This window comes from Neolamprologus brichardi, chromosome 22, assembly GCF_056152115.1.
Source record: "Neolamprologus brichardi isolate AB-2024 chromosome 22, ASM5615211v1, whole genome shotgun sequence".
Lineage (NCBI taxonomy): Eukaryota > Metazoa > Chordata > Actinopteri > Cichliformes > Cichlidae > Neolamprologus > Neolamprologus brichardi.
In genome coordinates, this window is record NC_142124.1 from 17,188,140 (window position 1) to 17,304,018 (window position 115,879).

The 115,879-nt window shown below is 42.2% G+C and overlaps 8 protein-coding genes across 19 annotated transcripts; 6 read left to right on the plus strand and 2 right to left on the minus strand.

Annotated features, from left to right (window-relative positions):
- Nucleotides 1-4,437: 4,437 nt before the first annotated feature.
- ripor2 (RHO family interacting cell polarization regulator 2) lies at nucleotides 4,438-72,003 on the plus strand. 6 transcript variants are annotated; one of them, XM_087835063.1, is made up of 23 exons: nucleotides 11,423-11,833; nucleotides 48,719-48,839; nucleotides 53,000-53,155; nucleotides 53,962-54,040; nucleotides 54,359-54,382; nucleotides 54,592-54,645; nucleotides 61,659-61,808; nucleotides 62,249-62,312; nucleotides 62,624-62,667; nucleotides 62,963-63,088; nucleotides 63,175-63,323; nucleotides 63,916-64,045; nucleotides 64,324-64,470; nucleotides 64,882-65,640; nucleotides 65,791-65,975; nucleotides 66,223-66,385; nucleotides 66,508-66,640; nucleotides 66,849-67,010; nucleotides 67,355-67,528; nucleotides 68,205-68,407; nucleotides 68,492-68,575; nucleotides 68,676-68,766; nucleotides 69,641-72,003. In XM_087835063.1, the coding sequence occupies exons 1-23, from the start codon at nucleotides 11,755-11,757 to the stop codon at nucleotides 69,739-69,741; spliced, it is 3,378 nt and encodes a 1,125-aa protein (XP_087691189.1). In that variant the 5' UTR covers nucleotides 11,423-11,754; the 3' UTR covers nucleotides 69,742-72,003. The 6 variants fall into 6 exon arrangements, with proteins under 6 accessions (XP_006787918.2, XP_087691189.1, XP_006787917.2 ...); XM_087835062.1 differs by lacking the exon at nucleotides 11,423-11,833 and adding an exon at nucleotides 21,344-21,528; XM_006787855.3 differs by lacking the exons at nucleotides 11,423-11,833; nucleotides 64,324-64,470 and adding an exon at nucleotides 4,438-4,531.
- A 900-nt stretch (nucleotides 72,004-72,903) lies between these two features.
- gmnn (geminin DNA replication inhibitor) lies at nucleotides 72,904-76,452 on the minus strand. Its single transcript, XM_006787853.3, has 7 exons — nucleotides 76,391-76,452; nucleotides 75,958-76,029; nucleotides 74,905-74,997; nucleotides 74,629-74,782; nucleotides 74,460-74,542; nucleotides 74,033-74,143; nucleotides 72,904-73,629 (listed from the first exon to the last, which is right to left on the minus strand). The coding sequence occupies exons 2-7, from the start codon at nucleotides 76,012-76,014 to the stop codon at nucleotides 73,456-73,458; spliced, it is 672 nt and encodes a 223-aa protein (XP_006787916.2). The 5' UTR covers nucleotides 76,015-76,029; nucleotides 76,391-76,452; the 3' UTR covers nucleotides 72,904-73,455.
- Nucleotides 76,453-76,558: 106 nt separating this feature from the next.
- c22h6orf62 (chromosome 22 C6orf62 homolog) lies at nucleotides 76,559-80,578 on the plus strand. The gene is made up of 5 exons (XM_006787852.3): nucleotides 76,559-78,214; nucleotides 78,309-78,485; nucleotides 78,568-78,693; nucleotides 78,998-79,132; nucleotides 79,244-80,578. Exons 1-5 carry the CDS (start codon nucleotides 78,086-78,088, stop codon nucleotides 79,367-79,369), a joined length of 693 nt encoding a protein of 230 aa, XP_006787915.1. The 5' UTR covers nucleotides 76,559-78,085; the 3' UTR covers nucleotides 79,370-80,578.
- A 4-nt stretch (nucleotides 80,579-80,582) lies between these two features.
- On the minus strand, nucleotides 80,583-84,478 carry acot13 (acyl-CoA thioesterase 13). Its single transcript, XM_006787851.2, has 3 exons — nucleotides 84,310-84,478; nucleotides 84,016-84,200; nucleotides 80,583-81,001 (listed from the first exon to the last, which is right to left on the minus strand). The coding sequence occupies exons 1-3, from the start codon at nucleotides 84,391-84,393 to the stop codon at nucleotides 80,842-80,844; spliced, it is 429 nt and encodes a 142-aa protein (XP_006787914.1). The 5' UTR covers nucleotides 84,394-84,478; the 3' UTR covers nucleotides 80,583-80,841.
- Nucleotides 84,479-84,520: 42 nt separating this feature from the next.
- LOC102777635 (tyrosyl-DNA phosphodiesterase 2-like) lies at nucleotides 84,521-87,578 on the plus strand. Of its 2 annotated transcripts, none has more exons than XM_006787849.3 (8): nucleotides 84,521-84,533; nucleotides 84,810-84,988; nucleotides 85,222-85,346; nucleotides 85,433-85,582; nucleotides 85,729-85,820; nucleotides 86,628-86,746; nucleotides 86,837-87,007; nucleotides 87,094-87,578. In XM_006787849.3, the coding sequence occupies exons 2-8, from the start codon at nucleotides 84,842-84,844 to the stop codon at nucleotides 87,373-87,375; spliced, it is 1,086 nt and encodes a 361-aa protein (XP_006787912.2). In that variant the 5' UTR covers nucleotides 84,521-84,533; nucleotides 84,810-84,841; the 3' UTR covers nucleotides 87,376-87,578. The 2 variants fall into 2 exon arrangements, with proteins under 2 accessions (XP_006787912.2, XP_035762472.2); XM_035906579.2 differs by having other exon boundaries at nucleotides 84,523-84,548.
- Nucleotides 87,579-93,299: 5,721 nt separating this feature from the next.
- Nucleotides 93,300-95,524, plus strand: LOC102788141 (tyrosyl-DNA phosphodiesterase 2-like). Its single transcript, XM_006788070.3, has 6 exons — nucleotides 93,300-93,365; nucleotides 93,455-93,616; nucleotides 93,748-93,839; nucleotides 94,585-94,703; nucleotides 94,781-94,951; nucleotides 95,032-95,524. Exons 1-6 carry the CDS (start codon nucleotides 93,313-93,315, stop codon nucleotides 95,311-95,313), a joined length of 879 nt encoding a protein of 292 aa, XP_006788133.2. The 5' UTR covers nucleotides 93,300-93,312; the 3' UTR covers nucleotides 95,314-95,524.
- Nucleotides 95,525-95,757: 233 nt separating this feature from the next.
- On the plus strand, nucleotides 95,758-107,098 carry LOC148096739 (tyrosyl-DNA phosphodiesterase 2-like). 6 transcript variants are annotated; one of them, XM_087834954.1, is made up of 8 exons: nucleotides 95,758-95,797; nucleotides 97,209-97,304; nucleotides 97,753-97,835; nucleotides 97,924-98,181; nucleotides 98,313-98,404; nucleotides 105,578-105,696; nucleotides 105,780-105,950; nucleotides 106,037-107,098. In XM_087834954.1, exons 3-8 carry the CDS (start codon nucleotides 97,783-97,785, stop codon nucleotides 106,316-106,318), a joined length of 975 nt encoding a protein of 324 aa, XP_087691080.1. In that variant the 5' UTR covers nucleotides 95,758-95,797; nucleotides 97,209-97,304; nucleotides 97,753-97,782; the 3' UTR covers nucleotides 106,319-107,098. The 6 variants fall into 6 exon arrangements, with proteins under 6 accessions (XP_087691080.1, XP_087691081.1, XP_087691077.1 ...); XM_087834951.1 differs by having other exon boundaries at nucleotides 95,783-95,906; XM_087834952.1 differs by lacking the exon at nucleotides 95,758-95,797 and adding an exon at nucleotides 95,803-95,906 and having other exon boundaries at nucleotides 97,130-97,304.
- A 193-nt stretch (nucleotides 107,099-107,291) lies between these two features.
- LOC148096740 (tyrosyl-DNA phosphodiesterase 2-like) lies at nucleotides 107,292-112,794 on the plus strand. Its single transcript, XM_087834958.1, has 7 exons — nucleotides 107,292-107,405; nucleotides 110,551-110,633; nucleotides 110,723-110,932; nucleotides 111,045-111,136; nucleotides 111,844-111,962; nucleotides 112,053-112,223; nucleotides 112,310-112,794. The coding sequence occupies exons 2-7, from the start codon at nucleotides 110,581-110,583 to the stop codon at nucleotides 112,589-112,591; spliced, it is 927 nt and encodes a 308-aa protein (XP_087691084.1). The 5' UTR covers nucleotides 107,292-107,405; nucleotides 110,551-110,580; the 3' UTR covers nucleotides 112,592-112,794.
- Nucleotides 112,795-115,879: the final 3,085 nt, after the last annotated feature.

A 115,879-nucleotide genomic window follows, 5' to 3' on the forward strand; every position in this document is an offset into this window, starting at 1 on the left:
TAATATCATGAATGTTCCGTTACAATAAAGAGATGTAGTCGTATCTTTCCACGCATGCTTCGATTTTGATATTCGGGTGCGGCAAATAACCTCGTAGAAGTCACTTGCTGCATTAAAGAACTTCTTCTTTTCAGAGTTGATCAATGAGTAAACACACCGCACACAGCAAACCGCCTCCTACCATCTTATTATTTCTGCCTTTTCACTGAGACATGAATGAGAGGTTCTCACAGAAAAGCATCGGTCTGAGTAGTCAAACTTTGAGCCAGCTGAAGCATCTCAAGGCCAAAAACAGGAAGAGCTGGCATCCTCGTGAGCTCACGGTTCCCACGTCACCGGGCTTGGACGGCGCTGACAGTTTCTTCTTTGTGCTTCTCGGTGGAACTGCCGGGTTTCATGGTGGTCAGGATGTGTTGCTATTGAGTGTCCATTCCCCTCAGAAGGATGCCAGACTAACATCATTGTGTGTGTGTTCTTGCTTGCAAGAGACCGAGATGCCAATGTTACTTAAACACATGCTGGCTTCAATAATGAGAAGCAACATTCAAATGCTGATGAACCGGAAAGAAGGCATCGGTGTGACTCTGTATTGCTGTGGGAGAGTCTCCTTCTTTCTTTTCCTTAAAAAAAAAAACAAATACAAAAAATGTGAAAAACCTAAAGTTATTGCAAATTAAAACTCATATGTGCAAACTGATATTTAATTTCCTTTTCTTTTCTTTTTTTAATATGTCAGAAGGTCAAACAACCAGTTTGAAATAGTTCAGGCTTTGCAGGGTTAAATGTACTTACTGTGAATAACAAGGCTTGGTTATACTTTTGGAGTCCCATCCTAGCTGTGATCTCAGTGCTTCAGTGCCAAGAACACAGTTTGTTCAGATTAGTTTTGTTTACTTATATTTTGATCAAGCTGTGCTCAGATTAGCTTTGGGAGTGTTGTTGCCGCATTCAGCGTTTTTTGTAGCCAGTGTGTGAAGAATTGTGTATTAATAATGATACCATATCAATTTACAACCCTAACCTACGGACAAGCCCATGTGTGATGACTTTAGATCAATGTTCTGCTGGAATCTGAATAATGTGACTTTACAGCTAACTCCTAAATTCAAGCGCCTCTCTTCCGCTCCTTTACAGTGCCCACAGTGAACACCTGAAGATTACAATCACATGATACCATTGTATATCTACTATATATAGAGCTTTGATCAGAGTACATCAGTCATAACATTACAACCACCCTCATAATCCTGTGTAAGTCTCATTTACTTCTAAGGCTGCTCTCATGTACTGATGCATCAGCGTCACAAGACCTTTGAAGCTGATCCATGGCATCAGACAACGAGATGTTAACATGAGATCCTGAGCTTTCTTGGGTGATGTCATATGCACATTATATCACATCCAATATTGCAGAATGGCGGGCAATCATTTGTCTCAGGGGATAAATGTGTATTTGGTGGACATGTTAGCGTGATGGCAATACCTCAATAAGGGTGCTTTTAGTTTAGAAATGGAGTCCACTAAACACTAATGTCAACAAACACACAGATTCCAACACTTAAAATAGAAGCTGATCTGGATGCACAAGGTATTAATACATGTGTATTCTTACTGCACTTCCAGCTCCTATCTCCAGGAGCTAGCCACTCATCAGCTTTATTAGATAAGCTAATCTTACCCAGTAAAAAGTCAGGTTTATCCACTGAAGTCCATCTGGCCTAACTGCAGTCAGACTGGTAGGGTGCGGCATCCCCGAGTGCTTGCTCATAGGGGGTCATATGATTGCTGGGTTTTTCTCTGTACGTATTATTGTAGGGTCTAACTTACAATGTAAAGCACCTTGACTGCTGTTGTGATTTGGCGCTGTATAAATAAAGTTGGTATACTGGGGCTGATGTGTTTGAAAATGGCTTTCCAGTGCAGTGCAGGCAAGTTATAGCTTCCTCGTTCTGTGACTGCAGTACTATTTTCCAAATATTATGGGGAAAAAATTGGTTTTGTAGAATTTTTTCTTAAAAGTGTTCAGTGGTAGGTATCATTCTGGTGTCTGCATCAATGTCAAATGACAACCAGCATTATTAACAAATCATTCTACCTTCACTGTGTAATTCGTTTCCTTGGCTAAGTTTGATCCATTAATAACATGAGAAGAATTGCAGGAAATATGTGAAATGTCTTTATATTTAACAGGTAAAAAACAGTGCCAGGATCATATTGTTTTGTAAGTAGGTCATGCGTGGTTGCCGTTATTAGGCCACGATCATACTTCAGGGAGAAGGACAGATGTGAAGTCAAGGCAGATGTCATCACTCTGGAGTGACCTGATGCAAAGCTAGACTCTGGGAAAGCACGCTTTCATACACACATGCTCACACACACATGCAGAGATTTTTAGTCTGTTTTTAAAAGGCTTTCACGCGTGATGATGTGCTGTCATCACAGTTTCCAGCTCTGCCCCTGTTCCTCTGACCATCAGGGCAGAAAGGCTACAAGTGTAAAACTGTGACCGCTTCTGTCATCCTCTGATTTGGTATACACCCTGAGCCCACTTCCTAATTGTGACACTTTTTATTAGTGCTGTGGTTTGTGTTCATTCTGTACTCTGAGAAATGCAGCTGCAACAGGGAGCTAATGTTATTTTACACACTATTGCCCAACCTTCCTTCCACGTCCCCACCCTAGTTCTCAGAAATTGTGTTACCATATTTTCAACTTGTTTAATCTATAAATCTGTTTGGGGGGTTTTCACCACTGACTTTTAAAATATTTTATATTTACTGCATTTGTACCTTTTAACCCCAGGACTAACACAACCAAAGGCCTCAAAAAGTGGATCTTATTACCGTGGGTAGCACGACCCATTTCGTTTGTCAGTGTCTTCTGTTTTCTCCACTTTTTGATTTTGAAAGTTGACTTCTCCTTTTTGTAGTCAGCAGGTGATGGCTGAAATGTAAACTAGAGGACACAGTGATGTACTGGGAGGCGTGGGAGAGGAAATTGTGGTTTTCAGAACTGTTGCCACCCTGTTACCCCACCCTGTGGTAACTTTTTTCATTTAGCTTCTGAATCTCCCCAACAGGAAAATGTTTAATGATCTGTTTGAAGCTTGGGCATATCGAGTGTCAGAAATGTGCTAACACACTGAGTGGACTGATGACTGTAACACGTAAAATAAAAAGGCGGGGCTATGTATACATGTGCTGGCTACATGATATCATGCTGCACTTTTTCACTGATCACTTTAAAAGGGATTGGGTGTGTCACAGAGGTGTGCCCTGACGGTCTGTTAGCCAATCCCAGAAGATTTGTGACATACTGGCAGGCTACACCAAATGGTCACTTTATTAGGTACACTTTGCTAGTAGTATGTTGGCCACTTTTTTCCCTCCAGAATTACCTTAATTCTTCATGGCACAGATTCAACATGAGGTTGGAAACATTCCTCAGAGATTTTGGTCCTTGTTGACATGATGACATCACGCAGTTGCTGCAGATTTCTTGGCTGCACATCCATGATGCGAATCTCCTGTTCCACCTCATCCCAATTGTGCTGTGTTGGATTGAGATCTGGAGACTGAACTCATTGTGATGTTCAGGAAACCAGTTTGAGATGATCTGAGCTTGTGACAGGCCACATTGTCCAGCTAGAAGATGGGAACATTGTGGTAATAAAGGGATGGACCTGGTCAGCAACAATACTAGGATACACTATGGTGTTTAAGCAGTGGTCAGTTGGTGCTGAGGGGCCCAAAATGTGCCAAGAAAATATCCCCCACTCCATTACACCACCAGCAGCCTGAGCTGTTGAAGCAAGGCTGGATGGATCCGTGCTTTCATGTTGTTTACACCCAAATTTTGACCCTATGTCACAGGAAAAACTGAGACTCATCAGACAAGGTCTTCTGTTATCCAATTTTGGTGAGTCTGTGTGAGCATTTGCACCTAGAGAACTGCTGCTTCCTGAATATTTTCTCTTTTTCAGACCACTCTCTGTACATCCTAGAAAACCCCACATAGATCAGCAGCATGAACGTGCACCGAGGACATCCGCGTAAATTAAGCACTCAGGGTCACAGAGACCAAATGAACAGACAGGGTCGAGGTCTGCTGATTCTTTTGACTGAGCGCTTCAGCCGCCTGTTATCTCTTCCCTCCAGGTGTACCCGGGAGCAGCAGGCCACAGCATGAGTACCGCCATCTCTGCGGTGCCAGCCGGCACAGCCGGCGTGCAGCGGCTGTATTGCGGCCATTGTCTGATGCCCTCTTTGCACTCTGACAGGCACAGAAAGGCAAAGAGTGAATGAGCAAGAGAAGAGGATCCAATTGTGAAGCGGAAAGAATGACAAAATACAATAGCGGCAGGGAGAGACAGGGAGAGAGAGCACAAAAATAGAAAGTGGTGACAGCACAAAAGGAGTAGCAGGCTTCACACTGTTAAGAAGGCATCGCTTTGGATTATCCTCTGGCACAATGCATCGCAGAGTCAAGACATACAACCACATTAAGATGAAAAGATATCGATATGCTTACAGTAGGTATCTACTAGTTGTTCTCTTGCAAAGTTACTTCTGTGTGTTTTCATTACCAGCCTTGGATGTTTTCTGCCATCTCACCGAGCTTTCCTGCACACTAAACCACGCAGCGCACTAACGCAATCACAGGCTGCAGGTTTGTCCCAGTGGAAGTCGGTTTATGTGGTTTCTCTTGAATAATGTGAGAGCGGATGATACTTGCAGGATTTCAAAACTCATTTGTTGTTTTAGAAGTTCATTCACTCACATGTTCTCCTGTTTGCAGGCTGATTCATGAAGGATGCAACTCAGCAGTCTGCACTGTTTACATTGTGTTTTATGCACGAGTCATTATATCCACTCTTAGATCCAAAATACGAGTTCTTCTTCTTGGATCTCTCAGGTGATTACAACACTATGCCACTACTTTATGCTATAACATATAGATTTTCTCTATAGTTTGCATCCTTGTGGGTTTTAAAGATGTTTCAGGAAGCTGGAGCAGATGTTTTGGCCCGTGCACGTCTGCATGCATGAATATGTGCAGGCTTGGCGGCGGTTTGGTACATCATGGCCATCTTCCCTTAGCCACATGAAGCCATAATGTGCAGGACACACACTAACTCACACACGTGCACCTCCAATGAGTCAGAAAGTGCCATGGCAAATTGGATTTGCCACGCAGTGCCCTTGTTATTGTTACCCGGGTAACCAGCCACCCATTCACAGTCATCCCATTTTTTCATCTTTCTTATAGAGAGAGAGAAAAGGCCGAGGTCTGGCTAAAGAGAAAAGGAGAAGGAATGAGAGAGGTCTCCTTTCCCCCCCCTTGTGTCTTCTTTTTCTCCTCCGCTCCTCATCCTGTCTGGCTCATGCTCACATTAGTCTGTGGGAATGATCAAACGTGAGTTGGCCTGAGGACACTTTTCCACCGTCCTCCAAAAATGATGTGATATTTTTTGCCTTCACCTCATTCCCACCACCTCAGATGAATACCCATCTGTCAGGGTGCAGCAGAGGAAGTCAGGCTGACATCAAGAACTTTTTGGAGGAAAGTTTTCCCATAAGTCTCCTTGTTAAACTGATCAGTCCTGGAGCAGCACAAACTTTACTGCAAAATGCACTTTGTGTATGGCAGTTTGTGTGGTGTCAGCTTACTGTGGGTTGGGCGTATCTTCCTCTTTATTCACGTTCTTAGTATTATTGCTTGTTTGTTTATTGCTTTCAGTCGTTATTGCATTATTGAAGAGCTTCTCAGTTAGTGTTATATCAGCAGTTGTTATGCACTGACACCAGATCACAGTTTGGAAATCTTTCACGAGAAAAGCCTGCAAGATGTTTTATCAGCAGCATGTTTGTTCCCTATTAAAATATAATCTAAAACAAGAGCTTTCTATAATTTATTTACCCCAATTAGAGCTGGTTAACATTTCTTTTAGAAAGTAATTTTTACACTAATAATAGCAATAATTTGCTAAATTACAGCAATTACAGCACAACTCACAGCCACATCAAGTGTGTTGTGAAAAAATCGTCAGAAGGGAACTTGTTGTGTAACAAGCATTGCTATTTTGCAAAATATTTGTCCTCAAAAAATGCCCGACGGAATAGATGGAGTCGACATCAAGCAACGATGAGCTGGTCCTGATGTCCCTGAAACAGGAAAAAGAAGAAACTGAGATTCTGGGTTCATCTAATTCTCACTAGCAGACAGCAGCAGGGAGAATTTCATGGTTTGATCCAGGAGTTGAAGCTGGATCACGACTGCTATCGTACATATTTCAGGACGTCAGTGAGGCAGTTTGAGCTCTCGTTGGCAGAGTTGGGACCACATCTGAGGAGGAAGAGAAATCATTTCAGGGAGGCGATTGACCTGAGTCAGCATCTAACTGTGTGTCTGAGGTAAAATAGTATCATTTTACTATTTGTATGTCACTGTATATTCAATACCTGTGCACGTTTTGAGCAACAAGCTGTCACATTGCCAAATATAGTGATCTGATTGGTCAGATCTGTTTATGGTCATACGTGAGAGTGAAAAATATTTTTGACTCATTAAATTTTCACTCAGATTTAACACATCTGGTGTGCAAAGGCCTTTTCTCTAGTGAGAAAAGTAACTCACAGAAGTAACTTTTTATTTAGCTGGCATGTTGATTACATGTCCAGGCTTTAACTCATTGCATTTCCTTCATTACATAACCAGCAACAGGCTCGTCAGCTTCCCTCAGAGCAACAGCTAGAAGCTAGCCAAAACTGCTTCAGAGACACAGTCATTCTTGTATTTAACTATTACTGGATTCATTCGACTTGTATGCAGCCGTGTGGAATGTGAGTAACAGTAACAGACCAGTAACAGCTTTCTTGAACAGCAAAACAAACACGTTAAGCTTCTCGCTACAGAAAAAGTTGTTTGCGTATGTGGTGTATGCATCAATGGTCCTAACCAGGCTGAACAAAATACCAGAATCTCCAGAAGGAAAGTAAAACTGACCTAAATGCTAACTAAAGGTCTGCAATATAAAGGAATTTATAACATTAATGTTATCATCTTTGCCAGAGAAGCATTTAAATGACTGAAACTGGTATAAAAAGACAAAAAAAAATGGCGTGCATCCATTAAATCTGTCAGTGCAAGCGTCTCAGTGGCCTTTTAAACTTGTGGCCACAGAGACCAGTCACAGCTTTTAATGCTAGCTCAGGGACGATAACAATATAGAAACACATACTTGGTGATGCACTCTGTTGGAGTCTCCCCATCAGTCCATAAACGTTATTGGTGCAGTTTGTCTTTAATGCAAGAGCTCAGTTGTCAAGCGCCACAGAATTAGCATGGATGCTAAAGAGCTGCTGCTTTCATGCTAATAACTGATATTTTAAGCCGTGGTAACAGGCAACATACTGATGCATATTTTCAGGGCCAGCAGAGCGGCTGTGTAGGAGGCTGAAACCGCCTATTCAGCCTTCTGGGATACTCATCATCTGGCTCGATTCAGATGCCAAAGAGCTCCATTGTTTGACCCCATTCAAACGGCACCATTGTACAGAGCCGGTCTGATTGTGCGACAGTTACAACTGTGTATGTGTGTTTTTGTGTTCACTTGTCTGTTTGTGTTTTGTTTTGGTGGTATTGTGTGTGTGTGTGTGTTCAGTTGTATCATATGTGTGTAAGAGTCATTTGTGCGTATGCGTGGTGTTGTGTATTTGCATTTCCCGAAGCAGGGGCTTTTTCTCTGGTGGTCAGAACAAATAGCCGGCCATTGAAATGCAGCAGGGCAAACGCTGACCCCATTTTCCGGCGCTGCAGGCCGGCAACAGTTCACGGTCGCAGAAAGAGAGAGAAGAGAAGCTCCTATATTTTCTGACATCTGCATGTACCATTTTTGCATTGAATAAAGTGAGCCTCGATTTAAGGGAAAAACAACAACAACAATGTTTTGCACATAATGATGACACAGTCAACAGCAGAACCAGCTCGTTATAGGAGTGCACAGATGGGAGTGGGATGAGTCTGCATAAGACAGTGGGCTTTGCTTTGCATGTGTCACTGTGTTTTCTGTTTACTTGCCTGCCTGACCAGTGACTCTAGCTCCCTGCGACACAGAGCAGCGAGTCAAAATGTCACTGCTGTTAGCTGTGAAGCAGCAGCCTGGTTGGCGAGCATTAATTATGATCCGTCACTTAGCCCGACACTCAAGTTTAACTTGCAAGGAGACAGTGTGGTTCTTGTCGCGTTAATCAAAGAGAAAGATCTTTGCAGTGATTCAGAAGAAGCCTTTCAGATTGCTCTCATGCACAGTTTTCATCAACATACAGTTACTTAAAATTCTTACTCTTCATTTTATTTGTTTGCCGTTTCTCTGAGCATTGCACACTCTGACCTTGGGTGAATTTGCAGGGAAGACTGTGGCACCTGAATGTTGCAGACCTACAAACTATGAAAACATCTGCTTTAAAGAGGTGCTGATATTTACTGGTGCTCAACCTGGATGCTTCCTTACCTCTTAATTCCTATGGAAGCAGCTGACTGCTCTGCATGGAAATGTGGACCCTCAATAAATATAAAGCAATAATTCTGAGTAAAATACAACTAAAATATATCAAATCAAAGGCTTATTTATTCAAATAATTAATTGTAAAGGAAAACATGCTTGGTATGAACTGAATGTATATTTAGTAAAATTCATTTGAAATGTAATTTACATTGTATTTACTTAATACAATTACATAGAAAATTTAATGTAATTGAATTGGTTAAAATCAGATTTTGGGGAAATTGAAGGACTTCATCTTTGGGTTTTGAGTTGGCCAGTTTTAGCCATCTTCACAGATTCTGTGTTGCTTCAGATTGGCAGATAAGATTTGAACACATCTCTAACAAACAAACCGAAGACACAATCTGTTCCTCTTATCGACCTCATACAAACAGGAAATACTCTCATAAAGCGAGCCTTTCTCTCAACCCAAAGACGTGCTTAAAAATACTCTTTGGTCTCACATTCTTTGCGCGTCCTTTTGCGATGTGTCCGGATTGTCTGGACTAGCCCCAGTGAAAATGAGTTTATTCCCTCAAGCTTTGGCCTTGAAGGGAGCCAGCGGCTGGGGAGAGGAAGTCTGAAGGAAAAGTGATAATGAACTGACTTGAGGCCTACTTTCTATTTTGGTTTGAAATTGGTTTGTCTAAATGGGGTGAGTCAGAGAAACTGCTTTCTGGCTGATGTAGGCACAGAGTGAGAAAGAGGAAGAAAGTTCTGTGTCTGCCTGCTTTTAAAAAAACAAACCGTTTTCATCTAAGAATAAATTAAAGGTCAAAAAGACACAAAGCGCTGCATGTTAGCAGTAATTTAGGAGTGGACATGAAATGCTTGGAAGAGGCTGGTAAAGGGCCTCCTGGGGATGGACCAAAGCTTTTTTAAAAGCTGGAAGAAAACTACTTCAGACTTATAAAGTGCACTAGAGAGTTTGTCATTATGCAACACAACATGACAGGACTCCAAAAATATATCCAAGCCGTTCTACATGCTTTTGTTTTTCTCTAAAACAGCACAACACATGAGTTCAGTGCCAGCCTGTGCTGTTTAACCCCCTTTATTTCTATTTAGGTCAAGCAGCTAAACATTAGACTACCTGACAAGATTTCCTACAGTTGTAAAGACTTATTTACCTTAATTCCTCCAGGAGCATGGCATAAAAACTATTCAGTAACAAGGACTCAAACGCCAAATCCAGGTGGCAAACATTTAGTGAGAGTAAAGCACCAATTTGGTTTGGAGAAAGCCTCACTGAGGATCCACAGCAGCTCCTGAGCTTGATACCTTTGAGAGAAGGTGACAGCTGCAGCTAAAGGAGGGAATAAGAATAAACGGGTGCGTGGGGCGAGTGATTATATATGTATGACCAGTAGGGTAGTGGGGTCTGGTCCAGCTCCTGAAATTCTGATAAATTCAAAATAAATACACTTGTGAGTAATTTATATCTATTTAAAAACCTGTCCATGAAGCATTGGGCTTTACTTTGTTAATCTCTTTAAATGATTTGTTTCTTGCTGATACCTGCAGACTGAGGATGTCCAGTTGAGGTCAGATGCTCATTTTGGGGTTTTGGGCTTTTAGTGATTTCTTCTGCTTATGCCAGAAATTTGTTGATGGTCACCATAAGTATTTATCTTATATTTCTACTGTATTTCTCATCTGCTGTTTTTGCTATTTGTTTTTAATTGTTTTTTGTATTATAATGTTTCTAACCAATTAAACTTTGAAACTTGAAAATTTTCCACCCGATTCTTTTTTTTAAGTCAATTAAAGACGTATGCTGTTTATTCATCTTATCCTGGAAAAACAACAGCTCAAGGAAAACATTAAAAACCCAAAATTACCACTACATTCATACCTGTGATGAGTGGAGGTGAACGCACAGCTGTATGGTCAATAAGTACCACAGTATCAATGCACAGACTTGGACAGGTGCTAGTATCACAGTAGACTCTAATTCTTGTTCCACCTGAGACATTTACAATGAGCATTACATTTGTTTCTGTTTTCTTATAGAAAGACATTAAAACCTTGGCGACACCCTGTCTATAAATGCATGATTATATGGAACAGATGACAGAGACCAGGATTAATATCCAGTCCAAAGATAAATTACTCACTTTTTAGATGCATCACTCAAGTCAAGCATTGCTTCTAAAGAGAAATCTTGTACTAAACAATTGTGTACTGTACTAAAAGTTGACTGAATACTTTAACGCTGAGATTGAAAGAATCCAGAGGCTTTTACGCTGTTTTAAAGCATATTTGTAAAGGCCAGAAATCTCTGTTTGCGCTTCCTAAACACAGATTTCAAGTGTGTGACTCAGTGTAGTCTTGAGCAAAAGACTGAAATATAAAAACTACTATTATGCGAGAGGTTCTCCCACTCTGTCTGAATCTAAATCTGTCTCTTTCAGAGCAGGTGAGCGTGCTTATTTGCTGCATGAGCAGCTCGGTGGAGGCTTTCAGCAACAGCAGATGACAACAGACTTTACCGGCTCTGCCAAGGCCTCCTCACAGCGGGCCACAAAAAAGGAAAAAAAAAAATAGAGGGAGCGATCAGTGTGGTCCCACGAGTGAGCTGTGAAGGAATGACAAGCAGAGCCAGCTTCATGTCTCACACACCATGTCAAACACAAACACACACACACACACACAGGGTGTGTTTTCACACCCTCTTTGCATGTCCTTGCTGGCTTAAAATAAAGAATCTAATTATTCTGGTTAAATCACCAGGCGCTTGAGCTGACTCATTGTGGAGAGCCATAATGTGCATATGGACACACACACACATGAAGAAACACATGTACACACTACTGATCCTCCCCATGCTGTACGCTCGCACACATGCGCACAGTTACTCATACAAGTGCTCTCCAACCGGCGCGCTCTCACTTCAGCCTTGCACAGGATGTTATGAAATCAGCACTGTTGCTGAAACTTGGTGAAGGTCGCTGGGAGTCCTCTCTCTCACCCACACACACACACTTCACCTGGCACTTACGCACTCGTTCTCGTGCGGAGAGCTGAAGCTCAGCTCAGTCCCTGTCCCCTCCTGCTTGCGCGAGGAGCCTGCCGGCGATCGGACTGTCGCCTGTAGCGAAGAGGCCGGGCCGGCGTCTATTCAATTTTTGCAGCCTTCTTGCTCTCTCTCTCTGAGGCTGAAGGAAGACAAGAGGGAGAGAAGAAGAGAAAGAAGAGGAGGAATAGTGATGGCCGTGACCGACATTGCAGAGGACGACCTGGATGAGATGATGCGCGAAGAAGCGGAGGACGTCTTCTACGAGGATGGTAGGATTGCCAAGAGTCAAATGTGAAGTGTTTGAAAGCGGGCGTGGGTTTACAGGTGGGCTGCAGGGCCGAGACAGCTGCACCAGCGCTGCGGCGCGGTCAGACTGGTTGATTTGTGAGTTGTGGTTACGATCAGGGTTAAAGAAAGGGTAAAAATGATGGTTGAAGGGCGCCCCAGAGGGCTCTCCCCAGCTGTGTAGGTGGCGTTGTCAACGGCACGGTTGAGTAGCCTCTCCTAAACACAGAGATGGAAAATGAGTAACCTCGAGATAAATAGATTTGTCTCAGTGAAATAAAAAATCACGGTCAGTGTAATGAATGCTTCAGCTGTGTCTCGAGTTTCCCTTCATCACAGGCGCTCTGTGCAGTTGTTTTTTTAATCGATTTCAAACTTTTACCCTTTTTAGAAAGCCGAGAGGAGCAGTGCCCTCTGCAGCGTGTGGGGGCGTTCTTGTATAACAAGCAGATGTTTTTAACAAGCATTATTCTCCACAAGAAAATCTCTTGTTTGTTTTTGGGTGGGGTGGGGATGTTTGCTATTTTAAAACAAAGTGTAATCATAACCTGAGGTGAGCTGGATGCTGGAAGAGTGATGAGCAACAAAGTGCAGCAGAACTTTACTGATGATTATTCATGAGAAGGTGAGAAACGTGTCAGCTCGGGTAGTAACTGTTGGAAAAGTAATCTCCAGTATCAGCACTGAGACGACACAATACCAGATATCGATGCTTTATAGTTTCATGTGCATCTCATGACACTTTTTGTCTTTAATGTGCCCGCGTCTATTTAAAGGAACAGCTCGGTATTTTGCAAAAAGCTATTCTTCTGTTTCTTGCATGAAAAAAAAATGTTACTTTTTTAAAAACATATGCTTCATTCCCACAAATGCTGTGATGGTTCTGGTGCAGAATCCTGAACTAGTTTTCAGGCCCTGTAGCTCAGGAGATGGAGTGGGTGGTCCACTAAATGGGAGGAAACACCGACCTTCCCATCCTGTAGTCTGAACACAGACGTAACCATGGGCAAGATTCTACACTCTGCTCCGATTCATCCATCAAAGCTTGACTGTGTGAGTTTTAGGTTGAAAGCACTTAGGCAGGGAAAAAATGGCTTGTGTGAATGTGACGGATTGAGGCGTGCAGGAAGAAAGTGTTTGGAGTGCTCAAATAGAGTATGAAAAGCACTATAAGAACAAGTCCATTTATCATTTCCATCACAAAAAGGCTGGGTCCAGAGCAGGAACCAGTGATATCATAAAGCGGCTACTGCAAAAATGTAAATGATGCAGAACCTGCAGATTTTGTTGGCCATGAATGCAACTTCTGCTACGTAACACCAGGTTCTCAAACCTGTTGCAATGTAGGCTGGCCAAGGCAGAAGTGGCTCTGCAACATTATTTGCACCGACAGCGGGAAAAAAGTGTACTTTTGACAGTCTTTACGCTAAGATAAGCTCATCAGACGATGGTGTTTCTTAAAATCTAGATCCTGGCAAGAAAACAAAACACATACTTCCCAAAAACTGTCCCTTTAATTCCAATGAAACTGTTTCCCTTCCTCGTTTTGATAAGCACATCCCTGCATCAGTGGCAAAATGGTCGATTACTCTCGTTCACAGAGGCAAACGCCTCACATCAGAGCTTTACAAGTGCTCTCCCATGTTTTGTGTTTACACTGGCTTTTCTTAGCAGTTAAATTACACACTAACTGATTGGATTACACACACTAACACCAGGCCTTTGATACATTAATACATTTATCTTTAGGGTCCGCGCAGGCTTAAAAAGGCTCTGCTGCAGCTTGTCAGATGGCGAGTGGACGGGGCGGAGGAGGATATTCCGAGTTATTTCGTCATTTGGTGTGCGACGTATGTAAATGCCTCCACTGACCCACTTCTGACTGATACTCACCGATGGTAATGTGACGTTCCCTTTGAACAGCGCTGCCAGGAGGTACACATGACTCTGTGCAACAAAGCAGCCAATCACAGCACACGGATTCATGTGCCGCTTGGCCAGCAGGCATGAGTGTGTTTATTCATAGACTCAGAGGAAGGTTGCACAATACGGATCACTAATATTTTCTGTTCTAATTAACTCTTTGGATTAGCGATGGGCTTATTCTGTTGTTTTGTGTGTGTGTGTGTGTGTGTGTGTGTGTTTCATTTTTATTGGTGCCAAATGCAAATTTATTACAATTGTCCTATTTTCCTTCTCAGTCAAATCACAGTTAGTGAACCATTTGCATATCTTTCACATCTTTCCTATGCACACATCAGCGTTGTGTTGAATGTGCTCAGCGTAAAGTGCGTGACATGGTTTTGCAGGCTTGTAACGGCGCTCGACACCACAAGGGGTCAAACGGCGAATTCAGGGGGAAAGTAGGAGTTACATTTCTCAAAGCATGAGAAAGACCTTTTTCCTCCTGTAACGTTAAACCTTAATCCTAACCACAATGCAGGAAATAAGATTCGAAGAAGAAATCTGACAAAACACTGGCAAAATTCTTCTTTCTTGGCTCCAGATATGAAGCCTGCTTTCATTCTGTTTCAGTCTAAAAATAAGTGTCCATTCATTTAGAAATAGCTGAGAATTACAAGCATGAAACTCATCACTGTCATCGCTTTGTGGAGTCTAATGAAAAGCATGGTGTGGTGTCTTAAACGCACAGATAAAAGCCAGATGAAGGAAGTAACAGACATCACAGCCCTCGCTACAACAGCTATAACAATGCCCCAATGTGGCACTGAACTCAGAATTGCCTTATAAAAAAGGGAGTGTATGTGAAGTTTTGTTAGCTCTGCGCTTCACAGACGTTTCTGCCTCTGTGCTGAGCTGAATTATGACTAAAGGAGTGCTACTTTTAGCCTGGCAGCAGAAATGTCAGAGTGCCTGAACATAGCAGATACATAGCGACACACACGCACACACTCTCTCTCCTCCTTTTCCTGCCTCTCCTCCCCACTCACACACACTCTGTGACTCCAGTTCAGGTCGCATGAATTAACAAAAAGCCTCGGTTAGCTTTGCTCACAGGAACAATGTGTTTCAAAGTACTCTGCCAAAAAGCAGCTGCTTTGTAGGGACGTGATAAGTGTGCTCACAGTGTGCAGATCGGCACATGTTGACCAGATTATACCCACTGTATTCATGAATGTTAAGCTTAGTCCTTACTTACGTGGCTAGTTTGTCTTCTGTAAATCACTTTGTGATAGCTGTCTGTGAAAGATGCTACATAAAGTATGCAAAACTAAATTCTGCGTTTCTGAGTCGGAACACGTGAGAAAGTGTCATGTGCAGGTCTCTTCGCAGATGTTTACAGTGAGATTAAACCTTTGGACTAACTTCACAGATATTATCGTTGCCACTTATTTTATTTGTTACCCCCCCCGTGTTTATTTGTGATACAGAAGTGGCTGAAATGTGCAATCACAAAAATCAACATTAGGAGTTTTAGAGGCGTTTTTTCACTTCTGTTTAATGTGTCGCAGTATTAGTAGAGAGAAATTTCTCAATCGCCCATTTAAAGAAAGCAGCTACTGCATGAACAGCTATCGCACGTGCGTATTTATGTATAATGATTCAAACAGAGTCACGCTCATGAGTCCATGCATAATCACCTCTGCATGAACTCCCACCGGACCTGAACGTTTCTGCTTAAAGCTCAAAGAAACTACAGTGAAACATCTTAAGTGGTTTTACACAGAGGCTAAGAAACAGTGGGTCCACTTTATACCCTTATCACCTTTTTCTATACCCCACCACACACACACCCACATTCACACACACATGCGCAATCTCCCTTTTTGAAGCCTCTCTGAAAAACAGAAAATTAGATTGCATCAGTAAAAGTGAACAGTAGCTTCTTTGAGACCAGAATAAACTCTTTAACTCCTTCTTTTCCTGTCATGTGAAGTCCAGAGAGTGATTATTGGTCTACTTCTGTGGCTGTGTGCAAAAGCAAAGTAGAACAGAGCGGCACGTCTCAAACGGGAGCATAGCAGGACAGTAAAAATACAGTTGAGCGCTGGATCGATGGCGCCATGGATGGAGTAATGTGTTGGTGTTTGGTATTTAAATAAACCAGTGTTTGACTAACTGGGTCAGCACAGAAAGCATGAAGAGAGGCTTTCAGTCACAAGTGAGGAGGGTTGTCGGTATCAGGGAGGCCTCAGAGCACCTTGAGTTTAAGTTTGGAGAACCACAAAGGAAGTAACTCCTTCAAAATATCTAAATCTGTGAAAAAGTTCTTGCTCTCGTGCAGGAATGTTTTTGCATTGTTCCTGCTTCTTGCACAACAGGATTCATCCCTACCCTGACTGCAGACTGCTAATTACATGACAAAACCACTAATTGCTGACCTCACCAGCTATTGTTTGTTTGTTTGTTTTAAGGCAGTGCAGTTTTTGAAAGCTGCCCGAAGCACAGTGGATTCTGCAGAATTTCACCGAGGTGAGGCTGAGATGTGCGATTAAAGGCAGGTGGAGCTTTGAGCGATAGCGTGAAGTGGCACCACCTCTGAAAGCGTTTACACCTTTGATGTAGTGTTTAAGCCTCCACTCTTTTAAGCCTTTGCCAGGGGGGCTTTTCTTTAAGGTTTGCAGCTAATCAACACCTGAGATTTTAAGGATGAACAAATAAATAGGAGCATGACTCGACACGTAGGCTTCTCTTAAAGGAACAATGTCTCAAGCCCCAGAATTGGGGACTCATTTCCATTGTACAGGAATTTCTCCTGCAACAGGAGGCAGCAGTGGAAGAGCTGCATTCCTTTGGTAATAAGGACACCGTGAAAAGACAGCTGGACACAGGTGAAAACACTTTTATCCACTGTAAAAGTTGAGGGTTGTGTGTTTTATGCAGCATTAGCTGAATGCACCTCATTGTAATGCGGATAAGCAACAATATGAGAGTCAGAGGTTTATTACCACACAGCCACATGCTTAATTTCATTTCACAAAGTCATAATCAAATCACAGCTTCACATATGAGTACTGATGAGCTCTTATTATGTTATCATTCTGATGACATGAAATCTATCTCGCTTCCACGGTACAAGCTTTTATCTCTTTGCCCTGAGGGTGAGATGAGTGATGCACCCCCACAACACGAGCGCGCACACTTAACACGAGCCATTAGCATAACATACAGAGCTCCAGGAGAAGGCTGTAAGACTAGAAGCCTGGTCGGATTTCATAAATCCATTTTTCCCCTCTTAGCCTCTTGTCTGTACTTGCCTTGTGCAGCAGAGGAAACCAAATCCTTCCCCGCTGACATTGTGCCCGATGACAGTGGATCACGACCAATGAGTGGGGAGCAAAGAGGATATTGAGCCATGATAGCGCAGTGACTAAAGCTGACTTCAGTTTTAGATAGTTAGCAAATTTTACGTCATTTAAATCAGCACTACACTAGTGCATCAAGTGTTTTTATGATCTACCCCACTTTGTAGAAAGAATAAGATGCCGATAAAATACTGAGTGGTTCCAAGTGCTTGTGCGATGAGAGAAAACGAGACTGCAGAGAACAAGACCGAAAACTTCTGCAACATATAATGCGCTGCACTTAGAGTCTGAACTCTTTGTTGCATTGGAAATCCTTTAAGCCCATTTTAGATGTGAAAAACAGCTGTGCAGTCAAACCTGACTCAGTTAATGACTAGCTTTGTTTGTCAGAACTTGCTCAACTATTTGTTAATGCAAATGTCTAATCAGCCAATCACATGGTGGCAGCTGAGTGCATTTAGGCATATAGGCATGTTCAAGAGGAGCTGCTGAAATTCAAACTGAGTATCAGACTGGGGCAGAAATTTAAATGCAAAACAGATGGCTGCATCTCCCTGAGCATCCTTTTCAAAGGGAGTTTTTCCTTCCCACTGTCACCAAGTGCGTGCTCCTATGAGACTCATCTCATTCCTGGAGTTTTACCAATCATTTTTCTAGCGATTAGCATCAACCCTTAGCAACCACAAACCAACTGGTCGGGAAAGGTGGTTTTGGAGCTAACATTAGCTGCTCTCTTTAAATGCCCTCCTTTGCCCTGCTTGTGGCAGGTCTGAGTGAATCACTGCAGCTTAGTGCTCTGGTTTAGCTGTACAAACTGAACACTTGATATGTAAGTAACATTTGTTCAGGCCTGTTTAGATAGATTTTTATTATTTGGCTCATGTAAGACAATAATACATATTTTTTAGGTCAAGTCTTTTCGGATGTTCTGATTTCCTCTATGGTTGTTGTTGGTGCTCTTACGTTATGGCTTTGGCATTTACTATTTTGTTATGCTAGTTAAAGTCACCACTACCGTGGAAGTTGAGAATGTTTTTGACTTAAAGCACTTTTTTCAAAATGTTTACACACAATATTATCATTTTATCATGGCACCATAATTGTGTAGTGCAAAATCTGATATCTGGGCTAAAGCTTGTCTTGCCAGAGCTTGTTTAAGGCAGTATTTCTGGAGAAATTACACAAGGAATCTCAGTATTTGGTATGATTGTTGCTTATATCGTCTGGCACTAAAATTATATTTGTTTTTGCTTCCCTTTTACTCTTCTTTATAGCATCAGAATCTGTGGCACTGGGGTTTAGCAGACAATACTGTCTTAATAATGGAAACCCTCATACCTGTGACTCACTTCACTGTTAAAGTGTGTAAGCTGCAATTGAAAATCACACCATGATTATATCAGACTTAGATGAAGAGCTTTCCCCGCAGCGAAAACAGAGAGTTCAGTCGGACAGCACGGTGGTCAGACCAGGCAGTAATTTGGCCGATGTTTGTTGCTGTCTGTCAGCTTGAGCTGAACTTTTATGGGACATAAAGAGACACTCACCCCTCCCATGACTGCCAATCACAAACTGGTTTGTCAGGGATGCTATCAATGGAAATGCATATCTGTTATCAGAGCGAGTACGACAGGGGGAGCGGGCTGAGCTCGAGAATGTTGTGAACTAAGTCGCCCCGCCGTCAGACACACACATGCACTGAGCCATTCCTGTTTGAAAACTGCCTTGAAAATTCACACACTGGCAGTCCACCCACACACAAAACCTCCAGTGTGTGGCCACAGATGTCGTCTCTGTCCACAGGGATGCAACACGCTAACAGACTAACGTGACAGCCCTGCAGTTCATGCGTCAGCGGCCACTCTGTGTTGGGGAAAGCTCTGACCTGAGGGGACCTAGTGTAGCTGGCATATTACTGCTCTGCTCTACATCTCCCCTCTTCCTGCTTCTGACAGTTGGCTTCACTGACCTACTTTAGCCAGAAGCCTACAACTATTATTACTATTATTATTTTCTGCAGCTCTCACTGAACGAGAGGCGAGAGAAAAATTAAAAGAGCAACAAAAACAAAGGGGACGTTTAATGGTGCAACATTCAGTAAGCCAGATGATGCAAGAGCAGAAATCTTTCTCTCTCTGCAGACATATCTCAGCCTTTTTTTTGCTCACTGATATTTGCACGTGGTTTATATGAAAGGCGGCAGTTTCACCTTTCGGTTTACAGTTCTCATGCGGTTACCATGGCAGTGTGTGCTGTGGTCAGCACTGGGCGTGCGAGGTTTACACTTAGTGGTTTGGAACTACTCTCACAGTGAGGTAACCCTGTTTAGAGCATGGAGCGTAGCAGGCCACCCATGGCTCTTCACAGAACAGATTAGCGCCTCTTATTTGGCACTGGGTCAGAGTGCATGTAATTTAAATGGACAAGCCACCAGTGAGGGTTAAGCACAAGCATAAATCCTGAGAAAGTTACCTGGATCTTGCAGAGTTCTCTTTGCAGGTATGCCACCCATCAGGAAGAAGAAGTACAAGCTCACATCCACACCTAAGGCCCATTTAGACTCACCAGCTGACCTAACATGAACATCGGCTGGACTGTGGAGGTGGGGGGGATCAGGAGCACCTGCAGAAAACCCATGCAGCTGCAGGAAGCACCTGCAATCATCCAAAAAGGCTCCAGAGGACAAGGAGGTTTGAAACTAGAAACTTCTTGCTGTTAGGCGACAATGTTAACCGAAGTGGCATCATTCCACAGCAACATTTCACTATAAATAACAAATTCCAAACTAAAACAGTTCAAAATGTATTTTAATAAAACGAATTCACCACTTACAGACGTGTTTTAAAGCCAGTCAGTCACATTTCTTAACCATTTCTAAAGATGGTTATGTGGTAGTGTCTGCTAAAACCAGTAAGGAGCCTCGCTGCTGAATTCTTTTTCATTTGTGGAGCTTTTTAAATCTATACAGAGTCAGAAACATGCTCTATAACACACATCCACGCCTTGTCAGGTTACTCTGACTGTGAGTTGGATGATATTGTTGACACACACATGCATGGGATGCCTCCAAGCCCCAGAGGGGCCAGGAGTCTACCTGCAACAGCCAAGCTGTCATTACAGACCAAAGCAGACAGGAGCCATGGAGCCATGCAGTACACGGCCTGTAATTGATTCACCTCTGTACAGTACGTCTGACTCAGAGAGACGTACTGAATAATAGGCAGCTTTGTACAAACTTATAGCAGCTTTAAATAAACTTTATTCACAGTAGTGATGATACTTGTCAAAAATAAAGAACAAGATTGTGTTTTAAATAGATTTTATCATATATTTATGTGTGTGTAGAAGACATTGAAAATGAGGTATGGGTCCCTCTGATGGGATGCAACCAGTCGCCAAGCCACCCTTGGCCGAGCATATCCCCAGCATGTCGTACAGTAGAACAGATCCAGAAAGACGTGCACTACTCTGGCAGTGCAGAGCTGTGCATAGTCCTGCTGGAACAGCCACAAGAACTGCACAGGAACAGGTTGGAGCACCTCGTTTTGGTGCCTTTGTCCACTTGGATTTCCACCGAGATTCAGACCAGAGATGATTCTCTTATTCACATGAATGCCAGCATCCAGTGTGTCAATACCCTAATGATAGTCTATACACAGAGGGGTTTTTTTTGTGCAGTAAACTGAACCAGTTCTGAGGTTTATGAGTGTTGCTGATTGTTCCAATCAACCGGAATTGAAAACTAGCCACAGAACATGTTTGATGTACTGAGAAATGGATTTGAAACAAAGACTGAAACAGATTTCACAACACAAAGCTTGAGTTTCCCTTTTATATAACTTGCAAAGAGCAGAAGCTTCATTAATGTTGTGAGTTACACTCGTGGTTACCTATTAAACCTGTGCATTGTTTGGGCAGCAGTAAAAGCAGCTGCATATTTAGAGCACATAAATAAATAGCAAATAATAAAGCGTGGTTTTAATGAAAGTAGAGCTGCTGATGTCGTAATGTGTGTTGGATTCAGAGGAGAAAAATTCAACAATGATTCGACCTAAACGAGGCAAGTAATCTGAGCATAGGCAGCACTCAGCCTTTCAGTCACACACACATCATCATCAGCTGTGCCTGTACATCCTTTAGCCTTGACCTCCTGGCCCTCCAGTCATGTGGTCTTTTGAAATCATCGTGGCTTTAGCAGTCAGACGCCGTTAAGCAGAGATGAGGGAATATGGAAAAAGGATCAAGAAAAGAGTAAAATGTAAAATAAAAAAGTTTGAATGAAGTAGAGTCTGAGCTACAGAGAGAGACAGGAGTTTCAATGCTGCACTACAGGCCGAGCAGGAGACTGAAGGTGGTGAACAGCAGCAGTGGTGGAGGTTGGTATGGAAGGAAAGGAGCTGTGCTGCTGGGAGGTCAGTGGACGTTCTTCCATTCATAGTTTGTGTATATGAAAGGGTGTGTAGGTTTATGTGAACAGGGTATGCACCCACGTACGCTTGGCAGCTAGACCCACACAGAAACAAGGTTTTAAAGTCAAAGAAGTCAGGAGACGCTGGCAGCCACCATAAAAGTGTGGAACAAGTATGTTTTAAGTGCAGTTTAAATCGGGGAGGGACTGACAGAGCTGGAGCACACCAGAGAAGGAAGGAGAAAGGAAAAAGCACTTCTTTTTTTAAACCTTGATTGAGGGCGTTATGTAACTGTTCCAGCTCATTTGTTTGCTTGTCTGCCTGTTTGTTAGCAAGATGACTCATTAAGTTCTGGACAGGTGCGCACGAGCATTTTACCTGAGGTGTTTTGCTTGGCAGAACTTAGAAGGGACAAACTTTTTAGAGCAAGTTGATTCATTAGCAATATAGGATAATATATTGGACAAAAATTGATTCACATCCAGATTTTCCTTGGTTGTGTAACTTAATTCGTGCATGTGGAGGAAATCTTTAGCCTTAGTTTAGGTATGCAGGCTTTTTTTAAAAATATATTGCTAGATGTGTGGTTTTGTTTGTATGTAACTGGTCTGCCTGGTCTATATGTTGTTCTCTTTGTGGTGTGCATGTACATGGAGGTAAATATAGCCGCCGGTCCGGGGCTGTTGATGACAGCCATAATTACAGGCTGGGCTGTCCAACAGCTGAGAGGAAGAGAGAGAGAGAGTGTGTGTGTTAGTGCTAATCGAGGAGCTCATGGAAACCAACTCTCTGGCTCTACTGGACCTGAGATTTAACAGCAAAATGCACAACACAAAGTGAGAGCAAATAAAAATGTACTTGCTGAAAAGATGATTAAAAAAAATAGGGATGAACCGCTCGGCCACAGCTAGTGTGAAAGACGAAGGCTGAGTAATGATCGTGTTTGAGGTGAGTGGCTGCATTTATCTGGCAGGCTCAGGTGGGGAAAGTTCGCTGACAGCAGAACATATGGAGCTGCTAATGAGGAAGAGACGCCTTAGGGTGATCAAAACAATTCAGAAAGTTAGCATTATGTCGTTAAGCCAAATGGTGGCTTTATGGCTTCCCTTCAGACATAAACACTTTAAATCATCATCTGATTTTTCGCAAGAAATACAATAAGGACATTTCCTCCAAGTCGTTCCTCTAAACCTTTATCTGTCTTTCATTCATCCCTCCTCTCTGTCTGTATCTGTCATCATCGTTATGCAGCCTAATGGCCGGCGTATGCATTTCCCATCAAGTAGAAATTAAATCAAGAATGACTTTGACGATTTGAGTCACTTTGTCAGCTCACTTTACAGATTCACAGTCATCTCATTTCTTCTGTGTTTCCCTAAAGCTAAGTTACATTCGTGTCATGTCGAAATCACGCTCCACGAAAGCTGTCCGTAAAGTCGATCGCTCAACAGGCTTTGATTTATGACTAAGCTAGCCTACTTCTATCAGATTATGAGTTCCGTGGATTTCTCTGCCTTTTTATCGATGTTTTAACAAGGAACTAATACACTCGGTGAATCACAGCTGAGCAGTCTGTGGTCACAAGTGAAAGGGTTCCCCTTCCTGCTGTAGCTACTGCAGGACGCTGGTGAAATCAGCGATCCTTTCAGTTTAAAATTCTGCTCATAAAGATTGATTTGGGCATGTGTTACACTTTAGTGCACACTTATCCAGGAAAGGATTAAAGGACAGCAAACCCAGCTTTCCCTCCAATGCACTGTACAGCTGGCCGATCAGCAGTCCTGAAGACGGAAAGATGTGTTTTAAAGGTGTTTGTAACAATGTTTAACCACCTTATGCATCTCTGTAGCCTCTTCTTGATTCTTTTGGACCTTGTGCCACTTATATCTGATCACAGCTTCTCACCCTAAAGAGCACCTTTGGCCTTTTTTTTAAGAAAAGACAATAATTTAACACAAAATTAAAGAAACTGACCAATTTCCAACCTGCGTGAAAACCTCATGAACCCACCCTCTAAGATTAATCATATCGGTGAGTCGTTTTAAAAGTCCCTCTCTCTACTAAAAACCAAGCTGATGGATTAAAAGGGACAAGCCATTTTCTGCTCCCTTTGCTTCTTGGAAGGGTGAGCTGAATTGGATTTGTATGGACTCAGCGGAACAATGTATCCACTTATGGAGGGCAATTATGTTGGCAGGAGCACTTCACGACGAGTCGCTCTTTATAAGTCGTGCCACAGAAATGTATTTTCCCTCAGCCTCAAATAGCAGCACCTGTGCTTCATGCTGTTTGTAGCTTCTAAAGATGGAGGCGTTTGTCTTCTTCATGATTCCCTCGCATGTAATTCGGTTAGTTTGCAGCTTGCTTTCCAAGGAAAAGACCTCCCAGCAAACCCCTATTGAGGCAAACAGGCTGACGAGGTAATTTGGAATAATCTGTTGGTGCTAAGATGTACATTCACGGGTAATTATATAATCAGTCGTACAACCTGACAATAAGAGAAATGAAACAGCGAGGCACTGGTGAAATGTTGCAGAATGAGGCATGAAATTATTTTAATTCCTTAAAGCTATGAAAGCTTCCTAAACATGATCCCACTGCTGTCCAGAGCGCACGCACATGGAGATAATTCATAATCTAACTCAGGGGTAGGCAACTCCAGGCCTCGAGTGCCGGTGTCCTGGAGGTTTTCGATGTGTCCATGATCCATCACAGCTGATTTATAGGGCTAAATGACTCCTCAGCATTTCTTGAAGTTCTCCAGAGGCCTGGTAATGAACTAATCATTTGATTCAAGTGTGTTAACCCAGGGTGGGATCTAGAACCTGCAGGACACCGGCACTCGAGGCCTGGAGTTGCCTACCCCTGATCCTACTCAATACATTGTTCTATATTTTCTCTAATGTGAGTGTGCATGAACGCATCCCTAATGGTGAATGGTTTATGAAGTGCAGATCATAGCTGATAAACCTTTACAAACAGCATGTTTATGAAAGTCTTTCCTTTTAATTGCACATCATTAGCTTGGCACATATTTATAACACATTTATATATAGAAATAACAAATTGTCATTTGGACTATTTATAGATCAAAATAAAAGAGAGACACTCCAAATACTCCAAATAAATGTTTCCTATTGGCTCTCAGTCTCCGCTTATTATCTGTGCCAAGTTTTTATTATCTACACTGTACACAGCAGATAAAACAGGGCAGCTTCACAGCATGCTGAGACGTCAACCAATGCGCGTACAGTGCAGTAACCCTGTTTGATGTCTGTATGAGTGTTAGCTTGTAGATTATAGCCAATAAAAAGCACCAAAAGAGGTCTGCAAAATTATGCAATAATATGATCTCAGCTGATATTGGCCACCCTTTGCAGGGTTATCAAGGTGAGATATTAAATAACAGAAGTATTCAGTCTTTGAAACTATCGATAATACAGCTCGTTCATTTTCGGAGATGGAGACAAAGGGAGAGACGCGTAAATGAATGCACGTACGGGCACCCCCACCGCCACACGATGGAGTTGGGGGTCATTCTTCAGCCGTGGTTGGGGTACAGAAAAGATCGACCCCGCCCTCCCCATGACATCCTCCGCCTCTGATTGGCCGCCGCTGTTCAGGAGGAGCGCTGCAAACACAAACTGGAATGTGTGAGTGGGCTCAGTGTTTGCTCTGGACGGAGCCGCGACGACTGTTCGTTGAGGTGGGGGGGTGAAAAATAAAGCGACGATCATCCATCACTCATCCCGGCAGCTGGTCCGTCTCTCTGGGAATGAGATTTTCTGAGCTGTCACTGAATCGGTGCTAAAATCCTCCGCGCAGAAAGCGAAAAATCACTTTTGTGTTTTTTTTTATATATATTTTTCTTACGCATGGATGGAGAGGCGCAGGTAGACGGTCGGAGACGCCGCTGAGGAGCCGCTGTCGTGAAGTTTTTCCAGAGGTGGGTTGAAGCATTGTTCGGTGCTACTTGACAAAGGGTTAAACCGGGAACAAAATAGGCTCGTGGTTTGGTGCGCTCATTCAGGGGAACTCCTCTTTCCCCACTGTGGAGGAAGGCTGATTCCCCGGGGCACTGGGTTAGTGGATCAAGGCGACGCGTGAATTGATTTCACCGAGGATGGAGCTTAGTGGAGGATAAACGTACGGACGCCTATAATAATTTCATTTTCAACCCCTTACATAAATCTCTTAGATCACATGATTAAACTTATAGAATAATAATTTGTTTTGGGGGCTTCACGCTTTTCTGAAAATAAACAACTTCAGAAAATTGAACTCCGACACTGTACAACGGAGAGTATTTTAGCCTCGAACATGTGCGTGTGCGGCTCTTTGTGTCATGTGTCACTCTGTTCTTCTGACAGATGATCCGCTGTGATCAGTGTTGACTGGAAGCATGCAAACTAGGTTTAAAATTGTATTATCGCAGCATCCACACGTGTTGGGACTCAGTGCAAGTGAAAGGCGAGAATCGGGCCAGTGATTTTTACAAATGCATCTCCGGGTTTGTTGGGGATGAGGCAGGGTCAAAGGGCATCCATTGTCCACTGAAACCACCCACGGTGGATCTTCCAGCTGAACCAGAGCAGATAAACAGAGCAGCAGCAGTGCTGAGGAGGAACTGTCTGTGAAGTGAGCCCTGACTGTTCTGTCAGAAGACATTGCCAGTAGTTAGCAGGTTTCTACCTGCCAGATTGCTGCTTCCTGGGCCCTCTAACCCAGAGGGATGCATGAATTTCCTCGAATTTTAAAAATCTAGCCCTGTTTAAAGGCTTTCCAACTGAGCTGACCTTATCTCTTCAGCTGCGTGTCCTCCAAGTTGATCAAAAGGTTCTTCAGGCAATCAGAAGTCTTCAGTTCAAAGCCATCTCCAGCACACATATAAATAACAACAAAACAACATGAAAATCGTCTGCCTATAAAACCACGCAGACGTCCATCCTGGCTGCTCATGCCGTTTCTGAGGAATAGGGCTTTCTGTTTTTTTCAGGGCTAAATGCTCTTTCAGTGCAGCGCCAGGCTGACTTTGATATGGTTAAGTGGAAGTGCTTTGCTTCGCTGCCAGGCTGTTTGGGCCGTGGTTAAGCTGTTTGAAGGGGGCTGGAGACGAGGGGTAGGGTGTTTGTGCCAAGCTGAGATGGGCTGCGGGGATGCAGGACCAGCGTCTGTTCCCAGACTCTCACACATGCTCCCCCCCTCACCTTCTCTCCACTTTACCACAACCAGCTTTTCATTCCCCGCATCTGCTGCCTCAACCGTCCCTCCTTTTTCTCCCCCTCTCTCTCTCCAGCTTTCACTTTCTGAGTCTCACACATGCAGGGGCAAGCACACCCACATGCACTCATTTCCTTCTCTTTCTCTCCAAATGCCTCATTAAAGGAATTATGACTGTGTGGTTTGGAGGAAATTCAGAGGCTCTGTCATTTTGTTGGGTTTTCCCCTCAACTACCAAAACACAACACTGCAGCGTTGGTGTCAACTAAGTGGGACAGCTGCCAGTTTCACAAAGCCCAGAGATTTGTTAGATGTCACTCTTCTTTAAATCTGACCAGAAGTTCAAAACCCAAAGATATTCAGTTCACTATCAGATAAAACAAGGAAGTATGTTTATGGTTTTGAAGCCGTTTCCAAAGAAAGTTTGGCATTGTTGCATGGAAAAAAATCTAACCATTTCAAGTTAGTGTCGATCATCAACATTATTTTTTATTGAGCAGCAGCCCTCTAACACCATTTCAAAAATCGAAACCAAGCCCAAACTCTTGGCAAAGTTTTTAATTTAATTGCTGTTAATTTTAGTAAACTATAATTATCTTGTCAACTTATCAAACCATTCAAATAAGGTGTTGAAGTTTTGTTTGTAGTGCTACAGAGAATATTTCTTTGTGATGGTTTTTTTGTATCGTTATGAAGATATTAAAGAAATATTAGTCATAAAAACCAGTAAATCTGATAATAGGTTGTATTTCAAAACCAAAAGAGAGCTAGTTTACTACATAGACTGTATATAGATGATGTAACTAACATGACATCACCCATTTGTTTGGAAATACTGTTTTGAAGCTTCAATTTTGAAAATTTGGACAACTCAAACTTGTATGTGTTTGTTTGTTTGTTTGTTTGTTTGTTTGTTTCTTTTTATGAGTGTCTGTAAGTGAATGAGAGGCTAAACCTGGCAAGTTATCAGCAACCACTAGCTAGCTGGGCTAACAAAGTCTGCATGTTACTTACTGTGATCTAAAATAAGAAGTTAGTTTTCACTCAGACAACAGCAAACACAGGCTACCCTAAGCATCCACGTTCTGGATAATGCCAAACTTTAACCTTTATGCAGTAAAAAATAGTCACCCCTGTACAGTTATTAACAAAAGTGATCATTCAAGTGGTCATTTAAGGAACTACACGTTTCGGCACTTGTTCATTGGCTTCTTTTTCAGCTCTGGGATCACTTTCATACTTCAGGGCTAAAAGCAAATCTTCTTTAAGTGTGTGAATGTGTGTGTGAATGGGTGGATGACTGGTTGTGTAAAGCGCTTTGGGGTCCTTAGGTACTAGTAAAAAAGCGCTATACAAATACAGGCCATTTACCATTTAAATCAACGTATTGGTCACTACGCTGATTTTTCTACCATGGTGTGACCTCACTGACCGCCTCATGTAGATACTTCAACAGAAGCGCATTATGAAGGTTATGCAAATGCCAAAACAAGAGAAGCATGACCTGGTAGTCCATTGTGAACACAGTAAGTATTTTAGTGCTTTTAAGTCTATCAGCGTCTCACACATGGCGCACTTGACCTTTTTCTTCCTAAGTACACCCACTTGTACTTCTCAGGAATATTGCTTGCTACTGTGCGTGTGTGTGTGTGTGTGTGTGTGTGGGTGCTTGTATTCACTGCATGCACCTACATATGTTTTTCCATCTGTGCGCATATATGTGGTTTTTTGGGGAAAACGAAGGCCTTGCATTCTTACAGGAGGAGTGCCTCCTTGAAGTTTTCACAGCTGATAGTTATTTTTTAAGGACCGTAGGCTGCAGAAAGTTAAAGCTCTCCACATCCCAGTGGAATGAAATGAATCCAATTGGAGTCTTTTGACACTCCGAACGCTCTGAAGAAGTTTGATATTTAGGACGACTTGAAGAATAAAGTCTCAAAACTCCTGCTGAGTTCATCCTGACTTCCATTTTTAACCTGCGTCTGGGAAGCTGCTGTGATACAAACCGTGACTTGCAAGAGGCAGATTTTTTTTTTTGGTCCTTTGATGAAACTTGAATGCTCCCTGTGGAGAAAATGGGTCATTCTGATCACTGGTATACTGTAGATGACAGTTGTTTTCAGAACACATCCAGTCTAATGTTATTTTAGTAACAGAGTCTCATTGTAACTTTCCAAAGTTTAGCAGAAATGTCTGTTTGTGTAAAGAGCTTCATCACATGCTGAGCTAACTGAGATAAACCTCCATTTAGGATGTGGAGTGAGATAAAGCTGCCAGCTGTAAGTCAGAGGTTATCTCAGGATGATAGTCTTATTAGGCTGTTGCAACATGCCTGGCTTTACAATCACTGCCCCCTCAGGGGGGGTGTGTGGGAGGTTTTTCATGTTAGCTGGGAACTCTGGTGTCAAGAAGGTGGGTCATAAGCTGTTACACTGGGGTTAAGTGGTATGTGGAGGGAGTGGAGGGTTGACTGAGGCAGAGGGAAGGGATCAGCTGGAAGGAATGAGGAGTGGTGGAGGGTGATGGTATCTTCAGGGAAGGTGGGGTGGGGGGGGGGGGTCAGATGAGATAAGAGAGGAACTTTAAGTTGGAGAGGAAGAGTCACTACTGGAGGTCACTTTGATGGTGGTTACACCACGATTAGCAGATACTTTTTTTTTGAAAAGTCGCGAGAAAGTCGCTCGGTTATTGATGTCGTATAGCTTTATGTTTATATTTACAATTTCATTTTTGACTAATTATTTATTTTGCAGAACTTAAATTCTCACCAGCCTCAGCTGTACGTCCTGCCAGATCAAACATCGTGAGGTAATGATGCCTCAAATGCCACTGACGTCTGGGTCACTCCTTGACAGCTTTGATGGGTGTCCATCTAGGAAGGCAGAGCTTGTTTAGAAGAATTTCATGTACCACAAGGTGGAATTGTACTTTCACTTTAAAATGGACCTGCTATACTTTTTCTTTCTTCTGTCATATAAAAGGATGGGTGTCCTTAAGGTTTTGATGGTACTAGTGCTCGGTAGTGTTGGGCGGATTGATCCAAATATTGATTGTATTGATACCAAGTTGGTATCGGTATCAGATTGATACTAGCCTGGTGAGATCGATTTTTTACTTTAGGTTCCGCTCTTGTTTGCAGTGCTGTGGTTTCGGCAAAGACTAAACAGCCAGGTCACCGGAATCGCCGCTCCTGTGTCAGCGCAGAGCAGGCACACACCCCCCTCTTGTGTTTAGATGTTGCCGTCACGTGACGTGACTTAGACGCACAAAGCATACAAACAAGCAAGTTGCTCGCTCAGGTTCATCAGCACAGAGAAAATGCAACAGAAGAATGGCAAAGAGAAAGAGTAGCGCCCTGTGAATGTGGGATTTGTAGAAAGCTTGTCAGGTATAGTGGAAACACTACCAATTTATATAAACATTAAAATAAAACATATAAAATTATTTATGGAAAAGTATTGGTATCAGCGATACTGGCCCATATTTACTTGGTATCGTATCGATACCAAAATATGCAGTATTGCACACCACTACTTATCAGTAGTAAGAAATTAAGAAATTCTTAATTCCTCCAATACCAAACACCATAAATGGGGGTTAATACTTCTACCCCGGGGTCCATTTAATTCCGCTTTTCACAACCATAGATGACTTTAAGAAAATCTGACCACAGAGCCGCATTAGTTTGATTTAAAGCACAAGAGGATGATTGTTGGGCACCGTGACGGTCTGGAAGCTCATACAAATATGGAATATAACATCAATATAGTAAAACCTTAATCTTGTGTAGCTTTTAGTCAACTGTATTAAAAGCAGACATGCTGCATTAACTTTTTTATATAAATAATACGATCAGCGTTCATCGGTTTGTGTCTGATGGGAGTTTGAGGTGGACACCACGGCCCCTCTGACAGTCTGCTTCATTACAGCGACTCAGTTTTTGCTTCCTGTGACCATTTTCAGTCACAGTGTCACAGCAGCGTTTGTCTTTTCTTTCACTCTGCTTCACTCGTCCCTCTAAGAGAGACACTGAAACCAGTGCTGGCTTATTAATGAGCGGAGCTACAATAAGATTAGCCTATAGAATCGCTACAGAGGACTGAGCTGCCTAAAGACACATCAGAGCTTTTTAGGCCAGTGTTGGGAACAGTGCGGCTTAAACACAATGACTGTGGATAATAGTGCCGAAGCGCCAACGTGTTATATCCCATTAAAGTCACAACACACACAAACACACAGGCTTGTGTGTACTTTTCTTTGTATGTTTTTGTTTTTGTTTTTCTTCTGACTGCACAAGTAAGAAGTGGTGATGTATGAAAGATGGAAAACCGGAACAATTATGTGCCGCTAATGGACCTAATAAGTGTCCAGCTCTGTGTGTGTGCGTGTGTGTGTGTGGGGCGGGGGGCATCAATCACGCTGAGTGCTTGCTCGGCATCCCTTTGGGTTTTCCATCTATATTATTGTGTTTTTCTATCAGTTTCCCTCCATCCCTCCTTTCTCTGGCACTTTCTCCACCCTCCTTCTCCACATCTATTTACCCCCCCTGTCCTTTCTGTGCCCTCCTGCATAGATGCAGATGAGGAATTTATGGTAGGTTGTTTGAACCCATCCTCATCCCCTCCTCCTGTTGTTTCTGAGCAGATCAGCTTGGCATGTGTGTGTCTGTCTGAGGTGTTCCCCATTAATCATCCCCCACATCTGCGTTACTGTTCTGTGAGGTGTGCACCACATGCTGCATGCTCTGCACGAGACGTCATGGGAGATCCATGATATCAGACACACTGGCACACACACACACACACCTCTGGCCGCAGCAGTTGGTAGTAGCAGCGTTATGATTGTCATAAGCGTTTTAGCGTCCTAAGCTGATAATCTGTCTGTTTTGGTGTTTGATGTGCTTCCTCTGCAGCAGTCCAGCAGCTGGATGACACTCTGTTGGTTCACGTCTGTGTGTGTGTCGTGATCTTTTCATGTCTGGGTCTTTATTTTGACAGCATGACAACATGAGGCTAACAGATTGGTGGCACATCCGGTGCCAGCAGTCCTGACAGTTTTCTTCATAGTTACTGGTAGAAAGTCGTGCACGAGCTGTCAGCGTTTCTGGGCTACCAGGGTGATGAATCTCTCAGCTGCACTTGTCTTCTCTGCCTCCTGCCTCCAGTCTTTGCTCATTGGTGTGCTATCTCGCACTCTTTTTTTTTCCCCACATGCGTGTGATTACATCTCGTCACAGACATCTTTGCAACTTAAGGCATCCTGAAGTGGGCGTTCCCATTACTCAGCTGCTTGAGAGCATCTGTGACACACAGCTGTGCGGTGACAGATGACTTAAGAAGGTGGAGAAGGGGTTGGAGTGTGTAACTCCTTCGTCCTGAGGGGAATCGTTGTAGGGTTGACTGAAACCTGCTACTCAAAATACGTTCAGTGTGGTAATGATGTTTTTTGACATTACAACAGCTGAGAATGCAGTTATCTTTGAACTGATAGCTAAAAATCTATTCAGCATTTTAGGAGAACTGAACTCCACACATGGGGAGGATAGCTATGGTTTTAGGAAGAAAACCAGGCTGGAAGCTGAGGGAAATCAAGTTGGATTATGGGAATTGTGGGATCTGATAATCCTGTGGATGTAAGAAAATATTGGTATTACATACAATATCTTTGTTTTCTCTGCAATATATATTAGGAGATTTTTTAACTCTTTCTGCAATAGGACAGGAAAACGTGCTGCAAATGGCCTCTGGGTGCATTCAAGCATAGGCTCTGCATTAGCTTTATCCATGTGGCTCACCTGCTCTACCCAGTGAGCTAAAGCAGCGCTCCTGCTTTTAGTTTACTTAAAATCATGACTTGATTTATTGATTTAAAAAATCAATCAGCCTTCAGAGTGTTTCATCTATGCTCATGATTCAGTCTTTCAGACTGCGATTGTTGCAACTCTTGCTCAGGAGGTTCAGCAGGTTGTCCTCCAGTCTGGCGACTGATCCTCGGCTCCTCCGCTCTGCATGTCTAAGTAGTGTAAAAGTTCTTTAAGTGGTCAGTGGCACCATTTACCATCAATAAATAATCAGCAGCTGAGAAAGTTCAGAGAGTTTTTCCTTCCCTTGTAAATGTTTTGCCTTCTAACTGCGTTGGCTAAAGTGCTAACGTATCAAAGACATAGAATTCGGCGTATTCAGGTGCAGCATCTTTTAGCTGTTGACCTTTAGCGCACGCGCTCACCTCTCTCCTGCTCATCCTCTGCTTCAGGCTGCAGATAAAAGCTGCCGCACTATAATAAAAAGAAATCATAAAATAAATGTCAGTAATCCGTACAGGAGATCAAGGCTGGACCAGATGTGGGCTTTGTGAAACATCTGTGCGTGGAGAGGCTTGGGTGTGAGCAGGTGAGCGAGTTCATGCGATGCCTGGTGCGATGGATGGTGATGCAGCGTCTCTGCTGCCTGTCTGTAGCATCTGCAGCACCATCCACGCGCTTCTCTGTGAGCGTCTGAGTCATCTTTTCGCTTTTGTTGTCATACAGCGACTCTCTGAGCTACACCCAGTACCAAAACTTTAACACGTCACACATCAGCACATAAACGGACCCATGTATTATAGTGTTCACTGGTTGTAAAAGCTGCCCTGCTCCTTACTGAATCTTATTTATAAGCAGTGCAGAAATCTCCACGTTAACTTGAAGTATCCAACTGTGAAATAACACTTTAGAGGGAAAGGAAAGTTCTCCTCTTCAGTGTGTTTCTCCACCAGAGAAAGTTGCTTTCAGGGACATGATGTTCTTTTTCTGTCATTTTCCATTAGCCTTTTTTTAAAAAAAAAAAATCCCGCACAGTGTGTTTTTTCTCTTTCATTCAGCCGCTGGGTAAATTTTTGTGTCGTTAACATTATAGTAATGGCTAACTCAAGGCAACAGGAGGAATGAATGGAACAGAAATCCACCATGACTTCTGTTTGTGAAATACACCCACAGATTTGAATGCATTGCTGGTAAGAGAGAGAGAGGGAGAGTATGGGCATATGGTTGTATTATGAAACAAATATAGCCAGAAAGCATGTGCTTTATGGATGTAGGTCATGTTTTGCTTGTTTTCTTAGAGAAAATGTGGTCAGATGTTGCATAAATTGCTTTTTTCTCCTAAGCAATATATACCCTATTAAACATTAAGCAGTGATAACTCGGGTCAGCAGGCCTGATCTCGGCCCGTTGTTAGTAATAAGTCCAGAGAAATGTTTCACCTCACAGCTGACACAGTGGCAAACCCTGTCGCTGATTGGCTGATTCACACATGGCTGTGCGATACTCTGAGATCGTGTTACCACAGCAGCTGCCAGCGGTGAAAACATTGTTGTCTTTTCCCACTGAAAATAACAAATGGAGCTGAAATAAGCTGAATAATCCTGTTTTGCATGGTAACTGCATTCCAGCGCTGCGGCATAGGTGGCCACTTTCAGTCGGAGCCAGCGCATGACGGACAAATCAAAGGACGAGAGGAAGCAGGGAACGGGTTCTCATGCTGACCCGCATTCAGAGCGCACTGATATGTTAATCAAGCGTACCTTTTTATTTACATGTAGAAGAAGAAAACTTGGGGCTTAATCTTCTGCGCTGCTCCCCTCTTTTGATTTCGAGGAAAATCTTTTCGCTCTCTTGCTGTGCCGATAGATCAGTCGGCGTCATGAAGAACAAACACCTGGTTAAAACATATGTAGCCTTTTTTTTCTTTGTCAGAGCGTAGGGTGTTGTTGTTAAGACGCAGCGTTTCCTGTCCGTGCCATCTGTGTCATTTCTGACTAAGCATCACAGATGGGTGGGTTTATTAATACTCTGCAATCAAGTTAGGTGAGCTTGTATGAGCTCAGCAGCAAACGCACTGTGGATGTGCTGTTGAGGTACTTCATTTTGTTGCAGCATTCAGTGATTTTTGACTATGTGTGCAAACTAAAGGCAGAAAAACACGCATCATATGTTTGTGGTTAGGCCGCGATCTCTCAGCTGCTGCTATTTCTTTCTACTGTGCTCTTTTATGTGCGAATTATTTAAAAAAATCATCTTCTAGATCATTAATCTGGATGCATTCACTGTTAAGGCTTACAGTGATTGCACACGACCCTCCTGCTGAAATGCCTGAATGTAACCTTAGGCCCGACACGCCTCAGTTAATCTGGTCAAATTCCACTTCATATCCTGCTCTTAATTTTTCCCGTGCGCCGTGAGGACCCTGATGGTTTATAATTGGAGTGGAGTGGCCAAATTCGCATCTTACTGATTTTTTTGGGCAGACTTTGACGCGCATACTGGTGTCTGAAGCGGCGCAGGTGTCTTTAAATGTTGTGAAAAGGTGGAGAGAAATGATCTTTGACTTTTCTGACAGATATAAATAAATCTATTAATAACTGATTAGTTCACACGTCGATAAATCGGGAATAGATCGGGTCGATACTGACTTAAAATACCTGCCAGTGCTGTGTTTCCGTGGTGAGTTTATCTGCTGCATCATTTCTGACCTATCTGGACTTTCATGTGATAGAGCTGACATTGGCCTCCCCCCTCGCTCTAAAACTCTCTCTCTCTCTCTCTCTCTCACACACACACACACACACACACACACACACACACACACACACACACACACACACACACACACACACACACAGAGGCCACCACAGTACCGTCACGTCCTGTCTGCACTGCATCCAGTTCCCAGTCTTTCCCACAATAAAGCATTTGACTGCATCAGATGACTGAGTCGACTCTCAGCTGATTCTTTTTTATTATTTATAAGGTCTAGATCTGTTCAGTGATGACCTGGTAAAGCTTTTTTCTTCCCCCCCCCCCCCCCCCCCCCCCCTTTTTTTTTAAGTAAATCCATCACCATGGGAGGATGACTAAGATCAGTCTGACTAATTAGGTCAGGATTTCAGGCAGAGAGACTATTTTTGGTCAGAAGAAGTGATACGAGTAAAGAGAAGTCAGTCTTTCTTATTGAGAAGGGAAGCATCGGTTTATACGTTAGCACTGGCTGAAATTCACTCTCAGTGTGTGTGTGTGTTTTATAACGTCAGGTTTATGTCGGCTAAATCTTTAAAAATAGTTTGATGAAGAATCGCTGCACTTTAACATTTTCCTTTAACAAAATAAGGAATAAACAGCAAGAAAAACATGTTGTTATTGTTCCAGCATCTGTAAAAACGACTTATTTGTTGTTGTCCTGGTATAAATTTGATTTAAAAAGAATCAGTGCGAGCTATCTCCCTAATCGGAGCTCTTGTGGAAGCTTCCTGTTCAGGGCTCGCAAAATTTCAAAATCCCTGGTAGCCCTTCGGGCAGGGACTCTTCAGTCTTTGGTAGCCCAAAATAAATTTAAGTAGCCCGAATAAAAAAGAGAACAATTTTTTTGATTGATGTCAATCAAAAAATTGTTGAAACACAAATTACAACATTGTATAAAAATTACAATCATCAACTCAAATACTTGGTTCTAATTAAACAGAAATTTCTATGAACTTGTAAGAACTGTAGAACATGAATCAGTCTGTGTCAGATCCTGAATTTGAATTTTCCACTGAAGTCACGGGTTTTTGAAGTTTGCAAAGACTGCTAAATTGTGCCAGTGGTAGTTCACTCTTTGCAACATAGTACGCTGTTCTAAGCAGATTTTTCAGGTTTATTTTTAGTATGTTATTTGCAATTGGTGTTTGTTCTGGGAAAGATATTGCAGACTGAGCAATAATGCATTTCTTGCATTTCTCATGGGTTCTAACGGGGGCCTTTCTTAAAATTACTGGTCCCAGTAACAAAGGCGCTTGTCGACTCAGAAATCGTGGAAAAACCAACAACACACCCGGCAGAACATTATGTTATTTACACGGGTGCACATAAGTGGTCCGCATGTGCGCATTCGCTGTCAAAATAAAAGACGCGCACCAGATAAGAAGTTGCAACGCGCGTTTGCGTCCATATAAAAGGCACTGTTTTTGTCCGCTAGAGTGGGATTTTCACGGCACATTCCGCACCACATCTGTGTGTTCATCATTTGTTTGTAGCCAGCTCACCTCCTGCAACCACTTTTCCAAGAATACGCGCTTCTTTTGTGGTTCGGACTCCTTCTGACATTTCTTTGGAGGTGGAGGAAAACCAAAGTAATTGTTTAAAGGAGTTTGCTTCTTCAACATCTTTAAGAGTTCTAAACAAATGTCTGTCCTCCTCCAGAAAATCTTATGTACACAAACACGCGTTGCAACTTCTTATCTTGTGTGCGTTTTGTATTTTGACAGCGAATGCGCACCTGCGGACCACTTATGTGCACCCCTGGTTATTTAGCTCGTCATATTGCAGCCACAGAAATTCTTTTGTCCATGAAACCATAAAGCTGCACTTTCTTTTTGCCTTATAGTCTGATTTGTCATAACTTTTCCGTTTTGTGGTAAGCTTTTCTTTGGCTGTCCCTTCTTCACCCTGACCTGTCTTATTTGGCTCAGCAGAACTAAAATATATATCCTGCTGCTTTTACACACGCACTCACATAACGCTCAGCGATTCTCTGCGCAATCAACCTCTCACATGTTTAAGCTTGCTACGGGAGATTTCACTTGTCATGTTTGCATAGTAAGCTAACGATTGATAAGACGATGTCAGTGGAATTGGTGCGCAAATTATCGTCACTCACCAATCAGTGCTGTCGTCGCTCTCTATACACAGTTCAGCGATTGCAAAGTGAAAGCAAAAAACAAGCGCAAATTCAAACGCGATTTCAATATGTCACATACTGACAGTGGCTCACCGATGCCAATGACATAATTACCCAGCTACATTTCCGAAAGAATGCAAAAGCATTGACATACATTTTTCCTTCCTATGATAGCCCGACGGGCAGGGCAGAGATAGATTTTGGTAGCCCGACTGGAAAAATCGCTAGCCCCGGGACGTCGGGCTAGCGATTTTGCGAGCCCTGCTGTTGAATAGTCTCACTGCTCGCTCCAAACAGAAATCGATTCCCTGAACAAACTGAGTTAGTCTGTGTTTTTTTTACATGTGTGTTTGGGTGTCATGTTGAACATTTATGTTCTTTCTGGAATTTCCACCATTGCTGCCGTTCAAAGAGATAGCTGAGGGGCACATGTGAAGAGGACTCACCAGGTACCAGCATCACACACGAAGTTTTTGTTTCTTTTCTTTTCTCTGTGTGACGGATTCCTGGAATCACAGGCTGGTGACTCTGAAATGGTGTTTATGATCCTGCACATGATGGTCAGTCATAACAGCGTCGATCTCTCGTTTCAATTTCAAAGCTTTTTACAAATTCCCATTTGTCCCACAGTCGTGTTATTTACTACACCTTCCTCCTTCTTTCTGGATGTGAGGGTTTGTTTAACATGCTGGTAAGATTGGATTACACAAACTAGAGATTTATACCTGTCGTCTACAAGTTTAAATTTCTCTTATTAAAATATTTATCATCAGAAAATAAAATAATTGAATATATAAATATTCGTCTTAAGTAAACATTAACATAAAACTTTATAGGGGACCTAATATGTTAATTTCTAGGTAGCAGAATGAGTTCAGATGACTGAATCTGAAAACCATATTTAATCCATATTTATTTTGCTGGCCTCTATTTGACTGACATCTTGCAGGGCCAAGACAAGAAAATAAGACTGTCTGAATCAGTGTGAATCCTGCGCTGTGGCTCACACTGATTGCGTGCACAAACACTCATGGTCTTGACAGAATATATATGGCAGAAACTAAAGAAAAGCATAAAATATCCTTCTTTTTAAATCTGTAATAACTGTTTTTAGCCACTTAAGGGCACTTGACTGAATGCATTTGCAGTACTTTCCCTTTAACATCACTTTTCCCACTTCTATGGGAAATTTCTGGCTTTTATGTTGCTGAGTGCTCAACTGTGTTCACCAGTGAGTCTGTATGGAACTCGTTCTCCTGTTTCAGAGCAGACAGCTGTTTTGTGAGATCTTGATTGGCTAAAACATGAGACTGAGAGACTGAGCCAAAACTAAAACTTTAGATTTTGGAATCTAAACAGTGAGCTGGAGGATGTTGAAGTTCAGTGGAGGGGATTCTTACAACCAGACAGTAGTTGAACCCATTGTTAGCATAGTACGTATTGCTGTTATGCATCTCACACAGTATATAGACACAATCATTGGCATTTAAAGCAAAAATGAACATAAAACTCTTCAAACTTTCCTGTTTGAGCCCTTTTCATTTCTTGCTGGCGGGGAAAACTGAACTGAGAGTCATGCTTATTAAAAGTGTTTCATCGCCACCTCAAAAGATGACATTTTTCTACTCCACAATGTCATCTTAAAGCACTTTCCTCCCAGCTTTATAGTGAGCTTTGAGAAGCCTTTTCAGTAAAGATGAATAAAACCTTCCTCCTCGGGAGCAACGCACACTCTTTTGCAGCACTGTGGATAATGAGGCTCCCTGTTCCTGAAGTCATTTTTCCTTGTAAAAGTAGCTGTAAATGTGTAAATCCTGAATCGGGTTAAGAAGCAATATCATGAGATTTGTGCTGTGTAGTAATGTGGATTCACATCTGCATGTGCACCTCGCTCAGGTTCGTAAACATGGCTGTTCTTGTGATTATGCATCGGTGTGTTCTGCACATTTGTCAGTGTCACATATTTTACCTGCAGGGAGTTTTGGATTTAAAACCTGTTCTTTCCGAGACATTCAGTGATAAATGTTCCCTTTCATCATGAAATTAATCTTAACTAACGAATACATGCATGGAATGTACCATATTACTTATAAAGACGTGTCCACGTAGGAAGCGAGCGGCAGCAACGCCGCTGAGATTCAGCGACTGTGAATTTGAATTGACTGCCATTGATATGTGGCCTGATTGTAACCGATTGGTCCCTGGCAGATATTCCATGCTCCGGTTGCCTAGGTAACCCTTGAGCGTAGTTACAAAGTTATTTATTAGATGCAGAAAAGTTTTAGTTTTGTGATAAAGGCTCGATTTAAAAAGATGTAGAGCACTCTTTTTAATCTGCAATGTGTAGCATTTTGGGAACTTATTGGCTCATGGTAGAAACATGTTAGCTAGCAAGCACAGGTAGCAAGGTCAATTCAAAATCTGTTGTTTTTCATGTCTCATTTAATATAACAGTGATTTACAAATGACCACTGACAGATGAAGAACTTGGACATCTTGGATCAAATCCTTAATAACTCCACCATTTGCTCAAAGAGTCTTTAAGGTGTAACATCAAGGGAAGGCGAAGCAAAACTTAAATGTGGTAAACTGTTTATTTGTTCCAGGCTGTAAACACCTCTGCACCTCTGAGATGGCTAAATGTTTCAGCAGCAAAGGTTACTGCTTCATGGATGATTCAGCTGGGCTGAAGGCACACACGTGTACAATTTTGTCACATTTTACTTCCATTTCAGTGATACAGAGACACAGAGAGTCCCAAATTATACAAGGAAAGATGCTGCAACAGCTTGAAATATGGATGAAATATGAACATTTCTTTGTTAAATCATCTCTAAAGTTCAAGTTTTTTCTCAGAAGTTTGAGTCATTAAGTTGAAATTTTGAGATTCCTGAGAGTTTTACTCATTGATGGCAAAAAATGTTGGTGGAATTGATCTTCCGTATTGAAAAAGCTCATTCTTTCTGGAGAAAAATCTGATTGCTCTACTTCCCGTTTTGACTTCTTTCACTCACTGCAATGGAGAACATTGCAGTTTGTCTGGTGCACCCTCAGTACTGGAACAAGCACTCAAAATTAGGCAAAACACAGCTAACCCTGAACCTTTTTGCCTGTTCTCGATGGGCTGACATGCTCTCGCATATGTGACACAGCTGGTTTTTCATTGTGAGCAGGAAAAGAAAATCATAGATGGAAACAACATGTTTATTTTTTGGCTCTGGGTTTGCAGCCTGCAGCAAGTTTAGCCCGGCTTGGAGCTAGACCAGCAGTTACCCTCCTCACTGAACCAGTTTATACAAACCTGGACTCATGGATAACTGCACAGCTTTCAGGCACACGCTTGCAGCCTGCAGGCTGTGTTGGAACATGTTACTTCACTTCCAGTCATCGCCGATCGCTTCAGTTGGTTTTGTTTTATTTCAGCCGGACTGCTGCATCATCTTACATATTTCTGCCTTTCTGCATTGTTATCAGCACCTGCCTTTCTTGTTTTTCTAATATCTTTCTGTTTTTGTACGCACAATGAGATAAAAATAGAAGGAAATAATGACAAGCAGCACAGTCACTTTTAATGATGTATTTATGTGTTGAATGACATTGAAAGCAGCATCTTTAAAAGCTCAGGATATATCAAGAAAAACAACAACTTTTTTTCTCCAAATGCAGGTTTGGTGCTTTAAAAGCTTTGGCCCTGTAACACAAGGGTGTGTATGTGTGTGTGTCCTACTTCTTGGCAGTTGGCTCATAACTGTTGTTTTACGTAACACACTTCATCCCATTTTGTCTGCTGTTGCCATGGTGAGGCTAATTTATACAGGCATTAAGAATTAGCCCTCTCTCATTAACATGCACTGTGGTTCTGATACTGGTTTTTGCACGTAAATACACACTCGTACGCGCTCTCACACTCTGAGGGTTATTCAGAAGTTAAATGTTGATGTTTGTGAGTTTGGGTGAGACTGTTGTATAAGAGAGGACGGGGAACGGAGAACAGCGAGCACAGTGAGGGCGGGTTTTGTGCAGTTTACAACAAATGAGCACAGCGCGAGCAAGTGCTGTGATTATTATTCAGGAACGTTTTAGATGCACGGCAGAGTTTGTTTACATGTACGACTACACCAAATATTAGATGTTTTTTACTTGATGAATCGCTGCTTATTTTTGCAGTGCCATACTTTAACACCTTGTCTCCCTTTATTTATGGTTTTACCTCATTCGTGCTCTTCATGGGGAGAGAAAAGTGCTCATGCTTCACCATTGACAGATTTGGCTGCACAGACTGAGGATGAGGGAGTCAGAGCAGAGTGAGATGAATATAAAGGGAGCAAAATAAGAGAAAGAAGAATAAGAAAGTGAGTCACACTGTCAGTGAAGAAAAGACCATTCTGGGTGAAATCACTTCAGATATCTGAGTCACTCGAGTGAAACCTCACAAACATGAATGAAGGGTGGGGGGGTTAAATGATTAAGAGGAACAGCTGCCTCACATGTTCCTGTGGAGGATGTTAGAAAACTGCTGATGCTGAAATGCAAAGGAAGGAAAGGATGAAATTGTGAAATGGTTGTGTTAAGTGTTCTTTTGTCGACTCTCGGTGGAAGACTACTACATGAAAGGCGAGGATGGATTTAAAGCTGAGTGTTTCGAAGCTAGCGCTCATTTTATTGAAAATTGATAGACTGTATATAAAAGAAGGCCTTAACCATTAGTTTCCAAAGTTCAGTTTTGAAGCTTCATTGTTGCTTCCTTTCAGTGCTTTCTAATGAAATTACGAATTCATTTTTTAAGTTAATATGTATTAATAACATGCAAAGCACAACATGAACAGGCTAAAGTTTATACAGCAGAGCTGCTGAGACCTTATATCTTCAGCTGGCCTGTCCAATCATCTGATCAGGTGTTCCACGCTCTTATTTTGAAAGCAGAGGTGATCATGCTTATGAGTTTGTATCATATGTATATATGAATCTTTTTAACTTTCATGGCATGCATTTTTAATTTCTCTTTGCTATTTGGGCTGATTGGGACCTGATGAACGTAAAAACAAAGAATCACCTGATTTTTATTTTTTTCCTAATTTTTGTTTTTGACAAAAATAAGATCCACATATGAGGACATTTGTTTTAAATTTCGATAGAACAGTGGCAGTATAATGTCCTCGTAAGTGGATATCAGGCCCTTGTAGAGCAAAATGCAGTATTTTGGTCTAGACAACTGTGGACGCCAGGTCCTAGGAGGTTAATGTGTTTTTATCCAAACTGTGAAGCACTTTATAACTTTAAAAAGTGCTTGTGGTGGAATGAAGGCACGACGGGACCACAGATCCGTGTTATGAGCCATCTTTATTTAACATTTGCATCACACCACCACAACAAACCCCTGAGTCCCCGTGTTTATAACTCGGCGGGCGTGATTAAGGATGCCGTGCAGATGCGTCCGCCCTCCCTGCATGGGACCGCAGACCACGCCCCACCACAGTGCTAAACAAAGTTTTGAAAGTAGATAAGCGACATGGAGATCTGACTGAGAAACCAAGAACTCTGAGTGCTAATGGTGGCATTTCCTCCTAATCATATCCTGCTTGAGCATCTATTTTGTTCTATTAGTGACCATAAGTCATAAAATTAACATCATGCTGTGTTAAATAAGACTTTAAACGAGCTGTTAAGATCAGAAATTTGTCAGAAAAGTGTTTACTGAGGTTAAAGATGAAGCAAGCAGTAGGTTTGGTGCTAATACGCTAATGTACGTGAACATTGCAGAGCTAACAGCAACTGCTCTCTCCAGCCACCTCTCCTTTGCTAATTGCATATTTGTAATTTGTCCAGTCTTGCCAAGGCGCAGCTAAGAGTACTGATTAATGTGATGCTTACAAGACCCTCCAAAAAAAAACCACAGTCACACAAACACACTCATGAGTGTGTTTAAGGCTGAGATGAAAGACCATTGAATGGCCTGACTGGCAGCTGTATTCAGCGTGGGTAACGCCTGGCACCAAACCAGGACGCACTGCAAGTGGGTATTGTTGTTCTCGCTCTGAAAGGCTCTTTAGACGAGATGAGCGGTGACACTAAGAGGTGCGGAGGAAAGGTTTTCATGATTCAGTGGTTGAACTCAGCCCTTTGTGTGTGTGTGTGTGTGTGTGTGAGAGAGAGAGAGAGAAACATCTATTTAAATGTTGAGGTTTTTTAAGGGGCTTGCTAATACTTTAGAAAAGTTTAGAAAATCCCAAAGCTTGGACTAGAGTGTGAACATTTATCACACTACTCACACCAGCTGTCCCCTACAAGAGAGTAAAAGCTTGATAGATTTCCTATTGCTTTGACTAATTAGCCTGTAAACCATTATTAGAGAGGAATTCAAACTGGAATATATTTAATTTGCTTAAGCTTTAACTAAAGAGTTGGACCGCTTTTGTCTTCAGAGGTGCTTTTTTCTTAATGTCATCGATCCAATAACATTCTGGAGACATTCCTCAGAGATTTCCATATTGACATGAGAGCATCACACAGCTGCTGCACATTTATCAGCTGCACATCCATGATGTGAATCTCCCGTTCCAGCACATCTCAAAGATCTCTGGAGCCCATTTCAATAGAAACCAGTGTGAATGATCTGAGCTTTGACTACACTCTGGTCATAAAGGGATGGACAAGGTCATCAAGAGTTCTCAGGTAGGCTGTGGTATTTAAATGATGCTCAGTTGGTACTAATGTGCCAAAAATGTGCCAAGAAAATATCCACACACATAAACCACCAGCAGCAGCCTGAACTTGTCGATACAAGGCTGGGTAGAGCCACGTTCTCAAGTTGTTTACTCCAAATTTTGACCCTATCCTCCTAATGTTGCCGTAGAAATCAAGACAAATCAGACCAGGGAACGTTTTTCAAATCTTCTATTCTCCAGTTCTGGTGAGTTGTAGCCTTGGTTTCGTGTTCATAGCTGACATGGGTGGCATCAAGTGTGGCCTTCTGCTGCTGTAGCCCATGTGCTTTGAGGTTCAACACACTGTACATTCAGAGATGCTCTTCTGGATACCTTGGTTGCAACAATTGTTATTTGAGTTATTGTTTCCTTCTTGTCAGCTCAAACCTGTCTGGATATTCTCCTCTGAACTCTGACATCACGAAGGTATTTTCAACCAAAGAACTGCTGCTCAATCTTCCCTTTAGATAATTCTCTATAAACCCCAGAGATGGTTTTGTGGGACAATCACAGCATATCAGGAGTTTGTGAAGTATTCAGACCAACCATGCAACGTTCCACGTCACTTAAATCACCTTTTTCCCCCATTCTGATGCTCAGTTTGAACTCCAGCGGGTGATTTTGACCGTGTCTCCATGACTGGACTGAATTGATGCCAATTAGATACTTGTATTAATGAGCAATTGAACCACTGTACTTAATGATGTGGCCAATGAGTGTATATACAGTTTCCAATCATAACATATTAAAAAGAGTCAGTTTCTCAAATTCAAGAAACTGTAAATGGCTGATCAAATAATAGTGTTGATCAGCAAATCAACTATTTGGCTCATCATCTCATCATGTAACAAACCGCTGATCTTCATTCAGCCTGTTTGTAGCAGCTGGAAAAACTCACAGTCTAGATATAGGTGTTGCAGATAATTTGCTTGATAATTAAAAGTGAGGTATTTACTTTGTTTCTGAGTTCTGAGAGCACGCAGAGACAAGGTGATTACCTTTTATAAAGCACCACATTTATCCAGCAATGTGTGGGCGAGTCCCTGAAAATGAATGTAGGACAAACACTCTTTGAGTTTCATACAGCCTCTGCCTGACAGGCAGTGTCAGAGTTTTAGCGTGCACGCCGTTGTGAAGCTGTTCTGTGTTTGAATCGTGTGAGTACTCTTATTTTACAGCAGTTTTCTCTGATGGCAGGGAGAAGTACTCCGTGTTATTCCCTTGCGTCCTCACCGTAGGCTGTGTGTACATCAGGATACTCGGGGGATAATCTGGTACCATTGTGTATGGAGTTTAGTGAGCACATCTTCTCGTTCTCCATCTTTGCTTGTCTAAATACAGTAGATCTTTCTGAAAGTGCTGTAAACAGTGTCCGGCCTGTTCTGTTATTATCCAGAGAGCATTAGGTAACTGGATGTACCATCATTTCCCTCCCACTGCTCCTCTTTTAGGAGAGTGAGTCAGAAAGTCCGCGAGACATGTACAGAAAGGCAGAAAAGTGTGTTTGTTGAACATCCAGACACCAAAATGGACCAAAAAGCTTCAGAGAATTACAGCAAATTGCAGCTCTCGTGTAACGTCTCTTCCTTTGCTGTGTTTAGGCTAGTAATGGTGATTACCGCCTCTCAGGAGAATCATATCCCGATAATGTGACCACATCACATTATCTAACAAATCTGCTTTCCAAATGTATATTTTAGACCAGAAGCATTACTCTGGGTTTTGTTTTGCACATATCAGTGCGAGTAACAGTAATGAAGTGCAGGTAAGTGGTTCTAATATCACCGATTTTTAGTACTCTTAGCTACATCAAAGTTGAGGTGTGGAGTGTCCTTGTGTCGTGACCATAGACTGTATATATAAGATGGATGTGCCGCCAGCTTCCAAGACTGAAAAGCGATGCTGCATTCTTTTAACGGCCAGCAGGGGGCAAGTCATCTGGTTTAAAAAAAAAGACTTCAAGTTGTAAAGAAGTCTATGGGGAAAAAACGTCTTTTCTCGGCTCAGTCACTGAATAAAACATTTTATAAATTATGGTCATCGTTACAGTCAGAAAGGAGGACTATCCAGGTTTTGTTTACTGGCTAATGAGTTGTAATTGACAAGTCATTATTTAAGAGCTCGCTCGTCACTTCAGGGTTCAAAACACCAAAATGGCAACATCGAGTCTTCACACTGAGACTTCACTGACCATCTTTAACACCATTTGTGCTCTTGAGAGAAATAAAACTCCTTTGGATCTGTTTTTTTTTTTTTTTTCATTGATACAGATGAAAGTGTATGTGGATTCATGCTTGTTCATTTATATATGTAGCAGCAAATAGAGAGGTGAAGATCCAGTGTCGCTTAAGGCAGAGAGAGCAACACTCGTTTTTAGTAAATGTCTTCAGTGAAGCAATGCTGTTGTTCTATGTTGCAAGAAAAGTGCCACAAATAGTTGGGTAACAAGTGAAAACAGAGAACTGAAGACTGCAACGCCCTCTTTGTTCTCCGCGCAGCTATACAGTGGTGGTGCAATACAAGCGAAGGGGGTATCTGATGTTCAGACATAGTTTCGACACCAAGACCCGAGTCCTGCTCGAAATGATAGTGCAGGGCGGAAGTATAGAGTCAGTTTATCACTGCTGTACTTATTCTTTAAAAGTTTCTGGAGGGTTCTCAGGCTCAAACTTCAAAGCAGTGAGCAAAAAAAGTCTGCAGATCATTGGTTGGAGGAGAACTGCAAAGACGTGCAATAGGAGTAGCAAGTTTTACATTACGCAGTAATTTGATCGGCTGGTAATGTAAAAATATTGATTTATACACCTTTTAGTACAATTGTGAAAATGGTTCTAGTCAGCTAGCTGCTATTAATAGTCGCAGCCGTATCTGTCTCGCTACATTATTGTTGCTTCACTGCAAAACAAGGATCTAGTCTTTCCTCGGACCGCGTGCTGGTTCTTTGTGTGGTCCTCAGTCCAAAGGAGCTGATATCAGGTTTCTAGTTTGGCCGCCTGTAGTACCACAGACAGAGGCTTAATGTGTGTGCTGCCCTGCTCGACCACCCCACACAGAAGTCCTCTGGAGAAATAAAGATGGACGGATCCAGTAGGACAAAAGTGGGGTATGATTACAAGCAGCAGCACAAATCCAGAGTTTTCTTGTCATTTGGCAAAGTTGTTTTAACTCGTACGCCCGGGGGATGGTTTGCGTCGCTTGTGAGAGGAGGGGAAACAGACGCAGAGGAGAGCTGAATACTGAGACAAGCTCCTCTGCTTGTTAGTAAAGTTTAATTTGATGTGACAAATGTGTCTGTCTGTTCTTCTCCTTCAGGCATTTCTGTATTAGGCGAGAAGCAATACAGATTAACAAGACAGATCGAGCCTCCTCTGACTCACACAAAGTTTACAGTTATCATGTTATTGTCACCAACGTTGAGATGTTGTTTGTTACTCGGGTATGTTCCAGGTTGCCGTTTGCCTTGTGATGTTGCAGAGGGCGTTAACATTAAAGCAAGGAATAGCAGCGTGTGCAGGAAAGTTCAGGAAAGCGTTGTAGTATGTGAAGATGTGTTTGCACACCTGTGGAGATGGCAGGGTATTGCTCGAGTAACACGGTGCTTTCATCTCGGTATGTGAATAGAATTTAACAAGCATGTCCTGGTATTTAAAGGACCTGATTTCAGACTCTTCTCTCATCCTATCATGATGTCTTTCTGCAACATCTATAACCTTTTCCAGCTGTTCTGACCCATGCTGACCTCTGATGCGCCAAAACAAAAGATTTCACTCTATAAAGACTTTTCCTCTATTTTCCTTTCTTTTGCTTTTTCGTGAGGAAGCTTTCCTCGGTTAATTCTTTGAACTTTTTCTAAACTGCGGTTTGAGGTTAAATGTCAGCCTGCTGCCACCGAAGCACAGCGATCTGGACAAATTCTCACACTGCTGTTTGAAACTGTGATCCGGTTATCTCAGTGGATTCCTCCTTTGGGCGCTTGATCTCTGCTACATCATTATCTGACAGCTAAATTTGGCCGTTTCGCCATCTATTTTCGGCTTGCTCCCCAAGTGCCCACGTGAATCATGTTGCACTCCACATCTCCGGCTTAAGGAGAGGCTGCTGCTGCTGGTAAATATAGGCACAGTGATTTTAAAAAAGGAAGAAAAAGCCTTAACTACAGAAGTGGAAGACAAGACACGTCAAACACTGGGCTGTCTGTGGAATTAATAAGTCAAATGTGGTGATTAGAAGGCAAAAATGGCCCATTGAAGCAGGTGTGTGGTGTATGTAGTGACTTCTGCGTGACGTTAAACAGCTGTCAGTCTGATGAATTGCTTATTGTCACACATTTGAAGTGACAGATGTCATGATTTGTGACACATACCTGAGGAATAACAGTAACGGTTGAGGTATGTGACAAATAAGTCAGAAGAGTTGAGGCATGTTAGCACAAGCTCCGAGTGCTGCTCGCGCATGTAAAGCATCACCAACTGTGCCTTCTTTGTGCTCGCGGCACTCCAGGTAACCTCACTGTTGACGACGTTTCATGCATTACTGACCCCGATCCTAAATCCTGCACATGTTGTGCCTTTTCTGCAGGAGTGTCGTCACGAGTCCCGGAGATCATGGCGACCGGAACCCACTCCCCCGGCGGGCCAAATGGCATAATCCGGAGCCAGTCGTTTGCGGGTTTCAGCACACTACAGGAACGGCGCTCACGGTAAGCGGAACTCTGCTAAGCTGTTCAGCAATGATCAGCTGGAGTTACTTATTTCTAAAACTGAAATGAATAAAAGACTGATTTGAAAATGACACATCGTGGTGCCACTTCTGTACGTCTATGTCAGCATTTAATAAATAGGTTATAAACAGTACAAAAGTAAGTACCTCAATACGTCTAAAGCAGGGGTCCCCAACTCCAGGCCTCGAGGACCAGTGTCCTGCAGTTTTTACATGTGTCCTCGATCCAACACAGCTGATTCAAATGGCTAAATTACCTCCTCAACATGTCTTGAAGTTCTGCAGAGGCGTGGTAATGAACTAATCATTTGATTCTAGTGTGTAGACTCAGGGTGAGATCAAAAACCTGCAGGACACCGGCCCTCGAGGCCTGGAGTTGGAGACCCCTGTTCTAAAGCATCACCTGGATGTTGTTGTTAGATGTTCTAGTAAAGGAAAGTTTGAGTTTTACTGTTTATAAATTACAATAAAACAAAATAAATGAATGAAAAGATTAAGACAAACTTTACTGAGCTAAATGATTACACATGCAGATGGCACCATTCAAGAGTCTGTGATGCTGGCATCATCGACAGAGAGGGGATAACAAGGGGAATTTGACAAGTGGAAACAGAAATGCTGAAAGGGAGATTAGACCCACAAAAACAAAACTCTCTATACAGTCTCCATACTAGCGTCTATACACGGAGAAGACGTGTACATCTGTTCGCATCCATGTATGAATCATATTAGTTATCTCTTCTAAAAGACAAAACAAAAGATCTCATTCCCACAAAAGGAATACAATGACTCAGGGATATGGAGCCAGTCTTCATGGTGATCCGCGAGTCAAAGCAAGTCTTGAGACCTGTGAAAGAAGCGAATTCTTAAGCAGTGATCGTCACTCTGTCACATGATGTATTCTCGTTCATAGCCGGGGTTGGTTTCGAAAAGTTAGAGATGGATAAAGTTCTCGAGAGATAAGAGTTTCTTCTGTGTGCTTTCCTGTTTGACTCATCTGTGACGGCGCTCTCCATCATCATCACAAGACAAAGCCTGCTCACAGTCTCAGATATACCATATCTCTTATAATCTTACACTTCTGATTGTCGGTGTCTGGGCCTCTTCAGCAGTCCTGGTCCTGCTGAGAGAAGTGGCTCCTTTCTCTCTGCTCAGACAGTGAATGGAGTAATTGGTTCTAATGACTCGCTGTGTGGGCGACTGACAGCAACAGACAAGTTATCATCCTGATAATGAGCGAGGTGGAAAGCTGCACAGATATAGCTCCTGAAGCCGCTGGAGTGTGCCAGCGCCTGTGCGGGCTCCTCTGTTACTGTAATTGAGAAGGGAATTTCCATGTGTGTGTCCATGCGTGAGTTTTGTGTGCACTTCTGCGCGTTTGCATGATGGAGAATTTGCACTTTGTGCGCACAAGGATAAATTCATCATTATGCATCATTTCCTGTATGGAAGTGTTGACATGTATGCTTCTGTATATGTCCCTGCCAAGAAACCCTACTGCACCAGAGCTTGCATGACCCCACGGCTATGCAGCGCTCTCGTTCGGTGTTGCCCTACATTTGTGGCAGCTATAAGCTTCACTTGTGCCGCTGCTGGCACACAGCAAAACGCGGCACGTTCTAGCTCGTCTAGTGCTGGAATTGGTTGTCGCTGCGTCCCTGGAATGACTCTCAGATCATTTCATTAAGACTGGGGAAATGTCATTTGTCAGCTAAATCTGTAATGGTTTTAAAAGCTGAGATGTGCATGCGTGGGAGAGATGAGTGTGACCTAAAATGGATTAATGTGAGGAGAGAGAGACTCGTAAGGTGGTTCTGCCACTTAGAAAACTCTGCCCCCTTTTTTTCAGCCGCAGATATGAGGCTTAGAAATGGTAAAGTCTTACCCATGAAGACTAACTGAAAACACATTCAACTTATCAGTTTGTTCCCAAAAGCTTGTTTCAAATCAAAAGGAGGCAGTTGAGGTGGTTCGGGCATCTGGGATTCCTCCTGGATGCCACTGTGAGTGAGGTGTTCTGGTCTAATCCAAGACCCAGGAGACCCCTGAGAGATTACATGTCATACAGCTGATTTGTGAACACCTTGGTGTCACCCTTGGAAAATCTGGATGATGCAACCATGGAAAGGGAGATCTGGGCATCTTTGCTTTGACTCCTGACCTCAGTACTTGGACTTGGATAAGCGACAGATGGGTGTGTGGATGGGAGAAACCTTCCTTGGTTGCTGGAAAAATCTTTCTTAAAGGCTTCAACCTAAATGCATACAGAGGGTTGTACCTACAACCTGTCATATACGGTTATGTCCCCTATGGCAAAGGTCAATCAATTAAAAATCATACAGACTTTTCAGCCAATCAGGGCTAAGCGCTCTATCTCTAATATAATAACATCTGCCCCAGCACTCCTTTCACTCTGCTTGGTTGCAGTGAATTATCACAAAACACAAAAAGCTACCATTTGTGGCACAGTCAATCATTTGTATTACCTATACTCATCTGTTACCCCTAATATAATAACAACATGCAGTTAAGCACAATAATTACTGAGAAATAATACCAATGGGCCTCTTCTTCATCATGATTTGATTTTACAGTTTAAATGAGCGAAGAAGCTTCACATGAAGCTTCGTCTGTGTGGTTTCTCTGGCTGATGGAGGGCAGCAGCCTGTGAAGCTTTTACTGGTGATTATTTGTCTAGTTGTTCATTGTTATTAGTAGATCTAAAATGCTCACACTCAAAGCATCGCGCTTTAACATGAAAGTCAGCAAAACATCCACACAACTTGGGTTGCTGATTATTTTTACGTACGGTGGCCCTGAGAGGTCAAATGCAAAGCAACTTAAGAAAAGCAGCAAATACAAAAATGCCGCAAAAGCACACAAAGCATGTTGGAAGGGTTTCTGGGGACATGATAAAATGATCGACGGCGTGTGGAAGTGACAGAAACAAAAACATGTGACCGATCTTTGTTTTTAGGGAGAAACAGATCCAGGCAATGTGTGTTTTAGTCACATGATTAAATAAAACTGTAGACACATGTCTGCTGTTAGCCGTTTGCCAATTCGTCAATGTGTCAGCCACACGGACATCTCTGATATATCAGTTAGCTTCAAGTCCACAAAATGCAGACGTGTATAGCTTTAAACCAGGCCTTCTCCATTAGATTCGGTGCATCCAAAGTAGGAATGTTTTGAAAATGCCTCCCTTTTCAAAGATGGTCTTTTACTGCTGGATTAATCCTGGAAGGCTGCTAATATATCAAGTTCCTCCTTATGACAGTAATGACTGCGATTGTCTGATCAGTGAAAATTAAATTGAATAAGAGCATATCTACATAATAATCCACCAATGGACCCCTACTGGTGGTTTACAGAAAACTCTTCCTCCAAATGATTACCTCATGGTTTTTAAAAAATGATGTGTGGTGGTAAAAAAATGAAAGAAAGCTGAAGCTCTACACAAAGTGTCTGAGCCCATTTCACTGCCTTTTATACAAATATGACAACTCTCTGTAACTGGATCACATTTGTTCAATTCTCCCACTTGAGTCGGTCACACATTTGGTCATTTGAGGGAAGAGACTGAAGATCACTTGAATGTCGTTAATCGCCGGGAGGATAAATCTGCTTGTTTGTTTGTAAGTTCACTCCAGCAGAGGATAAACGGCAGCTATGAGTCGGGGAAGCACATGTTTGCATGTGATTGCACGCCCGCGTTAAATGCTCAGGTTAAGCTCTGAATGTATGATTGTATTTGTGTCTGAATAATATGTAGGCTAAATGCGTCGGTCACATATAAATGTGTATGCGTGTGTGTATGTACAAGTTATTTTGGTGTGAGCAGAGTCAACAAGGTCGCTGCATCTGACAGATGAGATGAACTCATGCTGTAACTGGCCCAAGGACGTGTTCAGGATGGTGTAAATAATCTAGAAATATAACTCCTTGCTTTTATTGGCAGCTGGTGGCCTGACACTTGAAGTGCTGCAGAGATCCTGTGATAAATATTAAATAAATATGATATGGAAGGTGGCGCCTTTGGGCCTGTGCGATGAGATTTAGGAAATTCTTGTGAGGCACAATCAGCAAACGGTAACTTATCCCGTGTTTGTGTGCGTGTGTTTGTCTGTGTGTGTGCAGATGTAACTCATTCATGGGGAACTCTGCAGTGCAGAAGAAGCCTCAGTCCAAGCCTAAGAAGCCCCACCTGTCAGGCCACAAGGGAGGCAGCAGCTCCAGAGAGCCACAGCCCAAGAGACTGGAGGAGGTTTACACAGCACTCAAACAAGGCCTGGAGTGAGTAACTCATCCACTTGTTCTATGTACACAATTAAGTAGTTAATATGAAGCTAATTCACTTACAGTAGACACTATGAAGTCTTCCAGAGTACCTTGAAATGCTCCATTCCTTTTTTTTCATTGGACAGCTGTGGACAAGCAGTAACTTTCCATCGATAAATGCTCCACCCAGGCTATTTTTTTTAGAGTTTCAAAATCTGTGTGCTTAATTGTAAGGAGAATGCAAAACATTAGACACTTGACACAAATTCTGAAACACAATAAGCCTTTCTATGTTTAATGCCAGACCTTTTAAAGTTAGTAAATATATAGAAGCCATATAGCAGATAGTCAGTAAGTACAATAAACATTGTGTTGTTCTTGACTACAGATTGATTCAGCAGATAGTATTACAGAAGTGCTGCTTACATTTCCCACACGGTGCATGTGTCACTCTTTCTGGCCTTAAAAAAAATGTTGATGGTTGTGTTTTTATAATGGATGGAGTCTGGTCTTGTCATGAACTGTATATAAAGAATGTTTATGCAGTGAGTTTACCTGGTATTGGGGCTTCCTGGGTAATTACCAGAAGCTTTAGTTTGTGCATTTACAGCCTGTTTGAGCTTGTTGACGTTTGCCTCTGAATGCATTAACAGACCTCTGTGGATGTTTATGTTCCACATGTATTCTTTGGTGTCATTAAGTGATTTTGTAGCGGTGAACGTAACGTTAGTGAGCGTCTGAACTTCTGCAGTCATGTTTTAATTCACTGCTAGCGACTTGTTTTATGCAAAGACTTGTGTTTCTCTGTTTCCCCTGTGAAGTGAATATCTGGAGGTTCATCAGACGGAGCTGGACAAACTCACAGGTCTGATGAAGGACATGAAGAGAAACTCCCGCTTGGTGAGAAGTTACTCTGCATTAACTTACATCGTTCCTCGTAATGTTTACAGCCTGTGAGACTCACAGCTTAAGCCAAAAATGCTTTATAAAGAAAATGAAAAATTCACATATATTACATCAATTTTTAAACGAATGAACGCACACATGGAAAATGTTTTTCATTGTTTATGCCATCGTGGCTGCCTGATGTGTGCAGACAGGAAAAACTGTTTCTTCCTGATGGCAGATGAATGTGATCTGCTCTGCGTTGGATAAGCTGTCCTACCTTTTAGTAACTCTGTAATTTCATGTGTGTGTCTGCGTGTGTTTTCTCTCCAGGGAGTGCTGTATGATCTTGACAAGGTAAGATGATGGGAGGGGAGGGGCTACTGTAACACACGCTCAAGTTTGGAGTTTATCGTGTGAATCTTATAATAACATATTTGCACAGAACATTGTATTTTCTGTACATTTTGTTGTATAATATGTAAGTCTTACCTTGTTATAATCTGTGGTGCCAACAAAAAACCAGATGAAGCGAAATTCTGAATTTTTGCGCTGTCTTTCTGCAGCAAATCAAAACTATCGAGAGGTACATGAGACGTCTGGAGTTTCATATTAGCAAGGTAAGGCTGTTCAGATTTCTTTACAGCTATATTTATTGTTTTGTCAGTCTCTAAACCAAAGAATGTATTTGAGGCGATGTATATGTGAGTCTTCGGTTGGACTATTTAATGTAAGTCCGTGGAGCATTTGATTAAGAGCTTATTTTAAGTCTGAAACCGGTATTTAAGGCCTCATCCCATCCAAGCATTCACCCAGGAAACAGAGCGCTGATGCATATTTTTACCTGTTTCTAAGTAAATGTTTGATATTTTTAAATGCATCTATTTTATTGGTTTGAAACCGTATCGGTGCGGTATTAACTGTAGCACTCAGCGAGTTGGCTGTTCAAAGGTAACACCTACCTACCATCGCATAAAAAGCTCAGAAAAATGATGTCTTGCGTTGTTTTGTTTTGCTTTTTGAGCTGTGCAAAGACTAAAGTGTGAAAGTAGCTGTTGATCATGACAGAAAGAAGCTACCTGCACAGCACTAGCATAAACACAGAAATCAGAGGAACTATTAAGGGCCCATTTTTACTATGGATTTACACACAAGAGAGAATATGATACATGTTTAGATGTTGATTCTAGGTGGAAATTGTTATCTATGGACAAAGTTTGGTTGTCATGGTCACACACAGTTTGCGTGCACTTGGTAAATCTAGTAAAAGAAAAGTGATGCAAACTGGAAACGGACAATGTTTGCCTTCAGAATGAAAGCTGTGCTTCACCACTACAGCTAAAATGTTTCAAAGTTTTACTTTGAAGGCTATTGTTGTCACACTTTTCCTGGTTTCAGCACCACTCGGAAAGTAGTTTGTGTTTGCATGCAAGTCAGCGTGTTCAATGCAAACTATGAGTGACCACAGCAATCTGCTGTCAACCAAAGCAATTGCAAAGAGATTTTTGGTGCAACACTATGTCGAGGTTTCTCATGCACGCATTGCTCAAGAGCAGCCTGCCATATTGGGTGTGATACAACCAGCGGTTGATTGCTTTGGTTGCTAGCTACAGTTGCCTGTAGTTTGTCTTATGACCAAAGGTTGCATGATGGTCGCAGACCAGTTTCTAGGGCTTGGTAAATGGTGCCTTTTTCAATACTTCCTGTATTGTCACAGCGAGCGTGATGTTAATGACACACAGTTAGTGGTGTTGCATCTACAAAATCTCAGCAGCTCTTTGTGACCAGTTTCACCTAGCAACCTCCAGCAACGACTCGCCAACCGATTAGAGAATAAACTGCTTTTTATCAACCTTTGACTCCCAGGATGTGACTGATATTTCTCAGGCCTTTGTGACTGAAGCGTAACTCTTAACAAAAGCAAACAGACAGACAGATTTCTTAAAATGTTTGTTGTTCTCACAACTTTTCTTTCCACTGGTTTCACGTTGAGTTTATTGAGTGAAGCTGCAGTTTTAGGCGTAACTTCACCTGCTTTTTTGCTGCCAGGCATTAGCTTAGCATTCCTGCTCTTCTAATCTGTTTATATATTAGCGAAGTTTCCAGCTGTTTCCATGGTTGAGGTAAAAACATCCTTTCTGAGGTTGCCAGGTAGGGATTTTTGGCCCCCTGCATCCTCTTTGTAGTCACCTCACAGGTTGCCATTTGGGGACATTAATCCCCTACAAGGTTTTGACTTTTCTTCCACATCGCCTTTTGTAGAGCTTTAATGGTCTTCCTCGCTGTGCGTCAAATCAGATGTGACAGCAGGCAATCAGAGCACACACGCCCAAACAACAGCGCAGCTCCAAAGGTAACCATGGTTACCCGGAGACAGAGCCTTTGAAGTCCTGATGAGCTGGATGGGGCCGTCTGTTGGGTGGCGTTAACCCTTTATGTTCACATGCATCTCGACTACAAAACCCACCTTCAGAACATTTGTCCCAAAAGCATACACAGGTAAACAACAACACAGCAGCGTGACTGCGATTCTGCGGGGATGAAGGCGACAGGGAATCTGGGTCAGGGCAGTTTGCAGCGAGGAGCGATTGACACGGCCCTCAAAGATGGGGGGGAAAATGAAAGGAAAACTCAGGAAGTGTATCTGCAGCTTGCTCCACTTTGACTTTGATAAGAAAGATAAAAGAAGTCGGCGCTTGTTCTGTCTTGTGACGGATGATGTTAAACAAACACGTACAGCTTAGCGTTATTCTTAAGCTCTTCTGTTCTTTCAGGCTTCATGCAAAAATAGATTTGAATGAAAGGGTAAATATTTGAAATAGCAGTGAAGTGTCTGATTTATCGTGCCATGTAAAAAACCTCAAAAGCTGAAGCGTAACTAAAATTAAGCCTAATACTCAATCAGTTTTTATTTATACTCACTATCTGACTTTGTGTAGCTTATCAGAGATAAAATAGTTTAAAGAAAAGACTCAAACTTGTGACTTGACAAATGGTTTGTCTTTATTTTTAAATGAATCAGATGCTAGTTTCTCTTCTAATTAAAAGTAATACAGTTGGTATTAAAGGGCCCAAAGTGTCCAGAGAAAACATCCTCTTGATCCATGTGATTGGCTGATTAGATACTTGGATCAACAAGCAGCTGACCAGGTGTTTCTAATGGAGTGGCCGGTGAGTTTGGAAAAGAAAAGTCATTTTCAGCCCAAACTTTCTTTAATCATCACTCACTTTCACAGAGGTGCATGTGAGAGCACAAATATCTGGTTCACTGGGCGCCATGTGTGCTGCTATCCACTGTAACAGACATGTCTGCAGGGGACTGTCACCTGCTGTGTGCTACATGTGTTCAAGGGCATCTTTGGCCAATGTCCCGACCTGATTTTTCCCGACATTGGGCAGAATGTGTGAAAATATAATGTAGAAACAACTTCAGCATCACACAGACTGACTTAAACTGTACGCATCAGTAACCATAAGTAGTAGTAGTGTACTGTAGTGATAAGGACATAAAGTCTGAGGAACGTGTGACTTGTATGATGCATTAGAAGGCTTATAACACGCTGATTATGGTCCAAACAAATCGACAGTATGTAGGACAGGGCAAACAGGAAGTATGCATTTTTTATCAGGCAGCTGATGCTGATTAGTTTTTTTTTTTTTCTATTTTTTTTTTTTTTGCACCAAAAGGGACAGATGAGGACTTCAGAGCTAAAAGCAACATATAGGATGGGGAACAATAAACTCACCTGGACTACTCCGCATGTCTTAAACACATGTACGTGATTGGTCAGTGCATGTGTAAACAAAACTGCGAGTGAAAAAAAGAGAAAGAAATGGCGTTTCAGCAGCTGAGCTACAGTAAGCGTGAACATGTTTGTCAGTGTTTTTGCTCAGGCTCAGGCGTGTCTCTTTGTGTAGGACAGCTGCCGTGAGGGATGACTTAACAATCATCCATCAGCAAGTTGTTAGATTGTGAGTCACATCAGCTCTGTTCTTTTGTTCCTGCGCTGCCTGCAGATGTCTGAGTAGTAATTGGCACACATGGAGGAAGCAGGTGGCATGATACAACCCGTATGATGTCCTGCATGGGACAGAGACTATATATATCTGTGTCTGTGTGTGTTTGGGGGAGTGGGTGTTGACCGCTGGTATCAGCAGGGCATCATTAAATAGACTGAAGGTGAGACGATCGTCTGCCAGACGTCTCCTCTTCCCCCGAGAGAGCGTGTGTGTGTTAAACACGTGCCAAATTCAATCCAGAATGAGTGCGCATGCTTTACATGTGATTATTTGTAATATAGGGCATTTTCTGCTTTCCCCACTTCCCTTGAATGCTAATCTTGCCACTGGCACGCGCGCACACACACACCCACAGCTCCCTAGAGAGCTTCATGTGTGTTTGAAGCTGTTTGGTGTGGCCCGCCTGTTTTAATCTGCTTATAATCACTGGTCCCCCGGCACAAAGTGTGTGCACGTGCGCGAGGCGCCATCTATGATCCAGAATAATGGCCATATCTTAAGAGGATTGCTGCCATATCTGAAAGATTCACTGCTAATATCTAAAACCCCACGTTTTTAAATCATACGCACTGATGATAGTGAGATAATCCTTTAAAACGTTCAGCGATTCTTAATCACAGCTGCCTTTCAAACTACCAAGCAAATGTTATTAGGAGCGTTTTAGGAAGGGATGCATTCAAAATGGTTTCAAAATGCAAAAAATTGTTATTTTACACCAAATACATAAATATGCAATATCATGCTCACTCTGAGCATAACTGATTCCCCAGTAATTCCAATAATCCCTCGGTCTCTGAGCCGTGCAGGTTATTTGTCATCGCAGCGAGCTGCAATTAGCACAGTCCAATAGAGGACTTAATTTAGAATATATTTCCATTTAATGTCTCTTAGCATCTGTAGGGAGGTGATTTAAAAAGGTTCAGATGGTCTTTACGGGCGGCCTGTTAAACAGATGTACTTTTCCTTTGATTAAAGAAGTGCTTTAAATGTTTATATTTTGTTCATATTTTATATTTTTATTTTAATTAATGTTAAAATTACTGTTACTGGCATTGGTGTAACATTTCCAAAAGATTATTTTTATTCCTGAGAAATCTGCAGATTGTTTTTCTTTGTTGATCCACAGTGGGGGAAAAAATGGATTTTTACCATTTAGGGAAGCTTCCATTAAAAGAAAATTGATGTTTTGTTTTGATTTTTTACAATTTCTTGTATATTTTGTACATTTGTCAAAATTACAACCATGTAATGTTTCAGATGTATTCTTTTTTATTATTTTTTTTATTTTAGTTATTTATTTTACGGTTCTTGAATGATACATAACCGATGGAGACAAAGGGCAGAAAGACGGGGAGATCTCCACAGGAGCTGCTATCAGGATGTATAACACATGTCTGTCTGTCTGTGTGTATGCGCGTCTAAAAGAGCATCAGCGCTTCTGCCGGGTGCAGTCCTCTCCTTCCTCCTGTGCTGAGGTTACTCTTGTTTCTTTGTGTTTTGCCTTTCATGTTTCCTCTGGGCTGAAATGTGCCCAAGGCTCAGCAATATGCTGACGGCCACCCTCTGGAGTGGAGGAGCCTGGCTGACCTTCAAAAGGACATTTCCTCGAAGGCAGCAAAGGGCTTTTTTGTAATTGGGGACAAAAATTGGCTCCATTAAGCTGATAATATGATACGGCCACTGATTGCCTCTAAAGAATGATGGCTTTTCATTAGGCAATGAATGCCTCGTTGTAGTCGTCTCTTTATTTATGTAAGGTGTAAAAAGTTTCCTTGGATCACGCACAAAAACACGTTTTGTGTTTTTCCCCTTCATCGTAAACAAAAACCGCCCGTTATTTTCTCCGAGTGCTGAGAATAACAGTTGAGGTTTGAAATTGTTTTCCAGCCGGCTCAGCTCAGCTGCTGCCGCCCCGCCACATACATCACATACCACAGACAGACAGACAGACGGGCTGGGTCCCGGTTGAGGGTGGGGGGTGGTGAAGGCTTAGTTGGTATAAGGTGGAGTGGGTGGGTTTGTGCGTATGTGTGTGTCAAAAAGAGTTACACACTCTAATATCCATCCCACCGCAAACCACTTTCATTTTTTTTTATTAGAAGCACTCCTTTGCCCACCCACCGCTTGCAAAAACACGCTCTCCATGCACATGTCAGCACGTCGGCGCGTGCAGAAAGTCTGCTCTCACAAACAGGCTGGCAGCGTTCGGCTGATGCACAAAAGATACACAAACAAACAGTTAGATAAGCTGTTGGGACGACAGGAGCCAGAATGGCCCATTTTCTCCTGCTTCTCCCTAATGAGTGCCATAAAGAGCGCGAGGCATCAATATTTCAGCGCTCTCGTCAGGCGGCCGAAGATATTTCCCTTTGATGAGGCTCACCAGAGGTGTTTTGTTTTTTGCTCGCCTGCCGCTTCATCACATGTGAATTTTAGTTCAAAATAAGCCAAAAGATTCAAAGGACAGGTCGCTAAAAATCTGGAACCGCTGCTAAATGTTGTTGTTGGTACAATGGCTCTGAGTGAGTCAACCGCATCCTCGAAAAGTGCTGGGATTACAGCTCAGTGTTGCTTCATAATGACTCGTGTCTGTTTTTGGAGCCTTTTAAATGTTTGAATTTTAATGAAGTATGTGAAAAATTTAGGAAATACAAATATTGATGAGGAGAACTTGATTTTTAAAGAGTAGGGTTGGTTAAGGAGCACTCGTGTTTGGAAATGTGAAACAATTAAAAACGTTTGAAACAGCGTTATTATAAAGAATTATAATAACTTCATTACCAAAGCTTTGCTCATAATAAAATCATTTAAATCTGCTGTGCCTGTGGCTTCACGGCGGAGTGCATTTCTGTCTGTTGAGCTGAGCTTTTTGCTTCAGCATCATCGTGATTTGATTTCAGCTGAAACGCTGACATTTTAGCTCACACTGAGACAGCAGGATGTTGATGGAGTCGTTCCCTCTCCCTGCGGGTTTGGGTTAGGTCAGGCTAGTGCTGCAAACTGCAGTCGGGCAGACAAATGAGCTCTAAACCCCGTCTGCTGCTGCCCCGCCGTGGGAGTGTCCCACTGGGCTCGCAGACTGGGACAGTGCAGGCGTCGGGTTAGAGTTACACAGATATACAGCAGCTGCATGTGCCAGCTTACTTCAGGACATTTTTATCCATTCTTAGTTTATCCATTTGTCTCTCCTGTCGGTCTTGATGACTATCTTTCTGTCTGTGTGTGTAATGTCAGCCTTTTACTGTGTTTACTTCTGCAGGCCTTTTCTGCTTTGGACTTCCTGTACAGTCTTATTGACCATGTGATCAGATGTGTATCTGAAATAAAGTGTAAAGCAAAAGTTAATCATGTCTGTGCTTATTTCTGCTCTCATTGCACAAGCCTGAAGCTGTGCCATCCGTGAATGAATCTCAGTGGGAAGCAAACACAGAAAAATTCACATGGCAGTTGGAAGTTTTTGGGAATTTGCTCCTTGCCCGGGGATGTTTTCATGTATATGGAAGTTTATAACTCTGTTTCATAATTGCACAAGTTTCTGTCTCGTGTGTGTTACCCCACCTGCAAATTTGTGAGGGCCGATTAAAGATGGAGGGGACTCTGTGTGTGTGTGCAGGTGGATGAGCTATACGAGGCCTTCTGCATCCAGAGCCGTCTCAGAGAGGGTGCCATCCGGATGAAGCAGGCCTTTTCGTCCTCGCCCTCCACCAAAGGCACCAAAGAGAGTATCGCGGAGGTTAATCGTCGGTACAAGGAATACACCGAGGTACTCAGAGCTGTCAGCTGCAGACTCTTAGTCCTGTAAAGCGAATGGAGCTGTAAAAAGTAACTGTAAATGTAGGGTTACAATAATTATTATGACATTTAAACAGAGATATTTGCAGATTATATATAAACTCAGAACACGGCGCATTAAACGTAGTCACGTCTGACAGCACCCACTCTAAGTATATGATACAGATTACTGCTTACAGGGATTTGTAAACACTAACCTGCAAAGCCAGATACTTACCTTTAAATCCCAATAACAAGCGCACCTGTCGCCACCTGTGCCAAGGGCTTAGACCCGCCCTCCCGTCTCCTCTGTAGTTTGGTGTTGACCGGCTTTGTCAGAGCCTGCAGAGATAACTTGATTACTGTTGTTGTTCTTGTTTTTGTGAGGGCCGTTTGTGTGATGAGTCTTATCTCTCTCGTTCCGTCCTCCAGAACATGAGCGCATTTGAGAGCGAACTGGAGAACCTGCTCGGGGAGTTTCATATCAAAATGAAAGGTGGGACGTGAATGATTTAAATGAGAAGTTAATGCAAGTTTAGTCATTTACACACTGGAATTATTTAGAATCCAGATGTTTTGGTGATGATTTTACATCCATTGGAGCAAATAATCCTAAGATTTCTCACTCATGGACCAAGTTAGAAACCCTGAATCCCTGAAAAGTCATGACAAAAATATGCTTGACAGTTAAAAGCAGCTTGTCTCATTGTGCAATAATTCATTCTGAATAAGAAAGTGAGGTAACAACTCATTTTTTTTCTCTCCTCTTTGTGCATAATATAAATATCTGTCACTTCTATCTGACAGGTTTGGCAGGATTTGCTCGACTCTGTCCTGGAGACCAATATGAGGCAAGTTTATTTTCTTTGCCCTAACTGCTGACTCTTGGGTCTACTTTTAACAGGATTGGGACAGATAGACACAAGTGACTCTTTCAGCTTGAAACCGCTGTAATGATATTTATGTAGCAACAGCTTTGGCCATCTTTCAGTGAAACACCACTGTACACTCCACCCAGCTCCAAAGTTAGCTCTTAGCTGGTTGGTTTAGTGAGACGAACAGTGAGCACTTAAAAAAAATTAGCTTATAAGTTCAGCCATTATAAAGTTATATGGTTAAATTTTTTTTTTTTGCTCCTTCCTTTAGATCTTCATGCGTTACGGTCGCCAGCGGTGGAAGCTGAAGGGGAGGATTGAAGTAAACTCCAGGCAAAGCTGGGATGGAGACGAGATGGTCTTCATGCCCCTCATTACTGACCTTATTAACATCAAGGTCTGTACAAACCCAGATAGCCTCGTGTCTAACACGTTGCGCTGTGGCACTGAAATGAGAAACAAACATAAATTTGTGCCCATCAGGTGACGGAGCTGAAGGGTTTGGCCACACACATGCTGGTGGGCAGCGTCATCTGTGAGACCAAGGAGCTATTCACTGCCGTGCCTCAGGTGGTGGCTGTGGACGTCAACGACCTCGGGACCATCAAACTCAACCTGGAAGTCACGTGGTAGTAAGTAGAAGCTCGCTGAATCTAACCGGTGTTGCACGAATTAGGGTACATAATGAGTTGGCAACTGCCAGATGGTATCACTGCTGGGTAGCAGGATTGTTCAGAGGTAGTCCAGAACTATTTTAGTCTTGTTGCTGGACCGGCCATATGTTTGGAGCATCTACAACGGTTGTTAGTGTCACAGCATTAAAGTCGGGGTCTGCATGCCTTGTGGGGTCCTGCCATCTGCTGGTGAAACATCATAGTAACACCCACTTCATACTTTGTTTTTACACAACCGAGATGCCTTGCTGTGAGGTCAGAGGTCTCCAAACACAGCTCCAGAGCCAGCACCAAATGTTTCAGTACTGATTTTCAAAAAGGAGCACCTCATCAATGATGTTTTTCCCAGCCCTTGTTGAAAACCCATCATGAAATATTGTTGTTTACACTGCAACAGACCACCTCAGGAAGTGGCTTGAGTGACTGCATCACAGTGAATCTTTGTGGTTGTTTACACCACATTTTTAGGGCTGCCTATTTGTAGGTTTTTGAAACCAAATGTAAGCAGTGTCGTTAAGAGCTTTTGTCTTTTTTTTATCCTCCTCTCCAGCCCCTTCGACGTGGAGGACCTGACTCTGTCGTCTGGCAATGTGAGCAAAGCTGCAGCTCTCCAGAGACGAGTGTCTGTCTACAGCCAGGGCACACCGGAGACCCCCACCTTCCAGGACACCTCCTTTTTTGTGAGTCAAGCAAGTTGTTAGCATATTCTGTGATCCATAACACACTAACCCATGCACTGTCTGCACCGTGATGTAAATCATGCCCCATGTTATTTTTTCAGTTGATGCTTAAGCCGTGCAGGCACCACCCTTAAACTAACCCTAGCCCGTTTCCCTCCTTTTTTTGCATATTCCCATTATACCCACACTCTGCCCCCATCTTGTATATCCTACATTTCACCCACCTGCCCTCAAATACCCAACACCCTGTCTTATTTCCCTGCCTTTACTGTGTAAAGAAGTGGCAGCCCTACCCCATGGAGCGCCAGCGCTTCTCCTTCCTGCACATGCTCCGAGACACCCTGCTAGAGAAGCTAAGGCGCAGTCGTTCGTTTGGTGACCTGGCCTCACTGCGGCCAAGGCCCAAATCCAGTCTGGAGGTTTATGTGAGTGTGTTGTGGCCCCCGTGACCCTCCTAACCCAACTCTGTGTGCCCTCTTACCCCCACTGACATGATGAGGATGTAGTTCTCTGCTCCTGTGGACACACTTGGGTTCACCTTGTCCCTTTTTTTAAGGACTACAGAACGTCATGTGTGGCTCTTTGCACGTCTGTTTGCATGTTCGTTAAGCTGTTCCTATGTTTTCTGTTTATATTTACCTCACTGTTCGATTCAATTTGGGTTCAGATCTGATCACAAGTATAGTATCAGTATAGTGTGCCATCGCTTTTTCTATCTTGGAAAACAAGAGGAGCTTTCTTCTGCACTTTTCTGTCCTTCATTCACTGATTTCAGCCAGATCTCAGTCCTTTATCTTGTTTGCAGCACAGATTTATTCTCCTGTCTCTATTTTCAGTCCACACTGCCCGATGATGTCTTTGAGAACGGCGGCTGCGGTGTGGCTGAGTGCAAGCGTCTGTCGTTCACCTTCTCTGATACGTCTGGTTCTACGCCCAGCCCCAGCCCTGCCCTGAGCTCCTACTCCCCGGGCCAGTCCAACCCTGAGATTACTGTAACTCCTCCGGAAACAGAACCATTACCTACGCAAATCTTCCCAACTAGGGAGGACTCCATCGCAGAGGAGCATTTAGTGGAGGAAGAGGAGGAGGAAGAGTACGAGGAGGATGGGGAGACAGGCAGTAGAGGAAGCAGGGGCAGCAGGACCAGTGCCAGCATTGCCAGCGATGAAGCCGAAGCGGCCGAAGACTCGGAGTGGGAGCGCACAGAGTCTCAGCGTAATTCTAGCTCCAACTGTGGTTCAGCTGCCCCGTCCTTGTGTTCAGATGGACAGCTGTCCACAGTGGCTCCCGAGGATGTCTTCCTGGATCACGCCGACGAGCTGAAACCTGTGGAACTGGACACAGAGGAGGCGGGCAGCCTGACGAAGCAGCTCGTGAAGAGGCTGACTTCCTCAGAAATGATGCCGCCCAGTGGGAGCGCTGCTGAGGGTGAGGGAAGTCTGAGCTGGGCGGGAGAGGGAAGCAGGGCTTTCCTGGAGAGCAGCCTGGAAGAGGCCATCCACAGCCTGCTGACCAGATTAGAGTCGCTGACTCATCGCTGCAGAGAGCTGCAGGACCTGGAGCAGGAAGTGATGCGTCTGGAAGACCTACTGAAGGTAAACTCAGTCTCATTAACGTCTACAGAAGCTCTTGTGCACTAAAATTTTCAGAAAAACTGCCATCCTAGGGTTCATTTGAACTTTATTGTCTTGTTTGTCTTGTTTTTATACTCTTTGGATGCCCATCATCCTGTCTTTTCCCCCCAGTGCCGTCTCCCGGGTCATAGGAGTCGATCCTCTAGCCTGAGTCTGACTGTGGAGAGTGCCCTGGAGAGCTTTGACTTCCTCAACACCTCTGACTTTGACGACGATGATACCGGAGACGATAACGCCGTCATCAGCATTCCCCCACAGAGGTCTCCGATCTTTGATGCAGATGGAGAGAGGATCGGGTGAGTGTAATATTTTGCATTGGCTAAAACATTACAGTTTCATTTGTTTATATATACACATGCAGTTTTTTTTTAAGGTCCCATACCAAAAACTTTTGTGAGAACTTTGAAGTGCTTGGCAGCAAATGAAGAGTTTAATTCTTAGGATTCTTAGGAAGACTGGACTCTTTAAAAACAAACTCACTACACGTACAGTCGGTGTGTTACCGCTGCCCCTCGGTGGTGACTCTTGTATGTTGCTGCTCAGGGCTCAGCATCCAGAAGCCAGAGGACACCTGAGCGAAGCCCTGACAGAGGACACCGGGGTGGGCAACAGTGTGGCAGGAAGCCCCCTCCCACTTACCACTGGAAATGAGAATCTGGACGTGGCTATTGTCATCCACCTTCAGTACTGTATTCACCTCATACAGGTAGAGCTCCTTCTGATAGTTGATATCATAATTACCATTCATCCTGCTTAAGTAAAACACCAGCTACCTTCTGGAAATTTTAGCATCTGATATGTTTTCATTTTTTCTTGGTAACATGGCAGATGTTGACCAGTGGGGTCAGTGTCTGGCAGCGTCGCAGTGTCCTCCTCAAATTGTCAGGACAGACCCAGCTGCTAGAGGAGTTAGCAGAGATCAGCGTGGACAAACTGGGAGCAATAACATCTGCTGCTGATGGTGGGTATCTAAACACGTAGACCAGATTTCCTCCAACAAGGCCGCTGTCCTGCTTTACTTTACTCTGTAGTTTTTGCATAATCTGGAAACTTATCCCAAAGAACAACATACGTCTTATACTTTAAAGCAGGAAAACAAATCGTTACGGTGCATGAAGGAGGTTTGAGGGTTTGTGGTCTGACCTCGTGCTCTGCCCTGTTTTCCTCAGTCCTCCCGGGCCTCGTGGAGCGCCCCCAGCTGATGACTCTGTGGTCAGAGTGCAGCGGCTCTGAGGGACTTTTCCACACCACGCTGGACAGAGTGTTCAAACACATGAATCAGCGCTACACGGCGGTGCTGCAGGAGAACCGCCCACACGGCGCCGATACAGGTTCGCTCGTCCCTTCTTTGTTTCTGCAAACAGACCACGGGTTATACTTAAAAATTCATCTTCAGTCAGGGCTTCAACTGACTCACGTATTCAGGGTGTAAACAGGTTTTAATGTGCTCCTGGGGGGGAAACTAGACATCTGCATTTAACTGAGAATATAATGCAGCTGATGAAAATGGATAGAAACAAACTGGTTTATGTTATGAAGTAAACTGTGACTGCAGGCTGTGTGAACACGGCATTGTGATTTTTTTTTTTCCTTTGGTTTTTGTTGTATAGCTGAAACTAAATAATGTTATGCAGTTATCTTGGAACAATGCACTGATCTCTTCTCTTCTCTCCAGCGATTAGCATGGTAGTGGGTGAGATGGTGGACAGGAGCGACCTGCTGGCGGCACAGAGTCCTCCCACTGCTGCGCTCTCTCAGGACGTCCTGACTGTGTTTCAGTTCTACAGCTACATCTTACAACATGAAGTCCAGGACATGGAGACGCACCTACTGCACCTGGCCAGAGAGGGTGCGCAAAAGCTGTGATGCTTACATCGTGACACAAATTCCTCTGTTGTTGGCTGTGTCCTGCAATAACCGAATTATTTTCTTAACCTAAGTCGCAAAATGAGTATATTTTGTGCTACATGGCATACACGGACACCTGTGCAAGTCCAAGATTTGTCCAAGTTAATCCAAATATTAGAGCTAACATTTTGATGCTTTATCTACAACATGGGGAAGAGCAGCGTTTCATGATTTATGAGATGAATCATCAGCAATTTGCAAATTCTGAGCTAAATCACTGTGACCTTTGCTTTCCACAATAATTAGTTAACACAGAAAAACGCAGCTTTCAGCTTTCCGTGTGTTTTGAAGCTGTGTGTTTTTTTCTTTTGTTTTTTTTTTTTTTAATGTAATGTAAATATGCCCGTCTCTAAAGCACTCTGGGTCAGTTTCTGTTGTTTAAATGTGCTATAGGCTATAAATAAAATCGACGTGATTGCCAACAGTATTGATGCTATCATGCTAGTATCAGTCCAATAGTAATACCAGCGTTTGCATCGATGTATCTGGATCGATCACCTCACCTCTAATCAGGATTTAGTAGAAAGGACGTTTGTGTGTAGATGAGGCCTGTGAGTGTTACAGCTGGTCCTATCCTCGGTTTAATCTGCGTGTGTCTGCGTTGGCTTCCTCCTCAGAGGTGTTTGCAGAGGTCCTGTGCAGCGGAGACTATTCTCGCTGTCTCGCAGAACTGGAGGAGGTACCTTTGTCATCTCTCTGGCCTGGAAGCAGAACCCTAAGGGCCCTGGCATCCCTCCTCACTGCAGAGGACCCTCAGGTCAACAAGGCAGCCGCCGACTACCTCTCTTCTGGAGCGTCAAACAAGCACTTCAGGACTAGGGTGAGTAATGCTCAAGAGAAAACGGTAGGCGCATCATTTCTGCCTTTTGAGCCACATTTTTAATGGTTGTTTGTGTGTCTGCAGGCAGTGGAGTGCTACACCCAGGCACTGTCGGAGGCTGGAGTACAGAGTCAGAGGGCAGCCTGCTCAGCTCTCAGCTGTCTGGAGGTCAGTAGCTGTTTACTAAACTGTGCAAACAGCATTTTTATGCAATAAAGAGAAACATGTCCTTTGGTTTTTTACATTTTTATCTTGTTTGTGTGCGCAGGCAGTCGAGAGCATCAGAGCAGTGGTAGCGCTGTGCGATTCAGCCGACGAAGAGCTGCGTCACGTGGCCATAGAAACCCTGCTCACGTTCGGTGCGTATACACAACTGCCATGAGGTCATTTACACACTATAGTGCTATTAAGATGTGTTTAATTGCAGTGTTGACTGTAAATTCCAAGAAAAACACGTTTTCTCTTGCTTGTTTTCTGGGGCAGATGTTTGAGCTTCAACACTTTCTCTGCAGACACTTTAAAATCTTACATTGAAGGCAACTTTTCTCAAACACCGAGGGTTTTAACTCAGCATGCAGATTCTTATATTTTCTTTTGCCAATTTGTTACGTCCTTCCGTTGCCTTCTTTCTGCCACAATCTTGATTGTGGGGATACGAATACTGCCATCTGAGAAGTAGGTGGTCATTACTAACAGAAGCTACTTTTAGCTGCTCCTTCACCACAAGAGATCGCCTCAGCAGGCAACGCTGCATGTTTGGTTTGGCAAAGCCATTCCTGACGCAAATTCAAACCAGCGACCTTTCATTTGCCAAGTGATTTATTCTCGCTAATATTTTTAGAAGATTCTGTTGCTCCTTCTGGCCTTCCTCCAAATTTTCATTCTTAACCCTTGTCAACCAGTTTTACCCGATTCCCAGCAAAATATGCAGGCATCTTGCTGGAGACACCAGTAAGTTCAGCGCCGAGTTTGATGCCATTTCAGTGAACATTGTGTGAAACAGTCTTTGTGAAAGTTAGACAATCCGAAAATCTGTGACAGTCCCACACACACTTAGTGAATGTATCTGTAAAGCTGTCCTCTCTGCAAAACATTCACTTTTTAACTAACTGCACATGAGGCGTTTGTGTACCATCAGTAAATTGTAGCTTTTCCCCGTTCTCCCCTTCAGTAGTTACGTGAAAGGTGACTGTGGACAAATTATTTCTAATAATCTCTTTTTGCCGCTTGCAGGTGAGGAGGGGCGCCTGGCGTACGAGCAGCTTGACACTGTGCCGGGGGAAATGATCCGTCTGGGCACACGGCGAGGAAACGCCGTCACCACTGCCTTCTGAGCCATCACTGAAAAGAGAAACGGACTGCACCCGGACCTCCGAGGACAACACTTGCCTCCTTAGCTCAACCCACACAGCACACCTCACAGGGCCGTTAGCGACTAATCTGTTCATCGATCTGCTTTCTAGCAACAACAAACGTTTTCACTTAAACTGCAGTTAATCACTGTTACTCACTGCCTCCTGAAAGGAAGTAACACCAAACAAGTTGTCTTAACCACAAGGACACACAACCTAGACCCCTCCTGACGCACGCTTACACTCCTCCTCACCCTGCTGTCTGAGCCAGGCACACACCAGTCACGTTAAGTTGAATTGAAAAGCACAAATTTTGACTGGACACAAAGCGGCTGAGAGCTGCTCCAAAGACTGTGGAAGTCAAGCAGCGGGTCTTCACCCTCCTGTCAAAAAGGCTTCAGAGAACACCCGTCTCACGCACTCTCTGAATAATCTCAAGTTTTACAGATTTATTGTACCACGCAATATACTATGATCTTTGTATAATCACTGTTAACATGCGTTCACCTAGATTAGAAGTGCTTTCTGACGCTTTCGGAAGACCTGCACTGTTGTAAGGCGTGTAAATACGGCTTAGTTTACACGTGATACACGTGGTTGTGTTCAAGACGTAATTTCAGGGATTCTCATGTGGTTGAAAGACCTGTGTGTTTTTTGGCAGGGAGGAACATTAATAAGATGAGGTCACAGCGGTCCAGGGGAGACGGGGGTTTAGCACAGTGCCCAGTGTTCACTCACGCAGCAGTTTGCGTCTGAGATTTCTCCTACTTGCAGTTTAACAAGTGCAATTTTTTTCTGTACATATGTGATTTTTTTTTTCCTTTTTTTTTGCACCTGGCTGACACGTGAAGCCCATTTGATATCGTCAGCTTTTGACCTTTTGAGCCTCGTTGTGGCTGAGCTGGCACATTACACAAATACTCTTTGTAAATGTATGTTTTGTTTGTTTTTCCTACAAGGTCAGGAGCCAGTCGAGGGCAATAAACTAGGCAGAGGACCTCATGAGAATGCACTTTCTCGGCAGTTGTGCAGAGAGGATGAGTTGAGGCAGCACGCGAGCTGATAGCAGGATAAGACATTAAGCTTTTGGCCTTTTCTGCCACACTTTGGGTCTGCTCCATGCAAACGGTTTAATGGGAACACTGACCCAGGGGAGGCATCTATCTCCAGCTTTTCTCATTGTAACTGTACTACTGAGTCTGGTGCTGCTGCACAGTGACAAAACTTAGAAGCTCACACGTCATATATTTATTATTTACTCCTTGTTATTCTAATATTCTGTCATGTTATTTTGTATTAGAGCAGACCACATTGTTATGTAAATGATTGTATATTTATGCTCTACTTTCAGGTCTGGTATTTGAATTAATGTCTTTTGTTTAAAAAGGCCTCTGTGTTTTTACCATATGACTCGTGTTTGATTATAATTGGAGTTTATTTTCAATTTAATTATATTAGATTGTTATTTTGGAGAATATTAAGATTTGCTAATAGTAATTATAGATTTTGTTTTCCCTAAAAGGTCCCCAAACTAACGGGGCATTTATATGATAGAGATGTTACTTTATTAAGTAGATTTACTATAACCAAAGGAAAAATCTTGGGATTTTAAAACGGTCTTTTAATAAGAGCTCATCCAGGAGAATGTATTTTCAATACAGCGTGTACATTTGGACTAGAACCCTCAGACTTATCTTTGGAAGCACAAAAAGGAAAAAAAGGCAAACCCGTAATATGAGGATCTCGTTACATCTGGTTGTAACTGCACAATCCAAAAGCCATATTAAAAAGCAAGCGGTTAGTATTTTTATGAAAGGTATTCTTTTTGTAATATAATCTGTAAATGCGTGAAGTTGATACTAAAAGTTGTTTCTTTTTTACTTTCATGCAGCCTTTTGAAAACGTGGTCCAAATTTAAATTCCTTTTCGAGATGTGAACAGCATTACAGTATTTTGGTCCAGTGACTCACTCGGTGTCTAATTTTCTCTCTTCACAAACTCGCTGTTGACCTGTTTAACAAGTTAATTGGTGGACTGTTCAGTTCCTTAGCACCGTATATAATACAAGGTGACAAAATGTGCACGTTTAGAGGTTTTAATAATAACCGCTGAAACTGAACTTCATCCATCTTCTTGGTCAATAGCTTCAGTACTGATTCATGTGGTTGCACACTGCTCTTCTCCGTCGTGGTTCCTCTGCTCATCAAGAAGTTGCAATAAAGTTTATTTTTGCATAATTAAAAACTGGATTTTTCTTTCCCCACACGGAGTCCATCCATTCTCTTCTGCTTCTCCTTGTCAGTGTCGTGGCTGGAGCCTGAGTCTTAAATAGAATGTTTTGTTTTTTTAAGTCCTGCTGTTTTAAATTAATGAGTGTATATGCAAATCCATAATCGATCTGACTGTTACAAGTACACAGCAGCTAGATTTTATGAAAAAGTGGGCGTACAAGCTTAACAAAAAGAGTCAGGTCTTAGTTGAGTGTAGATTTGACGATTTTATACTGTTAAGACATGACACAGCCTAAGCCAGCAATGTCAAACTCATTTTACATTGTGAGCCACATACAGCGTACTCTGATCCTAAATGGGCCAAACCACCAGTGTACGTCAGTTTTTCCTTCCATAGCACAGTAACAGAGACCTCTAGTTGAAGTCATTTGTGTGTCACTTTGCTGTAGTATGACAGGCTATCGGGGAGGTCTTTATCAGTGAGAAAAGCTGCAACGCTTATCAAAATACAGATAAAAGTTCAAGATTTAGCCCAACACCACCCAGTGGACCGATTGGAGTCTTTGGCAGAGCCAAGTCCTACCCCTGGACATATGTTAGAAACCCCCCTGGTCGAAGCTTATCCTCAAACAAGCTTAGTGTATACTGCAAACACTGCAGCATAATGGTTGCACAAATGCTCTTCCCAAATTAGCAGCACATTCGAGTGTTCTTTCTTCAAGTCTACTCTGCAAGTGAATTATACCTTTGGACTGACAAAACAAAATTACATTTCACATTAGTGTGAAGAGAGGGGAGGGAGAAAAAGAAAAAACCCCAACCACAAGTCCCTAGCATACCCATTTATAATTTTCTCATTTCCATAGCAACTTCACCCTTTAGGTTCAGCAAGAACTACAAGCTTCAATAAGTGTCAAGATTTAAAATATAAAGTTTATTTACACCAATTTCACAATTTTACAGTGAGGCAGCATTTCAGGGTCATGCTCTTTGCCACATCTGGCAGTAAATAACTGACCAACAGTGCACATTTAACTTATCACAACAGGGAAAAACAGGTGTTCAAGTAAAATTTGTAAACACTGTCAGCTCAACAGGAGCCGCAAGACAAATCAAGTGCCAAAAGAAGCACGTTGGACAAGCATTTTAGTTTCACCTGCCCAAGGTAAACTTCTTTTAGACTAATGGTTGTGGACACCCTGACATGGAAGTCTTTCAGGTGCCAGCAGCTTAGTTCACATCTGTACTTGTCTTCCAATGACACATCAAGGGGTCTTCTGTTAAAGGAAACCGTCACTGGCTTAGTTTCTTAAGACCCTTAAAAACCTGAGCAAGCAATGATGAAAAATACATTTAAAAATAAAAATTGCAGGCTGAATTTAGAGTACATACACATCTTTAAAGCTCATCTCGTACTCGTTGCAGTCAAAGCTTACTCAGGTCAAAATGTCAAAGTCATGCAGTATTAGTTCTGGAGTCCTGAGGGTCCTGGTTCTTCATCATCTGATAGCTCTTCTGCAGAGCCTGGATCGTTTTCACTCTGATCTGCCAAGTCGTCGCCTTCATGTTCAGCCTCTTCTTCATCAAGGGCAATCCCTCTGAGCTCATCCAGATTGTCAGGAGATTTCCCAGTCAGTCTCTAAAAAGAGAGTACACCAAGTTTCATTTACCAACAGGCCCATCTGTGCAGTCCTGTCCAGTTTATCCATGCAACTCTCCACCTGGTTAAGTACTCTACTCAGGGAAATTGGGTTTAGCTCAAAAGGCTGAAATTTTTACCACCAAGTTACTACTTTGTGCCAACTGATTAAACAGAATGAGAGTCCAAAATTGTAATTGCAATGCTGCAGCAAGTAGCCAGATGCATATCGTGTTACTCCAACCCGTTTAAAGTTTGTTTAGCGATACATTAAGCTTCCTGGTGCATCCCTCCAGTTCCACTTTCTCAAAACTGTCCACAGTAATGTTGGTACACAGCTGATAACATTAACAGATTTAGTTTTTCGCCACAACTCAATGTGCAGTCAAATTTTAATACCTACCTCAATCATGTCAGCCATGTACTGGACATGTTGAGCGAGCTCCTGCAGCTCTTCGTTTTCACTCTGAAGCTTTGTTAGCTGCTCATCTCTGGCCTCTATGCTTTTGTGGAGCTGAAACAACAATGCAAACACCAAGTTAAGACAACCTCCTACACATGGGAGGTCTAAACCAGAAAACTGCTTCACGTTAATATACTGTACAGGCAATCTAGTCAAACAATTTAAGAGTTACAGGAATAGTGAAGTAGTGTCCATGAATGCAGAAAAATGCCAGCATTAGCACCTTTTATATAGAGGAGAATTCAGTGAGCTTCAGAGCTACTCAAGTACCAGCTGGTCAGTAGCCAAAGGTCAAGCGTGTCAGTGGGAGCGTGGGAACAGCTCAGTTTGCAGCTAAACATTAGCAGACTCTCAGTGATTAACTCACCTTCTCATTCTCCTGTAGAACATTGTACAGTGCTTTCCGTCGCTCCTCTGCTACCTCTTTCCAGTAGGTGGAAGGTGGAGTTTCTACAACAGCAGCAGAGGGTTTAGATCAGAGTTTGAGATAAAGTGAAAATTTGTGACCATCTAGCGCACCGTGCTGCCTTCTCTACCTTTGATCATGAGCTCATATGCTTCTTTGGACATGCCATCTATTAACCCATCAGCTGCTCCTGTTTGAGTGGATTTGACTTCCATCTTAACTCTCTTTGAACCTCTGATTTGCTCAGCCGTCCAATTCTTCCGCTTTGGACCAGCCTTTCCAGCCTAAAAAACAAATCATTTCCAAAATTTAGGCTTGAAAGATGCAATTTTCATGAGTGATTCAACATCTACAAGTCTTAATCTCATGCAAGCCAATTTGGACAAGATGGACAGCTACTACAAACCTGAGCTGACCTCCCCAGGTCTGAGTTAACCTGACGAACTTGCAGGGTTTGTCTGGCAGGTCCCATAGTCTTTTGAGAAGGTGTGAAAAGGCTCTGAAAGGCATCCAACACAAGTAACCGTTACTGTATATCTGATTAGATTACAACATGCTAACAAAACAGAAGGTGAGACTCCCCCTTCCCCCTGATTAGCCTTTAGAAACTAAAGATTGAGTCACATGGGAAAGTAGCAGAACCCATGTTCTTATTCTCAAAGCTTCTATTCAGCAAGGATTAGCATCACTTCACAAGCTTTACTTTAGTTACACTGTCACCAGGAGAAAGGGCATAAGTGAGGTGCCACAACAGCAGTGCCATGTGCAACAGACCTACAGGTGTGCAAAGCGCGGGTAGAGCACAAATTCTTAACAGCCGTGGGAAAGTCTCTCTTCAATGATCATTACAGAGCAGCCAGAAAACACAATTTGTTAATGTTTGGCCACAGCTTCACAAGACTGCTGGGGTGTTTTGTATAATGGGTGATTAAGTTGTGAGTGGGCCTTTTCCTTAAGGAACAGCAAAGTAGAAACCAAAACAAATGTAATTTTGTTTACGTGTAAGCAATAAGACACCGAGCTGCTCAGCAATATGATGAATTTAAATGCCACTTTACAGGAAATACCACATTTAAGTGCCTTTCCACACAACCCAACCCTGAAGTGTCCTTTAGGACTGACCTTCAAGCCACTTACAGTAGATGGCTTTGTTCTGTTGAGACTACATGTCCAGAGACTGCTGCAGCTGGATTATACATGTTAATATAAAGGAATAAAGACAACAATAAACGGAAGGGGCAATCTTGGCCTTCTATATTTACATGGAAGATTTTGGTTTTGGAGTTTAAAAATACTGACCCTCACCCGAAAAAAAATAATTTCATGAGTCTCTAAAATGATACCAGTCACCCAAGAAAGGTAGTATAGGAGATATTTGAGCACTACTAGGGAAATGATTACCACCAATGATTACACTTGAAAGTCAAAATGATGAAACAACTTAAGTCTTTGTACTTACCTTTATGTTCTCATTGGACTTCTGGTGGCTCTGCTTTACTTTTCCACTGGCGTTCATTTTTTTTCTCGAAACCTGAGCCAGGACAAGTAGTAGACAAAGAAAGCTTGATTTTTAATTAGCAAAAACTATTTTTTAAATAAATAAATAAATAAATAAACAAACCTCTAGCCGTCTAGCTTACCATTGACTAGTGATTCTACCCACTTAGAAACGCTACTCTATAAGGAAAGGATTAAAGATTAAAGTTTCCCCACTTTTAAAACAAGCCATGGTAAGAAGGCCTCGAGTCAGCTGGAGCTTAAGGAAAAACAATCAGCCACGTTTAAAGAAGGCAAATTAGCCGACGTGAAAGATACTTAATGTGATATAACTGTGGATAAAAAAAATAAAATAAATTAAAACCAGTTAATATAAAAACATTAACAGAACTTACCCTGCCTGCTTTTTTTTTTTTAACCTCAGTTTCCCGTTCGCTCGACTCTTCTCCGATACTCCCGCGCCAGAGGCTTAAATACGCCCACTCCGTCACGTGAGCAAGAGGCCAGTGAGGCGCATGCTCACAAAGAATTATTTTTTTGCACCGTTGTTTTTTTCCCCTCGTGCGGTCACATGTCAAGGCACGTCATATCTTTGTAGTTGACTGTGCAGCCATTTTGGGGGAGGCTGTAGACCGTCTAGCTTGTATGTGCCATTATTAGCTACCTAAAAAAAAAAACACGCAAACAAAGAAACCAAACGGAAAAAACGTTGGACGACACGTCGTTAAATATGGGCCCGCCGGGAGACAGAAAACTCCACATGTCGACTGAAAGAACGGAGGACTTGAGCTGGATTGTCGATTTATCTTGACATGGCATGCGGCAGGGCGAGCCGGAGGTTGTGACGACTGAAGAAAAGGAGAGAAAGAAAACAAGCGCAGCAAACACCTCGAAACTTCAGACGTGGAAAGCGGGGGGTTGATTTCTTTTGTTTAGCTAACAATTATTTCGCCATTCAACTACTGTCGTTGATTGGCTATAATTGATTCCCCTGGGCTGGTTCTGTTTTTTTGTCGATGAAGTAGTTAACAAGGCACGACTGAAGTACATTACATTTAGCGAAAATGGTGTAAACGGTTAGTGAGTGAAGCCCGCAGGTTTCTTAGACTCAAACAGCACTGGCAGTCACATTGAGCCGAGGAGGTGGGGGAAATGTAAACGCGTTTAAAGATGACTGTACGCTAAGCTAGGTGATCACACATAGGCCTCAATTAAGCCAATCAGTCAGATGATAAGATGTAGCTATATCGCTGGTTCACTACTAGTTAGTGTCGGAAGTAAATGCCTAGATTAGCCTGCTAGCTCACCTTAGCTAGTGTGCTAAAAATACGCCCACATCATGACTATCGGCAGTGGCAGCAACGACACAGGCTCTGGGCCAAATGAGTGGCAGTAAAAGTCACGGAAATGTCAAGTTACTTTCGCAGTAGTCTTCGATGTTACCCGGTGCCAATATCTCCTGGCATCTGTGTTTACCTGCCATCTTCGTCTGTATCCCCAGTCCGTCTATAACACGCACATAACAGTGTCTGCACGGAAGCAAAAAGACAGCCATGGATGAGGGACTTTGAAATGACCCAAACGATAGAATATTTGTCTGCTTGCTGTAGTCCACAATCTCAATTGCAGAAAACTAGCGATATGGGTTTTTGCAGCAGCGCTTTCTGCTGATTTCAGTACCATCTATAGGAGGAAAAAGTTGAGTCATTTGAGTTGCTGTTTTAATTTAAATCTTTGTTGTAATCCCTCCATGGCAGGTTGAAAAACGAAGCTCACGGTCCTTGAAAGTCATGTCTTAAAACATGGATTTCTGATCAAGCATAAAGGAGATGTAGTCTTAGCTTGTCGACCATTCCCCCCCTCCTCAACACTGCCCTTTTTTTTAACAAAACAATCGAAATGACTTAGTTTTGTTTAAGATTTTTATGACCTTTTAAGTTCGTAGTTGGTATACTGAGGATTTAGCCTAGAGTTTTGATGCGTTGTTTCTGCAAAGGGTAGCCAGCTCCATCCTTTATCAAACAGAAAGTAGAGAGTGTAGCCAAAATATACTGCAGAAGAGGAGAAGACACTACCATCGAAATCCAACCATGGGGGACCCAACTTCACGCAGAAATCAAACACGAAATCGACTTCGAGCTCAACTTCGGAAGAAAAGGGAATCTTTGGCTGATCAGTTTGACTTCAAGATTTATATAGCCTTCGTTTTCAAAGAAAAGGTTTGCCAGCACTACAGGTCCACTCATGTTTGTTCCTCATTGTAGAACCAAAGCAATGCCTTAAAATATCCCCCTCCCTTTTTTTTCATTACAGAAGAAGAAGTCAGCACTTTTTGAGGTAGCCGAAGTTGTGCCAGTGATGACCAACAACTATGAAGAAAATATCCTACGAGGTGTGCGCGATTCCAGCTACTCTCTCGAGAGTTCAATAGAGCTCCTGCAAAAAGACGTTGTGCAACTACACGCGCCCCGATACCAGTCAATGCGAAGGGTGAGACACAATACCATTTGAAAGGGGGAGTGTATGGAAAAGTAAACATTTTGTGTCATGTTAGCTGTCTGTGTTTTTACAGGATGTGATAGGCTGCACTCAGGAAATGGATTTTATCCTATGGCCACGCAACGATATTGAGAAGATCGTCTGTCTGCTGTTCTCCAGATGGAAGGGGGCCGATGATGAACCCTTTAGGCCTGTTCAGGTCAGTCCTTAGCACTTTAGGTTTGGTCAGAACTATAGAAAGTTATAAATATCTTTGTGTACACTATATATTTTTGAAATCACCTGCACAGTGTAGCAATTTTAAATAGTAAAAAAAAAAAAAGCATGTTATCAGCAAATTCAATTTTGCAGCCAGTTTCCCAGATATGTATGAAGTTCAGTCCTCAACTAACACGAAACACTGCGAGTTTGTAGCCTGAGACTAGGCTTAATCTGTGTCTGGGAAACTGAGACTTTACATAACAAAACTTTGTCCTTAGTTCTTAAGTCTGTCTTTTTTACAGGCCAAGTTTGAATTTCATCATGGAGACTACGAGAAGCAGTGCATGCATGCTTTGGGTCGTAAAGACAAGGCTGGAATGGTCATGAACAACCCAACTCAGTCTGTATTTCTCTTCATGGATAGACAGCACTTACAGGTATGTCGCATCACTGAAAATAAAATGTAATTCTCCTAAAAAGAGGAGGAAAAAACCCTGAAATGGTCTTGTTAACACACTTTATCACAAATGTTGTCCACATTCTTTCAGACTCCTAAAACCAAGGCCACAGTTTTCAAGTTGTGCAGCCTCTGCCTGTACTTGCCCCAGGACCAGCTGACCTGCTGGGGTGTGGGAGACATCGAGGATCACCTCCGCCCTTACATGCCTGATTAAGGCTTCTTGCTCCACCCAGCCACACGGAGGGGGAATGAAAAAGAAAAAAAAAGCCTTTCTCCCTTCCTCTTGCCTAAGCCTTCAGAAGCAAATTGATGTACTCATCTCCATCCTTTTTTCCCTTTAAGATGTGAACTTATGCTTGGATCTCCTTTTTTGTTTCTACTCGTTCTACCTTCCCTGACCTGAAGCTGATTGAGTTCCCATCCTTCATTTTTTTTTCTGCCTCATGCTCCCAGTGTGCCCCCACCCCTCTTCTCCCTACCATTTTTGGATTTATCCCTCACCTTTTTTTCCACTTCCTCCTCATTCCCTGCTTCTCACTCACCTATTTTTGTTCATTTGAACCTGCACGAACATTGATTTTGAGTGGTTGGTTGTTCTCTTGGAGCTGCACTGTCAACAGCACCGGTCATTGAAGGAACTCTTTATGTTGCATCAGAACAGGAACAAACAATACACAGGTCATCATGGTGGTTCTCACATGGACGCGTTTTATATCCTTGTTGTCATAAGAAATGATTGTTAAAGCTTGTAATGTCACGCAGGTGTCTAGAACAACTTTACGCAGTCTTGTGACCGAGGACAGGTGTGGAGAGGTGTTTAAACACCCGTGTAAGCAAAGAGATAATGAGATGAACAGTATCTGTCAAATCATATGGTGTAGGTATCGCTTCTTATAAACAGCCTTAGTTATTTTGCTGGACTTTCAAAGATGGTTTGGTGTCATTTGCTTTCCTCTGAAACATGCTAGGCAAGCCTTCGCTAAAACCTTGAGTGACTTGAAAGGTGTTATACACACAAAGTTGGTTAGACGTTGAGGGTCATGTTCACTGTTCAAGCACTATTCCATTGAGCTACTGAAATGATGTTTTTATGTTTGTTTTATTGGGGATGTGGGTTGGTGAGTAACTGAAATGGCGACATTTATTGTTTAACATACCTAACAAAAGTTGCTGAAAGCTAATTCTGTTATTTTTATTTGACCTACTAAAAGTTAGATGATTTGCCACCATGCTCATCAAATTAAATTGGGTTTTGCAGGCTTGCTTGTCAAAGAATATTACGCACATATAATTTTGCTCCTTGTTGATTCAGTGTGTTCACTTTAAAAGGATGTAAGGCGTGTAACTTCTGGAGTTTTTTCTCTGTTGGTTCTCAAATCAATACTGCTGAGCATATCCCAATACAGTGCAAATTCTGAAAGCATCACTCTTTGTCCATTTGCTTTTATTGCATGCGCACGAATCATTGATACAGTCTTTCAATCACAAGGGGTCAATTTAAGTTATTGGCAAATATTTAACAGCAGGAAATAAACATCAAGTAACCACCAGCTCGTAGCCCAAGCGTTGACACCCACCACTGAAGTACTGATTCTTGTTATTACAAACTTATTTACAGACAGAGAGAAGCTGTTTACATCGTCACTCTTGCTTTGACACTACAGACAGATACAGAGTGGAGAAGATTCAGCTGCTGCCAAGATGTTTGGTGTGTCTTCCTTGTGCGATGATCTTCCCTGTAACCTTGTTGGTGAGGTCCACTGTGGCAAACGCCAGACTCCGTCCCTGTTTCAGAACCTGAGCGGTGATGAGAACATCTTCTCCCATCTTGGCAGCGTTCATGTACCTATGACACAGTGACAGCTTTTGTAGTTTATCGGGGAAATTATCAGCCATATTAGGAAAGCCTGCAGGAGGTTAAGTTTAATCCTGTGAGGTGTAACTTAACCCTCAGTGCGCTAAGCTGAGTATGTTATTTCTGACTTTCAACATTTAGTCTTGGCAATAAGTGAATAAAGCTACTTTCGGCTGCTCCCTGCATTAACACATCTGATGAAACCCCAAAGGGATTTGTCTCCTGGGATCAAGCCAGGGACCATTTTCTTACTGGGCGATTCTGTAAACCAAAGAAAATAAAAGTTCTAATCAACAAGGGGGAGAAAAACTATATATATATATTTTTTAAGTACTTTTCTCTCAAATGTGGGGTCATGACTCATCACTCTTCATGACTTTGACCTCACAGAGAGGCCGGACACTACAGTTTAAGTGGTATTAAATATCCTCATTTCTGAGTGCAAAGCTCTTCCTATTCTGGCTGCTCCCTTCAGGAGTCGCCATCTTTCTCCATGTCATCCTATCCCTAGCATCACACCAACCCTCTGCATCATCCCTTTTATGCTTGCTCCTCTTCTGCAGTTCTAGCTAGATGCTGAAATACAGTGACCACAGCTTATTAAGCAAAAACACAGTTCTGAATGTCACCTTAACCCCCTGAGTATAGTGCTATAAATAATACACAGGTAATTTATTTTTTTTTCCTTTTTCAGGGCTCGCAAAATTTCAAAATCCCTGGTAGCCCTTCGGGCAGGGACTCTTCAGTCTTTGGTAGCCCAAAATAAATTTAAGTAGCCCAAATAAAAAAGAGAACAATTTTTTTGATTGATGTTAATCAAAAAATTGTTGAAACACAAATTACAACATGGTATAAAAATTACAATCATCAACTCAAATACTTGGTTCTAATTAAACAGAAATTTCTATGAACCTGTAAGAACTGTAGAACATGAATCAGTCTGTGTCAGATCCTGAATTTGAATTTTCCACTGAAGTCACGGGTTTTTGAAGTTTGCAAAGACTGCTAAATTGTGCCAGTGGTAGTTCACTCTTTGCAACGTAGTACGCTGTTCTAAGCAGATTTTTCAGGTTTATTTTTAGTATGTTATTTGCAATTGGTGTTTGTTCTGGGAAAGATATTGCAGACTGAGCAATAATGCATTTCTTGCATTTCTCATGGGTTCTAATGGGGGCCTTTCTTAAAATTACTGGTCCCAGTAACAAAGGCGCTTGTCGACTCAGAAATCGAGGGAAAACCAACAACACACCCGGCAGAACATTATGTTATTTACACGGGTGCACATAAGTGGTCCGCATGTGCGCATTCGCTGTCAAAATAAAAGACGCGCACCAGATAAGAAGTTGCAACGCGCGTTTGCGTCCATATAAAAGGAACTGTTTTTGTCCGCTAGAGTGGGATTTTCACTGCACATTCCGCACCACATCTCTGTGCGTTCATTATTTGTTTGAAGCCAGCTCACCTCCTGCAACCACTTTTCCGAGAATACGCGCTTCTTTTGTGGTTCGGACTCCTTCTGACATTTCTTTGGAGGTGGAGAAACACCAAAGTAATTGTTTAAAGGAGTTTGCTTCTTCAACATCTTTAAGAGTTCTAAACAAATGTCTGTCCTCCTCCAGAAAATCTTATGTACACAAACACGCGTTGCAACTTCTTATCTTGTGCGCGTTTTGTATTTTGACAGCGAATGCGCACCTGCGGACCACTTATGTGCAGCCCTGGTTATTTAGCTCGTCATATTGCAGCCACAGAAATTCTTTTGTCCATGAAACCATAAAGCTGCACTTTCTTTTTGCCTTATAGTCTGATTTGTCATAACTTTTCCGTTTTGTGGTTAGCTTTTCTTTGGCTGTCCCTTCTTCACCCTGACCTGTCTTATTTGGCTCAGCAGAACTAAAATATATATCCTGCTGCTTTTACACACGCACTCACATAACGCTCAGCGATTCTCTGCGCGATCAACCTCTCACATGTTTAAGCTGCGGGAGATTTCACTTGTCATGTTTGCATAGTAAGCTAACGATTGATAAGACGATGTCAGAGGAATTGGTGGGCAAATTATCATCACTCACCAATCAGTGCTGTCGTCGCTCTCTATACACAGTTCAGCGATTGCAAAGTGAAAGCAAAAAACAAGCGCAAATTCAAACGCGATTTCAATATGTCACATACTGACAGTGGCTCACCGATGCCAATGACATAATTACCCAGCTACATTTCCAAAAGAATGCAAAAGCATTGACATACATTTTTCCTTCCTATGATAGCCCGACGGGCAGGGCAGAGATAGATTTTGGTAGCCCGACTGGAAAAATCGCTAGCCCCGGGACATCGGGCTAGCGATTTTGCGAGCCCTGTTTTTCATCTTGTTCTGTGCGATAAGCCCAGCTGATGCATACACCTTGTATGTGTTATTATTCCTTTAATTTAGGTTCAAATTGGTTTGCTGTTTGAAGGTGCACAGCAATGAGAAATAAAGACTTAATGTGTTAAACATAAAGGAACAAGCCTGTTATATTTGTGTGAAAATGCTAAAACCATCTCAGCCTCTCCAAACCACTCAACCTGACCTGTCCCTAGCCCTGGTCACTCCACAAACTGGTGTACCCCTGGTGCCTATCCTGAGCACAGATAAATTCAATAAAGATAGTAAAGTAATTTTGGACTAAGTGTTCACATTTATCCATTTATGAGGAAAACAAAAATAGTATAATGTACAAAAGGTGACAGATAAAAGTAAAAATATGCTACAACCATGTCTGCAGTACAAACGGCAAAACATAAAAAAAAAAAAACTTAACGTTTTTGCATGAAAATAACCCTACACCAGCACAAGTCTGGTTGGTGTTGGGTCCGTGTTGTAGGACCCTGTGAAGGTTCATTTTACATATTTCAATTGAACCTTGAACCCTGCCTGCTACTTTTTACAGACAGATCTGCCTTATACCAGAGTTTTGAGGCGTAAAACCTGTTCCCAGAAAGGCTTACAATAGTTATGGACTCACGTTATATTCATGTCCACGCTGACCCCCGGTGCCCCCCTCTCACTGTACATGATAGCCATGGTGGATACGATATCAACCAGTGTGGCTGTTAGCCCGCCGTGCAGCGTCCCTCCCCGGTTTGTGTGCTCTTCTTCTACCCGCATCTCACACACCACTTTACCGGGGCTGGCAGACAAAATGTCCACCTGAAGAAAACACAGAGTTGTTTTTATGTCAGCGCAACAATACAGACACTATCCGGCTTTTTTCTGCGCTTAAACCAAAAACTAATTGGCACAAACTGTCCATATTTACCTTGCTAAGTACCCTGTCGAAGCCTGGGCTATCCACCATAGCTCTCATTACATGTTTTAGGGAGTTTAAAGTAAGCGAAGCCATTGTTAACGGCACGGTGTGTGTGTTTAATACCTTTTCATGAAGCCAATGTCAAACCTCTGTTTATCTTACACCGCCGGAAACTGTAGCGTGCCGCAAAACGGTCCGGGTGAAACTTTAACTGGCCAGCCACAGTAAAGAAGGTAAACAAGCACCGCGTGCGTATAAAATTTTAATTGTAATAGTTTTTTTTCCTAGCCTTCTTTTAGTTAAATATTTTTTATAATACAAAGTAGATTTTAATGGTATGGAGTCTTATGAAATGGTATACCAACCCTAAAAAGTCTTATTTAAAGCTTCAATATATCCGAATTAGAAACTGTTTAGCAAGTTCACCCGGACGTATTTCATGGGTACACCTTAGAGAACTTGCAGAGAGAAAAGATGGGCTAATGTTTGGTTTTAATTCTTTATTTCAGGTGTACTCGTGCAAAACTGGTGTCTAATAAAGATGGCTTCTACCTCGGAGTCGGACACACCGTCAGTTTCTAACTTGGAGGAAAAAAGAAGCCGCCTCTGTGACGAGTTTGCAGCCATAGCGGGAACTGAAAGCGCCGTGGCTCAGTGCTACCTGGCTGAGAATGACTGGGAGATGGAGGTACATACACCAGCTGAGTGTAACTTTGGTGTTGTAGCCGGAGTCCAAATGGGCACTTTTAATTGCACTCAGCACAGCTTCGGGTTATTTTACTGATTAAATGAGAGCCTGTAGCTAAAAGCATTACATTGATGCTGATGCTGGAATACGGATGTATATACAGCCAAGTCCTGATATTTTTTTTATTTTTTAGCCCTGTGATAAGCAGCACATTCCTTTCTCTTTTCCTTCAGAGAGCCTTGAACTCATTCTTTGAGGCAGACATGGAGAGAGTGTTTGATGTTGAGGAGCTTCCAGAGAAAGACACCACCCCCAAAGCTAAGAGGCAGAAGGTTGAAGATGCCCCTGTTGCAAACTGGTGAGTCTGCTGTCTTTTCTGTGTATGGTGAAGTTTACTTATGACTCGTTGCATTTTAGCCAAACTGTCTGTGGAAACATTTGCAGCATAGATTTGACTGCAGACAGTCCTGCTACCACACGGAAACCTTCAGAAGAAGCTGATGGTAAACTGTCCATGATCACCTGGAACGTGGACGGACTTGATACGGACAACATTGCAGAGCGTGCCAGAGGCCTGTGTTCATATTTAGTCTTGTAAGCATGTGCTACACTTGTTGCACAGTTTTAGGCATCATTTGGAGGAAATTTTCCATTTTGCTCAAAGTTCTATATATTTGATAGTTAATGTAAGTAAAGTAATTGTTTTTACTTTCATTGTTTGTTGTTTTTTTGTTTCATAGATACACTCCTGACGTGGTGTTCCTGCAGGAGCTCATTCCCCCTTATGTCCAGTACTTGAAGAAACGGGCTGTCAGCTACCTGATGATTGAAGGTACAGTATGTTAGATACAGTTAGGCAAAGCTCTCGTGTGAACGATAAAATGGTCATTAATGGCTGAATGCAGTTGAACTGCTTTGGTTTCCCTCAGTGTCACATGAGCAGAGCCATTAAAGACATTTGCAGATATTAGTGACATCTGTGTTCTTCTTTCACTGCTTTTATAAATTCTGACTGTTGTACTAATATGGGGATTATACTTCTGCGGGAACTGTGACAGGAAGCTCATTTTAAGCCCACGAGGTAACCGTCTGCATAACCTAACGTGGACCTCCAGAGAAATGTAACTACACATTGGGTCAACATTGACTTGATTGGCATGGAAGGTTGCAGTGTAGGAGTAAAAGGAGTGTCTCTTGGTAATTTTAGGGCTTTTATTGACTTGTACAGTTAAGACATTTTAGAGTCTTCAGCACCACTTATTAAAACATTCAAGTCAGAGTGTATATGTTTATTTGAGTCTGTAAGCATACTTTTGACTCTGTGTGGATTAGAGAAAATCTCAAATAAATTCAGACTTTCAATTTTTTTTTCACTCATTAAAGATGTATGCTTTACAATCATTGCACACTGGAAATAGGACAGTTAAAAGAAGTCTTTAAAAGCCCCCAAATTACCACAACATTGATACACACAATGACTAAATGTAAACTGACCACAACCGTTAAGTATCTGTGTACACATACAGTTTGGACATGATATTGATACTTGTGTGTATCAGGATACCTTGACTAAAGATTTGATGTGAAGGGGAACCAAAGCTTAAAAGTCTCCATCTTCCTCTTGACTTGTGTTGACCAGGTGGTGAGGAAGGTTACTTCACAGGGATGTTGCTGAAAAAGTCCCGAGTCAAATTTGTGGAGAGTGAGATAGTAGCTTATCCCACCACTCAGATGATGAGGAACCTGCTTGTTGCTCAGGTGTGTGCAAAATCATCTCTGATATTTTCTTTGTGTGCATAAGTTCTGCGGAACGGGAAACTTAGGACCATTTTCCTTTCCAAAAATCAGGTGATCGTCAACAGCCAGAAGCTGTGCCTGATGACATCCCACTTTGAGAGCTGTAAGGGACATGGTGCAGAGCGGATGAAACAGCTGCATGTGGTGATGCAGAGGATGTCAGAGGCACCTGATGATGTCACCGTTGTGTTTGGGGGAGACACAAACCTGAGGGATGCGGAGGTCAGACGCTGCTCTTTCCACTCACATACAGCCAGTAAACTTGTAACAAGAAATCACAGTAACTCTTTTCTCTGGACCCGTCTCAGGTGACCAAGGTGGGCCTGCCTGCAACTGTCTGTGATGTGTGGGAACGACTGGGCAAGCAGGAGCACTGCCGCTACACATGGGATACTAAAGCCAACAACAACAAAACTGTTCCATATGTCAGTCGCTGCCGCTTTGACAGAATCTACTTCCGCTCGGCTACCAAGGATGGAGTCCCTCGTCTGGCCCCTGATCACATGGCCTTGGTGGGGCTGGAGAAGCTGGACTGTGGTCGCTACACTAGTGATCACTGGGGAATCTACTGCACCTTCTCAGCTGAATAGAAATACACAAAGCAACCAAAAACATGACAGTTAAGCATTTTGTTTTTGATCAGCCGCTCTTTAAATTACTGTAACACTATGCAGGAAGATGTTCTTATTGCCTGTAAACGATTCACCTTATTTTAATCAGTTTTATCCTCTAATGTGTGTCTGCTTAAGTGTTTTATGTGGTTAAAATGACAAATTAAAATATGAAAAGTACCAATAAATTACAATGTCTTTGTTTTATTATACACTTACATTGATGGGGGGGAAAGTCCATTAGCAGAAGTCTGACAGCTCTTCAGCTTTTAACCTTGTTACATGATCTTCCTCAGTGGATGGTGTTGGGACTGAAAAACACCACACACAGCATGAGAAACCCTACTGGGATGTTACTCTGTGTGTAATACACGCATCAGGCCACTAGAGAGCAGTACACAGGTGAATAGCAACTGTTTAAAACACTGACTTACAGGACTGAAAGTAGTGTTATGGGAAGTCTTAACTTTTAAGTACTACATGCATATGACTGAAGCTGTTGAGCCACTGTTACAGCTACATGCAGTACTATCCATCCACTCTCTTCTGTGTATCCAATTCAGGGGCTGGAGCCTGTTCCAGCTGTTATAGGGCAAGACGCAGGGTACATCTTAGACGTGGTAAAAAGTGATTTTGTGTTTATTATGTATGTCTTTACTTATATCAGTAAATAGGCCACTTAATAATGTTGTTTGTGGCTCAAGATGACCTGATATCATTCATATATATCACATATTATAGACCAATAAGTCATTTACAGCAGTTTAAATATGGACATTCACTTTTTGGCAAACACCAGTGTTGCATCCGCAGATTTGTCCTTTTCAATGAATGGTTCTCTCTGTCGGCCAGTGTGCTGTTTAGTCAGGCTGTTTGCGCCTGACCGAACTGTGACTATCAGCAGTTTGCATGGATGTGTTTCCTGAATCAGTTGACGGAGCGAACATACGGAAGTAAACTCAAAACTCTGTGGAGCTCATCTGTGGAGAAGCTGTCGACTCGTGCTTTATTTTACAGAAATACAGAGGTATGATACCAATGATACCAGGTAGAAGAGTTTATATATATATTTATATATATATATATATATATTAGGGGTGCAACGATACACAAAATTCACGGTTCGGTTCGGTTCGATACTTTGGTGTCACGGTTCGATATTTTTTCGATACAAAAAAAATGTTCATGCCTTTTTATTAATTTGTCATTTATTAAATTTTCACGGCACATTCTGCACCATATCTCTGTGCGTTCATCATTTGTTTGAAGCCAGCTCACCTCCTGCAACCACTTTTCCGAGAATACGCGCTTCTTTTGTGGTTCGGACTCCTTCTGACATTTCTTTGGAGGTGGAGGAACATCACAGTAATTGCTTAAAGGAGCTTCTTCGACATCTTTAAGAGTTCTAAACAAATGTCCGTCCTCCTCCAGAAAATCTTATGTACGCAAACACGCGTTGCAACTTCTTATCTTGTGCTCGTTTTTTATTTTGACAGTGAATGCGCACCTGCGGACCACTTATGTGCAGCCCTGGTTATTTAGCTCGTCATATTGCAGCCACAGAAATTCTTTTGTCCATGAAACCATAAAGCTGCACTTTCTTTTTGCCTTATAGTCTGATTTGTCATAACTTTTCCGTTTTGTGGTAAGCTTTTCTTTGGCTGTCCCTTCTTCACCCTGACCTGTCTTATTTGGCTCAGCAGAACTAAAATATATATCCTGCTGCTTTTACACACGCACTCACATAACGCTCAGCGATTCTCTGCGCGATCAACCTCTCACATGTTTAAGCTGTGGGAGATTTCACTTGTCATGTTTGCATAGTAAGCTAACGATTGATAAGACGACGTCAGAAGAATTGGTGCGCAAATTATCATCACTCACCAATCAGTGCTGTCGCTCTCTATACACAGTTCGCGCGATTGCAAAGTGAAAGCAAAAAACAAGCGCAAATTCAAACGAGATTTCAATATGTCACATTTTGACAGTGGCTCACCGATGCCAATGACATAAATACCCAGCTACATTTCCGAAAGAATGCAAAAGCATTGACATATATTTTTCCTTCCTATGATAGGCCGACGGGCAGGGCAGGGCAGCCCGACTGGAAAAATCGCTAGCCCCCGGACGTCGGGCTAGGGATTTTGCGAGCCCTGTATCTGATTGAGGAATCACTCATCTTTGGAAAAGAGAGTTTATTACAGAGAAATGTCTCTTTCCAAAATAAAAGCTATACTATACGCTTCTTCTGGGCTATATTCTCAGCAGCATATTAAACATATCAGGTCCCCATAAGGAGAATCATGTGCTAACGGCTGTCTAAATGACTCGGCTAAAGTTTGTAGCATGTGCTTGTTGTTTTTGTCTGCTTCCACTTGTCTTTGCACTAGGATGATGTCGGTGTAAATGTGCAGTCATATTCGTTGTGTTCCCACTAGTGCTGTCAGCATTAATCTGAAATGAGGTTAACGCCACAACACGGCAAATCTCCTTAACGAGCTACCGCGGATCGCCCTGTGCGTGGGGCTGGACGGCCAACACGTTAACGAGCTAACTGCGCTAACACACTAGTTCCCACCAATGTAATTGAGCATTGCTGGCACATCCAACATACTGTTTTACTTTAGTCCATGACGCGCTTACCTTCAGGGTCATACGTCACATGAAGACCAAAATAGTTCCAAACGCCAGATCTGAATGAGGGTGGGGGAGGTTCAATTTGCCATGTTGCAAGGAGAGCTTAACTTTTGTCTGGCTAGCTTGCCCTGCGCTCAGTGAATCTGTGTTCGACTACTCCGCCTAGGCTGCACTGTCGAGCGCAGATCCACTGAACGCTCAACACAGACAGCACCGCCAGAAGGAAAGTTGATAAAATAAATTAAAAATGTTGTATTGTTCGATACATATGCGTACCGAACCGAAAGCACTGTATCGAACGGTTCAATATCGATACGAGTATCGTTGCACCCCTAATATATATATATATATATATATATATATATATATATATATATATATATATATATATATGAATGACTGGAAAAGAGCTCCAATATAAAAAAAAATTTAAAAAAGTTTTGCCTATTAATGCCAGGAAGAGGAGTCGGAAAACTTGCCAGTTGTTTAAGTTAACAAACTTATAAACAGAACCCTGACATTCAGGCACAGAGAATCTAAAGAGTTATAATCAAGCAGCCTATTCATGTTTAAATTTGCATAACACAGTTTTAGTTTTTATTCTTTCAGCTGTAGTTCGGAGGGTATTTAATGGCCTGAAAGCAACCAAAGAATTAATGCAACAACATGATTCAAATGTAATATTAATGTCTACCTGGAATTTATATCCACACGTACAGAATGGGGATTGGGCATTAGAGGGTTTGTAAATATGGAGATAGAACAACCTTTGAAATTTCTTATGGTGTAGTCCAATAGTATTTAAGCACATGTGGTCTTAGTGTGGTGCTGGTCTTGTTGGGGCTGAGTTGTGTTGGAATCTGTCTGTGGAGGGTGCTGGCCAGAAGTGTTTGTCTTCTGGTCTGGTGAAAAAATAAATGTGCTTTACTTTCAAAATGCCTTTTGGACTTGTTATTCAATCATTCTCCTCCTGGACCCCTCTACCCAGACCAGCTGTCTGTATGACGAACTCGGTCACCTATAACATCTCTAAGTTTCTGGCTTCAATCCTCAACCGTTGATAGGCAGCTCTGAACACCACATCCAAAACACCTTGGATTTTGTTGAGAAGGTGAGAGATGTCATTATGGAGGCAGATGAAACAATGGTCTTGTACGATGTTACATCTCTCTTCACTTGTGTTCCAGTCACCAGCGTTGGAGGTAGTTTGTAAGAGATTACAGGATGATTCCAACCTCAACAACAGGAACACTCTCTGCATCAACCAATTGTGTTTGCTTTTGGAACTGTGTCTTAATTCACCTATTTCACATAAAATTGCAGTATTACAGGCAGAAACATGGGTGTGCCATGGATTCCCCAGTTTCACCCATTGTGGCTAATTTGTACATGGTAGAAGCGTAAAAGAGGGCTTTGATATCCTACCCTGGAACACCACTAAGTCACTGGTTCAGATATGTGGATGACACCTGGGTGAAAATCAAATCCCAGGACGTACCACAATTCACGGATCACATTAACTCAGTGAACCAACATATGAAACTCACCAGGGAGGATATGAAAAGTGACAGGTTTGCCTTCTTTGACCGTGAGATTTCCATCAGTAACAGGGAATATTTAAAAGTTGATGTGTATTGCAAACCTACGCATACGGATCAGTATTTAAGGTTTGACTCTCATCATCCACTGGAACATAAACTGGGTGTCATCAGGATGCTACAACACAGAGCGAACACCATCCCCACAGACACAGCAGCCAGGGAAGAAGAAAAACAGCACATCCAGAAGGCCCTGAGTAAATGTGGTTATCCCAGCTGGACTTTTGTCAAAGCTGGGAAAGCACCTAAAGAAAGCTCCGGCCGATCCAGGAGAGAAGGACAACTGCTGCCCAAGCGAAAACCTGTAGTGATCCCATATGTGTCAGGAGTATCGGAACAATTGTGACACATTTTTTCTAAACACCGAGTCTCTCTGGCTTTTAAACCCCAAAACACGATGTGAAAATATTGGTGCACAAGGATCGGGTCCCCCGACACAAACAGAGTAACATAGTGTACGCTGTTAAGTGCCAGGAGGATTGCCAGGATTTATACATCGGGGAAATCAAACAACCTGTGGTGAAGCGGATGGCACAACACAGAAGAGCTACCTCGTCAGGCCAGGACTCTGCAGTCTATTTACACCTACAGGCCAGTGGACACTCTTTCAAGGATGAGGCTGTACACATCCTGGACAGGAAGGAACGCTGGTTTGAGCACAGAGTCAAGGAGGCCATTTACGTGAAAAGGGGAAGACCATCTCTGAATCGAGGAGGGGGCCTAAGGGTACATCTTTCGCCATCTTACAATGCTGTGATTGCAGCCATTCCCCAACTCTGTGTGAATGGTACTCATGGCCATTGATCAGTGGTCTTTGATCAGTGGGTTTTGGTCAGTGGTTGTTGATCAATGGTCATGAGAATTTGCATAATTATGATTAAGGAACTGACCTCCCAGTCCATTGTTCCTTCAGTGGGCTGGTTTCAGTCATTATGCAAATGTACTGTTTATAAGATTGGGGAAAACTGCAGTCAGCTGAGACTGAAGAAGTCACTTGGATGAGTGACGAAACGTTTCTCCCACTGAAAACGTTACGTCCAGATGTACAGAATCAAAATTTTTGAACGCTCTCACTGACATTAATGGAAATAATATTTGACAATTTTTATTAAGGACAGAAACTTTTTCTTCCCCTTTTCTGTTAATTTTTTTACATTTTTCTGATAAAGTTTTTAATTCATAAATGTAGCTATTTCAAAGCCAAAACCTTTTGGAAAAGTAAGCTCTCATGACTTGCTTACATTTACATATCGTGATACTTTCTGAACCTCTGTTGTTGCTTTCACTGCTTTGTCTGTTCATTGGCCTTTCTCTGTACGTGTGTTTATTTAAGGTTGGTATAAAAAATATTAAACCTTGATAGAATGGTTGGAGCTAGAACATGTAAACATACTTTCAACCATATTTGGGTTGAAACCAAGGACACGAAAAAAGTCATATACACATACTGGGAAACTGCCTGGGTATATTGGCAACCAAGCCCTGTTTAAGTGTGTGTGTGTGTGTGTCTCTGTGTGTGTGTGTGTCTGTGTGTGTGTGTGTGTGTGTGTGTGTGCGTGTGTGTGTGTGTGTGTGTGTGTGTGTGTGTGTGTGTGTGTGTGTGTGTGTTTTATGACTTAAACGGTGCATAATCTTCCTGTGACCTTTATTTCAGAAAGAGAACTGACTTGTTGAAGTAGACATGGAGAGTGCCTCTGAAACACACAGTGGTGAAAATACTACTCCAGATGACTGGTAAGTCTGCTGTCAGCTCTTCTATGTATGGTTAAGTTTACATATGACTCTTTGTATTTTAGCTGACTGACTCTGTGAAAAACCTCCAGGATGGATTTGGCTGTAGACAGTCCTGCTGACAGTCCTGCTGCTACACAGAAACCCTCAGAAAAAGAGGATTTTAAACTGTCCCTGATCACCTGGAATGTGGACGGGCTTGATTTCGAAAAACGTCCAGAGCGTGCCAGAGGCCTGTTTAAATATTTAAACTTGTAAGTACCTGTTACACTTTTCACACTTTTAGGCATTGTTTGGAGAAAATGTTGTTGGAAATGCTACATTTTCCTAAAGGCTGCACATATGTGACATTTAATATTATTAAAGTAAATCTCTGTAAATACAGACACAACCCTGATGTGGTGTTCCTGCAGGAGCTCGTTCCCCATTATGTCCAGTTCTTGAAGGAACAGCTCGTCAACTATATGATGATTGAAGGTACAGTATGTCAGATAGATACAGGTAGGAAAGGCACAGGTATGAATGATCAAATGGTGATTAATGGCTGAATGCAGCTGAGCTGCTTTGCTTTGACTTCATGTAACACATGAAGAGAGCTGTTAAGGACTTTAGTCAATATTAGTAACATCTGTGTTCTTCCTTCACTGTTTTTATAAAACCTGACTATAAAACTTTGTACTGAGACTACATGCTTATTACTGTTGTGGGACAGCTGTGTGGCAAACGGTTTGTGGACCCAAATTAAGGACTTGCCAGACAAACTAAACTCAAAGCAGAGCTTTATTAGCTGGCAAAAGGCAACCTTTACAAAAGATAAGGCAGAGTAAAACTTGAACAAACTCTAAGGGCTTAAGTGCACATGAGATAATCAAGGAGAAAGGACACACCAGGGAACATGGGTGAACAAAATCTGACTAACGAGACAGACTGAACAACACACACAAGACAAAAGAATCCAGGAAGTAACACACACACTGAGACACAGACTAAGGCACATGAACTAAAAACTGAGACTGGGAATAAAAAGACATGGAAACACACAACAGACTGGAGAGGCAAAAGGAACTAAGATCAACCGGGGAACTAGAAACATGGATAACAAAACTCAGAAAAGCTAGGAACTAATACTCAAAGAATAAACAAATCATTGACTAAGGATTTGATTTGAAGGGGAACCAAAGCTTAAAAGTCTCCATCTTTCTCTTCCTTTTGTGTTGATCAGGTGGTCGGAACGGTTGCTTCACAGGGATGTTGCTGAAAAAGTCACGAGTCAAACTTGTGGAGAGTGAGATAGTAGCTTATCCCACCACTAAGATGATGAGGAACCTGCTGGTCGCTCAGGTGTGTGCAAAATCATCTCTGATATTTTTTTGTGTTCATAAGTGATGCTCAGGAACATTTTCGTTTCCAAAAATCAGGTGATCGTCAACGGTCAGAAGCTGTGCCTGATGACATCCCACTTTGAGAGCTGTAAGGAAAATACTGCAGAGCGTCTGAAACAGCTGCATGTGGTGAAGCGGAGGTTTAAACATGCACCTGATGATGTCACCGTTGTGTTTGGGGGAGACACAAACCTGAGGGATGCGGAGGTCAGACGCTGCTCCTTCCACTCAGCCAGTAAACTTGTAACAAGAAATCACAGTAACTCTTTTCTCTGGACCCGTCTCAGGTGACCAAGGTGGGCCTGCCTGCAACTGTCTGTGATGTGTGGGAACGACTGGGCAAGCAGGAGCACTGCCGCTACACATGGGACACCTCTGCCAACAACAACAAAACTTTTCCCTTTGTCGCTCGCTGCCGCTTTGACAGAATCTACCTCCGCCCGGCCATCAGAGGTGGAGTCCCTCATCTGGCCCCTGATCACATGGCCTTGGTGGGGTTGGAGAAGCTGGACTGTGGACGCTACACTAGTGATCACTGGGGAATCTACTGCACCTTCTTAGCTGAATAGAAATACACAAAGCAACCAAAACCATGACAGTTAAGCATTTTATTTTTAATCAGCCGCTCTTTAAATTACTGTAACACTATGCAGGAAGATGTTCTTATTGCCTGTAAACGATTCACCTTATTTTAATCAGTTTTATCCTCTAATGTGTGTCTGCTTAAGTGTTTTATGTGGTTAAAATGACAAATTAAAATATGAAAAGTACCAATGAATTATAATGTCTTTGTTTTATTATACACTTACATTGATGGATGAAAAGTCCATTAACAGAAGTCTGACAGCTCTTCAGCTTTTAACCTTGTTACATGATCTTCCTCAGTGGATGGAGTTGGGACTGAAAAACACCACACACAGCATGAGAAACCCTACTGGGATGTTACTCTGTGTGTAATACACGCATCAGGCCACTAGAGAGCAGTACACAGGTGAATAGCAACTGTTTAAACACTGACAAACACAAGAAGCAGTGTTATGGGAAGTCGTAATGGTGAGTCCAAGTTTTAACCACTACACACAGTGAAACTGTTGATCTGCTGTTTTAACAGCTACATGCAATATAGGGCAAGTCGCGGGGTGCACCTTAGACGTGGTAAAAGGTAATTTTGTGTTTATGTGTAATGTCTTTACTTACATTTATGTTTTTATGAGCAGGATTTACAAAGAGGTCATACATATATATATGATATCATTCACGAGCAGTGTTGGGAAGGTTACTTTTAAAATGTATTCCATTACAGAATACAGAATACATGCCCCAAAATGTATTCTGTAACGTATTCCGTTACGTTACTCAATGAGAGTAACGTATTCTAAATACTTTGGATTACTTAATATATTATCATGCTGTTTACAACTACGTGAATGTACTATTGCTGTGATTTATTACTGTTACTGAAGGTCCGCGGCTCCGAACCGTAGTAAAGGGACCTCTGGCTAATACGGTTCGTGTCGGGCTCGTAGCTGAAAACTAGCTTAACTCTGTTGTCTGGGTCAACTTTGCTAGCGTGAGACAGAGAGAGGCGTTGAAAGGCTGCTCCAACGGAACTTATTGTTTTTTGGAGGAAAACACGAACACAGCGTACAGTCGAGTCTTAATAGCTTACTTACAGCTGGGCTCGTCAGGCTCTCTTCTTGGCTGCAGTGGTTATTATTATATTTACATGCTTCCAGCTCCCGTTTCTGCTCGATGACAGCTCGTACTTTTCCTTTTTCTCCCTCCCTCGCTCACAGACACATAACGGGTACAGCAGTCCATTCTCCCTGCAGCACGGACTACGCTGCCTATGATGCTACATTCTTTAGAGCTATACCTGTAGCATTCTGCCTATTAGCTTAGCACAACAACAACAGGCGCTCTCTCACCCAGGAAACACGCAGAGAGAGAGCGGTGCTCTGTAACCATGGCAACCGCTGCCGCCTGGAACAACAGAACGTAGCTGTCAAACAAAACCCAAACAGTCCTGACCCGCCACAATATGAAACAGGAAAGTACCGCCGTGTAATCCATTTATTTCAACAAAGTAACTGTATTCTAAATACCACCTTTTTAAACGGTAACTGTAACGGAATACAGTTACTCATATTTTGTATTTTAAATACGTAACGGCGGTACATGTATTCCGTTACTCCCCAACACTGTTCACGAGGGATACATTTGACATATAATTCACAAATTATAGACCAACAAGTCATTTACAGCAGTTTAAATGTCGGTGTTTTAGGTTAACTGGTTATATTTGTTGAAATTCCTCTCTGCGTGTTCCAGATGTTGCATCCGTAGATTTGTCATTTTCACTGAATGGTTGTCTCTGTCGGCCAGTGTGCTGTTTAGTCAGGCGGTTTGCTCCTAACTGAACTGTGAGTATCACCAGTTTACATGGGTGTGTTTCCTGAATCAGCTGACGGAGCGAACAGGATGCATCCAGGTAAACTCGAAACTGTCGAGCTGATCCGTGGCATAGTGGAGAAACTGTCGACTTGTGATTTACACAGAGGTACGATACCACGCTGAAGAGTTTTATTTCTTTTAGTTATTATTGTTATTTAAATCGTTTCAAATATGAAAAGGGTTAAAAAAGAAGAAGAAATAAAGAATTAATGAACATGATTCAAGTGTAGGTTTAGTCCGCCTGCCTTAAAATCCACACGTACAGAATAGGAATTAGGCATTAGGGGGTTTGTAAATATAGATAGAGATTTCAAATAGTTTAGTAATTGTTTTTATATAGTTTTCTGTATGTTTATTAAAGGTTATGCAAAATTGATAGAATGGGTGGAGCTAGAACATGTCAACATACTTTCAACCACATTTGTGTTGCAACCATACACACAGAGACACAAATAAACATACTGAGAAACTGCCTGGGTGTATTTGCAGCCAAGCTATTTTTTAAGTTATAATAAATGAATAGAAAGCATAACCTGGTGTGACCTTTCTTTTAGAAATCCTTGAACTAACTTGTTGAAGCTGACATGGAGAGTGAATCTGAAACACACAGTGGTGAAGATGCTACTCCAGATGACTGGTAAGTCTGCTGTCTGTTCTCCTACATGAGGTGAAGTTTGTTTATGACTCTTGTATTTTCATTGACTGCTTCTATGAAAAATTTGCAGGATGGAATTGGCTGATGACAGTCCTGCTGCCAGTTCTGCTGCCAGTCCTGCTACCAGTCCTGCTGCCAGTCATGGTGACAGTCATGGTGACAGTCATGGTGACAGTCATAATGCCAGTCCAGCCAACAGTCCTGCTGTCACACAGGAACCCTCAGAAAAAGAGGATTTTAAACTGTCCCTGATCACCTGGAATGTGGATGGGCTTGATGTGGAAAACCTTCCAGAGCGTGCCAGAGGCCTGTTTAAATATTTAAACTTGTAAGCACGTGTTACATTTTTCACACTTTAAGGCATCGTTTGGGAGAAATTGTTGCTGGAGATGCAACATTTTGCCAAAAGCTGCATATATGTGATGTTAATATGATTAAAGTAAATCTTTGTAAATGCAGATACAAACCTGATGTGGTGTTCCTGCAGGAGCTCATTGACCCTTATGTCCACTTCTTGAAGAAACGGTTTGTGAGCTACCTGATGATTGAAGGTACAGTATGACAGATACAGGTAGGAAAAGTCCATGTATGAATGATCAAATGGTGATTAATGGCTGAATGCAGTTGAACTGCTTTGGTTTCACGTAGTGTCACACATGAGGAGAGCTGTTAGGGACTTTAGATGATATTAGTAACATCTGTATTCTTCCTTTACTGTTTTCATAAAACCTGACTGTTGTACCAACACTACCAGATTACACAGGCCATGGAATACACTTTGGAGAAGCTCAGCTGTTTGAGCCTGTTTTTGTTTTCCTGGTTTTCTCTCACATCCAGCACATGTATGTATTGTTATTATGATGGATTCAAACCTAATGATTTGAAACTGAAGAAGCTAAGCAGACCCTGGGCGTCAAAGCTCGGGCTTCAGGCTTAGGCTCTAAATACTCAGTTTTGTGGTTTTTTTTCTAGAAATAGTAAGTCTAGTAAGTCAGAGGTAAAGCTGCTTTTAGAGAGAGGAGCTATAACTCCTTTTGTGTCCAAATTTCAACTGTCTAGCTCAGGGGTCCCCAATCCCAGTCCGCGAGGGCCGGTGTACCTGCAGGTTTTAGATCTCACCCTGGGTCAACACACCTGTATCACATGATTAGTTCATTACCAGGCCTGTTGAGACGGTAATTTATCCATTTAAATCAGCTGTGATGGATCAAGGACACATCTAAAACCTGCAGGGACAGCGGCCCTCATGGACTGGAATTGAGGACCCCTGGTCTAGCTGTTGATTTGAGTTGTTTGGTATTCTTTTCTTGCTGAGAGAAGCTCAGGAGACAATTTAGCAGTTTACACTATTTTATTATCAGGCAGTTAAAGATTTGGTTTGCAGAGCTGTGGACTTCTCAGTGTCAGAGAAGCGAAGTACAATTCATAATTCATTTGCATTTCTATTGTTATCATGCTGTCCTGTCAACTTGGTGGGTTTAGGTTTGACATGTAAACCAGATGACTGCCATTATTTCAGGGAATGGGGATTTATCTTCCATCTTGCAGATGATTAAATGAGTGCAATGACTCCAACAGACTGTTGATTTTCCTGTTTCTGACAAACATGTGAAATTTGTACCATGACACACACATCTGATTACATGGAAACAAATGTGCTGCATGTAACAGCATGAGTGTGTACTTAACAAAAGATAAGTATGTAATTCTCACTGACAAAACTGTTTTTATAGAATACATGACAGTATTTATAACATTTTAAGGGCCAAGGGTTCCTTCCACTGCTTTGCATTTATTGCGCAATGAGGAAATACATGGAAAAATACTGCCTAGCTTTGTTTTAGAGAAATGCAAATGATGAAGGACTTTGAACTGTATAAATTGTAATCTGGCTTAACAGAGCATTCTTTAATCCTCTTCAACCCATTGGCCCATAAAGCATCTGATATCTCTACTTCCATGTCCTAAACCCAAGCATCCTTGATGTGGTATGTAGGTGCTGTAAGTGTAAAAAGTCTAGTAAACTGGCTGATTAGGTGTTTGGAAGCAGGATTTTGTAATCAAAGTATCACAGAACTCACTATGAGCAGGGCGCTGGTCCAGATGGGAGAAAGAGTGTTTAACAAAATACCTGATTTGTAAGTATCGAAATAAATGAGCAGAGGGAAGCATACATTTTGATTGCAGCTGAGCAAATGAAGCAAAACAAATGTCACTGTAGAGGTCCTTAATAGTGTGAAGAACTCATTCTGACCATCTGAGCAGCAGGAACAGCTAAAACATTATTCCAGAAAACCCACGTTCTGGCGTTGCAAACCCATAAATAGTGCCTGAAAACTGGAAGGCCTAATCCGCCCTCAGAGGTGGGTTTCTGCAAGTGTGCCTTCACAACTCTATGGGATTTATTTGCTCAGAAGAAAGACAATGACAGAGTCAATAGTTTGAAAAAAAAAAGTAAGAAAGATGTGAATGTTGTGGAAGAGATGAATACATTTAGGAAGTACAACTATTTTAATTATATTGAAACATCTAATTAAAGAAAATGGGAGAAGTGTCCAATTATCTATCTTAGCTTTAATACTATCAACCAGGTCCTGAAAGTTCAATTTAAATAGTAGCCAGAAAGTTGCCCAAATTTATTGATGAGGCGAAGCAGGGGAGGCAAAGAGAGCCTGGCATCTGACAGTGTCAGGGCCACATCATCTGCAAGTAAAGTGATGATGGACTCGACAGGACCACTGGATATGCCTACAATGTCAGAGTTGTTCCTAACTGTAATGGCCAGAGGCTCCATAGGCAAGGCAGGTTTATTTATATAGCACAATTCAACAACAAGGTGATTCAAAGTGCTTTACATAGCTAAAGCAAAGAGCAGGGGGGACAAACAGCAACCCTGCCTAGTCCCTCAGTGACGTAGAAACAGATGTGACTTTATTCTGAAGGTCTTTGTGGATGATTCGGTGTCACACAACCCAGACACCAGTGAAAATAAAGCAGGATGTGCAATGGTCACAGAACATCTTAGCATTAGGCTCATTATCATATCACTAAACAGTATATGGAACTAGACCACAGCACTAACATGAAAACACACTAACTTCATCTCGTTGGAACAAGAGTGAGGGGTGAAAGAGCGCCCTCCTCCAACGTGAGCGTGCCAAGCTTCAACTCAGTGACGTGCAGAGTGAGACTGAGTCACCTGGGAGGGATCAGCAATGAAACGTAGATAACACCTGAATAGACAATCAGGCTGGTTTTGCCTGAAAGGTTCAGTATGTTTTTCAGTTGTGGTGGTCATTGGTGAGACTTTTCTAATAATTTCACTGATGATATACATCCACATGACTCTCCAAACGTCACAAACACAGGAAAGCTGTATATGAATTGCTGTGTTTCAAACTCTTCTCTAGTCCTGATTTTATTAAAAGTAAATACAGTAATTAAAGTATGCAAATTTCACAGATACTTGACTAACAAATTACTCGTACTCATTCTGTATGGCAGCTAGACTGCTTCCTGACACGTAAGAAAGCTGTGCATTAGATCCTCATTATGCTAGTAAATATAACAACAGCTGTACATTCCTTCGTCATATTTACTGAATTCTGAACATCATCTGAAACCCTAAACTAGACTTTTGTGGTCATTCCACTTCCATCCATCCATCTTCCTCCGCTTTATCCGAGGCCGGGTCGCGGGGGCAGCAGCCTAAGCAAAGAGGCCCAGACCTCCCTCTCCCCAGCCACCTCCTCCAGCTTATCCGGGGGAACACCAAGGCGTTCCCAGGCCAGCCGAGAGATATAATCTCTCCAGCGTGTCCTGGGTCTGCCCCGGGGCCTCCTCCCGGTGGGACATGCCTGGAACACCTCACCCAGGAGGCGCCCAGGGGGCATCCTTGTCAGATGCCCGAACCACCTCAGCTGGCTCCTTTCGATGTGGAGCAGCAGCGGCTCTACTCTGAGCCCCTCCCGGATGGCCGAACTTCTCACCCTATCTCTAAGGGAGAGGCCAGCCACCCTTCAGAGGAAGCTCATTTCTGCCGCTTGTATCCGCGATCTCGTTCTTTCGGTCACTACCCACAGCTCGTGGCCATAGGTGAGGGTAGGGACGTAGATCGACCGGTAAATTGAGAGCTTCGCTTTTACACTCAGCTCCCTCTTCACCACGACGGACCGGTGCAGCGTCTGCATTACTGCAGCTGCAGCCCCAATCCGTCTGTCGATCTCCGGCTCCTTTCTCCTATCACTCATGAACAAGACCCCGAGATACTTGAACTCCTCCACTTGGGGCAGGAACTCATCCCCGACCCGGAGTGGGCACTCCACCCTTTTCCAGCTGAGAACCATGGCCTCAGTCATTCCACTTCATTAAGGGATTTCACTGGGCCTCAAACATGCTTTGAGCACCCAAAGGATGAACTTTTTCTTTCAGAGCTAAATGTGACTGACTGCTTTGTTTTCCCCAGTGGCACCAGTGATGTAGGCACAGTAATTGCTAATTGTAAATACCACTAGGATGTTTTAAACTGTTATCACAGTGTTATTGATGCTGTTATGTCAAACCGATTACCTTACAACAGTAAAAATCATAAAGCACCGCATAGATAGAAAAATGCTGATCTGTCACTCTGCTGCAAAATCCAGATCAAAAGTATTTGATGTACGTTGGCTGTGTGGAAACACATGGCAGCTTCTGGTTTTACCTCAGACTTTGAAAGGCATTGGTCTCAAAGTTAGATCATGGTTTGTTGTATTCATTTATCCACCGGTTCAGTCACAGGCACTATCCCCTCATGGTACCGTTCCAAGGACATCTTTGAGGCTGACTCTAAAGTGTTTGCGTGCCACGTCATAGGTGGCCCTGGACAGGTCACTGATAAGTATAAAGCACACAACCAAATTCACACCATGGCAACCTTTCTTAGAACATTTGTTAGACAGATGGATAAATTACATTTATTATGTTCAGTAAAGGGTTGCTGATTCCACTAGATGTTGACCTAAAGCTACATGAAATCAAATGGATGTAAGAAGTCTAATGACAGGGGGAAAAAAGAACAGCACGAAAGCAGGGTGTGTGTGATGTTTGGTGATGAATGTTGTACCTTCATCCCTAACAATATTGCTGCTAATGGATATTTTAATGGATTTAATAATACAGTTTGATAAACATGTCTCACACTAAATGGCTTCCTTATCTCAACAACACTCTCTCATAAATAAACAAATTAATTTAACTAAAGTTTTAAAGCTGTCTTTTTGCAGTTGAACAACCAATGCTGTTTCATATTTCCATGTGTAATCTGATAGCTTTTCCTTTGTATTATTACTGTTATGTTTGCACAAAAGTTTTACACTCCAAGAGCAACTGAAAATAAACAGAAGGGTGGAGACTCAGACTAAGAAGAGCGGGTAGGTGGTGAGAATCCAGAGAAAGGTATGCTTAAACTGAATTTTTAAGAGATATGTATTTTTTGATAAAGCTTCTGTTTAACATTAATTGCAATGTATGACAATAATAGAGTTGATACACTCCTCATTAAGGACATGGAAGTAGAGATATCAGACGCTTTATGGGCCAATGGGTTGAAGAGGATTAAAGAATGCTCTGTTAATGCCAGATTACAACTTATACAGTTCAAAGTCCTTCATCGTTTGCATTTCTCTAAAACAAAGCTAGGCAGTCTTTGTCCATGTATTTCCTCGTTGCGTGATAAATGCAAAGTAGTGGAAGGAACTCTTGGCCCTTAAAATGTTATAAATAAACTTTTTTTTTTAAAGAAAGAGAAGCATGTGGAATGCTGTCATGTATTCTATGAAAACAGAGAAACTATTTTTTCTCAAACTGCTCATCAGTTCCCTCTGACCCATGTGCTGTTACATGCAGCGCATTTGTTTCCATGTAATCAGATGTGTGTGTGTGTCATGGTACAAATTTCCCATGTTTGGCAGAAACAGGAAAATCACCAGTCTGTTGGAGTCATTGCACTCATTTAATCATCTGCAAGATGGAAGATAAATCCCCTTTCCCTGAAATAATGGCAGTCATCTAGTTTACATGTCAAACCTAAACCCACCAAGTTGACAGGACAGCATGATAACAATAGAAATGCAAGTTTAAAAGATTATTATAAAAGATCATTTCCTTTATTTAATTAATCTCACATGTTGTTTAATCATTAGAAAGCATCTTATAATTCTAACATATTATCACTAAATTTGTTGACTGATCACTAATTGGAGGCACTGGTCTATTAAAAAATCAACCTGTTGTCCTGCAAGGTCTCGGTCAGCAGTAAGTGTCTGTTAAGTTTTCCAATTTTAACAGTAATGAGAGATATGGCATGTTTATGAGTATAAGCTGGTCTTCATTACACGCGCACATGAGTGTGCGTGTGTGTGTGTGTGTGTGTGTTGTTTGTTAGTAAGCGGGTTAATGCATTTGCTGTTAGGATGTGTGTACCTTTTGTTGTGATGCTCATGACCCTTTCTTAACCTCCACTCTGAGTCAGTCTTCCTTAGTTTTTCCTGGTTTTCCGTAACCCAATCTTCATGTGTCCCCACACTAAAAACAGCCTTCATTGTTCCTCTATGTTCTCTTCTTCCTCCTTCTCACGGCCGCTGCCTGCGTCTCCCACATCCTGCAGCACATCATGGTTATAATGTGCACATTATCAGCAGCTCAGTGGGCAGTTCTTCTTCAGCTTTGTCTTATTTTTCAGTTATTCTTTTAGTCCGGGATCTTCTCCTGTGTGAGGAAACCCCTCCCTACCTTACAGTTGTTACCAGGGATGTTTTATTTTCATGCTGATGTCAGCTTCAACTGACCCAATGAAGTCAGTTTTTCTTTCTTGTTGACTAGACCACCCTGTTATCATACACCCAAGAACAAGCAGCCTGTCTGCTCTGTGTTGTGATCTGTAAGTGAGCAATTTGCCTTCAACACTCAACTCTGTCAACTCCTCTTAGTTAACCCTTCACACCGTGAGATCAATGCTTGTATCCTTTTAATGAGGAGTGCATCAACTCTATCATGATCATACATCAATTAATGTTAAAAAAAACTTTATCAAAATCTTATTTCTAACAAATTCCTCCTTTCACACCATCAGGTGTGAATTCCACTATTGCAGATCCTTTGAAGAATATAGGGAATTCTTGGAAGAATTTTATAGTCTTCCTCCTTCAGTATTCCATTACTTTATACATTTATACAATGTACCAATACTACTGGCAGCAAAACAGCCCCAGAGCACGATGATACCTCCGTGCTTGACAGCTGATACGGTGTTTCTAGGTTTGAAAGTCTCATCTTTACTCCTTCACACATACCTCCTGTCATTGCTCAACCTTTTCTCTCACCTGACCATGAAACATTTGACCAGAAACAATTTGATTTGCCCATGTGGAGCAGGGGCTTCTTGCTTGGTCAGCACACTCTCAATCGGGTTCACCGTGGACAGAGATGCTAGTGTTCCAGCAGGTTCATGCAGGTTTGAACTCCTAAACATTCTAACTAATTTCCTCTCCTGAGATTGTGACAATTTTGATTGTGACACATTCGAATAACTTGAACGGATGAGATAGAAATGGCTCTAACTCATGTAAATGTGCAATTCCCTTTTCAAATCCCCAGCCCATGATCACTGGTATAAATGAGAACCTACCTGTCAGTGCACTTGTATTAAAATAGATTTTGTTTTGTCTTCCTCTTGTGTTGACCAGGTGCTGAGGAAGGTTACTTTACAGGGATGTTGCTGAAAAAGTCACGAGTCACATTGGTGGAAAGTGAGATAGTTCCTTATCGCACCACTAAGATGATGAGGAACCTGCTTGTCGCTCAGGTGTGTGCAAAATCATCTCTGATATTTTCTTTGTTTGCATAAGTTCTGCTGAACGTGATGCTCAGGAACATTTTTTTTTTCAGGTGATCGTCGACGGCCAGAAGCTGTGCCTGATGACATCCCACTTTGAGAGCTGTAAGGCCAATGCTAAAGAGCGTATGAATCAGCTGCATGTGGTGAAGTGGAGGTTTAAACATGCACCTGATGATGTCACCGTTGTGTTTGGGGGAGACACAAACCTGAGGGATGGGGAGGTCAGACGCTGCTCCTTCCACTCAGATACAGCCAGTAAACCTGTAACAAGAAATCACAGTAACTCTTTTCTCTTGGCCCGTCTTAGGTACCCAAGGTGGGCCTGCCTGCAACTGTCTGTGATGTGTGGGAGCGACTGGGCAAACAGGAGCACTGCCGCTACACGTGGGACACCTTTGCCAACAACAACAAGAAAGCTTCCTACCCTGTTCGCTTCCGCTTTGACAGAATCTACCTCCGCCCGGCCATCAGACGTGGAGTCCCACATCTGGCCCCTGATCACATGGCCTTGGTGGGACTGGAGAAGCTGGACTGTGGACGCTACACTAGTGATCACTGGGGAATCTACTGCACCTTCTCAGCTGAATAGAAATACACAAAACAACCAAAAACATGACAGTTAAGCATTTTATTTTAGATCAGCTGCTCTTTAAATGACAGTAATGCTATGCAGGAAGATGTTCCTCATTTTATTTTAATCAGTTTTATACTCTGTGTGTCTGCTTAAGTGTTTTATGTGGTTAAAATTACAAATTAAAATATGAAAAGCACCAATAAATTTTATTGATATGCCCTTACATTGATGGATGAAAAGTCCATTAGCAGAAGTCTGACAGCTCTTCAGCTTTTAACCTTGTTACATGATCTTCGTCAGTGGATGGAGTTGGGACTGAAAAACACCACACACAGCATGAGAAACCCTACTGTGATGCTACTCTGTGTGTAATACACGCATCAGGCCACTAGAGAGCAGTACACAGGTGAATAGCAACTGTTCAAAACACTGACTTACAGGACTGAAAGTAGTGTTATGGGAAGTCATAATGGTGAGTCCAACTTTTAACAGCTGCACACGTATGCCTGAAGCTGTTGATCCACGGTTTTAACAGCTACACGCAGTAGCATCCATCCACTCTCTTCTGTTTATCCAATTCAGGGACTGGAGCCTAACCCGGCTGTTATAGGGCAAGAGGCAGGGTACACCTTAGATGTGGTAAAAAGTGATTTTGCCACATGTGTTTTTGTTTTGTGTGACATTAAAAGAAATAAAATTTGGCAGATTTTATTAAGGACGGAAAGCCCCCACCCCCGGTTAATAATTCTATTTGTTGTAATAAAGTTTGTAATTAATAAATGTAGTTATTTCAAACCCAAATCTGTTTGGAAAAAGTCAGCTTTGTTTGATTTTCTCTGTTAATTATTTTTTATCTGTATGTACACTGATTAAAGTTTGGGTAAAAACATTATACAACCTTTATAGAATGGGTGGAGCCAGAACTTCGACCTTAATTTGATTATCACGAGTTTAAGTGGGCGTGTTTCCTGAATCAGCAGTAGTCGTTAATCAGCTGACGGGTGAACAGGCTGTGTGAAGGTAAATTTGGGAATCTGCCGAGCTGGTCTGTGGCGTACTCGAGACAGTGTCATCTCGTGGTTTATTTTACAGAAACACAGAGGTACGATACCAGCCTGAATACTTTCGGTTTTTTTTTGAATTATTATTATTATTTAAATAAAGTCAATATGAAGAGGTTACACACATATTACAGACTGAAAGTCATTTTGATCAGTAAGACTGGAACAGAGCTTAAAAAAAATTAAAAAGTTCCATCAATTGATGCCAGGAAGAGAAGTCAAAAAACTTGTTTGAATTAACAAACTTATAAACAGAACTCTGTCATTCAGGCACAGAGAAACTAATGAGTTATAATCAAGCAGGCTATTCATGTTTAAAGTTGCATAAGACAGTTTTTAGTTTTTTATTCTTTCAGCTGTAGTTCGGAGGGTATTTAATGGCCTGAGAGCACGTACAGAATGGGGATTAGGCATTAAGGGGTTTGTAAATATAGATGGAGATTGCAAATAGTTTAGTAAAGTGTTTTACACATGTATACAATTATTTATGTATTTATTTTTGTGCAAACACACTTTGAATTGTCTTACAGTGTATTCCTAATAGTATCTAAGCACATGTGGTCTTAGTGTGGTGCTGGTGTTGTTGGGGCTGAGTTGTGTTGGAATCTGTCTGTGGAGGGTGATGGCCAGAAGTGTTTGTCTTCTGGTCTGGTGGAAAAATAAATGTGCTTCACTTTCAAATGCCTCCTACCTGGGCCCGTCCACCAAGTTCACACCCAGGAACCACCAAAGCTCAAGCTGCCATGAACTATAACCTGTGGGAACGCCAGCGTCACCGTCTCACTGCTCCAAAATCAACGGCTTCAAGCTTGGCTGAAGTTTGTAGCTGCTCACATAGACAAGCCAAATCTTTACAATTTCAATTAAATTCTGTTTTATTTATACAGTGGAAAATCACAACAACAATCACCTTAAGGCGCTTTATATTGTAAGGTAGACCCTATAATACATTCAGACACAAACCTGACAATCATATGACCACCTATGAGCAAGCACTTTGGCAACTCCCTTTTAACAGGAAGAAACATCCAGCAGAAGCAGGCTCAGGGAGGGGCAGCCATTTGCCATGACCGGTTGGGGTGAGGAGAGGAAGACAGGACAAATGACATGCTGTGGAAGAGAGACAGAGATTAATAACAAGTACGATTTAATGCAGAGAGGTCTATTAATACATAGTGAGTGAGAAAGGTGACTAAAGAAGAAATACTCAGCACCCAGCAGCCTACACCTGTTGCAGCATAACTAAGGGATGATTAATAGTCACCTGATCCAACCCTAACTATGTGCTTTAGCAATCTGGAGGAAGGTTTTATAGTCAAATGAGTCAAAGACTGAGCTTGTTGGAAACAATGACAAGAGGCGTATTTGGAGGAGTACAGGTGAGGCTTTCACCTGCTGTCAAGCATAATGGTGGTAGCACCATGCTCTGCTGTGTTTTGTTGCCAGTGATACTGGTACACTGCATAAAGTGGATGGCATAATAAAGGAGGACTACCTCCAAATTCTTCACCTTTGTGTCAAATCAACAGCTAGAGGCTTGAAACTTTGACACAGCTGGGTGTTCCAACAGGACAATGACCCCAAACGCATCAAAACTGGTTTTGAATGCATAAAGCAGTCTAACATGGAGCATCTGGACTGGCCTCCCCAAAGCCCCGACATCAACCCTATTAAAAACTTGTGGTCTATACTTAAAAGCTGAATCTGAGCCATGAAACCAACCAATTTAAATTAACTTTGTTTCCAAGAAGTGTGGTCAAATATCCAGCCAGATTTATGTCAGAAGCTGATCTCTACCAAAAAAGTCTGGCCGAGACTTGCCATCACCAGTGTGTGAATGTGTGTGTGAATGACTGAATGTAGTGTGAAGCGCTTTGGGGTCCTTAGGGACTAAGTAAAGCGCTATACAAGCCATTTACCATTTAACCAAATATTAGATGGGTTTTATGTCATCATTGAAGACGCTGATTTCTGTAATAAACGTTTTAAATTTAAAATAAAAGAATATCTTCTAAGTCAGGTTAAAAAGGAATATCATTCTTTGACTTTAAATAGAACAGATGATAGCAAAATAGGATGTGGATTATTTACTTTTTGGTTGAGAGTCAGTCCACTCGTGACATGGTGAACGGCCTACAGGCCAGGAAAATCAACCTGCTCTTACTGACATTGAAGGAAATAATATTTGACCATTTTTATTAAGGACAGAAACATTTTGTCACATTTGTAGTAAGAACAGGACCCAACGCAGGACTTTTCCAAAAAGTGACAGTGAATTTATTTAAAGTGAAGAAAGGTAAACAACAACGTGACAATCCCCACACCATGGCTCCCATGGCGATTTCTCTAAAATCCCACATCTGCTTGTGTCCTTGGCGTGAATCGTGAAACTCCAAATCCCAAACTGTACAGTGGCCCCGCTCCCGTAAATCACTCCGTTCCCAAATCCTGGCAAGACAAGACACACAAAGTCTTCACTATGAGGCCGGGGATGTACTGCTGAGTAAACTCAACATCCAGGGTTGATTGAAGCTCAGCCCCACAGTTAAGAAGGAGACTACACGTGATGATAATCAGCTGATAAGCAGACACATGGGCGGGGCGACCAGCGAGGGCCGCCAGCCCATGATAAACCCAAGAAATATTGACAAGCCCAAAAAAACATGAACCCTGGGTCTGGCCATAACAGGTTTTCTTCCCTCCTTTGGTTAATATTTTTTATATGTTTTTAATGCATATATGTAGTTATTTTAAAGCCCAATCTGTTTGGAAAAAGCTCTCATAACTTTGATTTAATTACACACTTTTGAAATCTGTGGTGGTGTTGTATCAAACCATTATTTCTTAGTTTTTGCTTTTTTGCTTGCTTGCATTTATATAGTGTGATACTTACTGAACCTCTGTTGTTGCTTTGTTTGCTTTTCTCTGTTCATTGGTCTTTCTCTCTATGTATGTTTATTAAAGGTTAGGGAAGGAATTATGCAACCCAGAATGGGTTGGGATAGATAGAATGGGTGGAGCTAAAACATGTCAACATACTTTGAACCATATTTGTTTGCAACCAAGGACACAAAAACTCAAATAAACATACTGAGAAACTGCCTGGGTGCATTTCCAGCAAAGCCATGTTTGTAAAGTTATAGTAAATGAATAGAAAGCATAACCTTCCTGGGACTTTTCCTTCAGAGATCCTTGAACTAACTTGTTGAAGTAGACATGGAGAGCGACTCTGAAACACACAGTGGTGAAGATACTACTCCAGATGACTGGTAAGTCTGCTGTCTGTTCTCCTACATATGGTGAAGTTTCCCTATAACTCTTTGTGTTTGAGCTGACTGACTGTGTGAAAAATTTGCAGGATGGAATTGGCTGATGACAGTCCTGATGGAAGTCCTGCTTACATTCCGGCCGACACTCCAGGTGACAGTGCAGCTGACAGTCCTGCTGCTACACAGAAACCCTCAGAAAAAGAGGATTTTAAACTGTCCCTGATCACCTGGAACGTGGAAGGGATTAATGGGGAAAAACGTCCAGAGCGTGCCAGAAGCCTGGTTAAATATTTAAACTTGTAAGCACATGCTACACTTTTCACACTTTTAGGCATCATTTAGAGGAAATGTTGCTAAAGGCTGCATATATGTGAGAGTTAATATTATAAAAGATAATCTTTGTAAATGCAGATACAAACCTGACGTGGTGTTCCTGCAGGAGCTCATTCCCCCTTATGTCCAGTTCTTGAAGAAACGGTTTGTGAGCTACCTGATGATTGAAGGTACAGTATGACAGATACAGGTAGGAAAAGTCCATGTATGAATTATCAAATGGTGATGAATGGCTGAATGCAGTTGAACTGCTTTGGTTTCACGTAGTGTCACACGTGAGGAGAGCTGTTAGGGACTTTTGACAATATTATTAACATCTGTATTCTTCCTTCACGGTTTTTATAAAACCTGACTGTTGTACCAACACTACCAGATTATTACACAGGCCATGGAATACACTTTGGAGAAGTTCAGCTGTTTGAGCCTGTTTTTGTTTTACTGGTTTTCTCTCACATCCAGCACATGTATGTATTGTTATTATGATTCTCCATTTTCAAATAATACGTTTTGGAGAAGCTAGGTAAATCCTGGGTGTCAACGCTCAGGCTATAAACACTTGAATTTCATGTCTTTTGTCTAGAAGTAGACGTAAGGCTGCTTTAAGGGGGAGGAGCCATTACAGCTTGTTTCAGACAGTTTTGAGTAATGAATCATTCAAAACTGTCCTAGTAGAGATATAAAACAAACACATGGAGCTGGAGATGAGTGGAATAAATCCCACTATAAGCCCACTATCATAGCAGCAGTGTATTCACTGTGATATTGTGTGCTTTCAGTTATTATGTGCAATTTTGCCCATGATCACCCGACAAAGGATTTCCTTTGAAGGTCTTTGCCTTTAAAAGTCTCCATCTTCCTCCTGACTTGTGTTGACCAGGTGCTGAGAAAGGTTACTTCACAGGGATGTTGCTGAAAAAGTCACGAGTCACATTTGTGGAGAGTGAGATAGTACCTTATCGCACCACTCAGATGATGAGGAACCTGCTTGTCGCTCAGGTGTGTGCAAAATCATCTCTGATATTTTCTTTACATGCATAAGCTGTGTTGAACGTGATGCTCAGGAACATTTTCCTTTACAAAAATCAGGTGATCGTCGACGGCCAGAAGCTGTGCCTGATGACATCCCACTTTGAGAGCTTTAAGGCATGTTCTAAAGAGCGTATGAATCAGCTGCATGTGGTGAAGTGGAGGTTTAAACATGCACCTGATGATGTCACCGTTGTGTTTGGGGGAGACACAAACCTGAGGGATGCGGAGGTCAGACGCTGCTCCTTCCACCCAGATACAGCCAGTAAACCTGTAACAAGAAATCACAGTAACTCTTTTCTCTGGATCCGTCTTAGGTACCCAAGGTGGGCCTGCCTGCAACTGTCTGTGATGTGTGGGAGCGACTGGGCAAACAGGAGCACTGCCGCTACACGTGGGACACCACTACTAACACCAATCAGAATATTTCTACACCTGCTCGCTTCCGCTTTGACAGAATCTACCTCCGCCCGGCTATCAAACGTGGAGTCCCTCGTCTGGCCCCTGATCACATGGCCTTGGTGGGGCTGGAGAAGCTGGACTGTGGACGCTACACTAGTGATCACTGGGGAATCTACTGCACCTTCTCAGCTGAATAGAACTACACAAAACAACCAAAAACATGACAGTTAAGCATTTTAGATCAGCTGCTCTTAAAATCACTGTAACTCTATGCAGGAAGATGTTCTTATTGCCTGTAAATGATTTATCTTAATTTAATCAGTTAAATTTAATTTATTCCTCTAATGTGTGTCTGCTTAAGTGTTTTATGTGGTTAAAATGGCCAATTAAAATATGAAAACCACCAATAAATTATGTCTGCTTTGTTTTGATATAAATTTGCATTGACCAATAACAAGATCCATTAACAGAAGTCTGACAGCTCTTCAGCTTTTAACGTTGTTACATGATCTTCCTCAGTGGATGGTGTTTAGACTGAAAAACACCACACACAGCATGAGAAACCCTACTGAGAAGTCACTGTATGTAACACAAGCATCAGGCCACTAGAGAGCAGTACACAGTTGAATAGCAACTGTTCAAGCTGTGAGTTTTGTTATAAACTTACGACTGAAGCTCTTGTTTAGCAAGACTAGGAAAACGGCCCATGTTTTAGAGGAAGGTGAACTGCTCACATCAGAAAACATCAGACAATCTGCAGTTAACTTATTCTTCCAGATCATTTTCAGGAAGAGCAGACACGGATATAAAATGGGTTGACCTAATCTGTTCATGTGAGGAGTGGTCATGAAATGCAGGACGATAGGACAGACAGACTTGACAAAGCAATAAAACAAAACAAAAAATATATTGCCTTTATTGTTGCTCCAGAATATAAAATACCAATGTCCAAAAACACAAAGAAGAAATCAGGAGGGAAGGCTCTAGGGTTTAAACACAGCCAAACTGAGGTTACATACACAGACAGAAGGCAAGTGGAAACATCAGGGTAACAATACATAAAGACTATACCAAAAGCCATCAAAGCACAAAAGATCAGTGACCAACAGAAAGAAACACAGGAGTTAGTGTAACAGGGACTCACAGAGACAAAGATTTGACAAAGAGAGGGTACAAGGGATGAAATGTGTGTCATTAAAAACACACTGAAAAAACATTAAAACTGATGCGGCAAATCATATTAAATTAAACATTTGTGTCACTGCTAAAACTTTTAGCTGTGACTGTGTAAGAAATGTGTTTGTGTGCATTCATTTTTACATGTATTTGTCAGTGTGGCCTTGCGCACAGGAATTTGCAAATTTTCCAAATTTACTGAAGTCTCCTTTAATGGTGTAATCTCCGTGTGAGGATGAGATCGTGATATTTAATTCAACGCGTAGCTGACGCGTTTTTTCAGTGTTTTTTCACTCACTTTGCTTTAGCATGTTTAAACCTGCCTCTGCATCCTTGCGAGTTTGTGTTGTCGTTGATTGATCTTGCTCAGTGCCATGATATAATTGTACCAACGTTTTTTTAATAATTAAACTGTGTCTGCACCAAATGAGGACAAAGGTTGTGCTAAACATTAAATATTGCTGTCTATTGGTAATTCTTATCAATAACCCAGCATAACATAGCAACAGTAGGCAAAAAACCAAAGATGAACAAATTAAATAAGAATTAGTAAAAAAACCCAAAAACTATAGCATTTATAATTAAAATTGTAATAACATCTGCTTGTTTTTACCTTTTTTCTGTATAAAATAATGTTAAATATCTGATTTGAAAAAGGTGTCTTAAGATGTTATCCTATCTAATGAGTTCCTCCCTCGAGCCAGACGTAATCTGTCTCCTCGCACAGCCTGTCTGGACGCACCCCCCTCACTTCTCCCTGTAATACAGCCTCTGAGTGCATTTCTCATGTTTGTTTGGTGAGCAGTCAGCACAGTTTTTAGATCACTGCCACACACAGTGAGGAAAAGCTGACCTCAGGAGAGGACACAGATGTGACTTTTCCCTGGGAGCAGCCATCATCAGAAAAGGCCTCCCACCCTCATTTGTCCCCTGGTCCCTGATTAACAAGGACACATGGACCAAATACGTCCAGCTCTGCTGAGTTCATCTGAAGCCTGAAACACAAACACCTCAAGACTAAACATCCTCTTCTATTGAAGCATTATGCAGATTTTTTTGGTTTTGGGGTTTCATGTAATCCAAATCTCCTTATCCAACTATTTTTTGTGCAAGTATTTGGGAATTGGTTTGAAACCTAAAATGATGAAAACGTTTCATATTGCTGACCACTTTAATTTCCAAGCAACACTTCATTAGGAACACCTTGGTAGTTCTGGGTTGGACGCCCTTTTCCTTTCACAACTGCTTTAATTCTTCATGGCACACAGTCCATATTGACATGATGGCATGATACAGTTGCCACAGATAGTATGAATCTACTGCTCCACCTCATCGCAAAGGTGCTCTGTTGGATTGGGCTCTAATGACTGTGGAGGCCTTTTGGTTACGGTGAGTACATTGTCAGCATTGTCTACCAGGATGGATCCATACTTGAATGTTGTTCTGCACCAAATTGTGACCCTATTGTCTGAATGTTGCAGTACAGCTCAAGACTCATCGATCAGGTGAATATTTCCAGTTGTTAATCGTCCAGTTTTAGTGAGCATATGTGAATTATAGATTCAGTTTTTTGCTTTTGGCTGACATGACTGCCATCTGGTGTGGTCTTCTGCTGCAGTAGCTCATCTGCTTCAAGGTTCAATATGTTGTATGTTTAAAGATGCTCTTCTGCATACCTTGATTGTAACAAGTGGTTATTTGAGTTACTTACTTTGCAGTCACCTCTGATCTCTGGCATCAACAAGGCATTTTCATCCTTGTTTCAGCTGCTCACTGGATATTTACTCCTTTTTAGACCATTCTCTGTGAAACCTATTGTTACACACAGCACTTTGGTCTGTGGGACTTGCAATACAAGTAATCTTTATGTGTTTCTATTCATAAACTTAGACCTAACATTCATAATAACATAACAACAATAGAAACGTCAACAGAAACAGATCAAACATTATGCTAAAGACGAGTGGGACCATCAGACCTTGTACCAACATACCGTTTAAATGCCACATGATGGCTGTAAGTATGAAGAACACATCCAGATTTTGCAGCAAAACACATGCTACAATCCAACAAAACTACATTTAACACATAATAACATCATGCCTCTCCATAATAAAAGCGTGCGGGGGCTGAACTGACTTGTCACCCACTGAAAACATTTGGAGCATTATGAAATGATGAATGTACAACAACTGGTGCACAGTCCTGTTAAACAGCTGAAATTCTATTTTAAAGCAAACATTTGGATTCCAACACTACAGCAACTGGTCCACAAACAGCAACGATCACGCCCCAACATTTTCTGAAAC

Coding starts and splice junctions, on each gene's coding strand:
- ripor2 (XM_087835062.1), top strand. CDS start 21,435: ATGCTGCACTACAGGCCGAGCAGGAGACTGAAGGTGGTGAACAGCAGC. Junction 54,383..54,591: donor TGCTGTATGATCTTGACAAG/GTAAGATGATGG, acceptor GTCTTTCTGCAG/CAAATCAAAACTATCGAGAG. Junction 67,529..68,204: donor ACTGCACCTGGCCAGAGAGG/GTGCGCAAAAGC, acceptor CTTCCTCCTCAG/AGGTGTTTGCAGAGGTCCTG.
- gmnn (XM_006787853.3), bottom strand. CDS start 76,014: ATGAACGCCAGTGGAAAAGTAAAGCAGAGCCACCAGAAGTCCAATGAG. Junction 74,998..75,957: donor AGTCCAATGAGAACATAAAG/GTAAGTACAAAG, acceptor GATGCCTTTCAG/AGCCTTTTCACACCTTCTCA. Junction 73,630..74,032: donor ACATGGCTGACATGATTGAG/GTAGGTATTAAA, acceptor CTCTCTTTTTAG/AGACTGACTGGGAAATCTCC.
- c22h6orf62 (XM_006787852.3), top strand. CDS start 78,086: ATGGGGGACCCAACTTCACGCAGAAATCAAACACGAAATCGACTTCGA. Junction 78,215..78,308: donor CCTTCGTTTTCAAAGAAAAG/GTTTGCCAGCAC, acceptor TTTTCATTACAG/AAGAAGAAGTCAGCACTTTT. Junction 78,486..78,567: donor GATACCAGTCAATGCGAAGG/GTGAGACACAAT, acceptor GTGTTTTTACAG/GATGTGATAGGCTGCACTCA.
- LOC148096740 (XM_087834958.1), top strand. CDS start 110,581: ATGGAGAGCGACTCTGAAACACACAGTGGTGAAGATACTACTCCAGAT. Junction 110,634..110,722: donor GATACTACTCCAGATGACTG/GTAAGTCTGCTG, acceptor AAAAATTTGCAG/GATGGAATTGGCTGATGACA. Junction 111,963..112,052: donor GGAACCTGCTTGTCGCTCAG/GTGTGTGCAAAA, acceptor TACAAAAATCAG/GTGATCGTCGACGGCCAGAA.
- acot13 (XM_006787851.2), bottom strand. CDS start 84,393: ATGGCTTCGCTTACTTTAAACTCCCTAAAACATGTAATGAGAGCTATG. Junction 84,201..84,309: donor TCGACAGGGTACTTAGCAAG/GTAAATATGGAC, acceptor TGTTTTCTTCAG/GTGGACATTTTGTCTGCCAG. Junction 81,002..84,015: donor AGCGTGGACATGAATATAAC/GTGAGTCCATAA, acceptor ACTGTGTCATAG/GTACATGAACGCTGCCAAGA.
- LOC148096739 (XM_087834954.1), top strand. CDS start 97,783: ATGGAGAGTGAATCTGAAACACACAGTGGTGAAGATGCTACTCCAGAT. Junction 98,405..105,577: donor GAGCTACCTGATGATTGAAG/GTACAGTATGAC, acceptor TGTGTTGACCAG/GTGCTGAGGAAGGTTACTTT. Junction 105,697..105,779: donor GGAACCTGCTTGTCGCTCAG/GTGTGTGCAAAA, acceptor TTTTTTTTTCAG/GTGATCGTCGACGGCCAGAA.
- LOC102788141 (XM_006788070.3), top strand. CDS start 93,313: ATGGAGAGTGCCTCTGAAACACACAGTGGTGAAAATACTACTCCAGAT. Junction 93,840..94,584: donor CAACTATATGATGATTGAAG/GTACAGTATGTC, acceptor TGTGTTGATCAG/GTGGTCGGAACGGTTGCTTC. Junction 94,952..95,031: donor CAAACCTGAGGGATGCGGAG/GTCAGACGCTGC, acceptor GACCCGTCTCAG/GTGACCAAGGTGGGCCTGCC.
- LOC102777635 (XM_006787849.3), top strand. CDS start 84,842: ATGGCTTCTACCTCGGAGTCGGACACACCGTCAGTTTCTAACTTGGAG. Junction 85,347..85,432: donor GATGCCCCTGTTGCAAACTG/GTGAGTCTGCTG, acceptor AAACATTTGCAG/CATAGATTTGACTGCAGACA. Junction 86,747..86,836: donor GGAACCTGCTTGTTGCTCAG/GTGTGTGCAAAA, acceptor TCCAAAAATCAG/GTGATCGTCAACAGCCAGAA.